This window comes from Salvelinus namaycush, chromosome 5, assembly GCF_016432855.1.
Source record: "Salvelinus namaycush isolate Seneca chromosome 5, SaNama_1.0, whole genome shotgun sequence".
Taxonomy (NCBI): domain Eukaryota; kingdom Metazoa; phylum Chordata; class Actinopteri; order Salmoniformes; family Salmonidae; genus Salvelinus; species Salvelinus namaycush.
This window is the reverse complement of record NC_052311.1, coordinates 27572867-27717045: the sequence shown is the minus strand read 5'-3', so window position 1 is coordinate 27717045 and position 144179 is coordinate 27572867. Positions and strand designations below refer to the sequence as shown.

The window sequence follows — 144179 nt, the reverse complement described above, 5'->3', positions numbered from 1 at the left end:
GAGGTTGTTAGGTTATTACTCTATAGTACAGGACGTCCCCTGGCAGAGGGAGGTTGTTAGGTTATTACTCTATAGTACAGGACGTCCCCTGGCAGAGGGAGGTTGTTAGGTTATTACTCTATAGTACAGGACGTCCCCTGGCAGAGGGAGGTTGTTAGGTTATTACTCTATAGTACAGGACGTCCCCTGGCAGAGGGAGGTTGTTAGGTTATTACTCTATAGTACAGGACGTCCCCTGGCAGAGGGAGGTTGATAGGTTATTACTCTATAGTACAGGACGTCCCCTGGCAGAGGGAGGTTGTTAGGTTATTACTCTATAGTACAGGACGTCCCCTGGCAGAGGGAGGTTGATAGGTTATTACTCTATAGTACAGGACGTCCCCTGGCAGAGGGAGGTTGATAGGTTATTACTCTATAGTACAGGACGTCCCCTGGCAGAGGGAGGTTGATAGGTTATTACTCTATAGTACAGGACGTCCCCTGGCAGAGGGAGGTTGTTAGGTTATTACTCTATAGTACAGGACGTCCCCTGGCAGAGGGAGGTTGTTAGGTTATTACTCTATAGTACAGGACGTCCCCTGGCAGAGGGAGGTTGGTAGGATATTACTCTATAGTACAGGACGTCCCCTGGCAGAGGGAGGTTGGTAGGATATTACTCTATGGTTCTTGTTACTGGCTCAGTCATGGTTGACCCTGTCGTCATAGCAAGGAGGGACTTGTAGCAGTGCCACATGCTGTGTGGGAGTGCATGCATGTACAGTATTCAGGAGAGATGGGAAGAGGATGTATGGGTGGGGAGGGAAGTGTCTGTGTGTGTGTGCGTGCGCGCTTTGCTATCGTTGCGTGATCTTATTCCTGGTTCATCCTGATCATATCAATGTGAACCATCTTACTTTTGCTCTCCACTCCTTTCTTCTCTCTCTCTTACACTCTTACACACACGCACACACACACACACACACACACACACACACACACACACACACACACACACACACACACACACACACACACACACACACACACACACACACACACACACACACACACACACACACACACACACACACACATACACAACTCTCTCGGGTCTTGTAGGTAGGCTGATTTAATGAAGAGGTGCTCCTCTGCCTCTCTCGGGGCTCTTTAGAATCAGTAGGGGGGTTGGAGAGTGCTGAGCAGGTGTGTGCGTGTCCTCTTGTCCATGTGTGTGTGTGCCTGCGTGCATGTGTATGGAGAGCTGAGTGGAGTTGTTCCACCAGCCACCATTTGGGATGAGTCTCTTCCCCTCACTCAACCATACCTTGTATTATTCATGGCCAGAGTGGAGCCCCCGTGCTACTTCCCTGCTCTCCACCTCTTTACTTGATTATCCTACTGCAGCCCCTTTTCACGCGAGGATCCATCCCTCTCCCTTCCCTCCCTCCCTTAATAACCCCTTCTTTCCTTCTTTCATCTAACCAAAACATGCAGTGTTATGTCACTTGAGGTTGGAGCCAGTTGAGGCCGGGCGGTGCGGGCAGCTCAGCGCTGTTCATTAAAGAACATTCCATGCATATAGAAACGCTGGAGGAGCATATTGCAAAATCTATAAGTTCCCGTGGACGCTCCTCAAGTCTATTTGAATATCATTAGTCTGTCTCCCCATGAGCCTGGGCTCAGGGCTGCATTGTAATCAGACTTCCTTCCCTCTTCGTTCTCCCCTGAGATGTGAATGAGGCTGAGAGCGAAGGAGAGAGAGACGGTTACTGACTGAATGAGTGCTACTGATGAAAAATGCAGTGGAGGCCTCTGAATTTTAAATCCATACATTTTTCATTAAAGACTCTGTTTTGCTTATCTTCCTTTCCTTCCTCTCTCCTTTTCTCTTTTTTCACTTTTTGTGTATTTTTTCGCTGGATGCGGTTGAAGTCAGTCTCTTTATTTTAATCTGAAAGTTCTGGTTTATCTCTGGTCTTTCATCCCACTTCCTGTCCAAACAGGAAGGTCACACGACCAGGGTGATGATTTCAGAGCTACTCTGATGCAATCCACCACCTTTCGCAATCACCGCCGCGCTCTAATTCAATCAAGCAGAGAACTGTGCCTAAACGGATGGCAACGGATGTTTTATCCAATGAATAGTTTGAAGTAGGAGAATGGTTGCCGTCTCAGGGAGCTTTAAAGAGAGTGGTGAGCGCATTTAACTCCTGTACAGTATACAGATGCATTTTAAAGTGACCTACTTGTGTCTTGAACAATCTATCCGACCACAATAGATAGTAGACTCAAGTGTGTTCTACTGTAGTTCTCAGTAATGCTTATTCTTTTCCCATGTGCAACACTTATATTGTATAACCACATGGTTTGACAACAAAGCACATCTTCATGATCTCATAAGTTGTGTCCCAAATACCTGAATGTAAACGCATATGTAAGGGGTGATGTAATCTCTCCAACAATGTACCCACCAGTGAACAGTATGGGACTAATAAAATGTGACATTACATTACAGTGTACTTACATTCGTGGACGTTAATGCTTGCTCCTGCTTGTTCTTTTGCATGATAAGCTCATGTGTGCGAACAAGAGTGCCTTTATTTATTAATTAGGCCTCAGCATGTCAAATCAAATAACATTTTATTGGTCACATACACGTGTTTAGCAGATGTTATTGCGGGTGTTGCGAAATGCTTGTGTTTCTAGCTCCGACAGTGCAGTAGTATCTAACAAGTAATATGTCGAGGCACTCACAGAGGGGTGGTGGATTCAGTGGGCTATGTGTGCTGAACGTGAAGGGAGTGAGAGAAAGAGGAAAGGGAGTGAGTGAGTGAGTGAGTGAGTGAGTGAGTGAGTGAGTGAGTGAGTGAGTGAGTGACCCAGCAAGCTACCGGTGAGTGATTGTGCGGACGTCTCCACGTGTTAGAGTGATTCCCGTCTCTCCACCCCACCAGCATGTGTGTGTATGTATGTATACGTGTCTGTGTATCACCCCTATCAGACCCCCTCCCCACACTCTTAATGGTTTAATGCGCCTCCTGCGGTGGCTTTCGGACCCCCTGGAGCGTGGCACACTCGGAGTGTGTGGGAACACAAAGCCTGGCCCATGTCTCTCTGAGAGGGGTCTCTTTGTGATGGAGGGCCACTGGCTCTGCTGACTGCTGCCTCATGGTGATTACCCTCCCCAGGGGGCCCCTTATTGTGGGGTCAGAGTCCCGGAGCCTCACCTTTACAAGCCCTCCTGCTGCGCTTCAGCAGGGCTCCACCACGCACCGCCACCACAGCCGCAGCTGCCAGTCAGCCATACCACACCACGGCTACAGCACATCATCTTGTTGACTGGGCTTCATTTCCACCCTGTTGATCAGCGAGAGCAGACATGTCCACTTAGACGTTGAGATAGGAGAAGAGACGTGTACGTTCCGACACACTGAGACACAAACATGTCCACACTGAGACGTTGAGATAGGGGAAGAGATGTGTACGTTCCGACACACTGAGACACAAACACGTACACACTGAGACGTTGAGATAGAGGAAGAGATGTGTACGTTCCGACACACTGAGACACAAACACGTACACACTGAGACGTTGAGATAGGGGAAGAGATGTGTACGTTCCGACACACTGAGACACAAACACGTACACACTGAGACGTTGAGATAGAGGAAGAGATGTGTACGTTCCGACACACTGAGACACAAACACGTACACACTGAGACGTTGAGATAGAGGAAGAGATGTGTACGTTCCGGCACACTGAGACACAAACACGTACACACTGAGACGTTGAGATAGAGGAAGAGATGTGTACTTTCCGACACACTGAGACACAAACACGTCCACACTGAGACGTTGAGATAGAGGAAGAGATGTGTACGTTCCGACACACTGAGACACAAACACGTCCACACTGAGACGTTGAGATAGAGGAAGAGATGTGTACGTTCCGGCACACTGAGACACAAACACGTCCACACTGAGACGTTGAGATAGAGGAAGAGATGTGTACGTTCCGACACACTGAGACACAAACACGTACACACTGAGACGTTGAGATAGAGGAAGAGATGTGTACGTTCCGGCACACTGAGACACAAACACGTCCACACTGAGACGTTGAGATAGAGGAAGAGATGTGTACGTTCCGACACACTGAGACACAAACACGTCCACACTGAGACGTTGAGATAGAGGAAGAGATGTGTACGTTCCGGCACACTGAGCCACAAACACGTCCACACTGAGACGTTGAGATAGAGGAAGAGATGTGTACGTTCCGACACACTGAGACACAAACACGTCCACACTGAGACGTTGAGATAGAGGAAGAGATGTGTACGTTCCGACACACTGAGACACAAACACGTCCACACTGAGACGTTGAGATAGGGGAAGAGATGTGTACGTTCCGGCACACTGAGACACAAACACGTCCACACTGAGACGTTGAGATAGAGGAAGAGATGTGTACGTTCCGACACACTGAGACACAAACACGTCCACACTGAGACGTTGAGATAGAGGAAGAGATGTGTACGTTCCGACACACTGAGACACAAACATGTACACACTGAGACGTTGAGATAGGGGAAGAGATGTGTACGTTCCGACACACTGAGACACAAACACGTCCACACTGAGACGTTGAGATAGAGGAAGAGATGTGTACGTTCCGGCACAAACACGTGCACAGAGACACAGTACCTGTGCACACAGTTACTCATACGGAACTAAAAAAAATCACAGAAATATACTCACTTCCATCCAATCTGCCCCTCTGCCTGACCTACATGCAAAGAAATGCAATGATTTTGTGTAAATATATGCACACGCACATGTGCAGACACCCACCACACGCCCACTAGCAAAAACTCAAGACATAAGACATGATGCACAACAGACATTTAGAGCACTGAACGCTGAGCACTGAACGCCGAGCACTGAACGCCGAGCACTGAACGCCGAGCACTGAACGCAGAGCACTGAACGCAGAGCACTGAACGCTGAGCACTGAACGCCGAGCACTGAACGCAGAGCACTGAACGCTGAGCACTGAACGCCGAGCACTGAACGCCGAGCACTGAACGCAGAGCACTGAACGCAGAGCACTGAACGCTGAGCACTGAACGCCGAGCACTGAACGCCGAGCACTGAACGCAGAGCACTGAACGCAGAGCACTGAACGCAGAGCACTGAACGCCGAGCACTGAACGCAGAGCACTGAACGAAAAAACTTGTTATGCACAAGCCTGTATTGAGTTAGTCTCAGAAGCTGATACTTGAAGAGGCTTTACCCAAGGCAAGGAGCAGCGGAGGAGGGCTTCAGGGCCCGTGTTCCCATCAATCAGGGTCATGCTTCAGGCCAGCCCCCCTAAGGACGGCCCCTGGTGAATAGTTCGACACCCACCATGTACTGTATGAACTCTGTGCACCTGGAATAGAAACTGCGACTGACTCCCTCTCTCTACAAAGAAAGGAAGACCGCAGACTACATTGTTCCTATAGTACCTTTAAAGGGATACTTCGGGATTTTGGCAATGAGGCCATTTATCTACTTCCCCAGAGGCAGATGCACTCGTGGATACCATTTTTATGTCTCTGTGTCCGGTATGAAGCTTATTTCTCTATGGCCGAAGCTCATTGGCCATTGTAATCCTGAGCTCTTGCTACAGGACATTTCATTTTACCGCAGGTGATTAGGCATGCATCTGTGGTGTCTGCATGCCCCTCTGAGCACTGACTGGGAACAATGTTAGTGTAAAGGTCCACTTAATGTGGAAATCAATGGGCCGGGTTGTTGAGGAAAAAAATGCTGATGTGAAAATGGCTTGGTGTTTTGTTGTGTTTGTGTGTGCTTTAATTTCTCTTGTAGCAATTTGTTTGGCCTTCTCTCCCCTCAGTTCAGTGACCTGTATGGAGACATCGCTACCGTTTAAAACCAGCTCCGAAACCAGAGACCGACCATGGCAATTGCTTTCTGTTCGGTGGAGCGCATTGACCTGGCCTTGTCCTTGAACCGGGGTCTGGTTGCATTGATCATGGAGTGCGGCCATGACTTTTTAACAAGGGCCTGGATCATTAATAGAACACCAACCCTCTCCAACCGTTCGACTTCCTTGAGCATGTGTCACCGGACAGCAACCGCTTCCCAGGAAACAGGACATGAACTGTGTGTGATGTGCGTGCGTGTGGAACAGGTGGCGATCAGAGCGAAGGTCAGAGTAAGGAGGCAAATTCCCTTCAGCCGAGAGGTAATGGAGGGCCACTGAGTTGGGAAAACATATGAGAGGTTTGGCTGGTGTGAATGCTTTTGTGCATGTTTTTGGGCCCTCAGTGATCTACCGCCCTATGCATCTCCAAGTTCCAGCACTATTTTTACTCTACCCAACACATTTCAGACTTCAGAATGTAGCTCCAAATCATGCGTAACCCACATTCCACAATAAGTCATATTCTACCTAGACAGACAGGATACCACTGCTTTTAGCGGACAATATTAAGAGAAATAGCTCTCTGTCTTCCTACCTGAGCTATGTTTAGACTTATCTTGGGAAGACTGAGACCACAGGTCACTGAAGTTCAGCATCTGGGGGTGGATCTTTAAACAACGTCTCAGAGACCGCTGAGACAACAGCAGCAACTCTACTCGTATTACTGTCAGACAATGCCAAAGCCCATCGCAAACAACTCTTAGATTACGCGTGTGTTGTGTTCTAGTGTGTGCGTCTACAAAGACTATTGCGCAGTTATAGATAGTAACACTCCAGGATACAGTTGAGGATTTCCAGTGGCTGTTCACTGAGCTGTTTGGCAGCTGTCAAAGGTTTTTTTTTAGCTCAAAGGATGAAACAAATGCTTTGTGGAGTCGTGAAATTGTGAAAGTAGACCTGTTTGTGCTGTAAACAGAAAACTATCCTTTTACACTTTGTCATATTTATAACCTCTCTGCACCTGTACAGACTACTGTCGGTACAACAGACCAGGAAGGGTACCAATGAAGCCTGTTTTCCTTAGCCTTACTGATGTCACGCCCTGACCATAGTTTGCTGTGTATGTTTCTATGTTTTGTTTGGTCAGGGTGTGATCTGAGTGGGCATTCTATGTTGTTTGTCTAGTTTGTCTATTTCTATGTGTTTGGCCTGATATGGTTCTCAATCAGAGGCAGGTGTTTGTCGTTGTCTCTGATTGGGAGCCATATTTAGGTAGCCTGTTTTGTATTGTGGGTTGTGGGTGATTGTTCCTGTTACTGTGTTTGTGTTGTCACTTTACGGGATTGTTTCGTCTTCGTTCGTTTATTCGTTATTTTGTTTGTTTCAAGTATTCCTATTAAAATGGATACTCACCACGCTGCATCTTGGTCCGACATTTCTTTCTCCTCGTCAGAGGAGGACGAAGACTTCCGTTACAACTGATCAGACAGCCTCCATCCAGCTTTAACTCCAGTATTGACTACAGTATGGTTCTCTGAGCTCTGCATACTGTTATGAGACCCAATCCCCTCTATAGACGGCTGCTTGCCTGCTGCCAGCCACAGATCTCTCCAGACATCCATCCTAGTGTGTGATGTGTGTGTTGACAGGGTTGATATGACACATGTAGATGGGGTAGAAGGCCTGGGTGTGTTCCTTGAACCCCTAGCCAGGACTGCTCCATCTGGTGGTGTGTCTAACAGCCAGCTGCCTCCCTCCCACGGGTCCAGTAACGCCAGCCCCACAACCGATGCTCTCACCACGCAACCATGGCAACCAGAAACCCCATGAAGACCCCATCCTCCTCTTCTTGTCTCCTCTTCCCCCTCTTTTTCCTTCCTGCTCGTCTTCCTTTTCTTCGTTCCTAGTCCTAGAGATCTCGACCTGTGCTCTCACTCTCAATAGAGAGACGTTTGGATGTCAGTCTTGGAGGTCACGCTCGATGACATCCCTATATTTACTCAATGCACTTTCACACACGCAGCACAGCGGCTACGGGTCCTTACAACATATTGTATACGCATACACCCACACAGACACACAGCTCCCCATCACATCCACCCACACAAGGTGAGCAGAGCAGAGCACACACCCAGAGAGGAATCCATTTGTCCACTAAGTGACCCAAGCCCTCCTCTCTGTTACTTGTCTCCTGTGGAAAGATAGATTATCAGAGATTCAGCTGCAGAGAGACCTGCCCCAGGGACTCCTACCTCATCTCAGCCCAGTCTGATAACACACTGAGATGCACTCACACACGCGGGCGCACAGACGCGTGGACGCACACACGCGCACACACACACACACACACACACACACACACACACACACACACACACACACACACACACACACACACACACACACACACACACACACACACACACACACACACACACACACACACACACACACACAAACACAAACACAAACACACACAGGCTGTAGGCACCCCCTGGGCCTCCAGAGTAGCTGATAGACCAGTCAAGCCATGAGGGCTTGGCTAGCCAACCTACCCCTCTATTACCACCCCTCTATCCCACTGGAGCAGTAGCTGTCCTGATCCATCACTCTCTCTGCCGTGCTTCCATTCCCCATGCTTCTCACAGAGAAAGGTCTTCTTATTTACAGCCATTTTACTCCATTTGGCCCCTTGCTACCTTGTGTTTTGTGAGCTTGTATGAGATGCAGCCAAACATCAAAGATTTTGGCTTCTCCTTCTGCCTAACTCTGTTCCTGCCAATGACAGCTCCTCACCTGCTTGTAAGCCATCATTAAGTATTTTGCGAAACACGTTGGGGAAAGTGTTGGTAAGTAGGGCACTGCTGTGGATATGGATATGAGCTATGATGGTAATGTCTTTGTTGGTATGTGTTCGATTAAAAAGTTATTGCTGTCTGTCCGTCCGTCTGTCTGTCTGTGTGCACTCCGAGAAGGTGGATTGCAGTGCAGTATTTGCCTTATAGTTGCTATTGTTGCCAGCTCACCCGGAGACGGTTGGCAGGCACTAAAGCTTCTCCGTGAAACCTGTGTAAACTCTCTGCCTCCAATGTTACGACAGATCTTTATTATGCTAATGCTAGATCAGACCACTCCCCGGCACAGCACCCCGGCTTCCACCTGCCTGCTGTAAAGGTACTTATATTGTCATATTAAACTGTATATCACATACTCTTATTTTGTCATATTATACTGTGTATCACAGACTCGTATATTGTCATATTATACTGTGTATCACAGACTCTTATATTGTCATATTATACTGTGTATCACAGACTCGTATATTGTCATATTATACTGTGTATCACATACTCTTATATTGTCATATTATACTGTGTATCACATACTCTTATATTGTCATATTATACTGTGTATCACAGACTCTTATATTGTCATATTATACTGTGTATCACATACTCTTATATTGTCATATTATACTGTGTATCACATACTCTTATATTGTCATATTATACTGTGTATCACAGACTCTTATATTGTTAAATTAATCTGTGTATCACATACTCTTATATTGTCATATTATACTGTGTATCACAGACTCTTATATTGTTAAATTAATCTGTGTATCACATACTCTTATATTGTCATATTATACTGTGTATCACAGACTCGTATATTGTCATATTATACTGTGTATCACATACTCTTATATTGTCATATTATACTGTGTATCACACTCTTATATTGTCATATTATACTGTGTATCACATACTCTTATATTGTCATATTATACCGTCTTTCATCATCCTCTATTTCCTCAACTAGGGAAATAAAGGATTCTATCTGAGTTTTAGCATGTTCTGGTAAAGGTTGGGAGTTGATGGAGGAAGACGTAAACAGAGCGAGGAGGAGGACAACATGAGTGATGCTGATGACAATCATTGTGACTACACTGCCAATGATGATGATGACAATCCTGATGACAACACTGCCAATGATGATGATGACAATCCTGATGACAACACTGCCAATGATGATGATGACAATCCTGATGACAACACTGCCAATGATGATGATGACAATCCTGATGACAACACTGCCAATGACAATAATACCAGTGGTGTAAAGTACTTAAGTAAAATTTATTTAAAGTACTAATGAAGTAGTTTTTTGAGGGTATCTGTACTTTACTTAATTACTTATATTTTCCTTTTTTTTTTTTAACTTTTACTTCATTACATTCCTAAAGAAAATAATGTACTTTTTACTCCATACATTTTCCCTGACACCTAAAATTACTCGTTACATTTTGAATGTTTAGCAGGACAGGAAAATGGTTAAATTCACACACTTATCAAGAGAACATCCCTGATTATCCGTCCTGCCTCTGATCTGGTGGACTCACTAAACACAAATGCTTTCTTTGTAAATTATGTCTGAGTGTGGAGTGTGCCCCAGCTATCCATTACATTTTTAAAAAACAAGAAAATTGTGCTGTCTGGTTTGGTTAATATAAGGAATTTGAAATTATTAATACTTTAACATTAACTTTTGATACAGTACTTAAGTATATTTAAAACCAAATACTTTTAGACTTTTACTCGAGTGGTATTTTACTGGGTGACTTTCACTTTTACTTGAGTAATTTTCTATTACGGTATCTTTACTTTTACTCAAGTATGACAATTGGGTACTTTTTCCACCACTGAATGATACTGATGCTGATGACATTGACATTTATGAGAACATGTAGGGTGCATTTGGGAGTTCTAATGTGTAGCCGGTGTAGGAGGCATGGAGGACAAAAGCATCCCTAGGATCCTCAGTGACCACCACCACTTAGACTCCCGATAGATAAATATTGACAAGACGGTTCAGTTGTCCTCTGAGGCTGAGGCTTTTAATGGGGATTTAAGGGACACACAAGCGTTTGCATTACTGGCCCTAACCACCAGTCTATTGACAAGGTGGATCAACACCAAATGAACAGAGAAGGAAGGGGTGATGGGGCTGAAGCAATTATCACTACACCAAAGCTCTCTGTGTAAGCAACCAAGAAAGCAATCAGACAAAGAGATAGAATGAGTAGATACAGTACAGAGGAGATACGGAAGAGAGAGATAATGGCGCCGGAGGGGATGGCTGTCATTTTACGGGCTTCGAACCAACTGTGCTATTTTGTGTTTCTTCGCATTGTTTGTAACTTATTTTGTACATAATGTTGCTGCTACCATCTCTTATGAACGAAAAGAGCTTCTGCATATCAGAACAGCGATTACTCACCTCAAACTGGACAAAGATTTTCTCTTTAATGAATACGACGTGAAGGATACTGTATGTCCTGACTGTTATTTGTCTAATCAACTAACTATGTTTAATTGTTACCCAATTAAATTAATCATGTAACAATGAACTCATTAGCATTTGGGGCACCACGGTTCTTTAAAGAATTACCATCTCCCAAATTAAACTCCAAAGGTCTTTGCCTATCACATCCATAAACAGTAAACTTATTAATCATAACCTTGTATCATATCATCATTCTGAACAGTTGTAACCTCCTGCATCTGCAAAAACCCCAGCCTTACTTATGATTGAGTAATACACAAATTGGTTTAATTATTTATTCACTAGCTAACTAAATGGTAACACAGGATAAACATAAACACTTAATCCATTAGAAACAGGTCTCTAGCGGACTGACACAATATGGCAACTTGTTACAAAAGACATGGAGAGGGCGAGAGAGAGGGAGAGGGAGAGAGAGACAGAGACACTTAACGTTGGTACATTTTAGAAACTACTCTCACAGTAATCCCATACTTTGCACACGAACCGCCGCCCGTTTGGAGTAAGGAATCCTGATAGATAAGTCGTGCCAGTGATTGAAGTTATCGTCTCTACATCGTGCTGACATTGAGTTTGAACCACTTTGGACGTGAGCTGCAGCTACATATTTCTCTGGTCTGATATGTTAATTCTTAACCCATCATTTTATACAGTTCGTTCAAAAGGAGTGGTTCATGAGGCTGACATACTCTCTGAGCTCACTCAAGGGGACGGTGACTACTTACTTACGTACAAAGTTATAGAAACGTTTTCCTCTTGTAGTTTCTTAAGATCACATCACTCTCTTACCAAAAACACTTTCATAATTTTGTATATTTCATACACAACGTAGAGGATGGAAACTTCGTACATGTAGTGGGTATACTTTTCAAGTTACAGTATTTCCTTTATAATATTTTGAATAACATCACAAAATAACAACCAAAATGACATTATTATTCTTTAGATTGCCTCTGACCATTTCCCACGTTCTATTTTAGAAATATTGTTCCAGTATCCAGAGTTTCGGGAAAATGTCTTTGAAACAAAGGCACATTCCTGTGTGAATTTGGAGAGGGAGATAGCTGAATGTTCTAATCCTTGATTAAAAACATTAAAAACTGTAATATCTTATGTTTCACCGAGTCGTGGTTGAACGACGACACGGATAATATAGAGCTGGCTGGGTTTCCGTGCATCGGCAGCACAGAACAGCTACGTCTGGTAAGATGAGGGGTGGGGGTGTCTATTTGTCGTAATAAACTGGGTGGTAAACAGTTTATAATAGCAATAAGGCACCTCGAGGGTTTGTGCTATATTGCTAATATACCACGGCTAAGAGCTGTGTCCAGGCACTCCGCGTTGCGTCCTGTCTAAGAACAGCCATTAGTTGTGGTATATTGGCCATATACCACACCCCCTCGGCCCTTATTGCTTAAATAACAGCGGGTGCGCGATGTCTAATATTAAAGAAGTCTCGAGGTATTGCTCACCTGAGGTAGAGTATCTCATGATAAGCTGTAGACCACACTATCTACCAAGGGAGTTTTCATCTATAGTATTCGTAGCTGTCTATTTATCACCACAAACCGATGTTGGCACTAAGACCGCACTCAACGAGCTGTATAAGGCCAAAAGAAAACAAGAAAATGCTAATCCAGAAGCGGCTCTCCTACTGGCCGGGAACTTTAATGCAGGCAAACTTAAAACAGTTTTACCTAATTTCTACCAGCATGTCACATGTGCAACCAGAGGGAAAAAAAGTCTAGACCACCTTTACTCCACACACAGAGACCCATGCAAAGCTCTCCATCGCCCTCCATTTGGCAAATCTGACCACAATTCTATCCTCCTGATTCCTGCTTACAAGCAAAAACTAAAGAAGGAAGTAACAGTGACTAGCTCAATACGGAAGTGGTCAGATCATGCGGATGCTACGCTAAAGGACTGTTTTCCTAGCAAAGACTGGAATATGTTCCGGGGTTCATCCAATGGCATTGAGGAGTATACGGCGACGTCGACGACGTTGTCCCCACAATGACCATGTGTACATTTCCCAACCAGAAGCCAGGCAGGCAACATATGCACCGAGCTAAAGGCTAGAGCTGCCGCTTTCAAGGAGCGGGACACTAATCCGGAAGCTTATAAGAAATCCTGCTATGCCTTCAGACGAACCATCAAACATGCAAAGCGTCAATTTATACTACACCGGCTCTGACGCTCGCCGGATGTGGCAAGGCTTGATAACTATTACGGAATACAAAGGGAAACCCAGCCACGAGCTGCCCAGTGACGAGAGCCTACCAGACGAGCTAAATGCCTTTTATGCTCTCTTTGAGGCAAGCAACACTGAAGCATGCATGAGAGCACCTGCTGTTCTGGACGACTGTGTGATCACGCTCTCCGTAGCCATGAAGTGCTTTGAAAGGCTGGTCATGACTCACATCAATACCATCATTGCGGAAACCCTAAACCCACTCCAATTCGCATACTGGACCAACAGATCCACAGATGACATCTCAATCGCACTCCACACTGCCCTTTCCCACCTGGACAAAAGGAACACCTATGCGAGAATGCTGTTCATTGACTACCTCCCTCTGCAACTGGATCCTGGACGGGCCGCCCCCAGGTGGTAAGGGTAGGCAACAACGTGACCAAGACAAAGAAGCTGATCATGGACTACAGGAAAAGGTGGGCTGAACAGGCCCCCATTAACATCGACAAGGATGTAGTGGAGTGGGCCTAGAGTTGTAAGTTCCTTTGTGCCCACATCACCAACAAACTATCATGGGCCAAACACACCAAGACAGTCATGAAGAGGGCACGACAACAACTTTCCCCCCTCAGGAGACTGAAAAGATTTGGCATAGGTCCCCAGATCCTCAAAAGGTTCTACAGCTGCACCATCGAGAGCATCCTGACCGGTTGCATCTCCGCCTGGTATAGCAACTGCTCGGCATCCGACCGTAAGGCGCTACAGAGGGTAGTACTTCACTGGGGCAAAGCTTCCTGCCCTCCAGGACCTATATTGTAGGTGGTGTCAGAGAAAGGCCCAAAAAATTGTCAGACTCCAGTCACCCTACATAGACTGTTCTCTCTGCTACCGCACGGCAAGTGGCACCGGACCGCCAAGTCTAGGTCCAAAAGGCTCCTTAACAGCTTCTACCCCCAAGCCATAAGACTGCTGAACAATTTCTCAAATGGCTCCCCGGACTTTTTACATTGACCCCCCCTACCTACCCCTACCTACTGTACAGTACATGTAGAAATGACATTGAGTAACCTGTACCCCCTGCTCATTGACTCGGTACCGGTACCCCCTGTATATAGCTCCATTGTTGTAATTTTTTTGTGTAACTAGTAAATATTTCCTTAACTTGAACTGCATTGTTGGTTAAGGGCTTGTAAGTAAGCATTTCGCTGTAAGGTTGTACCTGTTGTAATACCTTCATGGTACGGTTGTACCGGTAATACCTGTTGTATTCAGCACATTTTTATTTTATTTTATTTGATAAAGCTAGAGAGAAAAGGAGGAATATATATATATAGAGAGAGTGAAATAGACAGAGAGATAACAGAGATAATGTCACGCCCTGACCATAGATTGCTTTGTATGTTTCTATGTTTTGTTTGGTCAGGGTGTGATGTGGGTGGGCATTCTATGTTGTATGTCTAGGTTGTCTATTTCTGTGTTTGGCCTAGTATGGTTCCCAATCAGAGGCAGGTGTCAGTCGTTGTCTCTGATTGGGAGCCATATTTAGGTAGCCTGTTTTCCTTTGTGTTTTGTGGGTGGTTATTTTCTGTGTCTGTGTTTCACCATACGGAACTGTCTCGGTCGTTTATCAGTTTATTGTTTTTGTTCATTGTTCAAGTATTCTTATTAAAATGGATACTTACCACGCTGCGCTTTGGTCCTCCTCTTCTCATTCCAACGACGAGCGTTACTGAACCACCCACCAACCAAGGACCAAGCAGCGTGGTGTCGGGCAGCAGCGAGTTCTGGACTCATGGACATGGGAGGACATTCTAGACGGCAAGGGATCCTACACATGGGAGGAGATCCTGGATGGTAGGGATCGCCTGCCATGGGAACAGGTGGAGGCAGCCAGGAGAGCGGAGGCAGCCGGAAAAGGGAACCGGCGTTACGAGGGAACACGGCTGGCAAGGAAGCCCGAGAGGCAGCCCCAAAAATGTATTGGGGGGAGGCACAGTCTAAGTCAGGTAGGAGACCTAAGCCAACTCCCCGTGCTTACCGTGGAGAGAGAGTGACCGGGCAGGCACCGTGTTATGCGGAGAAGAGCACGATGTCCCCAGTGCGTACGCATAGCCCGATGCGCTACATTGCCGCTCCTCGTATCGGCCGGGCTAGAGTGGGCATCGAGCTAGGTGCGATGAAGCCTGCTCAGCGAATCTGGTCTCCAGTGCGTCTCCTCGGTCCGTGTTATATGGCACCAGCCCTAAGCACTGTGTCTCCCGTGGGTCTGCACAGCCCAGTGCGTCCTGTGCCTGCGCCCCGCAAGTGCCGGGCTAAAATCAACATCCAGCCAGGACGGGTTGTGCAGGTCCTTAGTTCGAGACCTCCAGTGTGCCTCCACGGACCGGTCTATCCTGTGCCTCCTCCAAGGACCAGGCCTCCAGTAGATCTCTCCAGCCTGGTGAGTACTGTGCCTGTTCTAAGAACAAAGTCTCCTGTGTGTCCCTCCAGTCCGGATCTGCCAGAGTCTCCCTCCAGTCCGGATCTGCCAGAGTCTCCCTCCAGTCCGGATCCTCCAGAGCCGCCCGTCTGTCCTGAGCCGCCCGTCTGTCCTGAGCCGCCTGAGCCGCCCGTCTGTCCTGAGCCGCCTGAGCCGCCCTTCAGTCAGGAGGCGCCTGAGCCGCCCTTCAGTCCAGAGGCGCCTGAGCCGCCCTTCAGTCCAGAGGCGCCTGAGCCGCCCTTCAGTCCAGAGGCGCCTGAGCCGCCCTTCAGTCCAGAGGCGACTGAGCCGCCCTTCAGTCCAGAGGCGCCTGAGCCGCCCTTCAGTCAGGAGCCGCCTGAGCTGCCCCTCAGTCCGGAGCCGCCTGAGCTGCCCCTCAGTCCTGAGCTGCCCCTCAGTCCGGAGCTGCCCTTCAGTCCGGAGCTGCCCTTCAGTCCGGAGCTGCCCTTTAGTCCGGAGCTGCCCCTCAGTCCGGAGCTGCCCCTCAGTCCAGAGGCGCCCCTCAGTCCAGAGGCGCCCCTCAGTCCAGTGGTGCCCTTTATTAGGGTCCCCAGTCCTAGGTCGGCGGCGAGGGTTGCCGCGCCAAAGACGCCACTTAAGCGGGCTAAGACTATGGTGGAGTGGGGTCCATGTCCCGCGCCAGAGCCGCCACCGCGGACAGATGCCCACTCAGACCCTCCCCTATAGGTTCAGGTTTTGCGGCCGGAGTCCGCACCTTTGGGGGGGGGGGGGTACTGTCACGCCCCGACCATAGATTGCTTTGTATGTTTCTTGTTTCTATGTTTTGTTTGGTCAGGGTGTGATGAGGGTGGGCATTCTATGTTGTATGTCTAGGTTGTCTATTTCTGTGTTTGGCCTAGTATGGTTCCCAATCAGAGGCAGGTGTCAGTCGTTGTCTCTGATTGGGAGCCATATTTAGGTAGCCTGTTTTCCTTTGTGTTTTGTGGGTGGTTATTTTCTGTGTCTGTGTTTCACCATACGGAACTGTCTCGGTCGTTTGTCAGTTTATTGTTTTTGTTCATTGTTCAAGTATTCTTATTAAAATGGATACTTACCACGCTGCGCATTGGTCCTCCTCTTCTCATTCCAACGACGAGCGTTACAGATAAAAGATCAACCGAGAAAGGCAGAGAGCGTCAGAGACAAAGATGGATAGAACGATAGAGGAAGATGGAGGAGTGAGAGAGCGTGCGAGAGAGAGACAGAGAGAGTAGGTGCCAGAGTGAGTTGCCAGCTGGGTGAATAAGGGAGGGGCGCGTGAATGGGATATGACAAATGGAGTGATATCTCTTCTGTAGTCAGGCCTGGCAGGCGTAAAGTAGTCCCCTAGCCCAGGACAGCTCCATCAGTCACCATGGAGACACAGCGAACCACCCCAACACTCCCTTCATGAATAGTTCAATAATTGCAAACAGCCAGCCATTGATCAAGTGGAGAATTCCTCTTCAGGGGATATGATTCCTTCTATGTTTTCTTCTGAACTGGTCTTGTTATTTACTCTCTTTTCTCTTTCGATCTGTGTCTCCGTCTCCTTTTCTTGTTTTCTATCTAGCCAATGCAAACTCACATGGCGTACCAGTGAAATAATGAGAGAGAAATATACATTTGGTCCTCTTCAATCTATGGTGGAATGGGTGAACGGGTCCTCTGGAACAGGTGGTGGATAGCCTTTGTCAGTATGGTAAATAGAGAAAGATGATTCATCATGGCCGTGATGAAATAAGATTTATAGATCACTGGTTATATGGAGGAGAAGGAATTCAGGAAGTGTTATGTTTTCCTCTGGCTGGTTTGGTAGAAGGAGAGGTAGAGAGTGGTAGAGAGTGGTAAGGCTAGCCCTACAAAACCAAGTTGGTTAAATTGATGTGGCAGTAAAATAGATGCTAGTGAAAATGTTATATTGCTTTGGTTAGCAGTATGATAGAGGCTATTACAGCCAATCTCATCTTTAATTCAGTGCTTTTGAAGAACGACGTACAGTATGAATGATGAAGGATTTTCTTTCAAGCCTTGGATGAAGGTTGGACCAAGGTTCTTCGTCATACCTTGGTTTGATTTCATCAATGCTTTGCTGGAAACAATTTATGAGTGGGTTTGATGTTTTAGTGTCTTGCCCTCAACCCTCTAAACAGATCAATGCAGTTTGTTTATTTAGCAATATATCAGTTTACAGGTTTTAGATATCTCAGTGAAATGCTCAAAAGTATTCCACATTGATCAGTTAAGAAGTCAAACAGACATCAGCTGATTTTGGAGGACTCAATTCATTTTCAGTATGTCATTTATGTGTATGAGCTTAAAGCACAAAAGCACACCATGTGAAAAGTTGACCCTGCTATTTGTAAAAACTACATTAGTTCATTAGTTCGCTAAGAACTAATGACCACATAATGTCCCCCCCTCACCAAAAATAAAAGGCCTCTGACTATGACATCAATGTAGATACTGCACACAACCAGATTAATTTTACAATAATTCGAGTAAATAGAGTTAGGCCAGTCAGACTCAATAAATAGAGTTAGGCCAGTCAGACTCATTGTCCTGGATTATTAGCCAGGGATTATCCATTTACAGAGTGTATTTTCCTCGTAGTCTGGATTATAAAGATGTTCATCCTACTCTCTTGGCCAGCGCTTGCTTGGGATGTGCACTCACTGTTTGGCTGCTTTAACCGTTATAGGATTTGAGCCCAGTGCATCAACCAATCAAATTCCATTAGCCATGATGTCCAATTACTTTGCCCAGATTATACAACCAACCCATTGCCATAGAGGAAGAGGATGTCATAGCTGGCTTGGTGATGGACCGTTCAAAGGGTGGCGTCATGGCAACTAGAACACCATGACTTTAGAAAAGGAGATTAGAGTGACCATCTGCACATTGTTGCTGAAAGTTCAAGTGTTTTTGTTGCTGCTCCGTACTCACTAAGGAACAGGTCAAGGGTCACCTCATTCACCAAAATGGGGCTTTGAGGAATGTTCCTTTTCATCTGGACGAAATTCATAAATACAACGTATCCTAATTCTTCCACAAATCGAGTGTTAGAATCTGATGTTATTATTCAGTAGGCCTATGTCCATGTTTGAGAGGACACCATGATTGGAGCCAGGGTTATGTATTAGAGTGGATTGCTAGCAGCAAGCAGCTGCGTCCGTCCTCTCTGCACTCTGTGCAAGTGATGGGTGTTCCATCGGTTGCAAAGTGGGAGTGCTATAGTACTCTCTGTGGATTGTATAAAGCTGTCCACTGCTCTCTGAATAAACAAGCACTTGTTCTTTCGCTTGCATAATTCTTAGCGCTTCCCTCCCAAGACGAACCTACAGGTGTAGGATCTTTATTTGATCACCCCGTTGAAGGAGAATGTTCCTGTAATGCAAAACAATTCAAACGTGTAGTATATTTGAGGTTTAAAAAGGCTTCTGAAGTTTGTAATTTCCAGTTTGAAATTTCAGCGTTGATGTGGTCTTGTGTAGCTCAGTTGGTAGAGCATGGTGCTTGTAATGCCAGGCTAGTGGGTTTATTCTTGGAACCAGCCATACGCAAACTGTATGCACGCATGACTGTAAGTCTCTTTGGATTAAAACGTCTGCTAAATGGAATATTATGTATCAACCCCTACAAAAATTGTCATTCATTATAATAATGTCCTGTTGCTGCAGAATTATTTTCCTGCATTAGCAAACTGGCTAAAATTAAGATCCTACATCTGTATGCATGTAATTTCATCCACAGTGAAGTGATGAGTGAACAAACGTATCTTCAACCACGCATCTTTTTTTTATTTTTATTTTTATTTTTATTTATTTTTTTATCCCATTTTCTCCCCAATTTTCGTGGTATCCAATCGCTAGTAATTACTATCTTGTCTCATCGCTACAACTCCCGTACGGGCTCGGGAGAGACGAAGGTCGAAAGCCATGCGTCCTCCGAAGCACAACCCAACCAAGCCGCACTGCTTCTTAACACAGCGCGCCTCCAACCCGGAAGCCAGCCGCACCAATGTGTCGGAGGAAACACCGTGCACCCGCTCCCTTGGTTAGCTCGAACTGCGCCCGGCCCGCCACAGGAGTCGCTGGAGCGCGATGAGACAAGGATATCCCTACCGGCCAAACCCTCCCTAACCCGGACGACGCTATGCCAATTGTGCGTCGCCTCACGGACCTCCCGGTCGCGGCCGGCTGCGACAGAGCCTGGGCGCGAACCCAGAGACTCTGGTGGCGCAGTTAGCACTGCGATGCAGTGCCCTAGACCACTGCGCCACCCGGGAGGCCCAACCACGCATCTTTTAACGCAAGACCATGTCATTTGAAAGAGGATATTTTGGGAGTGACAGACTTGTCTTATAATGGGCTTCCTCGCTGAAATAATTATGTTTCTGACAGTTTTATTCTAAAACATGTTCTTACCATCTGATAGACAAAGAACTCCAGTGCGTTCCACTTCTTTCCCCACCCAATTTCATCCCTTGTGATCACATTGTTCAAGAAACCCGTCTTGAGGAGGCATTTTGTTCGCTCACCTAGTTTCTGTTCAGAGTACAAAGAAAGGTGTCCCTGCGGTGACATCCAGCTGCAGTGTGCGGAGCTCCTGGTGTGGAGGGAGGCAGTGCAGTGGTGTGTGTTACTATTCGTGGTGTGCGTTATCGCTGAGGTTCGCTGTGCAGTGGTGTCTTATCAGGCACTTACTACCATCCTAGCTGCTGCGATGTGCTAGCTTGGCAAATAACATCAGTGTGAGACACTCTCTCCCTGGCCAGATGAATCTAATGAGATGACACTTCTGTTCCACCCGGTGCTATGATGGGGCTCAAAGAGAATAGGGGAGAGAGAGAGAGAGAGAGAGAGAGAGAGAGAGAGAGAGAGAGAGAGAGAGAGAGAGAGAGAGAGAGAGAGAGAGAGAGAGAGAGAGAGAGAGAGAGAGAGAGAGAGAGAGAGAGAGAGAGAGAGAGAGAGAGAGAGAGAGAGAGAGAGAGAGAGAGAGAGAGAGAGAGAGAGAGAGAGAGAGAGAGAGAGAGAGAGAGAGAGAGAGAGAGAGAGAGAGAGAGAGAGAGAGAGAGAGAGAGAGAGAGAGAGAGAGAGAGAGTAGCCAAAAAATACAATCTCTCCTGGACAACTTTTTAGCCTTAACATTCTCCTTCAGCAATGAAGGTGTAAATTTGGCCGTTAGGAACATAAACTTTATATTTGACAAATTAGCCTCCTTGGCTAATCTAAAGAAGCATAAGAGCAAACCAAAAATAACAGATAATGAAAAATGGTTTGATAAGGATTGCAAAAATCTAAGAAAGTCATTGAGAAATATATCTAATCAAAAACACAGAGAACCAGACAACAAAAATATACGCCTTCAATATGGAGAAACACTGAAGCAATACAAACGCACCCCAAGAACAAAAAAGGAACAGCACATTAGAAATCAGCTGGATGGAATTGAGGAATCCATAGAATCAAACCACTTCTGGGAGAATTGGAATAAATTAAACAAACCTCATCATGAGGAATTGGCTATCCAAAATGGGGATATGTGGAGAAATCACTTTGCAAACCTCTACAGCAATATAACAAAGAGCCCAGAACAAAAAGATATACAAGAAAAATTACAAATCCTTGAATTAGCAGTCAAAGACTATCAGAATCCTGTGGATACCCCAATTACAGAAGAAGAATTATTGGAAAAACTATGCAATCTCCAACCCAAAAAGGCCTGTGGTGCTGATGGTATTTTAAATGAAATGATCAAATATACAGACCACAAATTCAAATTGGCTATACTCAAACTCTTCAACATTATCCTCACTGCAGGTATTTTCCCCGATATTTGGAACCAGGGATTGATCACACCAATCTATAAAAATGGAGACAAATTTGACCCAAATAATTACAGAGGAATTTGCGTTAACAGCAACTTGGGGAAAATTCTCTGCAGTATTATAAATAGCAGACTACATCATTTCCTTGACGAACACAACGTCCTGAGCAGAAGCCAGATTGGATTTCTAAAAAATTATCGTACAACAGACCACATTTACACCCTCCACACTCTAATTGATAAACAAGTTAACCAAAACAAAGGCAAAATCTACTCGTGTTTTGTAGATTTCAAGAAAGCATTTGATTCAATTTGGCACGAAGGTCTTTTTTATAAACTAATAGAAAGTGGTATTGGAGGGAAAACATATGATTTTATTAAATCAATGTACACTAAAAACAAATGTGCGGTTAAAATTGGCAACAAGCAAACAGACTTCTTCTCTCAGGGGCGTGGAGTGAAACAGGGCTGCCCAATAAGTCCAACATTATTTAACATCTACATTAATGAATTGGCAAAAATATTAGAAGAATCGGCAGCACCTGGTATCACCCTACACAACACTGAAATCAAGTGTCTGCTGTACGCAGATGACCTGGTGCTGCTGTCTCCCACTAAAGAGGGGTTACAGCAGCACCTAGATCGTCTTCACAGGTTCTGTCAGACCTGGGCTCTGACCGTTAACCTAAAAAAAACAAATATAATGATATTCCAAAAAAGGTCGGGAAATAAGGATGACAAATATAAATTCTATTTGGACACAGTTCTATTAGAACACACCAAAAACTACACATATCTAGGACTAAATATCAGCAACACAGGTAGCTTTCACATGGCTGTGAATGAGCTGAGAGACAAAGCAAGAAGAGCATTCTATGCCATTAAAAGGAACATCAAAATTGAAATTCCAATTAGAATCTGGCTCAAAATTTTTCAATCAGTTATAGAACCAATTGCTCTATATGGCAGTGAAGTATGGGGTCCACTCTCTAATAATGAATTTACCAAATGGGACAAACATCCAATTGAAATATTGCATGCAGAGTTTTGCAAGACTGTATTGCAAGTACAAAGAAAAACTCCAAATAACGCATGTAGGGCAGAATTGGGCCAATACCCCCTCCTCATTCGAATAGAAAAAAGAGCCATCAAATATTACAACCATCTAAAAACAAGTGACCCCAAAACATTCCATCACACAGCTCTACAATGTCAAGAGATGAAACCAGAGAAGAGTCCCCTCAGCCAGCTAGTTCTGAGGCTCAGTTCACCAACCCAAACCAACCCCATAGAGCCTCGGGACAGCCCTCAGAAAATCTGGCCCAACCAAATCATCACAAAACAAAAAGAAAAATATATCACCTATTGGAAAGACACCACAAAAAATCAAAGTAAACTTCAATGCTATTTGGCTCTAAACAGACAGTACATGGTGGCAGACTATCTGACCACTGTGACTGATAGAAAACTGAGGAAAACATTGACTAGGTACAGACTCAGTGAGCACAGTCTGGCTATAGAGACCGGTCGTCACAGACAAACCTGGCTGCCCAGAGAGGACAGGCTGTGCTCACTCTGCTCCAGGGGAGAAGTAGAGACAGAGGTGCATTTCCTACTACACTGTGACAAATACTCAGACCTAAGAGCATATTTCTTTCCCAAAATTATAACTCAATACAAAGAATTTGAAACTATAAAAGATGAAGAAAAAATCAAATATTTATTGGGTGAAAAGCCAAAATGTGCAGTTTTGGCAGCCAAATATGTGTCCTCCTGCCACAACCTGAGGGACAGCCAGTGAAAATTGCAAAGTAATGTTGATAATATTTCCCATTTAGCTTAGTTTTGTTTTGTCTTTCATACCAGGTCATATGTCTTCTCAAGTCATGTTGACACTGGTCTACTACCATTGATTTAATATATTGTTGTTCTGATTAATATTGTTGTTGTAGTTGTTGTTAATGGTAATCCCATGTCCACTACTACTATTATTATTACTGTTGGTTCCACCATTTATTTATATATAAATATATATATATTTTGTATATATATACATATATATTAGATTTTTATTTTTCGATATGTATACTTTGACAATGTAAGTAATAATGAACTTGCCATGTCAATAAAGTCAATTGAATTGAATTGAATTGAGAGAGAGAGAGAGAGAGAGAGAGAGAGAGAGAGAGAGAGAGAGAGAGGAAGGCGAAAGATAGTTGCTGGCACTTCAAGGGAGAGAGGGGGAGAGAGAGAGCGAGGGAGAGAGAAAAAGAGAGATAGAGTGGGTAAAGACGAGGCTTTTAGCTCACTTTAAAGTCATGTACATGGGGTAGGATGGAATTGTTGGTCCTTTATATCTATTTGAGTTTTTACAGTGGTGCGTTTCAGCTAGTTTCATCAGTTCATCAGATCTGCACAGAAGACAAATGTTTTATGTACAGATATAGGATCTTAATTTGATCACTCGTTTGTTGCTGAGAATTTTCTTGCACTGCAGGAATTGCAGATGTGCATAAATTCACTGAAAACCCTCACTAACACACGGTTATATTAACAGTATTGCACTTTTCATGTAGCCTAATTTTGGCCAGCTAATAGCCTAACCACCGGCCAAGAAACATTATAGACTAAAGTTCACTATACGTTCAAATCCTGTTGCTGAAGCATTATTTTGCTTCGTCAATACTGGTCAAATCAGTCTAAAACTGCCATTGTGTTGAATGTCTGTTAGCTTTATAATATTGCAAACATGTGCTAGTGCTCTCCGCCATGGCTGGTTTTACACAATCACTGAAGTCACACGCCATTCATCTGTTCAAGGGTCTTGATGGCTATACAGCTTTTTGTCTTTCTTTATCCTTATCAAACCTTGCACTCTCTCTCCCTCCCCTTTTTTTCTCACTTTCTCTCTCTCCAGTCTACAGTGTGTCTCCAGGGCTTCGAGACATATCATTTGTTGGTTATTTAAGCAATAAGGCTCGAGGGGGTGGCAAATATACAACTGCTAAGGGCTGTATCCAGGCACTCCGCGTTGCGTCATGCGTAAGAACATATTGGCCACGTAATTAGAGCCTGCACGGGCCAGTTTCGGGGAGGGGCCAACCCTAAAGCACCAAACAGGATCAACTCCCCGTTAAAACTTTTTACTTTACCCAGCCAATGTTCTTCTCAATCACTACTAACACTCAAAATCAATTCACAGTGTGTGCGTGCATCCAGCAACAGTTCTAATCTGTGCAGCCGTGAGCATTGACTGTGTCTGAGTGATTGCCCTCAGAATAGTGGCTAAAAAACTGTCCATGCCAATCAAGTCAGAAGCTCAGAGAGAGAGAGAGAGAGAGAGAGAGAGACAGAAAGAGAGAGAGAGAGAGAGAAGAGCGACAGAGAGAGAGAGAGAGAAGAGAGACAGAGAGAGCGAGAAAGAATGAGAGAGAGAGAGAGAGAGAGAGAGAGAAAGAGAGAGAGAGAGAGAGAAAGGAGACACACACAGAGAGAGAAGGTAGAGAGTGTGATAGACTCCCTGTCTCCCCCAGCATTTACTCTACCTCTGACTCAGTGCCCAGTCTATGAGAGAAAGAATCGTTAAAGAAGAGGAGGCAGCTGAGGTGAAAGGTCAGCACTACAGTCAGTGGTGTTTAATTGTCCTGTTCATTTGAGGAAACTGTACTGCACTAAATTCACAGTACCTCAAATTCTGTGAAAAGTGCAAAGGTGGAAAAAACACAAGAAGTTGTTCATAATTACAGTAATTTCATGCACTGACGTCTTGACTGTCAGGTGGAAAATTGTTTTGTGTAAAACACCCCAGGGAGAGGGAGTCAACCTTGTACTGTAAGGGGAACAGGAAACATAATCTTCCTTGGATTGACTATGCCACCTCTTTGCTGAATGAATTGAGGAAAAAACATGACATCTCCATGAAATATTAAGCCCTATTACTAAAAATGGATGAATGAGAAGAAATGGAGCGGGACGATGGCATCATACTATTGTTCTGTACATAACATGAGCTTAATGCAAAACCCACACATGGCAGAATAAAAATGTATGTTTTATTATGCATACTGCATATGTATTTTGCAGTGGAAAAGGGAGACAGCTGATTGCTGGAGATTCCTTCTCATCATGACACCTTTTAATTCCCCAATATGCATCCCACTGGGCACAGACGTCAATCCAACGTCCATTCCACATTGGTTCAATGTAATTTCATTGAAATGACATGGAAACAATGTTGATTCAACCAGTGTGTTCCCAGTGGTGTGTGTGTATGTGTGTGTCTCTGTGTTACTGTGTCAGCGTTCAACACCATTGTGCCCTCCAAGCTCATCACTAAGCTCAGGACCCTGGAACTGAACACCTCCCTCTTCAACAGACGGGCCGCCCCCAGGTGGTGAGGGTACACATCCGCCACGCTGACCCTCAACACAGGGGCCCCTCAGGGGTGCGTGCTTAGTCCCCTCCTGTACTCCCTATTCACCCACGACTGTGTGGCTGTGCACGACTCCAACACCATCATAATCAATCCAAGATGGCGTAGCAGTGTAGGTGTGTTTTGTCCGTCCTCCCGTGTACTTTTGTATTTTTCGTATTTTTCGTATATATATATAAAAAAAAAAAAACTATCTCTTTTCGATTTTTAATTCGATTAAACCTTCCGGTAACCTGCCTCACCCAATGTGATACAGAATCGCTATTATTTTTAACTTTGGAACACATTCAAGAACCTCCAGTAGCTAACCAGCTAATCAGCTACAAGCTATTTAGTCACTTTTACCTTCTGCACAGACACCAGCCCTGTTCTTAGCCTGGATATTACTCGCCAATCTACCAGCATCGGACTGTCTCTGCACAACAACGCCGGATTCCTGCCGTAATCCCTGAGCCACTACTTCTGATCCTCACAGCTAGCTTGCAGCTAGCTAGCAGCTAGCTAGCTCACAGCTAGCTTGCACCTTCCGTGGCACCCAGTACCGAAGCTATCCCCTAACGCCACTGCCACGAAGCTAGCACCAGTTAGCAAACAAAATTCTACAATACCTCTTTCGCCATCTGGCTTGGATTCTCTGTCGACACGGCGCCCCGCCGCACCACCACGTCTGGTCTGCCGACGAATACTCCATCCGCTGTGCCCCCAACCGGCCTCTGTCTGAGCAGACCACCCCCGGGCTACTAACTTTAAACGCCGCGTGCTAGCGTGGTGACGGCTTCCCTGCTCCATCCACTGCTCCCCCCTGGACACTATGATCACTTGGCTACATAGCTGATGCCTGCTGGACTGTCCATTAATCACGGTACTCCATTCTGTTTATTTGTGTTTATCTGTCGGCCCCAGCCGCGAACTCAGGCTCTGTGTGTAGTTAATCCGACCCTCTCTGCCTAGTCATCGCCATTTTACCTGCTGTTGTTGTGTTAGCTGACTAGCTGCTGTTGTCTCACCTGTTGTTTTAGCTAGCTCTCCCAATCAAGACCTGCGATTACTTTATGCCTTACTATATGTCTCTCTCGAATATCAATATGCCTTGTATACTGTTGTTCGGGTTAGTTATCATTGTTTCAGTTCACAATGGAGCCCGTAGTTCCACTCCTAATACCTCTGATACCTCCTTTGTCCCACCTCCCACACATGCGGTGACCTCACCCATTATAACCAGCATGTCCTGAGATACAACCTCTCTTATCATCACCCAGTGCCTGGGCTTACCTCCGCTGTACCCGCACCCCACCATACCCCTGTCTGCACATTATGCCCTGAATATATTCTACCACGCCCATAAATCTGCTCCTTTTATTCCTTGTCCCCAACGCTCTAGGCGACCAGTTTTGATAGCCTTTAGCCGCACCCTCATCCTACTACTCCTCTGTTCCTCGGGTGATGTGGAGGTAAACCCAGGCCCTGCATGTCCCCAGGCACCCTCATTTGTTGACTTCTGTGATCGAAAAAGCCTTGGTTTCATGCATGTCAACATCAGAAGCCTCCTCCCTAAGATTGTTTTACTCACTGCTTTAGCACACTCTCCCAACCCTGATGTCCTTGCCGTGTCTTAATCCTGGCTTAGGATGGCCACCAAAAATTCTGAGATTTCCATACCCAACTATAACACTTTCCGTCAAGATAGACCTGCCAAAGGGGGAGGAGTTGCAATCTACTGCAGAGATAGCCTGCAAAGTTCTGTCATACTTTCCAGGTCTATGCCCAAACAGTTCGAACTTCTAATTTTAAAAATTAATCTCTCCAGAAATAAGTCTCTCACTGTTGCCGCCTGCTACCGACCCCCCTCAGCTCCCAGCTGTGCCCTGGACACCATCTGTGAATTGATCACCCCCCCATCTAGCTTCAGAGTTTGTTCTGTTAGGTGACCTAAACTGGGATATGCTTAACACCCCGGCAGTCCTACAATCTAAGCTAGATGCCCTCAATCTCACACAAATCATCAAGGAACCCACCAGGTACAACCCTAAATCCGTAAACATGGGCACCCTAATAGACATTATCCTGACCAACTTGCCCTCCAAATACACCTCTGCTGTCTTCAATCAGGATCTCAGCGATCACTGCGTCATTGCCTGTATCCGCTACGGGTCCGCGGTCAAACGACCACCCCTCATCACTGTCAAACGCTCCCTAAAACACTTCTGCGAGCAGGCCTTTCTAATCGACCTGGCCCGGGTATCCTGGAAGGATATTGACCTCATCCCGTCAGTTGAGGATGCCTGGTCATTCTTTAAAAGTAACTTCCTCACCATCTTAGACAAGCATGCTCCGTTCAAAAAATGCAGAACTAAGAACAGATATAGCCCTTGGTTCACTCCAGACCTGACTGCCCTCGACCAGCACAAAAATATCCTGTGGCGAACTGCAATAGCATCGAATAGTCCCCGCGATATGCAACTGTTCAGGGAAGTCAGGAACCAATACACGCAGTCAGTCAGGAAAGCAAAGGCCAGCTTTTTCAAGCAGAAATTTGCATCCTGTAGCTCTAACTCCAAAAAGTTCTGGGACACTGTAAAGTCCATGGAGAACAAGAGCATCTCCTCCCAGCTGCCCACTGCACTGAGGCTAGGTAACACGGTCACCACCGATAAATCCATGATAATCGAAGACTTCAACAAGCATTTCTCAACGGCTGGCCATGCCTTCCTCCTGGCTACTCCAACCCTGGCCAACAGTTCCGCCCCCGCTGCTACTCGCCCAAGCCTCCCCAGCTTCTCCTTTACCCAAATCCAGATAGCAGATGTTCTGAAAGAGCTGCAAAACCTGGACCCATACAAATCAGCTGGGCTTGACAATCTGGACCCTCTATTTCTGAAACTGTCCGCCGCCATTGTCGCACCCCCTATTTCCAGCCTGTTCAACCTCTCCTTCGTATCATATGAGATCCCCAAGGATTGGAAAGCTGCCGCGGTCATCCCCCTCTTCAAAGGGGGAGACACCCTGGACCCAAACTGTTACAGACCTATATCCATCCTGCCCTGCCTATCTAAGGTCTTCGAAAGCCAAGTCAACAAACAGATCACTGACCATCTCGAATCCCACCGTACCTTCTCCGCTGTGCAATCTGGTTTCCGAGCCGGTCACGGGTGCACCTCAGCCACGCTCAAGGTACTAAACGATATCATAACCGCCATCGATAAAAGACAGTACTGTGCAGCCGTCTTCATCGACCTGGCCAAGGCTTTCGACTCTGTCAATCACCATATTCTTATCGGCAGACTCAGTAGCCTCGGTTTTTCTAATGACTGCCTTGCCTGGTTCACCAACTACTTTGCAGACAGAGTTCAGTGTGTCAAATCGGAGGGCATGTTGTCCGGTCCTCTGGCAGTCTCTATGGGGGTACCACATGGTTCAATTCTCGGGCCGACTCTTTTCTCTGTATATATCAATGATGTTGTTCTTGCTGCTGGCGATTCCCTGATCCACCTCTACGCAGACGACACTATTCTGTATACTTCTGGCCCTTCCTTGGACACTGTGCTATCTAACCTCCAAACGAGCTTCAATGCCATACAACACTCCTTCCGTGGAAAAAAAATAAAAAAAATAAAAAAATAAGTTTGCTGATGCCACAATGGTGGTAGGTCTGATCACCGCTGACGATGAGACAGCCTACAGGGAGGAGGTCAGAGACCTGGCAGTGTGGTGCCAGGGCAACAACCTCTCCCTAAACGTCAGCAAGGCAAAGGAGCTGATCGTGGACTACAGGAAACGGAGGGCCGAGCACGCCCCCATTCACATCGACGTGGCTGTAGTGGGGCGGGTCTAGAGCTTCAAGTTCCTCGGTGTCCACATCACTAAGGACCTATCATGGCCCAAACACACCATCACAGTCATGAAGAAGGCACGACGACGCCTCTTCCCCCTCAGGAAGCTGAAAAGATTTGGCATGAGCCCTCAGATCTTCAAAAAATTATACATCTACACCGTTGGGAGCATTTTGACTGGCTGCATTGGTATGGCAACTGCTTGGTATCCGACCACAAGGCGCTACAGAGGGTAGTGCGTACGGCCCAGTACATCACTAGGGCCAAGCTCCCTGCCATCCAGGACCTCTATACTAGCCGGTGTCATAATAAAAATGGTCAAAGATTCCAGCCACCCAAGTCATGGACTCTTCTCTCTGCTACCATAGGGCAAGCGGTACTAATGTACCAAGTCTGGAACCAACATGACCCTGAATAGCTTCTACCCCCAAGCCATAAGACGGCTAAATAGCTAACCAAATAGCTACCTGGACTATCTGCATTGATCCCCTTTTGCACTAACTGTTTTGACTCACCACATACGCTGCTGCTACAGTTTATTATCTATCCTGCTGCCTAGTCACTTTATCCCCACCTATATATACATCACAGGAGGTTGGTGGAAACTTAATTGGGGAGAACGGGCTTGTGGTAATGACTGGAGCGGAATCAGTGGAATGGTATCAAATACATTAAACACGTTGTTTCAAGGTGTTTGATGCCATTCCATATGCTCCGTTCCCAGACATTATTATGAGCCGTCCTCCCCTCAGCAGCCTCCTGTGGTGTACATATCTACCGCAATTACCTCATACCCCTGCACATGGGCAGGGGTTTCTCACATGGGCAGTTATCATTACTCATTGTGTATTTATTCCTCGTCTCTCTGCATTGTTGTAAAAGGCCCGTAAGTAAGCTTTCACTGTTAGTCTACACCTGTTGTTTACGAAGCACATGACAAATAACATTTGATTTGATTTGATCAAACATTTTATTTGTATTCATCCTTTATTCATAAGGATGATCCTGCTGAGATTAAAATCTGTTTTGAGACGCAAATCTGTCTCAAGACGGCAGCAATCTGTCACGTCCTGACCATAGGAAGCCTTTATTTTCTATGGTAGAGTAGGTCAGAGCATGACTAGGGGTTTAGTCTAGTTTATATTTTCTATGTGGGGTTCTAGTTTGTTTTTTCTATGTTGGTGTGTTGGTATGATTCCCAATTAGAGGCAGCTGGCTATCGTTGTCTCTAATTGGGGATCATACTTAAGTAGCATTTTTCCACCTGTGTGTTATGGAATATTGTTTTGAGTAAGTGTATGTAGCACCTCTGTTGTCACGGTTTGTTTCGTTTGTTTTGCTAAGTTTCACTATTAAATATTATGTGGAACTCAACATATGCTGCACCTTGGTCCGTCTATACAAACGAACGTGACACAATCAAACGTTAGGTGAATTCCTTGATTCGGTTCCACTATTTCCCAGTAACCCTAGCTTTGCTTTTATGTATTCACCTTGTGCATTTCCATTTGACTCACTATTTGACACCAGTCAGAGCCTATAACTCCTGGAACGCTCAGTTGGTGACACCCAGGCCAGTGATCTTCTACAAGACTTTGTGTAAGTGAGATGCTGGAGGGAGGGAGAGGTCAAGGAGAGGACTCATTAGTCCTGTCATGTACTGTGTCATCGTCTCACCGTCCTCCTGCTCTGTGCGCCCCCGGCAGAGGGTTAGCCTTCAAATTAGCATTAGCGCTGCGTTACGCTCCACAGATGGGCATGGATGGAAAGAGTATTGCATAACTGGAGTGTTCCGCCATGCCAGACGTTTCCCCATCCAATGGGAGTGGATCCTTTGTAGGGGCTAATTACATCAAGAGGCGTGTGTGCGTGCTCGGTGTGTAAGGCTCCTCGTTTACAGGGGAACAAATATACTGATGGCTTAGGATTCTGCTGTCTTGTGCTATGAGTTCTGAGTAGACATTGCCCCTTAGGGATAATGGACTGCAGGAAACAGGGGGTGGGGGGGGGGGGGGGGGGGGGGGGGCACGCCCCCATCCACATCGACATGGTGGCAGTGGAGCAGGTAGACAGCTTCAAGTACCTCGGTGTGAGTTCATAGAGTATTTTCTCTGCTGCCGCACTGCAAGAGGTACCGGTGCATCGGGTCTGACACCAACAGGCTCTTCAACAGCTTCTATCCCCAAGCAAAACAACTGATATATAGCTAACAAAATAGCTACAAGGACTCTCTGAGTTAACCTTGTATCTTTATTGACCTTTTATTTACATTATTTACATTTTTGCTCACAGGGCTCTAACACACTCACAGACCCTACACACTCACAGGGCTCTACACACTCACAGGGCTCTACACACTCACATGGCTCTATACACTCACAGGGCTCTACATACTCACAGGGCTCTACACACTCACAGGGTTCTACACACTCACAGGGCTCTACACACTCACAGGGCCCTACACACTCACAGGGCTCTACACACTCACAGGGCTCTACACACTCACAGGGCTCTATACACTCACAGGGCTCTACACACTCACAGGGCTCTACATACTCACAGGGCTCTACACACTCACAGGGCTCTACACACTCACAGGGCTCTACACACTCACAGGGCCCTACACACTCACAGGGCTCTACACACTCACAGGGCTCTACACACTCACAGGGCTCTACACACTCACAGGGCCCTACACACTCACAGGGCTCTACACACTCACAGGGCTCTAACACACTCACAGACCCTACACACTCACAGGGCTCTAACACACTCACAGACCCTACACACTCACAGGGCTCTACACACTCACAGGGCTCTACACACTCACAGGGCTCTACACACTCACAGGGCTCTGCACACTCACAGGGCTCTAACACACTCACAGACCCTACACACTCACAGGGCTCTACACACTCACAGACCATACACACTCACAGGGCTCTACACACTCACAGGGCTCTACACACTCACAGGGCCCTACACACTCACAGGGCTCTACACACTCACAGGAACCTACACACTCACAGGGCCCTACACACTAACACGAACTCCATCATTTGATCACTCAGACATAATTATGCACATACATTTATACTGACTCTACACACACCCACTCACATACAAGCTACTGCTACCCTATTTATCATATATCCTGTTGCACATGTAAATATGGTATTGGAACTGACTTTTAAAATATTTCCCGTATATAGTTTACTTACTTACTTTGTGTATTTCATATTTATTTTCCTTATTTCTTGTGTTTTTGTCTAGTAATACATTGTTATTGATTATTACAATGTTGGGTTTTGAGTTTCCAAGAAAGGCATTTCACTGTACTTGTGCGTGTGACATTACAACTTGAAACTAATCTAGGATCAGTTTACCCCTCCCATATCCTAACCTTAACCTTTGGGGTCTAAAATGAAAAACTGACCCTGGATCCGCACAAGGACAGATATGTAATTGTGCTCTAGCCCATGGTAGGGATGGGTATGGTTATTTTAATATTCAAACTTCTGAACGAACGTTAGTATTCGATTACTTGAAAGTATTCATTTTGAAGAAAAAGTATAGGCCTATTTTTACAATGAAAAGGCTTTGTCTACATTAAATTAAATGATCCATGTGACATTGCTACACGCAAGTATATCATGACTTTGAAATTCTTAATTTATTAAAGCAAGTAGACAGTGACAGGGAGAGCAGCAAAATAGCCTAAATTAGCCTAGCTAGCAAGCTACCTAACATCTGGCTATCTTAGCTAGCTCCTTTACCTCGATTTGATGCAGTAAAGATAGGTACTACCAGATGGGATGACAGATAACCTCTGGAATCTACATGTCTGTCGAACTCCTCAGTATGGCTACTCGCTCTCTCTCTTTCCCTCCAGTGTCACACGGACCGGCCCCTGCCCCGCCCCTTCCCATCCCCCGCCCTGCTGCTGTAGCAGCAAGTCGTCTCCCCCAAGTCGCAGTTTAAATATATTTTTTTAAAGCACATGTATTTCAACTATGATATTATTTCAATATTGGAATGATTTAAAATGTCAATCTCTAGCACAGGGGCTATTTTCAACCCTAGAGGTCCAGCGGAGATATTGATTCATTACATAGAATGGGCCCTGGGCTGTGGGCTGGTGAGGTGAGGTCTATACAGTATACCCTGAGTGTACAAAACATTAGGAACACCTGCTCTTTCCATGACATAGACTGACCAGGTGAATCCAGGTGAAAGCTATACTCCCTTACTGAAGTCACTTGTTAAATCCATTTCAATCAGTGTAGATGAAGCCCAGGAGACAGGTTAAAGAATAGTTGTTAAGCCTTGGGACAATTAAGACATGGGTTGTGTGTGTGCCATTCAGAGGGTGAATGGACAAGACAAATCATTTGAGTGCCTTTGAACGGGGTATGGTAGTAGGTGCCAGGCCCACCGGTTTGAGTGTGTCAAGAACTGCAACGCTGCTGGGTTTTTCAAGCTCAACAGTTTCCCGCGTGTATTTTTTGAAACTGCACTGTCGGTTAGGGGCTCGTAAGTAAGCATTTCACTGTAAGGTCTACACCTGCTGTATTCGGCGCATGTGACAAATACAATTTGATTTGATCAAAAATTGTCCAGCACTCAAAGGACATCCGGCCAACTTGAAACAACTGTGGGAAGCATTGGAGTCAACACGGGCCAGCATTCCTTTGGAACACTTTCGACACCTTATAGAGTCCATGTCCCGGCTGTTCTGAGGGCAAAAGGGAGTGCGATTAGGCTGGTACTGGAGCCTTGACTCTGCAGGCATTTAAAGCCCAATCCTGTCTGTGTATGTATGGCTCCAGGTGATTCATCTGTGTCCAGACGCCAAGAAGATAGGAGGTGGATACGGCCTGGCTTTCTTCTCCCCTCACAAACTCCTCAGGACCAGCAGTGTTAGAGTACCGTCCTCCGGCCCTGCCTAGCTACATATCAGCCATAGCTACCACATTATAATGCCTGGCTGCATCATTATGTACACTGCAGAGTTGTTGTGTTCTTCTTCATTGGTATAGTATCGCATTCAATGTACCGGTATGCATCAGATCTGTTGTGAACAGAATGCAGAAAGGAGTGTGGAGTACGTCAGGAAAGAAAGGAAAGGAAAAGACACGTTTTAAAAGTATATCTTAATATAAACATTTTATTCAGTGCATTTGGTGTATACAACAAATAATAAACAACTTGGAAGGTAGCAGGCCGAGCGACAGCCATGTACAGGTTGTTTTTCACTTTTGTCCTGGTAATTAGGAACACATGATCCAACATGGGTTAATACACATAGCCTACATCATGCACTATAGCTCTATAGTCCAGAATCCCCTGCTGTCTCCCATGCAATAGATATGTTCACTTCAAAACCTCCCAAAGGAAACGAAAGACAAACCAAGCCTCCCAGTAGCATGTTCCATATGAACAAGGTATGTAGCTGAAGGGAAGGAGTACTTAGCCCAAAAAAGGGTCCTTTTTGTACACAACCGTGTTTGTACATGCCCTGTGCAAGAAAGGGAAGAGTCTGATGTTTCTTTCTTTTTTTCATTTTTTTTTTGTTCACTTTTACAAATATGACATATCCTATAAAATGTTTAAGCCACCTAAAATTCCACAGTATTTTTTTTCATTATTATATATAGAAAATTGTCACCACGATAAGTTACTCAAACACGAAACAAGTCCTGGATGGGGGCCGTCACCATATCCTTATATGGTGAACTGAATCAGCCAATAAGAGTCAACAAAGGGGAACGGGGCAAGGCATGACACAAGCACTGGATTGGAGAACAGACCACAGGGACAGAAGACAATGTGACACAATAGAAACAGAAGGCGGGGACACTGAACAGTCAATTCATACCAAACTCAACCGGAGAGCTCACCAGTAATAATAGCCAGAGTCCCTTCTAACTCTTTTTTTTCTCTCTTTCCCTCTCTTATGCAGTCTCTTTCTTCACTTTCTTTCTCTCATCAAAAATGTACATTAAGAAAAATAATTCAACAACTTCCAGCTGCACCTCTATACTGGCTTGGTGTGACTGCTTAAAGGGACACTCTTTCAGCTCTGTCTTTGGTTTGCTGAAACCCCTTTCACTGTGTAGACAGCTACAAAAACACAAATACTGAGGAGAGGGAGGAGGGGAGAGAAAAAAAAAAAAAAGAAAAAAAAAAGATCTCAGCTAATCCCGAAAATTAGCAAAGTAAAGGTGCAGCTATGGCGTTGTCGCTCAAACAGCGGGTGCCACGCGCTTTTTAGATTCTTTTCCAGGTCAGCTGACTGTAGGCTTTTTTTTAATGCTAGAGAGCTCAAGTCTCTTCTGAGCTTGTGCGCTAGAATGCAGGAGAGCTACCGTTACAGCTGGCTGCGGTCGCAGCTTCGCTAAAGCTGCAACCCCGAGGGATTGGCTTCGTATACATAGAGGCATCATGGATGACATACAGAAACAGGGGACTTCTCCATCTACTGCAGACCCAGCAGCCCAGACCCTCACCAGTTGCCCTGACCACCTGCCTCTTTACCTGCCTGCCTGCCAGATATGACTGGGTAGGTGTCTATATGATCAGGACCTATAAGTAAAAGTAGTTGTTATCTGCAGGAAGTAAACAAAAAACCATAAAAGATGAGCTAACTGGTACACAGTTCTTACCACCAGAGAGTGACCAACAGAAAATGGCTCACGGTGTAATGTGGTTGGCTGTTGACCATATGGTGAGAGATATGGAGCCTAATCAAGTGTGGTGATTGGTTGGTGGTCGTGATGGTGTTTATAGTCGTAATGTTGTCCTGAACTGCCGATGGTTTTGGAGAGAGAAGTCTGCTTGGAAGCCACGCTCTTCGGAGGGTGAGGTGTCTTCTTACGTCTGCCCCGGCCCGCCGACACCCGGCTACGTGGACTCGTTCTGGCTCACCGCCTTGCCTCCGTTGAGCACGGCCGAGGCGCTCCGGGACTTGGTGGGCGTGCCGCTACCGGAGCGTGAGAACTCAGTCAGGTCGTGGAGGGAGGGTTCCCTGTACATGGCCACTGTGGGACACACAGACATACGGGGCAATGGTCAGACACATGGATAAGGCTGCTAGTGTAGATGAGCGGATCTGAGCAGTAGAACAGAATAAAATAGAATAGAACAGAATAGAATTGCATTGTCCACCTGGAGATGCACATTTTCCTCTCTGGCCGGACCAAGTTCTAGTCTATTCTATTGCTCAATTCCCTCTGATCATGTCACTGTATATCTTAACATAATGTACAACCCTGAAATATGCAGAAGGGAGTAAAAAAAGCCAGGACAAGGCATTTATTTAGGACAGAAAGTACTTATAGCCACTGCCTTCCATTAGCTATTCAGGAGCTTGTACCCGTCTCCTTGAAGAGTACTGCAGCACGCTGAGCTAAAGCAAGCTCGTTTGCATCTCTTAAACGTTTCAGAAGAAACACCAGAGGTTCTGATCTCTTTAGTCTTTAGGAGCCACTCCTTAAACAGCCTCCTGCCAGAATATGCTTTGACGTGTGTGGTTCTCTGGGGCTTGGGCCGAAGCAGCAAACTAAACTCTCCAAAGATGCTTCCTTCCCTTAGCCTTGGCTTTCGGATGACAGCAGCACGCTTCACACAAAGAATCCCTGCGCACACACGAGTCAATCAATATTGGACTTCAGTGGGAAGCTGTGTGGGATCGATACTGGGCTTATTAGCCATGGCATTATGCAACTCTAATGCTGGAGGATGACCTGGAGGTCAGTCCATCTCACCGCTGGGGCCGTTCATCCTTAGTTCATATATCTTCTCCTCTACCAATCATCCCTCTATTTCTTTCTCTACTGTATATCTCCCTCTTCGACCTAGCAGCTTAACACACTCACAAGCTTTTTCTCTCTCTCTCTCTCTCTCTCTCTCTCTCTCTCTCTCTCTCTCTCTCTCTCTCTCTCTCTCTCTCTCTCTCTCTCTCTCTCTCTCTCTCTCTCTCTCTCTCTCTCTCTCTCTCTCTCTCTCTCTCTCTCTCTCTCTCTCTCTCTCTCTCTCTCTCTCTCTCTCTCTCTCTCTCTCTCTCTCTCTCTCTCTCTCTCTAAGATGTAGGGAGATAGAGAATAGTGCCTTTTTGTCATGGTTTGTAGATTTGCAATGAAAGCAAAGTACAATTTTCTGGAGATAAAAGCGAGCCCCCATATTTACTTCATTATGACAACTTTATTTTGCCATTTGTCTGCATTTATGCAATTTTTCTTCCTCTTAGACAGCCAAAAATGTGTCATATTTATCACATTGCCTTATTATAGCATCTGTACATTTAAACAATCTTAAAGCAATTATGCCCAACAACTTATTTCCCCCACACATTATCATTCTTCCTCTCTCTTTTCTCTCTCTCTCTCTTTTCCCTTTACCTCTCTCTCTCTCTTTTCCCTTTACCTCTCTCTCTCTTTTCCCTTTACCTCTCTCTCTCTTTTCCCTTTACCTCTCTCTCTCTCTTTTCCCTTTACCTCTCTCTCTCTCTTTTCCCTTTACCTCTCTCTCTCTTTTCCCATTAACTCTCTTGCACTCTTTTCCCTTTTCCCATTAACTCTCTCGCTCTCTTTTCCCTTTAACTCTCTCGCTCTCTTTTCCCTTTTCCCATTAACTCTCTCGCTCTCTCTCTCTTTTCCCTTTACCTCTCTGTATCTTTTCCCTTTACCTCTCTGTCTCTTTTCCCTTTACCTCTCTCTCTCTTTTCCCTTTACCGCTCTGTCTCTTTTCCCTTTACCTCTCTCTCTCTTTTCCCTTTACCTCTCTGTATCTTTTCCCTTTACCTCTCTGTCTCTTTTCCCTTTACCTCTCTCTCTTTTCCCTTTACCGCTCTGTCTCTTTTCCCTTTACCTCTCTCTCTCTTTTCCCTTTTCCTCTCTGTATCTTTTCCCTTTACCTCTCTGTCTCTTTTCCCTTTACCTCTCTCTCTCTTTTCCCTTTACCTCTCTGTCTCTTTTCCCTTTACCTCTCTGTCTCTTTTCCCTTTACCTCTCTCTCTCTTTTCCCTTTACCGCTCTGTCTCTTTTCCCTTTACCTCTCTGTCTCTTTTCCCTGTACCCCTCTCTCTCTCTCCCTCTCTCTTTTCCCTGTACCCCCCCTCTCTCTCTCCCTCCCTCTCTCTTTTCCCTGTACCCCCCTCTATCTCTCTCCTTCTCTCTTTTCCCTGTACCCCCCCTCTCTCTCTCCCTCTCTCTTTTCCCTGTACCCCCCCCCCCCCCTCTCTCTATTACCTCTCTCTGTCTCTTTTCCCTTTACCTCTCTCTCTGTCTCTTTTCCCTTTACCTCTCTCTCTCTCTTTTCCCTTTACCTCTCTCTCGCTCTCTCATGAGTGCGGGGCGATCATTCTCTGGCTATTGCTCTTAACTGTGTTTGGTCCCCCTGGTCGGGCTGTTAAATGTAACCCAAAAGCTATTACAGTGAGCAGAGACTTGGATTTTTAATGAGCTACTGGTCGGTTCGGTCGGAGGATAAGAGCAGCCAAGCCAACCGCAAACCCGTTAGAGAAAGCATCATCACCACAGCTGTCTGTTTGCTGTACATTTCTGCCCTTGTGAAAAAGGGGTTGAAAGAGATTCAAAGCCCAGTGCATTACTCTCCAACGCCCTCCTGCCCTCATTTAGGGACGACAACTTCTTGTAATCTTTTAACCATGATTTTCCGGCCTGTACACAAACAGGGTAACAATATATTTGTAAATCATGCAACCACCAAAGAAGCTTGGAACTTGACGGATACAAATGACGAAACGACTGAATGTCTGATCAGATTTTTCGAAATAAATTGCTACCCGCTTGGTGCTCTCGTCGGTTGAGTAATTTGCGTCACCAGCGGTGCATTTCTTGAATGGGGACTTTTTTTTGTCTAAAAGCTCATCCTTTCATCTCGTGGAAGTGGAGTCCAGACGCTCTCAGTTTTTATCTTGTTCTCTCTGTTGACAGGTAAGCCTGTATCTTGTTCTAGATGAAAGAGCTGTGGCCTTTTCAACATCATGAACAGATCCATCTATCCAGCACACAATCATCCCCCCTCCTTCCATGAGGCACCTGGCTTGGTTGGGTGGAGGTGGGCCGCTTCTTCTTCGCCATGACATTTGTGTTAAAAAGCCTAGCTGTCTCTATTCAAACAGGCAGCACTTTATCATTCCCGAAGCTTTTCGGCATGGACACTGCCAATGCCTTTTCCACTGTCTGGCTCCAATGAAGTATGAATAGCTTTTGGGGAGTGCTCAATGGTCCTGTCCACACACCGTTGCCTCAGAGCAGAAAGCCTGACGGCAGGGGGGCTGAGAGCAGCCTTTCCCCAGGCTGTAGGGAGAGACTACCCGCAGAGAGATAGAGAGAGAAAGAAAGAGAGAGAGAGATTTAATCAAAAAGAAGCTTGGTGTTTTTTCTGGAAAGTCTCCCATTTATACAAATAACCACTGCCAAAGCTCAGTGCTCCAGGCCATAGTGAATCACCAATAAACGTTCAATTGCAATGTAATGGGCTTGGGAGAATAATGAAGAAACTTTCGAAAAAGTAAAGTTACCTAAGAAACATCTCTTATTATCCTTTATTGTAGGGATCCCCAACTAGATTCAGCCGCGGGCCTATTTGTTCTTGAGAGGAATAATTTGGAGACTGCAAATTGACAGCAAGAAGCTCAAACAGATATAATGTCTGACTAAAACAAAATCATTTCAAACCTTGCTTACATTGTCTCTCTATTATGCGTGGGAATACTTGGGAACAGATTTCTCAAATTAAAATAACTTGGAACTGATTTCCTGGTGTTTTTACAGTCTATTATGTCTAACAATAAAAAACATTTGGGGAACCCTGCTCTATTGTCTCCAATATAGAGCCAAGCACCCTATAGGAAGAAAGATGGACAGTCTCACCTTTCAAAGGCTTGGGGAGGAAGTGGGCTGCTGGCTTGTTCTTCTTCACGTGGTTTCCCTTCATTATCTCCCCCTCTTTATTCAGACCGAGGTACCAGCCCCTACCAGACTGCTGCTGTCTGTAGATCATGGAGGAGTAGGTCACGTAGTAGTTCTCAAACACAGACTCTTTGAACTTGCACTCCGGGGTGAAGTGTTCCTGAGAAGAAGAAAGAAAGAGGGAGGGAGCAGGGAGGAGAGGAGAAGACCGGATGAGCCATGGCTGAAGGAGGAGGGTGGCCACTGATCAGAGAGGTTTTAAGAGCCCTTCTCCTTTCTCGCTTTTTAGCAAATGAGAGGCACTGAGACATGAAGCGCCATTACTTAAGATACAAGAGATGACGGCACAACTCAAACACATACACTTGCTTAGAGCGCGCGCACACACACACACACACACACACACACACACACACACACACACACACACACACACACACACACACACACACACACACACACACACACACACACACACACACACACACACACACACACACAGGGGTTGAAAGATCCTTCCAGCTCCATCTAATTCAAGACATTCACCTCTTAATGCTTACCACATTACCACAGTATTTTCAAAGGCTCTTATGTTCATTATAGTAAATCATTCATAGCTTTATGCCATAGATACAACACACCACGATTCAACATTCACTCTCATTTTACTCCGCGGTATTAATAATATATGGGACAATTAATAACAACATTTGTTGGAGGATGGGCACTCTATTTATATGTAGCTTCTATTTGTTAGCCAATCCTTCACCAGACTATCTAGCAGCAGTGTGTGCGTCCATCCGTGCAAGTGTGTTTGTGTGTGTGGCATGAGTGTGTGTGTTTTACAGAGGTTATGTAATGTCCAGGCAGAGGCTCCACTGTCTCTCATCCGCTAATGAATTGGCTGTTCTGAGGAGCACCGAACACAATCTACAGGGGACTCCTGGGAAACTTTAAAAAAGCTATTTGTCAGATTTGGTCCTCTATCTTCCTCTCTCTCTCTATCCCTCCCCCCTCTCTCTCTCTCTCTCTCTCTCTCTATATATATATATATATATATATATATATATATTATTTTCTTTATATATCTTTCTCTTTTTATATATACAGGTGAAGTCGGAAGTTTACATACACCTTAGCAAAATACATTTAAATTCAGTTTTTTGCAATTCCTGACATTAAATAATTGTAAAGATTCCCTGTCTTAGGTCAGTTAGGATCACCACTTTATTTTAAGAATGTGAAATGTCAGAATAATAGTAGTAATGATAATAATAATGATTTATTTCAGCTTTTATTTCTATTTCACATTCCCAGTGGGTCAGAAGTTTACATACACTCAATTAGTATTTGGGAGCATTGCCTTTAAATTGTTTAACTTGGGTCAAACGTTTTGGCCTTCCAAAAGCTTTCCATAATAACTTGGGTGAATTTTGTCCCATTCCTCCTGATAGAGCTGGTGTAACTGAGTCAGGTTTGTAGGCCTCCTTGCTCGCACACGCTTTTTCAGTTCTGCCCACACATTTTCTATAGGATTGAGGTCAGGGCTTTGTGATGGCCACTCCAATACCTTGACTTTGTTGTCCATAAGCCATTTTGTCACAACTTTGGAAGTATGCTTTGGGTCATTGTCTATTTGGAAGACCCATTTGCGACCAAGCTTTAACTTCCTGACTGATGTCTTGAGAATTTGCTTCAATATATCCACATAATTTTCCATCCTCATGATGCCATCTATTTTGTGAAGTGCACCAGTCCCTCCTACAGCAAAGCACCCCCACAACATGATGCTGCCACCCCCGTGCTTCACGGTTGGGATGGTGTTCTTTGGGTTGCAAGCCTCCCCTTTTTTCCTCCAAACATAACGATGGTCATTATGGCCAAACAGTTCTATTTTTGTTTCATCAGACCAGAGGACATTTCTCCAAAAAGTACGACCTTTGTCCCCATGTGCAGTTGCAAACCGTAGTCTGGCTTTTTATATGGTGGTTTTGGAGCAATGGCTTCTTCATTGCTGAGCAGCCTTTCAGGTTATGTTGGTATAGGACTCGTTTTACTGTGGATATAGATACTTTTGTACCTGTTTCCTCCAGCATCTACACAAGGTCCTTTGCTGTTGTTCTGGGATTGATTTGCACTTTTCGCACCAAAGTACGTTCATCTCTAGGAGACAGAACGCTCCTTCCTGAGCGGTATGACTGCACGGTGACTGCATGGCAGTTGTAACGTCCTGACCAGAGTTCTTATGTGTTTTGCTTGTTTAGTGTTGGTCAGGACGTGAGCTGGGTGGGAATTCTATGTTGTGTGTCTAGTTTGTCTGTTACTGTGTCCAGCCTAATATGGTTCTCAATCAGAGACAGCTGTCAATCGTTGTCCCTGATTGAGAATCATATATAGGTGGCTTGTTTTGTGTTGGGGATTGTGGGTGGTTGTTTCCTGTCTTTGTGTTTTGTCTGCACCAGCTAGGACTGTGACGGTTAGTTTGTTTTGTCATTTTGTATAGTGTCTTGTTTTGTGTTAATTAAATCATGGAAAATTACCACGCTGCACATTGGTCCTCAGATCCTTCTCGCCTCTCCTCGTCTGAGGAGGAGGACGACTTAGACTGCCGTTACAGAACCACCCACCAAACTCGGACCAAGCAGCGTGAGTACGAGCAGCAGCGGCCCACTACACAGGAATCCTGGACATGGGAGGAAATTCTGGAGGGTAAAGGACACTGGGCTCACATTGGAGAATATCGCCGCTCTCGGGAAGAGATGGAGGCAGCTAAAGCCCAGGAGCGGTGGTATGAGGAGGCAGCACGGAAGCGTGGCTGGAAGCCCGTGAAGAAACCCCCAAAACTTCTTGGGGGGGCTAAAGGGTAGTGTGGCGAAGGTAGGTAGGAGACCTGCGCCCACTTCCCATGCTTACCGTGGAGAGCGGGAGTACGGGCAGACACCGTGTTATGCGGAAGAGCGCACGGTGTCTCCTGTACGTGTGCATAGCCCGGTGCGGGTTATTCCACTTCCCCGCACTGGGCGGGCTAGATTGAGCATTGAGCCAAGTGCCATGAAGCCGGCTCTACATATCTGGCCTCCAGTACGTCTCCTTGGGCCGGTGTACATGGCACCAGCTTTACGCATGGTGTCCCCGGTTCGCCTACACAGCCCAGTGCGGGTTATTCCACCTCCCCGCACTGGACGGGCTACGGGGAGCATTCAACCAGGTAAGGTTGGGCAGGCTCGGTGCTCAAGGGAGCCAGTACGCCTGCACGGTCCGGTATATCCGGCGCCACCTTCCCGCCCCAGCCCAGTACCACCAGTGCCGGTACCACGCACCAGGCCTATAGTGCGCTTTGAGAGTCCAGTGTGCCCTGTTCCTGCTCCCCGCACTAGCCTTGAGGTGCGTGTCTCCAGTCCGGTACCACCAGTTCCGGCACCACGCACCAGGCCTACTGTGCGCCTCAGCAGGTCAGAGTCGGCCGTCTGCCCAACGCCGCTGCACTGCTCGTCTGCCCAGCGCCGTCTGAGCTGCCTGCACTGCTCGTCTGCCCAGCGCCATCTGAGCCATCCGTCTGCCCAGCGCCATCTGAGCCATCCGTCTGCCCAGCGCCATCTGAGCCATCCGTCTGCCCAGCGCCATCTGAGCCATCCGTCTGCCCAGCGCCATCTGAGCCATCCGTCTGCCCAGCGCCATCTGAGCCATCCGTCTGCCCAGCGCCATCTGAGCCATCCGTCTGCCACGAGCCTTCAGAGCCGCCCGTCAGTCAGGAGCCGCTAGAGCCGTCCGTCAGTCAGGAGCCGCTAGAGCCGTCCGTCAGTCAGGAGCCGCCAGAGCCGCCAGCCAGTCAGGAGCTGCCAGAGCCGCCAGCCAGTCAGGAGCTGCCAGAGCCGCCAGCCAGTCAGGAGCTGCCAGAGCCGCCAGCCAGTCAGGAGCTGCCAGAGCCGCCAGCCAGTCAGGAGCTGCCAGAGCTGCCCTCCAGTCATGAGCCGCCCTCCAGTCATGAGCTGCCTTCCAGTCATGAGCTGCCCTCCAGTCATGAGCTGCCTTCCAGTCATGAGCTGCCTTCCAGTCATGAGCTGCCCTACAGTCATGAGCTGCCCTACAGTCATGAGCTGCCTTCCAGTCATGAGCTGCCCTACAGTCATGAGCTGCCCTACAGTCATGAGCTGCCCTACAGTCATGAGCTGCCCTACAGTCATGAGCTGCCCTCCAGTCATGAGCTGCCCTACAGTCATGAGCTGCCCTACAGTCATGAGCTGCCCTACAGTCATGAGCTGCCCTACAGTCATGAGCTGCCCTACAGTCATGAGCTGCCCTCCAGTCATGAGCTGCCCTCCAGTCATGAGCTGCCTTCCAGTCATGAGCTGCCTTCCAGTCATGAGCTGCCCTCCAGTCATGAGCTGCCTTCCAGTCATGAGCTGCCTTCCAGTCATGAGCTGCCTTCCAGTCATGAGCTGCCCTACAGTCATGAGCTGCCACTCAGTCATGAGCTGCCACTCAGTCCGGAGCTGCCACTCAGTCCGGAGCTGCCACTCAGTCCGGAGCTGCCACTCAGTCCGGAGCTGCCACTCAGTCCGGAGCTGCCATTCAGTCCGGAGCTGCCATTCGTCCTGAGTTGCCCCTCTGTCCTGAGCTGCCTCTCTGTCCTGAGCTACCTCTCTGTCCTGAGCTACCTCTCTGTCCTGAGCTACCTCTCTGTCCTGAGCTACCTCTCTGTCCTGAGCTACCTCCTAAATCATGTGGGGGCCTTGGGGAGGATTCTTAGGCCAAGGTCGTGGGCGAGGGTCGCCACTCAAAGGACGCTAAGGAGGGGGACAAAGACAGTGGTGGAGTGGTGTCCTCGTCCTGCGCCGGAGCCGCCACCGCGGACAGATGCCCACCCAGACCCTCCTCTTGAGTTTTAGGGGTGCGTTAGGAGTCCGCACCTCAGGAGGGGGGTACTGTAACGTCCTGACCAGAGTTCTTATGTGTTTTGCTTGTTTAGTGTTGGTCAGGACGTGAGCTGGGTGGGAATTCTATGTTGTGTGTCTAGTTTGTCTGTTACTGTGTCCAGCCTAATATGGTTCTCAATCAGAGACAGCTGTCAATCGTTGTCCCTGATTGAGAATCATATATAGGTGGCTTGTTTTGTGTTGGGGATTGTGGGTGGTTGTTTCCTGTCTTTGTGTTTTGTCTGCACCAGCTAGGACTGTGACGGTTAGTTTGTTTTGTCATTTTGTATAGTGTCTTGTTTTGTGTTAATTAAATCATGGAAAATTACCACGCTGCACATTGGTCCTCAGATCCTTCTCGCCTCTCCTCGTCTGAGGAGGAGGACGACTTAGACTGCCGTTACAGCAGTCTTCATGGCTGCATGGTCCCATGGTGTTTATACTTGCGTACTATTGTTTGTACAGATGAACGTGGTACCTTCAGGCATTTGGAAATTGCTCCCAAGGATGAACTAGACTTGTCGAGGTCTACAATTTTTTTTCTGAGGTCTTTGCTGATTTCCTTTCACTGAGTTTGAAGGTAGGCCTTGAAATACATCCACAGGTACACCTCCAATTGACTCAAATGATGTCAATTAGCCTATTAGAAGCTTCTAAAGCAATGACATAATTTTCTGGAATTTTCCAAGCTGTTTATTACTTGTGTCATGCAGAAAGTAGATGTCCTAACCGACTTGCCAAAACTATAGTTTGTTAACAAGAAATTTGTGGAGTGGTTAAAAAACAAGTTTTAATGACTCCAACCGAAGTGTATGTAAACTTCCGACTTCAACGGTATATATATCGCTTTTCCCTTTACTTCTTACTGACACTCACACTCACCCTCTCTCTCTTTATCTCTCTCTGTTTCTCTCAAGCACTTCATTTTGTTTCTCTAGTCTACATTGTGCCATATCTCATGCTCTCTTCTACTCTCACCTTTCCATATTTTGTCGTCTCTGATTTAGTCATTATCTACGTTCTAAAGCACAAAGCTGTTTTTTTTCTCATGAAACTCTCCCCAAGACACTCTGATGTGGCTGTGTGTATGTGTTTGCTTTTGTCTCGATTATAGCTGTATAGATTATTCATTAATTACAGCTGGGAGGAGAGGGGCTAGGTGCGTGACCAGGGAAGGGGAATGATCTTTTGAGACAACTGTTGCTGCCATACTACAGCACTGTAATGTTCTTCCTGGTCTCTCTGTTGCCTACTAATTACCTTACAACTGCTTCCTGACTTATTGGCTTCCCAGGAAACAATCTATGCATTCCAGCATGCAGTGGAAGAAATACCAATAAGCTAAACCTGGGGTATTCTAATCTGAGCTTGGAGGTTCGAAGCTATGCCGGTTAGCACCCTTTCATGAACTAATTTAGACCTGGGAAAACAGGTAAGTGGACTCTGGTCAATCAATGACAATGATAAATCAAGTAATCACCAGGGAGAAAGGAAAACCAGAAAAAAAGACACTGGGTTAACCTACAGTATAATAGCAGTCATATGGTAACTTGGCAAGCACTTTAGAAAGGAGAAGAGAATTGGCATGTTTTTCAGATTGGGTAAGTATTACTCAGAAGGCAGTATTACTCAGAGTTTCATCACAGTGGATGTCAGTCACAAGATAGATGACATGTGTCCCCTGTGTCCCCTGGCATGGACACAGATCTGTTGTGTGATCATGACAAACTACAGAATGTGTCACTGTCAGTCACTCAGTCATCAATAATGCCTTCAGACTTTCCAACCACAATACTACTCAAAAGATCTTCACTAGATTGAATGCACATTGTGTCTTTGTCTAGCTATGCATTCACTCTGGGCTGGAGTCTCTACACATGTACAGTGCACTCCACTTACTGTATACAAATCACAGACCTCTTATAGTGATCGAAAACTATTTTTTAAAGAAGCAATTGGTGAAAGCTTCTCTTTGATTCACCAACTCTCTCTCTCTCTCTCTCTCTCCTCTGAACCAATGGCCCCAATGCAGTGCAAGTGGCCCCTACCGTACCCAATCTCCCATCCAGTATCACAGCAACCCAGACGCAGTGAGCCTGTCCCAGGCATGGAGAATCAGCCCTGCTACCTGGCTCTTAGCCAAACTCAGTGTAGATAAGTATTCTCATCTCATATCCTCCCTCGTCTCTGTCATTCCTAGAGACTGGCCGGGCCCAGACCATGGTGACAGGAACACTGCTGATGTCACACCACGCCGGTGACATGGCACCTCCCTGGGAACTTCCTGTCAGCTCAGCCCCAGCTCACAGCTAAGCCGCCATGACACAGGAGGAGACCGCAATCCATTTGTCTAAATGTTAGGAGCACCAGAAGGGCTTAGAGAACAGACTAGGATCAATGAGGTGAGGAACGTCTACAGTAGCATCCCTGTCTACGATGTCAGTTAGGGCAGAGGCCACGTCTGCTGCAGTCAGCTCTGCCTTTGACCACTGACTATAGCCAGCCTCTGTTAGGAGTACAGTCCTCAACCATCCTCCCAGAAAATGGTGGTTTTCCAGTTATATAACTGTTCTGCTAGCGCGCGACCACAGCTAATGATTCGGTTTGAAGGTCAGATTCATTAAACCAATTGAACCCTTGTACCCAAATGCAAATCTGCTTTCGGAGAGAAGGATCGGATTAAACTCGTTTTAGTTCTATCTGGTGAAAGGTAATTAATTATAATTATGTTAATAACATAACCAAAAACAATGCAGGGGAGGTGACAAATGAGGAACGATGTTGAAATTGACGTTTATTTTCCCAAAACACTAAACTGGGTTGAAGGTTTGCAGGCAACAAATGTAAAACCCTGGACAACAACATCCTGAAAACAAGAGTCAGCAGCCTAAAGAGCCATTAATGTCTTTCTCCTGCATGCTTTTCCCCCCTGTTCTTTGGCCATGCGCAACCTGCCTCTCTCTGACCGCCAAGCCCAGGCACTTGTCTTGCCATGTGGAGGCTGAGAGCAGTTAGTTAAAAGGCAGCACGTTTTTCTCTCTCCCTCACTGCTCTTCAACTCTTTCCCACGAGTCCCCCCACCCCCATTACTCACTTCCCCAATGTATCTTCCCGATATCCTGCTCTTCCTCCCTCCCTCGTCTCCCTCTCTCTGTGATCACCATGGCGAGCAAACAGTGTAGCTCGCATGGAGAGGCAAGGCACAGATAGGCAGTTTTAATCCCTGTGCCGTGCCAGCTTGGTGGGAAAACTATGAGCTGCTCAGCTTTTGAGCCAGAAGTCCTGTTCTACCCCCATTAATGAGCTTTTGTGGATTTGGCTCGCTGCGGCGCTCTGGAGTGAAGTGAAAGTCAATGGATGACAGACATGTACAGATGGACAAATTGAGAGCCAAGATGGAAGGGATCGCACGCCAGCCTTGCCTATTTTACTGGAGCGGGCCTATGGAGTACAGAGACATTCAGATACAGATAGGCACAGACACTTTTAGAGCCAAGATGGGATTGCCAGCCGGCCCTGTTCCATTCTAAGGAAGACAGAAGAAACTGACACAAGGAGGAGCCAAGATGGAGGGAAACCCTAGTCCTATTGTATTGGAGTATCTCTACGATCGACAGAGGCAGCCAGATCCACTTGACTGGGCTCCTCCGGCTCCAGTATTTTCTCCCTCTGTCAATAGTAATGGCTAGTGTTCAGTGAAACCCACGGTGCGGTGAAAAAAGGCCCACACCACTTTAATCCCGACTCTCTAGAGGTAGACAGAGTGAGACACATCTCGGCAAATTGGAGCGAGGGAACATCACATCATATCTGCATGGAAATGATCTCAGTCATGTGCCCTCCTCTCCTCCCCCACACCTGGCTGTCTATGAGTGGAGTGGTTTGGGTAAATGTACTTTAAATGATCCCATTAAAATACATGCCTTTCCTTGAAGCACGGGACAATGTAGAGTGCGACAGCAGTGAGCTGATGAGTCCCCTTGTTGAAATGCTGCACAGCTGGAAGGCTTCACACACATCAAGGGGCTGGGAGCTGAGAGATGTGCTTTTAGTGTAGGCAGCAATTATTACAGAGTCCTGTACTGTGCAGACAGTAACAACATCATTGTGTAACGGACTACAGTATTAAATCCCTGTATGTGAACAACGAGATTAAAGATGAAAGAGATAGTTATTCTGTGCAGTGTGTCGTGCAGCCACAGTGGAGACAATCATAGAGATATTACCAAGCTGTGATAAAAGAAAAACACACTGCGTACCCCTCTCACCTCCTATCTGGGTAGCTATGGGGGTTTATGTTGTGTACTGCAGTCAGTCAGTCAGCAACTCACGTTGCTGGGATCTTTATGGTACATATCTCATTTGCTTTTATTGTGCCTGCAAGATGGGGAAACCCCACAGTCTCACCCCTCTCTGCCCAGTCACCATCCCCATTCCCGCCCCACTGTACCTCCCCCAAAGGGTATTCCCTGTCTCAGCGGTGACTGAGTGTGTGTGTGTGTAAAAGTATGAAAGTGATTGATAGAGAAAGAGGAAGGGAGGTGGTGGGGTAATGATGTATGTGTGGGTGTATCAGATTTGCCAAATGCAGGGCGAGGGAGAGCTTTGTATGCATCTCTGTGTGTGGAGTAAAGGTGGTCTAGACTTTTTTTCCCTCTGGTTGCACATGTGACATGCTGGTAGAAATGTGGTAAAACTGATTTAAGTTTCCCTGCATTAATAGTCCCTGCCACTACTGGGTGAGCATTGTCTTGTTTGCTTATGGCCTTGTAGAGTTGGTTGAGTGTGGTCTTAGTTCCAGCATTGGTCTGTGGTGGTAAATAGACAGCTACGAATAATATAGATGAGAACTCTCTTGGTAGATAGTGTGGTCTACAGCTTATCATAAAGTACTCGACCTCAGGCGAGCAATACCTCGAGACTTCTTTAATATTAGACATTGCGCACCAGCTGTTATTGACAAAAAGACACACACCCCCACCCCTCGTCTTACCAGAGGATGTGTGTGTGTGTGTGTGTGTGTGTGTGTGTGTGTGTGTGTGAGAGATCAATGGGTGGCTAAGGTGTGTTTATGTGGGTGTGTGTCTGAACAGAGCGAAGTGTGTGTGTGTTTGTGTGATAATTCTGCCCCTTAGGTCCTGCTCAATCTCTTTTCCATCCCTCTTGGCTCATATCTTTTTCTCTAAACTTCAATCCTTGTCACTGTCCATCTTTCTATGAGCCTCTCTCTCTCTTTCCCCATACACTGCCCAACACATATTTCACTCTCCCTCCCGATTCTCCTATCTTTCCCTCTGTCCCCATTTCTCTCTCTCTCTCTCTCTCTCTCCAGCTCATCATTTGTTCAGGCACTATGTCAGGCTCTTTAATCGTATCCATCCCTCTCTCCCCTGCACGCACCGTTTCCCCATCCCTCCACTTTCAAGGGGGCTGACATATCTCATTCTTTTAAGAGGTGTCTTCGATGCTCAGTGACTCAGCGGCTGTCTATATAACCCTCTCTCCACATACATGCATACAGCGCACATGCACAATCTTTCACAGTGTCTTTCACCATAAACCCTGCCTCTGCTTCCAGACATACACACATAAACACATGTCCTCTCCTCTCCCAGGCATCACAAGCATTTCTCTAGAGGCTGGAGGGAGGGGGTCAGATTTACAGCAGTGGAGGATACCCCAGTCCAGGTTAGCGATAGCGCCTTAGCGCTTTACGACCCGATAGCTTCAGCAAAGGGGGAGACGTTTACAGGCTGACGCCAGCACTGAGTGTGACTTACTGCAAGAGGTTTCCCCAGCCCATCTGTAATATCACTACACACACAGTGACATAGGCATAAATCACTACAGATGTAGGATCTTAATTTGAGACAGTTTGCTACGACAGGACAATAATCTTGCAGCAACAGGAAATGTGAATTATTATGTGGATTATAATTAATTTACATTTTTGTAGGGGTACATTTTTGATACATTTTTCGGAAGGGAAAATCAAGTCTGAAATGTCAAAGTGGAAATTACAAACTTCTGAAGCATTTTTAAACCTCAAATGCACTACAAGTTTTTAAGTTTCTGCATTGCAGGAAAGGTCTCCTTAAACAGGGTGATCAAATTAAGATCCTACATCTGTAGAACTAGCACTACAATACCACAGCCCACGAGCCTCATAGAGGGTAATGCATATTCAATGCCTTGCTGTATCTGTACCATGAAAGAAAACACAATAAATGACCATTTACTCTGAAATTGTAATCAAATGAATGCATTGGTAGAAGTTAAAACCCAATACTGTTGCATGCCGCAAACTGGCAGAATGAGAAATACTACCATAGTGGATCTGATCTCTCCTGTAAGAATATTGGCGCCATTCTTTACAAACGAGCACAAATCGATGGTGCCATTCTCGTGTGTAAACCCAGTGCCCATATCCTACTATATCTGAAATGACACCAATTATGCCAATAGAATCAAGGCTGAGCTGGTGTCTTTAGAGCAGTGTAAAAGCCTGGGAGACTCACAAAGCTAATGGTGTCGCCGCCACTCACTATCCACTCTCCCAAACAAATCCGTCTAAATGCCTTCCCTTTCAATGGCCCCAGTCTTTTAGTGGCAGCGGAATAAAAAGCACCTTTCTCTCTATCTCCAGATAAAAAGTACATTTACAATGTCCATTGGTTTAGAAAAGATTTGGAGGATCTAAGCTGGTGGAAAATACCATTGCAAATAAAAACACACACACACACACACACACACACACACATACACACACTCGTACAGGCACACACCCACTGTGGCTGGTTAATGACTCAGCTCAGTGGAGAGGATCCCTGTGATAGGGAAGGCTATTTTGCAGAGGTAGTGTGCTTATGGGTGGAAAAATAGGGGTGGGAGCCAACTGCAGATCTCATGGCTGCTTACCACCATGCAAACATTAACATGCTCAAACATACAAACACAGGCCATACCCACGGGGACAGAAGAAGAGTATTAACAGTATTACATCTTCATTCTTTCATTTTTGTCAGTAGAACCTAATTATTTTCAGAAACTCTCTGTCTATTACGTAAGAGCTGAACAATTCTAACATCGGCTAATTCTGAAACCAAAACTCCAACGATTCCATTCCTTTCATACGTCTTAGAGTCTCCATATCCACTCGTTTCCCCATCTACTACATGTAGGGATCTTCTTCTTCCCTTTTGAAGGAGGAAGTACCTCACTGGCCCTTCAGAGAAGACTGGAGCCCCAGTAACACACAGGAAAACGAATGACCAAACTTCAAGGCACCTCTGGAAAAACACCACAGAAACTATTTATACTAGTTAGCTCGTCCTTTTAAAGAGGACAGTGATCTCCAAATGAACACGCCAATGATCACCATGTATCACAGGGACACACTATTAAGGAATCAGGGAAATCTACAGTAATACACTCTGAGTGTACAAAACTGCTCTTTCCATGACATGGACTGACCAGGTGAAAGCTATGATCCCTTATTAAATCCACTTCAATCAGTGTAGATGAAGGGGAGGAGACAGGTTAAAGGATTGTTAAGCCTTGAGACAACTGAGAGATGGATTGTGTATGTGTGCCATTCACAGGGTGAATGGGCAACACAAAAGATTGAAGTGCCTTTGAACGGTAGTAGGTGCCAGGCTCACCGATTTGAGTGTGTCAAGAACTGCAACGCTGTAGGTCAACTTGACACAACTGTGGGAAGCATTGCAGTCAACATGGGTCAGTATCCTTGTGGAATACTTTCGATATCTTGTAGAGTCCATGTCCCGACAAATTGAGGCTGTTCTGGGGCCTCCCGAGTGGCGCAGTGGTCTAAGTCACTGCATTGCAGTGCAAGCTGTGCCACTAGAGATCCTGGTTTGAGTCCAGGCTCTGTCGCAGAGGCCGCGACCGGGAGACCCATGGGGCGGTGCACAATTGGCCCAGCGTCGTCCGGGTTAGGGGAGGGTTTGGCCAGCCGGCCGGGATGTCCTTGTCCCATCACGCTCTAGCGACTCCTGTGGCGGACCGGGTGCACGCTGACAAGGTTGCCAACGCTGTTGGTCATTGGTGCGGCTGGCTTCCGGGTTAAGCGGGCAATGTGTCAAGAAGCAGTGCGGCTTGGCAGGGTCGTGTTTCAGAGGAAGCATGGCTCTCGACCTTCGCCTCTCCCGAGTCCGTACGGGAGTTGCAGCGATGGATCAAGACTGTAACTACCAATTGGATACCACGAAATTGGGGTAGAATTTTTTTTTGAGGCTGTTCTGAGGGCAAAAGAAGGTGCAACTCAATATTAGGAAGGTGTTCCTAATATTTTGTACAATCAGAGTAACTAATTGTCAATAGCCTACCTGATTATAAAACATATCATACAGAATGTCTACAGACACTGCAAAATCATTCACCACATCTTAGTGACAATGGTGTGTATGGAGATATTTTCCCTTCGACGACATGAAAAGCCTGTTTTATGATATCTGTATTTTTCAGCAAAGGGGAGAAGACAGTTGTGACAAACTGTGAGGAGCTGAATAGTACATATGAGGCAGGATGAAATAGAACTAGAAAGGGGCAGAGAGGAGAGTAGAGAGGACGGAGGAAAATACATGTTTAATTGATTCCCTCTCTTCCCACACTGTGCCTCTGCTGGATGAATACATTTCACTGGTGCATTCTGGCTCACCCACACATGTACTAAACACTCTTCCTCTCACGCATTCGCTCTCTCACATGGACAGAACATGGATAAGCAGATGACAAAAGCAAACACACACGACCCCAGTAGATGATTATGTAAAAGGTGATATACCAAAATATCATAATGAGTATGCGATGTGAACATGCAATGATATGTACATGTATTAGACATATCGAGAGCTTGGGACTATAAGGTTTCTATCAGCAAAAAGATGCTTCTGAGGTAATTGGCTTTAAAGTTCCGAACCCTCATTGGTTTGAATAGTCTCAGCAATTTTGATATTGTATTCTTTTGAACTTAACATTAATTGAAGTATTTTGAGTTTTATATTTAAGTGATAATGCCCGAGAAGCCGGTGTTTAGAGGATATATTGGCACAGGTGTTGACAATATATCCTCCAAACACCGGCTTCGAGGGCATTATAACTTTTATACAACGGGTTACAAACATATTCAAATAGACATATTTCATAAAGAAATTTATTTTGATGAATTTCTTCATAGTGTTTCATCCTTCTGCAAGATATAGTCCCGACACAAATCTAGGGTTGCTACCCAAGCCGGCTGGTCGTTCGTTCTATCGGTTCGGTTGCCAGAGACCCAGTCGTTCAGTCTTTTTGTTCTGTATCTATGGACGCGATCCAGTCGTTCGTTCTAAATGTTCCATTGCCATACTGGCTGGCAACGTTCTTATCCCTTGCTTGCTACAGTAGCTAGCCAACTACAGCTAATTTACAGTCACATCAAAAACTGCAGCCAGAATAACAGCAAAGTAGGTGCATTTGCATTTGTTTAAGTTGTTTCTAGTGACATTTATTTGGATACATCCATAACAATAAGCTAATGAGGCATGATTTTGCCTGTCATAGAAAATGTCCTCACTCGTCACAACACTGTTGTTCAGAGGAGCTAGCCAACAACACAGTTAACACAATCACTTCAAACTGAAGCTGGAAAGACTGCAAACTAGCTGCACTTTGTTTTGTTTGTTTGTAGACCCACCTTTTGCAGCAATTACAGCTGCAAGTCTCTTGGGGTATGTCTCTATAAGCTTGGCACTTCTAGCCACTAGGATTTTTGCCCATTCTTTCAAGGCAAAACTGCTCCAGCTCCTTCAAATCGGATGTGTTCCGCTGGTGTACAGCAATCTTTAAGTCATACCAGAGATTCTCAATTGGATTGATGTCTGGGCTTTGACTAAGCCATTCCAAGACATTTAAATATTTCCCCTTAAACCACTCGAGTGTTGCTTTAGCAGTACGCTTAGAGTCATTGTCCTGCTGGATGGTGAACCTCTGTCCCAGTCTCAAATCTCTGGAAGACAAACAGGTGTCCCTCAAGAATTTCCCTGTATTTAGCGGCATCCATCATTCCTTCAATTCTGACCAGTTTCCCAGTCCCTGCCGATGAAAAACATCGCCACAGCATGATGCTGCCACCACCATGCTTCACTGTGGGGATGATATTCTCGGGGTGATGAGAGGTGTTGGGTTTGCACCAGACATAGTGTTTTCCTTGATGGCCAAAAAGCTCAATTTTAGTCTCATCTGACCAGAGTACCTTCTTCCATATGTTTGGGGAGTCTCCCACATGCCTTTTGGCGAACACCAAATGTGTTTGCTTATTTTTTTCTTTAACTTCTTCTTAATAGGGGGCGCTGTTTTCACTTTGGGAAAAAATCATGCCCAAATTAAACGGCCTCGTACTCTGTTCTAGATCATACGATATGCATATTATTATTACTATTGGATAGAAAACACTCTGAAGTTTCTAAAACTGTTTGAATTATATCTGTGAGTAAAACAGAACTCATTTGGCAGCAAACTTCCAAATAGGAAGTGAAAATTCTGAAAATGGGTGTCTGTGTAAGGCCTTGCCTATTCAATTGCCTTATATTTATGGATCTGTATGCACTTCATACGCCTTCCACTAGATGTCAACAGGCAGTAGAATGTTGAATGGGGTGTCTAGCTTGATGTGAGACCGAATGAGAGCTTTTGGAGTGACAGGTCCGCCTAATTGGCAGTATTTGCTGCGCACGAGAGAGCACCATATTATTTTCTGAAATGCGTTAGGTAGACACAACGAAATGCTCCGTCTTGGACGTTATTGGATACATATGAGAAAAACATAATTAAGATGGATTTTCAACTGAGTTTGACCAGTTTATTCGACGTTTATTGTGACTTTTGGAATTTTTCGTTCCATGCGCCAAGAGTTCATGGACATGTGCGCTCGACCATGCTAGCCAAAGTTGCTAATTCGACAGAAGAAATGGACATTCTAAAACAAAACAACGATTTATTGTGGAACTAGGACTCCTTGCACTACATTCTGATGGAAGATCATCAAAGGTAAGAGAATATTTATTATTTGTTATTTTGTATTTTTGCGGAATATGTTGGCTCCAACATGGCGGAGAATGGCTGGGCGCTGTCTCAGATTATTGCATGCTGTACTTATTTTTTTAAATCTAACACAGCGGTTGCATTAAGAACCAGTGTATCTTTCATTTGCTGTACAACATGTATTTTTTAGCAAAGTTTATGATGGGTTTTTTGGTTAGATTACGTGACTGCCCAAAATTTCTCCGGACAATTTGGTGCATTTTGGCGCCGTATTCACAATGTAAAACCAGGATTTGTAGCTATAAATATGCACATTTTCGAACAAAACATAAATGTATTGTATAACATGATGTTATAAGACTGTCATCTGATGAAGTTGTTCAAAGGTTAGTGATTAATTTAATCTCTATTTGTGGGTTTTGTGAAAGCTACCTTTGCGGTGGAAAAATGGCGATGTGTTTTTGGATATTGTGGTGAGCTAACATAAATATATGTTGTGTTTTCGCTGTAAAACACTTTAAAAAATCGGAAATATTGGCTGGATTCACAAGATGTTTATCTTTCATTTGCTGTACAACATGCATTTTTCATAAATGTTTTATGATGAGTATTTATGTATTTCACGTTGCTCTCTGTAATTATTCTGGCTGCTTTGGTGCTATTTGTGACGGTGGCTGCAATGTAAAACTACGATTTATACCTATAAATATGCACATTTTTGAACAAAACATAAATGTATTGTATAACATGATGTTATAAGACTGTCATCTGATGAAGTTGTTCAAAGGTTAGTGATTCATTTTATCTCTATTTGTGGGTTTTGTGAAAGCTATGTTTGCGGTGAAAAAATGGCGTTGTGTGTTTGGCTATTGTGGTGAGCTAACATAAATATATATTGTGTTTTCGCTGTAAAACATTTTAAAAATCGGAAATGTTGGCTGGATTCACAAGATGTTTATCTTTCATTTGCTGTATTGGACTTGTGATTTCATGAAATTATATTATATGAATATCCCTGTGGCGCTAGGCTAGGCTATGCTAGTCAGCTTTTCTGATGAGGATGATCCCGGATCCGGGAGGGTGTGCTTATTTTTTTCTTTAAGCAATGACTTTTTTTCTGGCCACTCTTCCATAAAGTCCAGGTCTGTGGAGTGTACTGCTTAAAGTGGTCCTATCGACAGATACTCCAATCTCCGCTTTGCAGCTCCTTCAGGGTTATTTTTGGTCTCTTTGTTGCCTCTCTGATTAATGCCCTCCTTGCCTGGTCCGTGAGTTTTGGTGGGCGGCCCTCTCTTGGCAGGTTTGTTGTGGTGCCATATTCTTTCCATTTTTTAATAATGGATTTAATGGTGCTTCGTGGGATGTTCAAAGATTCAGATATTTTTTTATAACCAAACCCTGATCTGTACTTCTCCACAACTTTGTCCCTGACCTGTTTGGAGAGCTCCTTAGTCTTCATGGTGCCGCTTGCTTGGTGGTGTCGCTTGCTTAGTGGTGTTGCAGACTCTGGGGCCTTTCAGAACAGGTGTATATATACTGAGATCATGTGACACTTAGATTGCCCACAGGTGGACTTTATTTAACTAATTATGTGACTTCTGAAGGTAATTGGTTGCACCAGATCTTATTTAGGGGCTTCATAGCAAAGGGGTGAATACATATGCACACACCACTTTTCCAGTTTTTTTTTTGTTGTTGAATATTTTGAAACAAGTAATTTTTTTCATTTCACTTGACCGATTTGGACTATTTTGTGTATGTCCATTACATGAAATCCAAATTAAAATCAATTTAAACTACAGGTTGTAATGCAACAAAATATTTAAAAAGCCAAGGGGGATGAATACTTTTGCAAGGCACTGTAAATTGCCTGGCTGGGCTGATGAGACAGTGGATTGCTCAGTCAGATGGAACAGAGTAAATAGGCATTTTAACATCATAGAGTTAGTCGGTAGTAACTTGTAGAATAGACACCGGCTGGAATGCAGTTATTTATTTTTATTTTATATTTTTTTTCTCTCCCCTTTTTCTCCCCAATTTCGTGGTATCCAATTGTTAGTAGTTACTGTCTTGTCTCATCGCTACAACTCCCGTACGGGCTCGGGAGAGATGAAGGTCGAGAGCCATGCGTCCTCCGAAACACAACCCAACCAAGCCGCACTGCTTCTTAACACAGCGCGCATCCAACCCGGAAGCCAGCCGCACCAATGTGTCGGAGGAAACACCGTACACCTAGCGACCTGGTCAGCGCGCACTGCACCCGGCCCGCCACAGGAGTCGCTAGTGCGCGATGAGACAAGGATATCCCTACCGGCCAAACCCTCCCTAACCCGGACGACGCTAGGCCAATTGTGCGTCGCCCCATGGACCTCCCAGTCGTGGCCGGCTGCGACAGAGCCTGGGCTTGAGTCTCTTGGTTACTACATGATTCCATATGAGTTTTTTCATAGTTTTGATGTCTTCACTATTATTCTACAATGTAGAAAATAGTAAAAAATAATGAGTAGGTGAATGAGTTGGTGTGTCCAAACTTTTGACTGGTACTTTATGTAATAAAAAAATGCATAGAAGGTATTCAAACACACGTTCACAAACCCACTCTTTCACACTTTCACAACAGCTAGAGCTCTGCTACCTGACCAGAGCCCAATGGGCCCCGACATTATACATTGGGTAAGGGCCGGGTTAGGGCTGAGTTTTCATCAATAACTAGGGTACGGGCAGGGCATCACTAAATTGATCACTAACATTTGGAAGCTGACCCATGTGCATGTGCTCTGCTGCACAGTACAGTCATATCTGACTGAGATCATAACATGGTGTCAGAAGTGTTTCAACCTCGTCAGATTTAAGACAGGAGAGATGATTTCACAGAACATAACAATGTTCCTTGTCGGAGTTTAGAGTAACGAAAAGTAGCTAACAGGTAACAGCTCTCTCATCTCTCTTCGTTGAGCAGGGCAGCCCAAGCGGAACCGTTGCTATGGACACTCACCGACTCAGAGCCGCCATGAGCAGAGTGCATGCAGAGCGAGCTGCATGCGCGGAGAGAGTGGCAGACTGAGAGGAGCAGCTAATGGATTTACTAACGGAGGAAGTTATTTCTGATTTCGAGGCTGGGCCTTAAATTTGGCAGAAGGAATCAGGCCTGGATAGGGTAGGGTCTGAACGTCGTTGGCATGGGTAGGGCTCGGGCTTAAAATTCATGCCTGTGCAGGGCTCTACACAAAGGTACTCAGATGAAGCAACACCACAGTAGCAGCCGTCAGTCTTCCTGGCTAGCCTACGTCCACCATTGATTGGGAATCTCCCTGAAACGCTGGCCAGCCATTGGCTAAACCCCTCAACCCCCCCCCCCCCCCCCCCCCTTCTGTAAAGGGCGGTGCTCCTAGGCAACAGTTTACCATAACAGCACTGAGCACTCAGCCACACGAGGTTATCAGACACCCTGCTGAACACAGATTAAATACAATCCACTCGCTAATTCAGCTCAAATGGAAAACCTTGCCTCCTCCCTCCACATCCACAGCCACTATCATCGAATTTACAAGGCTAAAAGCTATGTTGCTGCCGGAGGGTTGCGCAATCTCAGTCCGTAGGTGGCTGTATAAGTGTGTATGCAAAATTCAAGGCTATAATCACCAGTAGTGTGCTAAATAAAGGTTTAGCACACTAGGCAATGTGTTGCCATCATGGCAAGTAATGACTGCTTTTAACATTACTACAGGTTGGGATCAAAGATAAACACACATATGAATACGACCTTAACAAATCATCAGAGAAATTAGAGCAATTGAACATGTTTTTTGTTTTTCTTGCTGTTTTATGTGGTAATGATTGAGAGGAGCAGAGAGAGCGGAGGAGCAGAGGAGCAGGGGAGCAGAGGGAGAAAAGGAGCAGAGGGAGCAGAGGAGGAGAGGGAGCAGAGGAGGAGAGGGAGCAGAGGAGGAGAGGGAGCAAATGGAGCAGAGGGAGCATAGGGAGCAGACGAGGAGAGGGAGCAGAGGGAGAAAAGGAGCAGAGGAGGAGAGGGAGCAGAGGAGGAGAGGGAGCAGATGGAGCAGAGGAGGAGAGGAGGAGAGGGAGCAGAGGAGCAGGGGAGCAGAGGAGGAGAGGGAGCAGATGCAGCAGAGGAGGAGAGGGAGCAGAGGACCAGGGGAGCAGAGGAGGAGAGGGAGCAGATGGAGCAGATGGGAGCATAGGGAGCAGAGGAGGAGAGGGAGCAGAGGAGAGGGAGCAGATGGAGCAGAGGAGGAGAGGGAGCAGAGGAGAAGAGGGAGCAGAGGAGGAGAGGGAGGAGAGGAGGAGAGGGAGGAGAGGAGGAGAGGGAGCAGAGGAGGAGAGGGAGGAGAGGGAGCAGAGGAGGAGAGGGGCTCTTTAGCTTTAGCCCTCCAACAATAGTACAACCACACAACAACACATTCACAATCAGGGAGCGGTTTAGCTTATTCTATGATTCACCACCACAGGTGAGATAAATATCACACACATACACAAACCCACACACACAGCCTGTGGAGTCCAGGCAAGATCCATCTTTATTAAATGAAATGATATAAAAGCAGCAGCTCAGTGCATATGTTTATATTACAGTGGAAGGAGGGGAGGTGGGGTGGGGAGTTTTATTTGTATCATTTCTCCGTTTTTCGCCTCAGGCGTACTCAGCTTTATCAATCCCAGTGGATATCGTTCTACTCTGTGATAATGTTAATTGTGATGTGATTAGTAATTACACTCAGGCTTTTCTACTGTACTATGGCCCATGACTACATTCAGATCAGGCTTAATAAGACAAGAGCCATGACTACATTCAGATCAGGCTTAATAAGACAAGAGCCATGACTACAGTCAGATCAGGCTTAATAAGACAAGAGCCACGACTACAGTCAGATCAGGCTTGGTGAGACAAGAGCCATGACTACATTCAGATCAGGCTTAATAAGACAAGAGCCATGACTACAGTCAGATCAGGCTTAATAAGACAAGAGCCACGACTACAGTCAGATCAGGCTTGGTGAGACAAGAGCCATGACTATATTCAGATCAGGCTTAATAAGACAAGAGCCATGACTACAGTCAGATCAGGCTTAGTAAGACAAGAGCCATGACTACAGTCAGATCAGGCTTGGTGAGACAAGAGCGATGACTACAGTCAGATCAAGCTTAGTGAGACAAGAGCCATGACTACAGTCAGATCAGGCTTAGTGAGACAAGAGCCATGACTACAGTCAGATCAGGCTTAGTGAGACAAGAGCCACGACTACAGTCAGATCAGGCTTGGTGAGACAAGAGCCATGACTACATTCAGATCAGGCTTGGTGAGACAAGAGCCATGACTACAGTCAGATCAAGCTTAGTGAGACAAGAGCCATGACTACAGTCAGATCAGGCTTGGTGAGACAAGAGCGATGACTACAGTCAGATCAGGCTTGGTGAGACAAGAGCCATGACTACAGTCAGATCAGGCTTAGTGAGACAAGAGCGATGACTACAGTCAGATCAGGCTTAGTGAGACAAGAGCCATGACTACAGTCAGATCAGGCTTGGTGAGACAAGAGCGATGACTACAGTCAGATCAGGCTTGGTGAGACAAGAGCGATGACTACAGTCAGATCAGGCTTGGTGAGACAAGAGCGATGACTACAGTCAGATCAGGCTTGGTGAAACAAGAGCCATGACTACAGTCAGATCAGGCTTGGTGAAACAAGAGCGATGACTACAGTCAGATCAGGCTTGGTGAAACAAGAGCCATGACTACAGTCAGATCAGGCTTGGTGAGACAAGAGCCATGACTACAGTCAGATCAGGCTTAGTGAGACAAGAGCGATGACTACAGTCAGATCAGGCTTAGTGAGACAAGAGCCATGACTACAGTCAGATCAGGCTTGGTGAGACAAGAGCGATGACTACAGTCAGATCAGGCTTGGTGAGACAAGAGCGATGACTACAGTCAGATCAGGCTTGGTGAAACAAGAGCCATGACTACAGTCAGATCAGGCTTGGTGAAACAAGAGCGATGACTACAGTCAGATCAGGCTTGGTGAAACAAGAGCCATGACTACAGTCAGATCAGGCTTGGTGACACAAGAGCGATGACTACAGTCAGATCAGGCTTGGTGAGACAAGAGTGATGACTACAGTCTGATCAGGCTTGGTGAAACAAGAGCGATGACTACAGTCAGATCAGGCTTGGTGAGACAAGAGCGATGACTACAGTCAGATCAGGCTTGGTGAGACAAGAGCCATGACTAGTCAGATCAGGCTTAGTGAGACAAGGGCCAGGATTTTGTGGACAATGCAGCTTTTAAAGGCAATGTTCCCACATTCACGAAGACCATATTCACGGTAAATACTGCATATGTACGCCGAATCGGACATTAACTTTAAATGGTGAATTCTTGTCAAAGCGCAAATCAGATTGAACCCCAGCCAAGGGCTGTTTATGGCCAAGAAGCCCTCGACCTTTGAGAACGGATTCTAAAGTTGTAGTTGATCAAATTGTGAAATCCACAATTTGGAGAGTTTTCATGTTTGTACACTGGGTGTACAAAACATTAAGGACACCTTCCTAATATTGAGTTGCACCCCCCATTTGCCCTCAGAACAGCCTCAATTTGTCGGGGCATGCTCTCTACAAGGTGTCGAAAGCGTTCCACAGGGATGCTGGTCCATGTTGACTCCAATACTTCCCACAGTTGTTTCAAGTCGACTGGATGTCCTTTCGGTGTTGGACCATTCTTGATACACACGGGAAACAGTTGAGTGTGAAAAACCCCAGCAGCGTTGCAGTTCTTGACACACTCAAACCGGTGTGCCTGGCACCTACTACCATACCCCGTTCAAAGGCACTTCAATATTTTGTCTTGCCCATTCACCCTCTGAATGTCACACACACAACCCATGTCTCAAGGATTCAAAAACCCTTCTTTAACCCGTCTCCTCTTCATCTACACCGATTGAAGTGGATTTAACAAGTGACATCAATAAGGGATCATAGTATTCACCTGGATTCACCCGGTCAGTCTACACTGAGTGCACAAAACATTAAGAACACCTGCTCTTTCCATGACATAGACTCTCTCTCTCTCTACAGGATGGAGGGAGTGTGCCATGGCTCCATGCAGCCCACATACTGCATCTGTTTCCTTCCAGATGTTAATGTCACCATAGTAACCCGGCATTTCAGCTCCATACAGCCGGTCCGGAGGGTCAGCCGCAGGGGGGGGGGGTACTGTGAGAGCAAAATTGCAAGATTATGTTATAATACTTATATTGCATCAAATGGTTGTGTTATGCAACAGAACAGAGTGTTAACTATTGTGTGTGTGTTCTACTGAGGATGGGCCTCTGGGAGATAACACTGACAGGAGATTTACCATGTCTTTTGGGTGATAAAGAGCATTCCAGAGCATGAGTTAATGTTTCTGTTCTATACCGTAGCAGGGAGAGGTGGTTCCAGTTTGGAGTCAGAGGGCCAGACACTGGTGATACAATGAAAACTGTTGACACAGCAGATACTGTCTGCTATGTATTATAGGTATCTTTCATACAGATCTTAACCGTGTGACCCATTCTATATATCTGTTGTTCGTCATGTAGGTTGAAAGGGGTCTATCTTGGCTATAAAAGACCTTTGTACTTTTGTCTCAGGGCTCTCAACGAATCGTTTGATCGTGAATCGTCGACCAGCCATGACCAGCCATCATTATCGTAGAGCACTCAATCGATTCACTTTATATGTGTGTGTTGTATTGACCTGCTCCTTATTAATAAGTGATTAAAGATTTTGTTTAAGTATAACTCTGATTTGTGGGATAAGTTTGTCTCTCCTCATTTGATAGTAAAGAAATTAACCACCACAGTACTGTGGTAACATATGCACGGGGCACAACCACCCCAACGCACACAACCAACCCAACGCACACAAACAAACACACACACACACACACACACACACACACACACACACACACACACACACACACACACACACACACACACACACACACACACACACACACACACACACACACACACACACACACACACACACACACACACACACACATATAACAACCACACATAACACACACACTCCTCTTATGCCCTCATCACTACCAGTGCACACACATCATCTTTATGCCTATAAACCTACACACACTCACATACTCACATTAGCAGGCATACACACACTCATCCCCTCCGCCACAACAAATCATGCTGCCAGCTGGGCTTGCACACCCACTCTAGCCACCTGGTAAGAGAGGCATGGCTGGGGCACAGATGGTAAACAACTGGGGACACCTGCTTGGAAACATGTCATGATGGTGGGAGTATCCTGCATGCACTGCGATGATGTAGCATTGACTATGCACTGCAAATGGGTTTGTGCCAGAAAGTAACAGGGAGACATGAAGGAAGCGCTTAATGATTGTGAGGTTAGGAAAGGGGTTGAGACATTTGCTGCAAGCTGACCAATATGGAGCTCCTGTGTTCTACCAGGGAGAGCAGGAGAGGTTAGCACTGCTGTGCTCTGTGTGTGTTTGAGAGACTTACTGATGTGTACAGGAAGCCCTCGCTGTTCATGGCCAGGTAGAGCTTGGTCTGAACTCCCTGGATGGCCACCACTCGCAGCCCCACTGGAATGAGGTTGAATATGGCTGGGGAAGAGAATCAAGCTTTATTTATATAGCACATTTCTGACATGGAATGCAATGCTAAAACTAATAAAAACTTAAATATTTACTTCACAACAAACATAATTTTTTTTTTTTAAAGAATAACAATTAAAAACTGAAGGAATAAAAAAGCACCCTAAGGAAGTGTTTAAAGATATCTGTCACGGATCCCTCCAGAACTTTCATTACGCACACCTGGCCCCTATTCCCACTGATTGTATCTGTATATATGTGCCCTTTGGTTTCCATTGGTAGGTTGATTATTGTTACAATGTCCGTTGGTGCGTGTGAGTACCTGTGCTGTGTGTTTTGGGCTTTTGTGTCCTTGTGGATTTTGCAGATGATTACGGTCTCGTCCCGTGTGTTAATCATTGTGCGCGTGGGTTATTTATTCGAGGTACTCCTCGCTCTTTTGTTTGGGTTTCAACCCTGTGTTTTTGTTACGTGTTTGTTTGGTCTTTGTCCCTGTGCCTTTACACGGCACGTCGTAATTTGGGTACAATAAAAAAAAATATTACACATTCCTGCATCTGTCTCCCGAATCACTTATACCAGCGTGACAATATCTATTAAATATGTCCACAGTTTCGGCCCCCCTCAGGTTCTCTGGCAGGCTATTCCAGAGGCTGGGGGCATAATAACTAAAGGCTGCTTCCTAGGCCTTGGGATAGTTAAAAAAGGCCAGTCCCAGAGGGCTTGAGGGACCTACTGGGAAAGAGAGAGAGTTACATTTGTTACATTACATTTGTTGACCATCTTGGCAACAAATGGAGGGAAAAAGTCTAACTTGTGAAGAATATTGTAGGCACACTGTTTATCCACCAATAAATAGCATTTAGGGAAATCATGTCTCAGTCATATCTTTAGATGGAATACTGAGACTATGTCGTAAACCGCAGCAGGTACCACAGTGTCGCCATCATAGGAGCAGAGCTGATCTAAGTAGAAAACAACGTAAAGCGAAGACTCCTGCCCCCGCTATTCATGCCAACCACATCCTTTCACTCTAACCCAGTCCACTTAATAGAGTTAGCTACAGTAGCGCTTAGCTTAGCAGACTAAAGAGAGACCTCCCTCAGCCCGGGCTCTGTCCTCATATGCCAAACCCACTCACACCTTTGTCCTACTGTCACCGAGCTAGCCAGGAACCTGACAATCTCCCCTGGCCACACTGCATCCGTATGCCAAGGGATAGAGAGGCAGCCCGCCACCACAGAGGACTGCACTTGAACTCCGGAAGAGCGGGAGTTTTCATAGCGTGAGCAGTGGTAGAGAGAGGCAAAAGGCGTAGTCTTAAAAAGGTTACACAATGCTTGAAACAAAAACTCTCACCCTCGCCGGAAAAAAAGTCAAACGGGGATGATGGTTTGTTTGTGCTCTTTTTCTCAAAGTGAAGCTGTTATTGTAGCTATTGCTGTTAAGCCATATTGTAACTTTTCTCTGAGTTCACGGCAACATCGGGGCCAAACAGTAGCTTTGCTGCTGTGTCCTGCCCAGTCCTCTTCTGTCCTGCCTGGCATTAATTGTGCGCAGTGCTGCCATGCTGCCACATCCATGCCCTCTAGTAACAGAGCGCAGGGTCAATCTGTGCTATGGGATAGAGACGGGCACATCTCTATGTGAGGGGATTTAGACTAGGGATGGGAACATTTTTTAAAAATATATTTGAATATCCGAAAGGATGTTAGTATTGAAATACTTGCGAGAGTAAAGTAACTAAAACAAAATCTCAATCATTACAGATTTCGTGAGTTATGTTAGATTTATTCTGAGGATTTTCAGGAAGTGAAATAGGCTTCCTTTTCTACAGTGTCTCATGGGGGACAAACATCGTTAACCAAAAGTGGAATCGGTCAGGAAACACACCTCCAAGACTGAAATCACGTTTTTCTAATGAGCAACAGAAAAACACACGTGCCAATCGGCGTGTTCAGTGGCTCTTTAAACCTCCCTCTTTTTGTGTTCTAGGCAGCCGCCCACAGGAAGTAACGCAGTCCGGAAGCACGGTGGATCCTTTTGCAGAGAGCTTGTAGCTGATACGTTTGGTGAGAGCACAACGTTAATGTAGTTGTTCGGAGAAAATAATATGGATGCCTGCCTGCTGGACTGTGTTGCTTCCTATACCCCTTTTGTTTTCTTTGGTTTGGTTTGTCCGTTCTGTGATTTTAATTAGCATGGTTTTTAAAGTCAAATCATGGATATAGAAGAACTGAGAAGTGAAGGCAAAGTATGGGTAACTTGACAACGAATATGGATTGTTGCTATAAACTCAATTGAAATGTTTTATAGAGAAAGTAACGACATAAAAATAAATGTATGAAAATAGTTTTCTTTGTCCACCTCTATTTCACACTGCCTGCTCAACCCAGATCCTAAGAACCTGGTCAGTGTTCTACCATGTGACATAAACACTGTACAGGTGGTACTTTAGGATGACGCCATGAATACATCTCGATCTCTCCTCCTCTATTTCCTCCATATCTCTCCTCTCTTCCCTCCATCTCATCTCCTCCCTCCATCTCTCCTCTCCTACCTTTATCTCTCCTCTCCTACCTTTATCTCTCCTCTCCTACCTTTATCTCTCCACCTTCCTCTCCTCCCTTCATCCTTCCCTCCCTGCCTCCCGGAGCTCCAGCAGACCCACCAGAGCCCTCCACCCTGAGCCACATCTGCTGCCTTCTACACAGAGATAACAGATCTGGGATCAGCTAGCTATGTTACTTACTGCTATTTTCAGAGGCTCTGTGTGGTGTAGCTGGCTTTCACGTAGGTGGGCGTACACTTACTGTACATGATTGTGGTAGGAAGTACTTTGTGGATTGTATATGCATGTTAGTTTAGTTGATGTAGCTAAAGTGTTTTTTTGTTGTTGAAAGTATCATTATGGGCATAGACAGGATTCCATTTCCATCATGGTCAATGTTCCCTCTAAGCTGCGAGCGTGCGCAGGCGCGCAGTAGCCTGAGACTGCGGCACAGAGCTCAGAAGAAATATCAGAGAGAAGCACGAGATTGAAATTCACTAAACTTTCCAGAGTTTTCCCGATTAGTCAACACTATCAACGTTTCCCTTTACTTTGGCAATTGTGATCGAATCAACACAATGTTAGCACCTTTCAATGCAACATACCGAAACAAAACGAACTATGCAAGAGATGTTGTTGTAGGCAGAATGCATCGGAGTAGGATTCTATTGTGCACAACTCTACACAGACCGGTGTGGCATAACCAATCAGAGCTGCGGTAGGCCTACATGCAAATAGACCATTACAATATATGGATCTGTGCCATTTACTTTGATCTGGACTGTGTTTACAGCTGTGGTTGTGAGTAGATGCGCTTGTTTTGAGATAATAGCAAGAGCTGCATGTAGCCACGTGCACATTTTGTTCCTATCCTTTGCTAGTTAGTGAGTTATTAGCCTAGTTATAGATAATTTGTAGTCAGCAATAGGGGCGTGATTACGTCCTACAAGAGCACCAAACGTGTACAAGTGGAGAAACAGGTTGATGTCAAGCCCTGCATGTTTTTTCCCCAAAGGTCTAATGGAATGTAGTCCTACATTGAACACCACACATTGGTTGCTACTGTAGGCTGAATGATAGAACAGCTATTTCCATGTTAAAATGTTATGGGAAGCATTTTTCTCCATTATTTTTGATGGTAGGCCACTCTGGTAGGCCGACATTATGATCAAATAGCCACAGTACCCTACTTGGCCACTGTTAAAGCTATAACTTAAAGCGGCTACAGCCTCAGTGTTCACAGTAAACGCGCAATGGAAGTCGTACAGATTTTTCACAACCTTGGAAGTTTGCGCTCAGCAGACCTGAAGTTTGCTCAGTGCCCAAAACAATTAGAGGGAACATTGCTCATGGTATAGGTGACCCCATTCCTGCTACAGCTCATCTCCCTGCAGCACGAGGGGATCCTTCCACTTAATAATACTCCCTCTTCCAGTCCCAATCTCTTTCTCCACCTCCCTCTCGCTCTCTCTCTCTCTCACTCTTGATCTATTTCTGCTGCTGCTCATTTGACTGCATGAATCTATCCACTTAATGTGTTTCTCTCTCTCCTCTCTCTCCTTTTCTCTGTCTTTGTCCGTTCGCTGCGTGCTGAGACCCGTACCCACGACACAGACAAAGCTGCGGTAAACTTCATTTCAGGGGGATTACCAGCCAATCAGCCGCCAGGGATTTTTCGAGAGGCGAAACTCAATTACTTCTACCTCACATAACACCCGAGGTGCTGGAGGAGAGAGCGGGCCAGGGCTGAGGATCCCGCACCACACACACATACAGAAAAACACGCACGCACACACAGACTCACTACCTCATCATGACCTCTAGCCTGTTCTCTGTCTTATCGTAACCACTGACGGACATGACCATCAATATGATTCTTTATGCTCTGTCATTGGTCGGCAGTGGCTGATACAGTGACAGACTTTCAGATTCCCACTGACCTTTAGGTTTGAAAATCCCATTTACAAAAACACACTAACCTGTTTCTAAGTCAGTGGGTTGTGACTACCTTCAACATGAACATAAGAGAAAGAGACATGCTCGGTCCTCATAAGAGACTGTAACTACTTTCTACACGTGACTACATTTTATTGTATTGTTCTACTTCAAACCATCTGTTTCTGTACTGCATGTCTTAGAACCATTCTCCATAGGAGATGATCAGGAAGGAACAAGGCAGTGCTGCTGCACCCAGGCTTAACGAGCAGAGCTCAGATCATCAGCATTAACATTACTGTTCTGGTCTCAACATACAGAGAAAGGGACAAACAGATTCAAATCTACCCGACGACAAAGGCTTCGCCTCCCAAGCCCTGGTCATTAATTAGCCAATTAGATCAATGTGTGTGAATCTTGGCTGAAGGGTATAACCCGATTGATTGAGCAGTGTTCTTTGGCTGTTATTATACAGGGTCTGTATAACAGATCAGGGTCTGTCTCTTTAACTCATTGTTGTGACAGTGAGGAGAAAGGGGTGGGTGAATTGCCTTTAAGAATGTCTTGAATCAGTGTCCCTTCTTTGGAAACAAATTAGTGTGCATGGATGGAATTTAGCGTAATTTACAGATCATAGAGAACTAAAAACTTGTGCTACAATGTAGAAAAATATTGTTTTCATGTAGGATGGATTTATTGACTACACTTGTTATTAATTTGCCTTTAATGAGGGCTGCCTGATTAGTAATATTATTTTGATTTGTCAAATAATTCTATGGCTCAAAAATGGCCTGCTCAGCTAAAGCAAAAAAATTGGACTGCTCTGAATTTGGTAAACATCAACGAACACTGCTGTATATTCATGAGGGTGCTACCGCAGCAATGTTAGAAGACTTGTGGGTGTGCGTGCGTTTGAGTAGATCCTCCCCACCATCACAAGACACCAGTAGCACCAAGTGGACTATGCTGCCGTCACCATGGAGACAAGAGCACCCAGCGCCTAACAAATCTATTTTTGGACGGGTGCAAACAGCTTCCCTTTTCTCCCCTTCCTATTCGACCAGGCTCTATAATTTTTTTCTCCCAAATGTAAATGTTTTGGTTGGGAAAAGCATGCCAATTGTTACATAACTTATCTCAATAGGTAACTGTTAACAGCTCTATCTAACTAGCACTACGAGAAATGGGAGTGGATGTGTCTCCATTGAGTATGTTGTGTTTGGTCTCTCTTCTATAAACCAGCTCCCTCCCTTCTATTTTATTCATCTCCTTCATCCCTCCTCCCTCTCTCCTCCAGAGAAGGCAACATATTAAAACCAGACGATTACCGAGTCATTTGTTGCTGCGGCTGACACGCAGGCTGCACAGAAGGGGTGTTCATTTTGTGGGATAGAAGTGTCATCTGGTTTAAGTGGCTAATTTAATATAGTCGGGGCTAATTTACAGTCTCCCACAATGCTACAGTCGTTTAGTGTCGCGGTGATGGTGATGCAGGCAGCGGCAGGTACTGTATGACATTAGTGCCCTGACGACAAACCACATGGCGCCATCTGAGGCACGGGCGCCGAGCGGGCAGCTCCGAGTCTCGCCAACGCTGTGAGGGCATGGCGCTCTGGGACTGGTAATAGTCTACCTAACACTTTGCCAAGGAAACTCTGGTAGAGCGGTTATCAAGACAGGGTAGGACTGTGTTCCTATAACAACAGCCGTCAGTAGGCAGGTTTCCATTGACCCAGGTTTACTTGACAAAAGCAACGTCGCTCAAAAACCATTGCAACACGTGTAATGGAAACGGCAGATATAGGAGACATTATCTAAAGATCGACAACATTTTTTATCCGTTTGACAGGGATGGATTTTTATTTTGTCAAGCTTTCTTTATTGCGATAAAATTATAATCGAAACTGCGTTTTTCGAATAATTTATGATTGTCGAATAATGTTTAAGGTACACGGGGCACGTGACGTCAACACGTAACTATAATGCTCCACTCTTCTAAATCTATTTTTCAACTACAAAAATCATGTTTCTTTTCAGGATCCTTTTCCTGACTTTCAAGAATGGCTGAATGTTTTGCTTTGTTTTTCTGGTTGGCTGGATACAGGTTTCACCATCCAATTATTCTGCTGGCTTTTGCGGGCTACTTGAGACATGAAACCGATAGGTGGGAGGGTATACCAAGGCTGTAATCTATTTATTCATGCAAATTTGGATAATTGGGTAATGGAAACACTTCAACCACTACATTTTTATTCGACACTGTAGGTTTCTGCGATGTATATATTTTTTTTAGGTGTGATGTTATGTCCATCTGTTTTTATCGACACAAGATTGTTTAATGGAAACACACCATAGCGGGAAATTGTCGAATATATTTGTTCTATGCAAACTTTCTAAATATCGACTAAAGAATCTCTGGACAAGTTAATGGAAACATAGCTAGTGATCTCTTAATGTTTGTTGTTGTACTGAGAAGTGTCATAATAACCAAGTTTCCATCCAACCTTTCTATGCCAGTAAAGTACATGTCGGATAAAATATGTCACAGCAGGCCTGATGAAAACAGCAAATTTGTCGGTAAACTTTCCAAATGTCAAAGCAAAATACGCAAGACAAGGTGGGATCTTTTTGTTTCTGTAAAAGTTATTATGCGAGAAATGGCGGTGGAAATGCCTTTACGCGCAAATATTGATATAATACTCAGAGTGATGCGATGATATGTTATCTGGTCCTCCCATTACGACTCGGGAAAGCATGCAGTTTATTAGACCACAGATAAATTAGGATGAACTTCACAGGGTTGTGAAAGTGCACGACGATGAGCTTGATGTTGCCCTCCAATAAATATTGAGGGTCTTGTTCTGGTGACATGATGATCGATGCTTGGCTGCTGTTTGATAAATAAAAATTATCTCGCCATTATCCATAATAATCTCATCACTGTTTCTGCGAGCTGTTGGCTAGAGTGCACATGCCAGGACCAGAGTAGGCACATTTGCTATTTAACGCCATTTTTTATTGACAAAACCACCAATAGAGTTAAAAATGCGATGGAAACCCATAACATCAATTTTTTATTCGGTACATGGGAATTTAACCGCACAAGTTATTTTTACGTGCACGAAGACATCACGCACAGCCTTTAATCCGTAACAAATTCATTTGATGGAAACACATCTCTTGTTTACTGTGCAGGTATATTGTTTTTAATGCAGATTTAATCGTTTTTATGCAGGTTTGAGAATATTCACATGAATATATGTCACCAATTGGATGGAGACCTAGCTAATGACATAAAATTATTTGAAATCCAATACTGTTGCCAGCAATAACAGTCCTGGCATAACAGAGCATGAGCAGCTGTCAGTCAATAGTCACTATGTGGCAATCAGGATGAGTGCATCTCTAACAGCCAGCACAGAAAACAAAGGGATTCCATGCGCAGAGCCCTCAAACATCCATCAGTCTGTCTATCTAATTTACATCCATCCACTTGTATTGGATTGTGTTTGGGCCTGTTGAATGCATGCTGTTTTTTAGCTAGCAATCTCTACTTTAATCTGCCCATAGAAAATCATAGCAGCCTGAGCAGTGGGATTAATGATAGTAAATGATCAATACTGTGTGGATTACAGAAAACCTGCTGTTACTAAAGGAGGTATGGAAGAGATTAAAAAAGCCAATCAACCACTGTACTGAGGCCATAATACTATCAGTCTGCCTAAGCACAATCTAATGCTCCATATCATTGCCATCGACCACTTTCTTTTCTATTGTTCAGTTGAAATCTCAAAGGCTTTTGGAAAGTCTAAGGAATTCTAATTCTGCTTAGGGATACAAATAGACTGAACTAAATAAGTCTATCTGTATGAGCGAGCGAGGAGATTCGCAGTAAATATCTGTAGCAACGGAGAGATCTGAAATGTGATCCGAGCTAGAAAGAATGTCAGCAACGACTTAGTACAGTATGCAGAATGTACAGATCAAAGCTGTGCTTCTTCTTTGAAACTGAATCAGCAGGGAAGTGTCTCCTTGATGTACTGTGTCGTAACACTCTTTACTGTGTGTTGATGCACAGTAACTTCCCGTTGACAGTGTTTATATGTACAGAGAAACAGGGTGGTGAGAAGATGGGCTAGTTAGATTGACAGGGTTGTGTTAAATTTGACACCACCAAAAAATAAATAAAAGGGACAACATGAACTTGTCCAATAAGAAATGCTTGTTTTTCAGTTTGCGTTGCAAAATGTTTTGCTATGGTGTGCCCTAATGAATACACATCCCTGGTGGCACAGAGGAGATGAGACTTACTGTAGCCATTGTCCTCCTCCTTCGTCCCGTCGATGGTGCCATCTGCTTGCAGCTGCAGGTGGAAGCCCTGTCGACTGTACAGCTTCGTCACGATCCCCTTCAACTGGGGTTCTGAGGCGAGGAGAGCGAGGGAGGGAAAATAGGGAGGGGAAGAGAGGGGGAGTGTGAGATTGGAAACAGGCTCTGATTTTGCATCAAAGTTGCATCAAGATGCTGATGTAAATTCTGTTATCAAGATGCTGATCTAAGTTCTGTTATCAAGATGCTGATGTAAATTCTGTTATCAAGATGCTGATCTAAGTTCTGTTATCAAGATGCTGATCTAAGTTCTGTTATCAAGATGCTGATGTAAATTCAGTTATCAAGATGCTGATGTAAGTTCTGTTATCAAGATGCTGATCTAAGTTCTGTTATCAAGATGCTGATGTAAGTTCTGTTATCAAGATGCTGATGTAAGTTCTGTTATCAAGATTCTGATGTAAATTCACTTATCAAGATGCTGATCAAGATTCTGTTATCAAGATGCTGATGTAAATTATGTTATCAAGATGCTGATTAAGTTCTGTTATCAAGATGCTGATGTAAGTTCTGTTATCAAGATGCTGATCTAAGTTCTGTTATCAAGATGCTGATGTAAGTTCTGTTATCAAGATGCTCATCTAAGTTCTGTTATCAAGATGCTGATGTAAGTTCTGTTATCAAGATGTGGATCTCAGTTCTGTTATCAAGATGCTGATGTAAATTCAGTTATCAAGATGCTGATGTAAGTTCTGTTATCAAGATGCTGATCTAAGTTCTGTTATCAAGATGCTGATCTAAGTTCTGTTATCAAGATGTGGATCTAAGTTCACTTATCAAGATGCTGATCTAAGTTCTGTAATCAAGATGCTGATCTAAGTTCTGTTATCAAGATGCTGATGTAAATTCAGTTATCAAGATGCTGATGTAAGTTCACTTATCAAGATGCTGATGTAAGTTCTGTTATCAAGATGCTGATCTAAGTTCTGTTATCAAGATGCTGATCTAAGTTCACTTATCAAGATGCTGATCTAAGTTCTGTTATCAAGATGCTGATGTAAGTTCACTTATCAAGATGCTGATGTAAGTTATGTTATCAAGATGCTGATGTAAGTTCACTTATCAAGATGCTGATGTAAGTTATGTTATCAAGATGCTGATCTAAGTTCTGTTATCAAGATGCTGATGTAAATTCAGTTATCAAGATGCTGATGTAAGTTCACTTATCAAGATGCTGATGTAAGTTCTGTTATCAAGATGCTGATCTAAGTTCTGTTATCAATATGCTGATGTAAGTTATGTTATCAAGATGCTGATCTAAGTTCTGTTATCAAGATGTGGATCTAAGTTCTGTTATCAAGATGCTGATCTAAGTTCACTTATCAAGATGCTGATCTAAGTTCTGTAATCAAGATGCTGATCTAAGTTCTGTTATCAAGATGCTGATGTAAATTCAGTTATCAAGATGCTGATGTAAGTTCACTTATCAAGATGCTGATGTAAGTTCTGTTATCAAGATGCTGATCTAAGTTCTGTTATCAAGATGCTGATCTAAGTTCACTTATCAAGATGCTGATCTAAGTTCTGTTATCAAGATGCTGATGTAAGTTCACTTATCAAGATGCTGATGTAAGTTCTGTTATCAAGATGCTGATGTAAGTGCACTTATCAAGATGCTGATGTAAGTTATGTTATCAAGATGCTGATGTAAGTTCTGTTATCAAGATGCTGATCTAAGTTCACTTATCAAGATGCTGATGTAAGTTCACTTATCAAGATGCTGATGTAAGTTCTGTTATCAAGATGCTGATCTAAGTTCTGTTATCAAGATGCTGATCTAAGTTCACTTATCAAGATGCTGATGTAAGTTCTGTTATCAAGATGCTGATGTAAGTTCACTTATCAAGATGCTGATCTAAGTTCTGTTATCAAGATGCTGATCTAAGTTCACTTATCAAGATGCTGATGTAAGTTCACTTATCAAGATGCTGATGTAAGTTCACTTATCAAGATGCTGATGTAAGTTCACTTATCAAGATGCTGATGTAAGTTCACTTATCAAGATGCTGATCTAAGTTCAGTTTTGTGCCCACACAGGAGCCTTATTTACCCATCCACCAGCCATGTATCTTATAACAAGAGATCCTATCCTATAGAAGCCTGGCACGCTAAGCTATAGACTACAGTACATAACCAGTCCCCCAGTTCTGCTCCCAATAGACCCAGCATAGCCACATTCTCAGCTCTCCAAAAGGCTCAAGAGACCAGTGCAAACACATCCCTGCTGACATCTATAAGTTCTAGCCATGGATACTGGTGTATGAGCAAACAGTTCCTGACTAGAGAGACTACAAAGGAAGTCTGGGTTTATTCCAAAGGGGCATGTGGCTACACCGGAGAGGATTAAAATAAGAATATGTGCTTAAGAGTAAATATTTATCGAGGATAAGCACTGCTTCGATTTTTTTTAAATGTCAACTTTCTATATGATGTTTGTGTGTTCCCTAGCAAAAATGCCATGTTTTAAGAATTGGGGTATGCATCTTTATTTTCTGGTGCAATGGGAAATAATTTCCATCCATCTATGCCATTGGTGCCCAGGACGTCGATCCTCGATCGCAAACTTCTTTCTAGTAGACCGCATGAACGTTTTCAAAATGTTTCCACTAAAAATATATATTTTGGCAATTCACAGCATTACCATCAAGTCTGCTTAGAAATATTGAGGTCCACAGTTCTGAAGCACTGTATGTTTTGCTTACAGGTTAGTTTCTTTCTCGAATATTACTGCAGACAAAAACAATTTTTTTTAACTGCTTGATTGACATAAAATTGGACCAACCCGTGGCACTATAGTTGCTAGATGTGTTTTTCAAACTGTCGCTACCATAGCAACCGTCTGACGTTAGTACGTTTACATTTCCACGCTTGCGAGACCTGTAACAGAATATTCTTTGTTGTTCCAGTGGTAGTTGTTTTTTACAACTTTTTTTTCTATGAAGTTGCGGTTACGTTTTTAATATGAGTGCTGGACCAAGCAGCAAGAAACTGAAAATCTACCACTTTCACAGTGAGTGGGAAGAAGATAATTTTTTCAACATAACAAATTCAAAATGTGTGTCCCCGATCTGCCATTCAAACGTAGCTCTTGCTCAGAAGGGAAATGTCGAGAGGCATTTCAAAACGGTTCACAAGAAATATGAAAGTGACTTTCCAGCTAAAAGTGAACTACGTATGAGAAAAGTAAAAGAGTTGAAGTCTCAACTAGCTGCCCAACAATCGATCTTTACAAGGGCCAAATCAAAATCAAAGGCAGCCACGATTGCATCATTCCGGGTGAGTCGCATACTAGCAAAGCACAAGAAACCGTTCCAGGATGGAGAAATGGTAAAGAGGCTTTTTTAAAGGCAGCAGAATCATTGTTTGATGATTTAAAAAATTAATCAGAAATAATTTCCGCTATTAAGGATGTTCAGCTATCCAAAAAAACTGTTATACAGCGCTGTGAAATGATGGATGAGGATTTGAGGGAGCATCTTAAAAAAGACAAATGAGTGCATGTTCTTTTCACTTCAATTTGACGAGTCGACAGGCGTGATCGACCCATCTCAGTTGTGCATTTTCATCAGAATGGTGTTTGAAGATATGACTGCCAAAGAGGAACTGCTCAAAATCACATCGTTGAAAGGAAAAACACGAGGGGAGTACATTTTTGTGGCATTCAAGGACTTTATTAATAGCACTCGGTTACCCATTTACAAACTTGTGTCCATAACTACAGATGGAGCACCACTACAGATGGAGCACCACAAGTCAAAATACCGGTCCACTCTAACAATTGATCCCCTGGACACCTGTTTGAGGCTAGCAATCAGTAGATATAACCCAGACTATGCAAAGATTGCTGCCAGCATGCAGTGCAAATCATCCAATCAATAATGTGAAATTATATTTACTACTGCCAGGGGGGTGGACCGTGTTAGAAAGTAGATCCTATGTAACTAAAGTCTGGGTACCCCTGATCTATGCCATCGAAATACATGTTCCCGGACAACTTAAAAAGTACAAATTCTACTAGCCAATTGGATTACCAATATCATTCATTAAGAAACCTGGAACTGGCAGTGTTAATGATTACACAATCTTGACATTTTGGTGTGTCATGTTTTACTAAGAGCTGTCCTTTTCCCATGTCCCTGTCCCTAGAGGAGTGTCCTTTACTGTGGTTTACCACACATTTCATCCTCCCTTTCACCCGCCTTACCTTTCAATCCTGCCATTTCTACCCTCACAAAGGTTACCGCCTGGCCGATACACATGCTTTGATTATTTATAGCACCGCTGGCTTCCTATTATCTGAACCTTTCAAGACCAATACAGGAGGAGGCTGACGTCCTTTTCAAAGGCAGGGTTTTTCACCAAAATGTCAGTCCATTTTTCCTAAGTAATCTGAGTGTGGTGCTGTGTACTGTAGCCATCTGGTTTCATGTAATAAGGCATGTTCTTCAATGTTACCATTGAATGAATATATGGGGATTGGAGGAGGAGAATGCTTGGAAGACTTATTTATTTGAAAATTCCCATGCTACCTCCAAAACACACATCCACAAAGGTACAGTATGTATCGGAGACAGGTAAAGGCACCATAAGGTGAATTCAGTGGGCTGCTTTTTCTACCCGGAGACATGCTCAGGGATCTCCTCTCACACCCAAACACATGCGCACACCCAAACACGCTCTGAGCCGCAGCAGAAACCTCTCTGCTGCCACTGAGGCTCCACATGTGTTACGTAAGCCACACACTGCCTGTCCTCGTCCCTTTCCGACTCCCCATCCCACCTCAGGGTGGGAATGAGGGGTGATGATAGAGGGTACTGGCTGGTATCATGGTGTGTGTCCAGTTCTGATGAAACACTGCAGGGTAGCTTAGCCCCAGCTCCGTAGCGACGCACCCTCCTCCACTCCCACCTTCATAATGCACTTAGAAAACAGCCTGTGAACTTGATGGGAGAGGAATTAACTGGAGCTCATTTAGGTCTGAAAGCACAGGGCTGAGTCACGCTCAGCAAACGCTCAGCAAACCTCGGCGGTGCTCATTAACCAGGGGCCAGGTTCAAGTAGCCATGTAAACATCACAGAGAACCAGCCATACGGTAGTGCTGGGATCTAGCATGGCTAATGTTAGGAGATGTTAGGAGCCCCATGATCAAAAGCCCAGCTAATGTTAGATGTTAGGAGCTAATGGTCAAATGCAGACTGAGGTTTGTCTGACTATAGTGTGGCTCTCTGGCTGTGGCTAGGTGCCCCAAGCTGCAGTGGGTGCTAAGCCTTCATTACTAAATTAATCGGGCCTCTGAGAAATAGACTGCATGGGCCACTCAGGGACTCTTAGAGCGCTCTTGGGATTCCTTATCTGTTTTGTGTTAGAGCGCTGCTTTGAAGTACATCCACTATACTGCATTGTCTGTACAGGAAAAGTCCCTGGACCCCCCCTGTTTTGAAATCCCAAAATAGAAAGTGTAATACACAATAAAAATGTGTTCAACTTGCAAATGCTGGGTGCTTACTGTACACCGTGTGTCCCATTATAGTACTTCAAAGCAATATATCTGCATAGCCTTTTAGAGGCTTTTTGAAGCTTGCTCAATGTGGATTCATCACAATAGACAGAGGAATGGTAATGATATGTAAAGACCACAAACCCAGTGGGCTTTTGTTATGCATTAAACCTGCTTAGCTGGCTCCATTGTCCTGGTCCACCTGGGATTACATGAGCAGACATTGAGGTATGAAGCACCAATATAGCATATCCTTAAGGTCAGGGTTCATCAACTAGATTCAGCCACAGGCCGGTTGTTTCTTGAGCGGATGGTCAGGGGTCCGGAACATAATTACATGTAATTTGTAGACTGCAAATTGACGGCAAGAAGCCCAAACCGATATAATATATGACTAAAACATAAAAGACTGTAAAAACACCAGCAAATCAGCTCCAAGTGATTTTAATTTTGGAAATCTGTTCAAAAGTATTCCCACACATAATAGAGAGACACGTGATCCTATACAAATGTATGCAAGGTTTGAAATAATTATGTCCAACAATTTAAAAAAGACTAGAAAACTCGGGGGGCCAATTAAAATCAGTGGCGGCAGGCCGCCAGTTAGGGAATCCTGCCGTAGGTCGTTTAAGTACAGTCTGAAATGTCATAAGTCGAACTAAATGAACTAAAACACATATCTATAGGATACTTACTCACTGTCTTTGCTGGGCTCTAAATGTTTATATATATATCTCAAATCTAATAATTTTACTGTTATCCTATATAGCCACTTCGTTTGCCAAGTTTCCCTAATATTTGGTGCACAGAGCAGAGTTGGTGAAAGTGATGAAACAAAAGAAATGGCAACAATAATCAAACATATGAATTTTGATTGTGATGGTCTAATGAAAGTATTTCCAAATCAGACCTGGTCGCCTCCGTCTCCTCTTCTTGGAGCCGAAGAGTTTGACCCGAGAGAACATAGACAACCGACTGGGTTTGTTCTCGCATTGCTTTGTCTTGTTCGGGCTGCTAACGCAGCGGCAGGCATTAGATTTCTCCCGCTCCCTCGCCTGCCTTTTCTGCCGAATAAGGGAGCTGGCTATCGCTGCAGCCATGGCCAGTTTGACGGTTTTCCCGAGGAAACTTCCAGACTATAAAAAATGTTTCGCCTCTACCTCTTCCTCCCGACCGTAGGACTTCTACTTTAAAATCTTACTCAAGGCGCTGTGGTCATCCAAATAGTCCTCAAATGCAAAGCGCAGTTATTATTCGTTAATTGTGCAAAAAACATGACATTCTGCATAAAAAAATGCAGTCAGTGCATAAAAAAGTACTTCCACTCTTCTTCAAAATGCTGACAATCATATGTTCTGTAAATGTATAATTTTTCTGATGGTTTTGTTGGGGGTAGCTTGGTAATGGTGCATCTTATCTCCGGAAAAAAATAAGTTGTCCTCAAAAAAGATTATGAGACATGTTCCACTCTCATACAGCACATCTAGTTTACCAGAGCGCGAGGTATTGATCCTCCAACTGTGTCATTTCCTCAGCATCATAACTAAATACGCGCTGCACTGTTCCCCTAAAAAGACGGTTTGAACCATCCCACAAAAGCATGGACCGTGCACATCAAGAGTGGCGCAGAGGCAGGTGGTCTTGAACGGCGCTTAATGCGCAGACAGAAAAACACCTGTTACAGAACACAGAGAGAAACATTCCAATGCTGATGTTTTTTCTCTTCTCTTTTTGGTAGGTTAATCTCCCTCGTCACTGGCAAAGCCCTGCTGGTACTAAACCTGTTAATATGTAGCGACGGGTGAGGAGAGAGATAGACTAGTTATTAAGGAGATTCCCTTAGTTTTTCCTCTCTTGTTCAAGCGTGGTGACAATAGTTAATGAAATAAAGTTCTCCATTCAAATGCAGTATCAGACCCTAGTGCATGGTAGTCTCAGCTATACTGCTGTGCTCTGAGGGAGCATCCTACCCAGGCGCAGAACTAGCGTGGGGGCGTAAGATTCTGGCACCCTCTCTCACTCTGTCCCTTCATTTATTCAATACCATTCAATGAGTATGCCAATTACTCGTAATCATTAAACATACGAAAGATTCATTTAAAAAAGTTGTCATACAAAAGATTAATATATTCTTTTCAGATGAAATGATATCACTTGCAGTAAATCACATAGTCTACCCTAATTAATACAAAACACTGCTTCCTTATCATGCATTGTCAATACACAAATACAAAAGTACATTTTCTGATGGAAATTTGGTGCATTGCTAGATGGTTTCAAGTACTTCTTGTTTTGAAATAGGTTATAGTAGTGGTAGTGACTGCAGTAGTAATGGTAGTGACGGGTTATATTGATTGATTGATTGGCTGATTGATTGATTGGATAGGATAGCCTGAACATGTGCAAATTGTTTTGGTGTCTCTTAAAAGGTTCAAAAGTTACTCTTGATGGATTATTTTATGCACATTTATATAGTTACAGTTGATACAAGTTTTTTTTTTAGAATTTGAAGTTAGGATAGCCTTAACCTGAGAACATTGGTTTGGTATCTCTAGCTATTATGGTTCAAAAGATACTGTTGGTCAGTTATTTTCTGCAAATCTCTGCAAATATATATAGTTAAAGTTGATAAAGATTCTAAAGAATTTGAAGTTAGGATAGCCTGAACAAGTTAAAGTTGGTTTCGTGTCTCTAGCTTGAACGTTTCAAGAGTTAAAATTATTGTTGGTGGGTATATACAGTGGGGAGAAGAAGTATTTGATACACTGCCGATTTTGCAGGTTTTCCTACTTACAAAGCATGTAGAGGTCTGTAATTTTTATCATAGGTACACTTCAACTGTGAGAGACGGAATCTAAAACAACAATCCAGAAAATCACATTGTATGATTTTTAAGTAATTAATTTGCATTTTATTGCATGATATAAGTATTTGATACATCAGAAAAGCAGAACTTAATATTTGGTACAGAAACCTTTGTTTGCAATTACAGAGATCATACGTTTCCTGTAGTTCTTGACCAGGTTTGCACACACTGCAGCATGGATTTTGGCCCACTCCACCATACAGACCTTCTCCAGATCCTTCAGGTTTCGGGGCTGTCGCTGGGCAATACGGACTTTCAGCTCCCTCCAAAGATTTTCTATTGGGTTCAGGTCTGGAGACTGGCTAGGCCACTCCAGGACCTTGAGATGCTTCTTACGGAGCCACTCCTTAGTTGCCCTGGCTGTGTGTTTCGGGTCGTTGTCATGCTGGAAGACCCAGCCACGACCCATCTTCAATGCTCTTACTGAGGGAAGGAGGTTGTTGGCCAAGATCTCGCAATACATGGCTCCATCCATCCTCCCCTCAATACGGCGCAGTCGTCCTGTTCCCTTTGCAGAAAAGCATCACCAAAGAATGATGTTTCCACCTCCATGCTTCACGGTTGGGATGATGTTCTTGGGGTTGTACTCATCCTTCTTCTTCCTCCAAGCACGGCGAGTGGAGTTTAGACAAAAAAGCTCTATTTTTGTCTCATCAGACCACATGACCTTCTCCCATTCCTCCTCTGGATCATCCAGATGGTCATTGGCAAACTTCAGACAGGCCTGGACATGCGCTGGCTTGAGCAGGGGGACCTTGCGTGCGCTGCAGGATTTTAATTGTAGTGTGCTACTAATGTTTTTCTTTGAGACTGTGGTCCCAGCTCTCTTCAGGTCATTGACCAGGTCCTGCCGTGTAGGTCTGGGCTGATCCCTCACCTTCCTCATGATCATTGATGCCCCACGAGGTGAGATCTTGCATGGAGCCCCAGACCGAGGGTGATTGACCGTCATCTTGAACTTCTTCCACTTTCTAATAATTGCGCCAACAGTTGTTGCCTTCTCACCAAGCTGCTTGCCTATTGTCCTGTAGCCCATCCCAGCCTTGTGCAGGTCTACAATTTTATCCCTGATGTCCTTACACAGCTCTCTGGTCTTGGCCATTGTGGAGAGGTTGGAGTCTGTTTGATTGAGTGTGTGGACAGGTGTCTTTTATACAGGTAACGAGTTCAAAGAGGTGCAGTTAATAGAGGTAATGAGTGGAGAACAGGAGGGCTTCTTAAAGAAAAACTAACAAGTCTGTGAGAGCCGGAATTCTTACTGGTTGGTAGGTGATCAAATACTTATGTCATGCAATAAAATGCAAATTAATTACTTAAAAATCATACAATGTGATTTTCTGGATTTTTGTTTTAGATTCCGTCTCTCACAGTTGAAGTGTACCTATGATAAAAATTACAGACCTCTACATGCTTTGTAAGTAGGAAAACCTGCAAAATCGGCAGTGTATCAAATACTTCTTCTCCCCACTGTATGTAAATGTATGCACATTAAGTAGTTATAATTTGTAGTGCGGACCAAAGCTAGACCATCGCTAATGCGAACCAGAGCTAGCTAGCTATGCCCAGGACCAGAGCTAGTGCAGACCAGAGCAGTAGTAGTGGTCAGTAATTGTGTTGTTGTGGTCAGTAGTTGTGGTCAGTAATTGTGGTCAATAGTTGTGTGGTTCAGTAGTTGTGTGGTTGTGGTCAGTAGTTGTGGTCAGTAGTTGTGTGGTTGTGGTCAGTAGTTAGGTAGTTGTGGTCAGTTGTTGTGGACATTAGTTGTTTGGCTCAGTAGTTGTGTGGCTGCGGTCAATAGTTGTGGTCAGTAGTTGCGGTCAGTAGTTGTGGTCAGTAGTTGTGGTCAGTAGTTATGGTCAGTAGTTGTATTGTGGTCGGCCGTTGTGCAGTTGTAGTCTGTAGTTGTGGTCAGTCCTTTTTAGGCTGTGGTCTGTCATTGTGTGGTCAGTAGTTGTGGCCAGTAGTGGTCAGTAGTTGTGTGGTCAGTAATTGTGTGTTTGTGGTCAGTAGTTTTGTGGTTGTGTTCAGTAGTTGTAGTCAGTAGTAGTTGTGTGGTTGTGGTCAGTAGTTGTGTGGTTGTGGTCAGTAGCTGTGTGGTTGTGGTTCAGTAGTTGTGTGGTTCAGTAGTTGTGTAGTCAGTAGTTGTGTGCTTTAGTAGTTGTGGTGATGTGGTTGTGGTCAGTCGTTGTTTGGTTCCGTCGGACATGGTCAGTAGTTGTGTGTTATGGTCAGTAGTTGTGGTCAGTAGTTGTGTGGATTCAGTAGTTGTGTGTTTGTGGTCAGTAGTTGTGTGTTTCTGGTCAGTAATTGTGATCAGTAGTTGTGGTCATTAGTTGTGTGGTTGTGATCAGTTATTGTGGTCAGTAGCTGTGGTTAGTAGCTGTGTGGTCAGTAGTTTTTTGTTTGTGGTCAGTCGTTGTGTGTTATGGTCAGTAGTTGTGGTCGGTAGTTGTGTGTTATGGTCAGTAGTTGTGGTCAGTAGGTGTGTGATCAGTAGTTGTGTGGATTCAGTAGTTGTGTGTTTGTGGTCAGTAGTTGTGTGTTTCTGGTCAGTAGTTGTGGTCATTAGTTGTGTGGTTGTGATCAGTTATTGTGGTCAGTATCTGTGTGGTTGTGGTTCAGTAGTTGTGTGGTCAGTAGTTGAGTGGTTCAGTAGTTGAGTTGTTCAGTAGTTGAGTGGTTCAGTAGTTGTGGTCAGTAGTTGAGTGGTTCAGTAGTTGTGGTCAGTAGTTGAGTGGTTCAGTAGTTGTGGTCAGTAGTTGAGTGGTTCAGTAGTTGTGGTCAGTAGTTGTGTGGTTGCAGTCAGTAGTTGTGGTCAGTTATGGTCAGTTGTTGTGGTCAGTAGTTGTGGTTAGTAGTTGTGTGGTTAGTAGTTGTGTGGTTAATAGTTGTGTGGTTGTGGTCAGTAGTTGTGGTCAGTAGTTGTGGTCAGTTATGGTTAGTAGTTGTGGTTATTAGTTTTGTGGTTGTGGTCAGTAGCTGTGTGGTCAGTAGTTGAGTTGTTCAGTAGTTGAGTGGTTCAGTAGTTGTGGTCAGTAGCTGTGTGGTCAGTAGTTGAGTTGTTCAGTAGTTGAGTGGTTCATTAGTTGTGGTCAGTAGTTGTGTGGTTCAGTAGTTGAGTTGTTCAGTAGTTGAGTGGTTCAGTAGTTGTGGTCAGTAGTTGTGTAGTTGTGGTCAGTAGTTGTGGCCAGTAGTTGTGACCAGTTATGGTCAGTAGTTGTGGTCAGTAGTTGTGGTTAGTAGTTGTGTGGTTGTGGTCATTGGTTGTGGTCAGTTATGGTCAGTAGTTGTGTGGTTGTGGTCAGTAGTTGTGTGGTCAGTAGTTGTGTGGTTCAGTAGTTGTGTGGCTCAGTAGTTGTGGTCAGTAGTTGAGTGGTTCAGTAGTTGTGGTCAGTAGTTGTGTGGTTCAGTAGTTGTGGTCAGTAGTTGTGTGGTTGCGGTCAGTCATTGTGGGCAGTAGTTGTGGCCAGTTATGGTCAGTAGTTGTGGCCAGTTATGGTCAGTAGTTGTGGTTAGCAGTTGTGTGGTTAGTAGTTGTGGTCAGTAGTTGTGGTCAGTTATGGTCAATAGTTGTGGTTAGTAGTTGTGTGGTTGTGGTCAGTAGCTATATGGTCAGTAGTTGTGTGGTTGTGGTCAGTCATTGTGGTCAGTAATTGTGCAATTAACAATGGTTCCTGTAATAACTGTAGCACTTTAAACTATGTGTGTGAGATAAGAACAGGCCCTGCAAGCGCAAGCTCCACTGCAGTACCTTGGACAACAACACTGACTTTAGTGCCTTGAGATTTTGCCTACCAACACCTGCTCCACTAGCCAGGCAGGACTGTGTGGAAGAGACCCAAACAAACGTGACCATGGTGCTCAAGTGCGAGACGCAGTGACCAATGACTCGGAGTGTGGGCAAAGCCCTAACAAAGTTGGAGATGGATTGGGCTATAACTCTGCCTCCTACACACTTGGTCAGGTGAAGAAAACCCTGAATGCAGCCACTGGCCGAAAACAACAACACTAGGTGATGGAATAGATTAGACTCGAGCAGAGACTAATCCATCAACAATATTCCACATCCTGTCTGTCTGTCCCTGGAGCAGGGCGAGGAGATGAGCATTTGGCAACAACAGGAAGCTCGCACCCCCACATTTTTCACCAACGCGTTGCCATGGCAGTGTGGCCTTTGCCAGTGTGCCTTGCACTGAGGGGCACTTCAACTTCTGTTTATCTGGTCAAATAGGTTATTTACAATGAAAAATATGAGGATAACAACGATGTTGAGGATAAACATGAGGTCAACTGAATACAGTCATCTACATTTTACTTGCCTACGTAAAATCATCAATAGCTCGCAACTCTGTGAAACTGATAGGCTACCATTTTGGATGGCAAGCGATCGAGCAAACACTCTCACGACAAGACAGTAGGCTATGACGGGACAGGAGTCATGTCCTGTTATTGCATCCAACTGCAAGATCAAACGTCTGTAGGGAGACAGCACCCCCTCACTGACAAGGCTACTGTCAACAACTCCCTGCAGAAGCAGCAGTAGTCGCCTTCTCCTCAGCCTCCCCTCCCTCTGTTTCCTCTCCGCGCATCACATCGGAATCAAAGCCTCCACATGGGCGCCACCTACAGTCCAGATCTGAAGCTGCCGTACACAAACTTTACATCTGATATGATTCACAGATCAATAGCGTTGTACATTAGGCTCTACTGCATACACTGCCACACACGGACGCCAAAGACCATATTTAAAAAAAAATAAAAAATAAAAATGAGGACGAAACTGTTACTTCAATTACAAAGAAATAGACTATTACCCAATCATCTCAATTAGGCATCTATACAATCACAGAGGAAATAGACAATAATAAAGCAGGTTTCTGAAAACACTCAAGGCTCCAGAGTATGCCGATAGCCGACATATTTAACAGAAAAAGGTACTGTGGGTTATAAGCTACATTTTCAAACTTGAACTACCATTAACATTAACCAGTGTGATCAAAATACATAATCTTTCAACATCGTTTAAAAAAAAACATTACCGATATATTTAATACCATTGATATGCACCAAAAAGTAACATTTTGAATTCTATGCATCAATTTCAGCAAGTATGCTATTATAACATCCTAGGCTACACATCAACTAAATATAATAAGCGTTTGACCTCAGACAAGTTCTATATGATAAAGTTCTACAGCACTCCTATCGCCGAGGTCATCTCCCTTCAACACCATGGACAGCTCCAGCGCCAGGGTGTGCGCCTCTGTCAATAACATCCATGTTCTGACACAGATGCAGCAAAACACAAAATAAATAGGATATTCTTATAATCGCGATATGAGGCATATTCCACATCAAGTACATCAGAAAGTAGGCTATGTCCCTAGAAGTCAAACAAACTGAAGAAAATGTGCAGAAACACTTGGAAAGGAAAAGCGCAGCCTACCCGATGCAGATTTCCTCAAGGGAAAAGTCTTGCTTCTATGCATAACTGAAGCCAAGAAAAGTGTCCTCAATACGAACAATAGCCGTTAGATTTTGGAATGAAAGCAAGGAGATGCTACAAAAGTTTAAACCAGATAATTCAAAGAACTGTCAAAAGGCGTAGACGGAGAAAGCGTCAAGGCGGGGCCAGCAGAAGATGTAGAAGAAGATCATTAACGGACGGCATTAGTGACATGCCATTATGACTGTCTAAAATACTCATTAAAGATGCATTTGGAGGTCTTGTTGGTTTGGAGCGTTGACACTAAACTGCTGCAGGCTCTCTGAGTCGAAAATTAAGAAAAGGGATTGAAATTGCTCGTAGAGAATGTACTTCCTGCCTAGAGCAGAAAATAGTTTCCTCTCATATTACAGCAACATGGATGTAAAACGATCCTTTAATGTGCCGGGTAAAACGGTTATGCAGGCCCTGTCCACTTTCCACTGAAATGCATCGACGTACATCAATGATGAGAATACGCATTAGCAGAGTTTTTTTTTTTTTTTTTTACATGGAAGCTCTGTTGTTCTGGACACTTAAGAGAGATTTTTAACAAACTGGTACAGTGGTATTGAAATTGGCTTTCCACATTGCACATGGCTGCTTTATCACATAAACTGCCATAGATAACGGGCAATCAAACACAGAAGATAATTGAATCAGGCCAACTTGAAGACATGATTCAAACGTTCTTACATTAAACGACCATCTTTCATGTTTAATGAGAAATGACAGATAGAGGATAAACGTACATAAAGTATAGAAGAAAATTAGGTCATTGTTGATCAAACTCTCTAAGACAAGCGCCAATCATTGCAATGGCTAATATACTGAAGGCCTAAACTGTGGTGAATGTGATTCTCTTGCATACCGTAGGACAGGAGTATTCAACTCTTACACTATGAGGTCTGGAGCCTGCTGGTTTTCTGTTCAACTTGATAATTAATTGCACCCACCTGGAGTCCCAGGTCTAGTTCCTGATTAGAGAGGAACAATGAAAAATAGCAGTCGAACTGGCTTCGAGGTCCAGAGTGGAGTTTGAGGACTGTAGGTAGATACCTTGAGGCAGAAGCAGAGGCAGATACTACACAGTGTTGAACACTAGATGGGGCAAGTGACCAGCCTTACATTGTTGTTGCAGGCTTGCCATTGAAGTTGGCAATAACCTGCGCTTTAAAAATCAGACTTACTGAAAGTCTGTAATAGTATGACCTCTCAAAGTAGGCCTACAATTTCTAAATATATTAACTAGTACACTTAAGACTTGTAACTTAGACAGTACTGTATGTATGTATGTATGTAGGAATGTGTATCAATCTGTATCAATCTCCATAAAACCATGTGTTTTGTCCCATGCTCTGCCCATCAATAATCCTGCCATAGGATAAGTGGCCCCCAACAGGGACAAGAGGGATGCTCCGGGATGCTGGCCTTCTAGGCAGAGTTGCAAAGAAAAAGCCATATCTTACACTGGCCAATAAAAAGAAAAGATCAAGATGGGCAAAAGAACACAGACACTGGACAGAGGAACTCTGCCTAGAAGGCCAGCATCCCGGAGTCGCCTCTTCACTGTTGATGTTGAGACTGGTGTTTTGCAGGTACTACTTAATGAAGCTGCCATTTGAGGACTTGTGAGGTTTCTGTTTCTCAAACTAGGCACAATGTACTTGTCCTCTTGTTAAGTTGTGCACTGGGGCCTCCCACTCCTCTTTCTATTCTGGTTAGAGCCAGTTTGCGCTGTTCTGTGAAGAGAGTAGTACACAGCGTTGTACGAGATCTTCAGTTTCTTATCAATTTCTCACATAGAATAGCTTTCAATTCTCAAAACAAGAATAGACTGACGAGTTTCAGAAGAACGTACTTTGTTTCTGGACATTTTGAGCCTGTAATCGAAACCCACAAATGCTGATGCTCCAGATACTCAACTAGTCTAAAGAAGGCCAGTTTTATTGCTTCTTTAATCAGCAGAACAGTTTTCAGCTGTGCTAACATAATTGCAAAAGGGGCAATTTAGCCTTTTAAAATTATAAACTTGGATTAGCTAACATGCCATTGAAACACAGGAGTGATGGTTGCTGATAATGAGCCTCTGTACGCCTATGTAGATATTCCATAAAAAATCTGCCGTTTCTACCTACAATAGTCATTTACAACATTAACAACGTCTACTGTATTTCTGATCAATTTTATGTTATTTTAATGGACAAAAAATTTGCTTTTCTTTCAAAATCAAGGACATTTCTAAGTGACCCCAAACTTTTGATCAGTAGTGTATCAGCAGAACTGTTTTCAGCTGTGCTAACATAATTGCAAAAGGGTCAATTTAGCCTTTTGATACAGTCGTGGCCAAAAGTTTTGAGAATGACACAACTATTAATTTTCACAAAGTCTGCTGCCTCAGTTTGTATGATGGCAATTTGCATATACTCCAGAATGTTATGAAGAGTGATCAGATGAATTGCAATTAATTGCAAAGTCCCCCTTTGCCATGCAAATGAACTGAATCCCCCAAAAACATTTCCAATGCATTTCAGCCCTGCCACAAAAGGACCAGCTGACATCAGGTCAGTGATTCTCTCGTTAAAACAGGTTTCAGTGTTGACGAGGACAAGGCTGGAGATCACCCTGTCATGCTGATTGAGTTCGAATAACAGACTGGAAGCTTCAAAAGGAGGGTAGTGCTTGGAATCATTGTTCTTCCTCTGTCAACCATGGTTACCTGCAAGGAAACACGTGCCGTCATTATTGCTTTGCACAAAAAGGGCTTCACAGGGAAGGATTTTGCTGCCAGTAAGACTGCACCTAAATCAACCATTTATCGGATCATCAAGAACTTCAAGGAGAGCGGTTCAATTGTTGTGAAGAAGGCTTCAGGGCGCCCAAGAAAGTCCAGCAAGCGCCAGGACCGTCTCCTAAAGTTGATTCAGCTGCGGGATTGGGGCACCACCAGTATAGAGCTTGCTCAGGAATGGCAGCAGGCAGGTGTGAGTGCATCTGGACGCACAGTGAGGCGAAGACTTTTGGAGGATGGCCTGGTGTCAAGAAGGGCAGCAAAGAAGCCACTTCTCTCCAGGAAAAACATCAGGGACAGACTGATATTCTGAAAAAGGTACAGGATTTGGACTGCTGAGGACTGGGGTAAAGTCATTTTCTCTGATGAATCCCCTTTCCGATTGTTTGGGGCATCCGGAAAAAAGCTTGTCCGGAGAAGACAAGGTGAGCGCTACCATCAGTCCTGTGTCATGCCAACAGTAAAGCATCCTAAGACCATTCATGTGTGGGGTTGCTTCTCAGCCAAGGGAGTGGGCTCACTCACAATTTTGCCTAAGAACACAGCCATGAGTAAAGAATGGTACCAACACATCCTCCAAGAGCAACTTCTCCCAACCATCCAGGAACAGTTTGGTGACGAACAATGCCTTTTCCAGCATGATGGAGCACCTTGCCATAAGGCAAAAGTGTTAACTAAGTGGCTCGGGGAACAAAACATCAATATTTTGGGTCCATGGCCAGGAAACTCCCCAGACCTTAATCCCATTGAGAACTTGTGGTCAATCCTCAAGAGGCGGGTGGACAAAAACCCACAAATTCTGACAAACTCCAAGCATTGATTATGCAAGAATGGGCTGCCATCAGTCAGGATGTGGCCCAGAAGTTAATTGACAGCATGCCAGGGCGGATTGCAGAGGTCTTGAAAAAGAAGGGTCAACACTGCAAATATTGACTTTTTGCATCAACTTCATGTAATTGTCAATAAAAGCCTTTGACACTTGCTTGTAATTATACTTCAGTATTCCATAGTAACATCTGACAAAAATATCTAAAGACACTGAGGCAGCAGACTTTGTGAAAATTAATATTTGTGTCATTTTCAAAACTTTTGGCCACGACTGTACATATAAAATAAAATCTTTAAAAAAGAAGACACCTGTACCATGTCAAACATAAAGCTGAAATGTATTCAATTTGAGTTTGCATCCCAATATTACACTTGATATATATATCACATAAGACTGAAATATAACAAAACTGTTTGACGTAGAAATACCGGATTTTCTGTGTAATTATGAAATTATAAAAAATATTAATAACATCTCATCCTTGAGGCCACTACAAGGCGATTTAGTAATTTGACTGCAGGAAAGGTGTCTACACCTACTATTTTTACGGACACGGTACAAACACGGTACAACCAAAGTTAAGTCAACTGGCTGCTGCTGTAATGATCTGGAGAGGTAATAATATGAATATTGCAACAGGTTTCAACTTGAGAGGCGAGCGTCAAGAAAGAGAGGAGAAAGAGAGATGTCACCCAGCCTACCAGGGCTGACGCATGTGTGTGTGTCTCTGTGTGTGTGTTTGTATGCGTGCGTGTGTCTGTATGTGCTAGCAAACCAGGTTTGTGTTTGCTGCAGTGTGCCAGCCTGCCAAGGGTCCATTAATTACTGTGGTGCCCCAGAATGGCAGTCTACTGTGGCCTCCTCGCAGCTCCACTGGGCCAGGGGCACCTTCACTATTCTACTAACTACACTCCCAGCCACAGCCTCATGGGAGTGGGAAGAGAGTCCACATGGACAACCTAAAGCCCAGTACACACACAGGCAATAACAGTAGCTATTAGGGCAACAGACAAGTCAGTATTTGCATCAATACTAGCAGTGCCATAAAAAGAAAACCAGTACAAAGCCAAGTTGTGAGTACAACCAGCAATATAGATCTATGGAGAGAGACAGTAATGCTGAAGCTAGATGTATTGGACTGCCGGACCATCGGTGTTGTGTATGTTTAGCATAAGATGTGAAGTGTGTGACTCTGCAGGCCAGGGTACTATTGTGCCGCCTGCTGCCATACAAAGGCACTCAGATGACGCTTGCTGATCCCGGCGCCGTGTGCTTCTAAAACTGTGAACACAGTTACATCAGACAGCACCACACAGCCTGCCACCGTCACTCTGCCAGTACACAATGACATCACCACTGATTCCTCACATACAGGGTGATGTTACATATTCTAGCCACTAGGGTGCAGTGCTGCCGAGCACCCGGAGATTGGGAGATGTGGGATGTGCACATCTCCCAGTTGGTTGAGGACCATTCATACATACCAGTCTCTCTGTAGATATGGCCAAACAATTAGTGCTGTCTCCTTTTATTAATCGCCCCAGTCCATCAAGATTAATCAAAGTTAATGAGTTTCTAATTTGGGAATGAGAGGAGGCAGGACTTGGGGCACATGCATTGATTGTAGTGTAAGGTATAATCCCCTTATAAGCATTTTCTGATAGAGGACAACGCTTAAAACATGACTAGTAGCATCCTGAGTGAGTACATTGACATTCTTTAAAAGTCATTTTTGGAACGTTGTCTAAATCATTGTTTCCCAACTCCAGTCCTCGAGTACCCCCGACAGTACACATTTTTTAAATTGTAGCCCCAGACAAGCAGCCTGACTCAACGTCAAGCCCTTGATGAGTTGAATGAGGTGTGTTTGTCCGGGGCTACGGTTGGGAGTACTTGAGGACCGGACTTGGGAACCACTGATCTAAATCATTACATGTTTAAATACTGAGCTCAGCTTAACAGCTTCATTTGTATAATTCTGTGTCAAAGAAAGGACCTACCATGGATGAAGACCAATATGACATAACCTCTTATTGACATATTGTAACAAATGAGGCAGTTCCACTCTGCTTTGCTGCAGGCCTCTGAGTGCATACAGTACGTGTGCTGGTGGCGGTGCTGCTGGTGAACAGCTACAGCATCCCGTGCAGTAGCACACTAGACTAGGCCAACACCGTCAGGGCGATAACCAGCGTTGCCATGGAGACTGTCCACGTGAGCATTTGTTTGTGAGAGTGTGATCGTATGCCGGGGGTGGGAAAAGGGGTATTACAGGATAAGAGACCCTTCCTTAAGGCTCTGATGAGAAGAGCTGGATCCTAGTTGTGTGTGAAAGGCTGGGCCACAGGGCTGGGCTCACAGCCTCAGAGCTCTCTGCAGGTCTGGAGGACTAACTGCAGCAGCAGATAAAGACAGGGACCAGAGCGACTGGGACTGGGAGAAGGCCCTGGCATTACCTCACCCCCAGGGTATTGACTCCGATCTAGAGGAGCAGCTCTGAGCTCCACCATGGGGACTAACGACAATGCAGAAGAGCAGCTCTGAGCTCCATTGTGGGGACAAACAAAAATGCAGAAGAGCAGCTCTGAGCTCCATTGTGGGGACAAACAAAAATGCAGAAGAGCAGTTCTGAGCTCCATTGTGGGGACAAACAAAAATGCAGAAGAGCAGCTCTGAGCTCCATTGTGGGGACAAACAAAAATGCAGAAGAGCAGCTCTGAGCTCCATTGTGGGGACAAACAAAAATGCAGAAGAGCAGCTCTGAGCTCCATTGTGGGGACAAACAAAAATGCAGAAGAGCAGTTCTGAGCTCCACCGTGGGGACTACGTAACCACTACCCAGAGGATTAGCTCATGGTTCACCCCAGAGCCTTCCATCTATTGAGCTACTTCATTAAAGAACCACAATGCATCTCAATTCTGAATAAATGTACTTGGTATTCAGGATTGAATACAAACAAGCATCAACTTGGTGCTTGTTTGTATTTGTCCACAGTGCCGGTTTGTTATTTCAGAAATAAAGATAATGAAACATAAAAACAGCAAACAGCGAAAGAAAGGGCTGTGAAGTCCATCCAACATTAATTCAGTACTGTCTGAACTGTATGCCAGTCTCCTTCTTCATTAAACCACTGTACTGTAGCATCTAGGCCTTCCATCTCACTTAAAGCACACAGGAAATACGAAGATCTAATATTGGCAATTTTCATATGCCCCCTCACCTTTTGCGTAGCACATTTGCAGAAGTCTTAGTCTGGTGATCAACAGCATTGGTGTAGGTTCAGAGTCTGGCAGAGTAATTATGGGGTGTTTTGTCTCACAGGAGAGGGGGAACAAACGTCAACAGTCTTAGACGTTAATGGAGACTAATTATAGGGAAAGCATGGTGCTGATATATCTAAAAACTTTCTGGGACTGTCTGACTCCTAGACTGAGATAACTGTCTGTCTGAATGCAAGACTAAGATAACTGTCTGTCTGACTGCTAGACTGAGATAACTGGCTGTCTGACTGCTAGACTGAGATAACTGTCTGTCTGTCTGACTGCTAGACTGAGATAACTGTCTGTTTGTCTGACTGCTAGACTGAGATAACTGTCTGTCTGTCTGACTGCTAGACTGAGATAACGGTCTGTCTGTCTGACTGCTAGACTGAGATAACTGTCTGTCTGACTGCTAGACTGAGATAACTGTCTGTCTGACTGCTAGACTGAGATAACTGTCTGTCTGTCTGACTGCTAGACTGAGATAACTGTATGTCTGACTGCTAGACTGAGAACTGTCTGTCTGTCTGACTGCTAGACTGAGATAACTGTCTGTCTGTTTGACTGCTAGACTGAGATAACGGTCTGTCTGTCTGACTACTGGACTGAGATAACTGTCTGTCTGACTGCTAGACTGAGAACTGTCTGTCTGTCTGACTACTAGACTGAGATAACTGTCTGTCTGACTGCTAGACTGAGATAACTGTCTGTCTGTTTGACTGCTAGACTGAGATAACTGTCTGTCTGACTAATAGACTGAGATAACTGTCTGTCTGACTAATAGACTGAGGTAACTGTCTGTCTGACTGCTAGACTGAGATATCTGTCTGTCTGACTGCTAGACTGAGATAACTTTGTCTGTCTGACTACTAGACTGAGATAACTGTCTGTCTCTCTGTCTGACGACTAAACTGATATAAAAGGGTTATTGATCAGACTTTTAATTATTTCCAGCCACTATTAATATTCATTCATTACATGCCTCAAAAGGGTAAAAACACAGTGTGATGTGACGCTGATGCTACAGAAAGAAAGAGGCCATTTTGCTGGGCAAGACCAGTGTGAGTCCCACAGCCTCAGTTTTGATTCCACCCATGTCAATCTCAATTGCATATACCTGCACTCACGTCAATGCATGTCATTAGCCTTCCAGCCTAAGCTGCATGAAGCAGTGGCGCATGCCACCGGGTTCCAGTCTTAGCAATATACATACACAGTTACACACGCAGTCTTAGTAATGCAAGGGTGCCTTGTAATGATGTGGAGAAATCTCAATCAGAGGGGTCAAACGGCGTGTGAAATCGCAAAGCTCCGAGACGAGTCTGACCTGAATGACTAATAGGAGCGGCGCGCACACACACACAAACACACACGCGCGCACGCACGCACGCACGCACGCACGCACGCACGCACGCACGCACACACACACACACACACACACACACACACACACACACACACCAGCGTTGCTCTCGCTCATGACACAGAGTCGAACGTAGAACCACAGGCCACAGCACCTCACAATTACTCTCCTTTAAAGACTTCTCCCTATTTCACAGGCTGGGAAAGAGATAATTGTCTTAAAAGCAACAGGCCAAGAGGCTTGGAAGACCCCCAGCTCATTCTCTACAACCCACCACCAATAAAACCTCATTAACAATGTCTGGCATGGCCCCACTGGGCACACTATGTCATTTCAATGTGGGTAATTAGGTCATATTTGTTTGAGACGTTGATCAATGAGTTTACAACCTATATTCAGCCACTCAAATAGAGAGCCAAAAAGTTCATTTCATGTTCAATGTGTTACCATGATGTTTTCAACCATCTAAAAGCAGAACCAAATTTCAATGGACAAACTGATTTTGGTGTAGTTGTCACCTAAATGTTTACCACTGAGCTTTCAACCATTTAAAAGCACAGCAAATTCCAAATGGGAATACAATATCAGATACTGTTTTTATTTATACAACAGATTCATGTTATGACTGTTCTTCATCTAATAGCAGAACCAAATGACCTGGATTGCAGTTGAGATTACAATAAAAGGATATGACGCATGTAACCAATGCAGTTCGAGAATCTGCGCAGATTCTTACAGCAATTGTGAAGATGTTCACATACCTGCCAAGACATATGCATGCTATCTTGAACATGCACGATTTATACTGTATGACTACATAAGAAGGCATTTATAGTTACAGTAACCTCAAAATGTGGCCATGGATGTGTTACTCGTTTTAATACAAATTTAAAGGAGATGAATCTACTGCTTAGAAAGTTCCAGTTTAAGTCACTGGTTTATTTTTGGTTGAGTTGGAGACATGAATCCCATTTATTATTTGTTGACTGTTCGACAGGTTAATAGGCTATTTTATTTCAAAAGTGATATTGAATTATGTTTTGTTGTCAACGCAACCACATATCAACATTTGAAGGAGTTTTATCTTCAGCTTGGATAGTTCCATCTGTGCCATTGACTTAGTCTGGCTTGAATTCAAGTTTGTCTACAAACTGATAATTGATACAGTGCTTTCGTAAAGTATTCAGACCCCTTCACTTTTTCCACATTTTGTTACGTTACAGCCTTATTCTGAAATTGATTAAATGTTTTTTTCCCCTCACCAATATACACATAATACCCTATCATGACAAAGCAAAAACTATTTTTTAGAAATGTGTGTCAATGTATTACAAATAAAAACCGGAAATATCACATTTACATAAGTATTCAGACCCTTGAGTCTTCTTAGGTATGAAGCTACAAGCTTGGCACACCTGTATCTGCAGATCCTCTGAAGCTTTGCCAGGTTGGTTGGGGAGCGTCACTGCACAGCTATTGTTAGGTCTCTCCAGGGATGTTCGATTGGGCTCAAGTCTGGGCTCTGACTGGGCCACTCAAGGACATTCAGAGACTTGTCCCGAAGCCACTCCTGCGTTGTCTTGGCTATGTGCTTAGGGTCGTTGTCCTGTTGGAAGGTGATCCTTCACCCCAGTCTAAGGTTCTGAGTGCTCTGGAGAAGGTTTTCATCAAGAAGCTCTCTGTATTTTGCTCCGTTCATCTTTCCCTCAAGCCTGACTAAGTGTCCCAGTCCCTGCTGCTGAAAAGCATCCCCACAGCATGATGCTGCCACCACTATGCTTCACCGTAGGGATGGTATTGGTGATGAGCGGTGCCTGGTTTGCTCCAGACGTGACACTTGGCATTCAGGCCAAAAAAAGTTAAATCTTGGTTTCATCAGACCAGAGAATCTTGTTTCTCATGGTCTGAGAGTCCTTTAGGTGGCTTTTGGCAAACTCCAAGCGGGCTGTCATGTGCCTTTTACTGAGGAGTGGCTCAGTAAAAGGTGCTACAGAGATGGTTGTCCTTCTGCTAGGTTCTCACATCTCCACAACTCTGGAGCTCTGTCAGAGAAACTATCGGGTTGTTGGTCACCTTTCTGACCAAGGCCCTTAACCCCCAATTGCTCAGTTTGGCCGGGCGGCCAGCTCTAGGAAGAGTGTTGGTGGTTCCAAACATCTTCCATTTAAGAATGATGGAGGCCACTGTGTTCTTGGGGACCTTCAATGCTGCAGACATTTTTTGGTACCCTTCCCCAGATCTGTGCCTCGACAAAATCCTGTCTCGGAGCTCTACGGAAAATTCCTTCGACCTCATGGCTTAGTTTTTGCTCTGACATGCACTGTCAATTGTGGGATTTTATATAGACAGGTGTGTACCTTTCCAAATCATGTCCAATCAATTTAATTTACCACAGGTGTACTCCAATCAAGTTGTATAAACATCTCAAGGATAATCATTGGAAACAGGATGCACCTGAGCTCAATATTGAGTCACATTGCAAAGGGTCTGAATACTTATGTAAATAAGGTAATTCTGTTGTTGTTGTTTTTTATAAATGTGCAACATTTTCTAAAGACCTGTTTTCACTTTGTCATTATGGGATATTATGTGTAGATTGATGAGAAAAAAAATATTTAATCAATTTTAGAATAAGGCTGTGACGTAACAAAATGGGGAAAAAGTGAAGGGGTCTGAATACTTTCCAAATGCACTGTACGTTGGATTTAGGTCTCCATCTCAACCAAAAATCTAAGTTAAAGAATTGGACTAAATCAAATTATTTAAAGTGCTTTTCAAGTTTGATTTGATTTAGTCCTTTCTTTAACTTAGCTTTTTGGTTAAGATAGAGACGTAAATCCAACATAACAATGATTAATTTGTAGACAAAGTCAGTGGCACAGATGGAGGTATCAAAGCAGAAGATATCAAAGCAGAAGACACATGTCCTTCAAATGTTGATATTTGGTTGTGTTGACAACCTAACACAATTCAATATCACTACATTTGAAATCAACCAGAGCTTGAAACCCTAGGCCTGTTGTATTGTCTATTTTTGGTTGAATTCTGGGTTGAATTGAAACAATTGCTGTTAATGACTTTGCAAATGCTATAGGCCTAAATAGCATAATTGATGATATATGAGTGATATTTAATTGTATCTGTTAAACCTACTTTGGAATGACTTTGATAATAGCAGTGAATCTATTTAATTTTTAAGTGGAGATCTGTCAATAATCATTCTCATGATAGCACATTGGTAATAGTCAGTGACAAATATCATAGCTAACCAGGGCTGGGCTTGGTTAAAACCTTGGATGGGAGAACAAAGGGTAGCTGTTGACAGATAAATTCTTCAGTAGGAGGTGCTGCCCAGCCTACTGTTATTTTTTCTGATAGTGGATACAACGTTGAAAATCTGACGTTGTTTTAAAGGTATAAATTCAACATATTTTACACAAGGTTTGTCTATGTTGAAATTTGGCTACCATGATGACATAATCCTGTGGTTGAAATTTCACCTCAAAACAACAGTTGTTGACTTTTTTCAAATCTAAGATTTTTTCCACATACATTCCACATCACAGTACATTGACAAATTACATTGAAACAAAGTTGATTCAACCAGTTTGTGCCCAGTGGGGTCCATCTGTCTCACTCTCATGTGCCCTGAATGGAAATTTAATGACAAAAAGAAGACACATTTACTTAACGTTCAATATCAAATCAAATTGTATTTGTCACATGCGCTGAATACAACAGGTGTAGACTTTTCAGTGAAATGCTGACTTACAAGCCCTTAAAACTTCTTTAGGGACAGGCGTTCTGTCAACGGGACAGTTGTAAATCATGTAGCGACGTGTGTCATGATCGCACATTTTAGATAAACAACAAATGTTGGTATATATAAGTGTCTTATATCGGCTGAAAGCTTAAATTATTGTTAATATAACTGCATGATCCAATTTACAGTAGCTATTACTGCGAAAAATGCCATGCTATTGTTTGAGGAGAGCTCCTAACAACAAAACACTTTTTTCACAGCAATAGGTTGATGAATTCACCTCTGAAGGTGAAATGTGTACTTACATTCTGAAATCGTGCTCTGATTTATCATCCCAAGGGTCCCAGAGATAACATGAAGTGTCATTGTGTTAGATAAAATCAGTTTTCATATCCTAAAAAGGTTCATATAGTATGCACGATAAGTTTGTATTTCCACTCGTTCAATTTGCAAAGAAAGGAATCTGTGAAAATCTAACCTTAAACGTAGTTTCAATCAGTCAAATTACATTCGTATTTATTCCTCAGAGATCCAAGAACGTAACCAGACTTCACTATATCATTAGGAGTGTAGTATATCCTATAGGACACCAAATTTGATCAGAGAGCGACGCCTTCATGGCGCGCCGATGACACGGTCAGTCTTCACTTGATTAACTGTAACTTTGTCAAATAAGCACCAATCGGGGTCAAACAAAGCTAGCTAGATATCCAATGAGCTGGGCTTTACATAGTATGCGGAAACCCCGTATTTGTCACACAATTTTTCTGCTAACCTTGTGCGACAGCAAGCCCTTTCATTTTGGACAGAAATTGCAAGTATATGGAGTTATGAAGTTTTGAAAACTGGGTGTTTTGCAGATGTTGAACTTACAATATGGCTACTAATACTGGAAAAGCTAAATCAAAGTCCAAGTATACAGATTTGACGATATTCTGCAGAAAAATGTACCTTTGCACATACAATGCTGCCCTCTTGTGGACACCAACCAAAATGGTTGTTTTTTTCTTAGTATTTTTTTCTACCAGATCTATTGTGTTATAATTAAAGAGCAGCAGTAAAATAACAGTAGTGAGGCTATACACAGAGGGTACCGGTACAGAGTTAATCAATGTGAGGGGGCACCGGTTAGTCGAGGTAAATGAGGCAATATGTATGTGATGTGAAGGACATACTGCTTTCCCGGGAATAGGCCCAAATCCACATCATTTGCATGAAGAGAAGACGGACAAAAAGAGGACGGAGGTCGGGCTGCCTTCTGAGAATTCATAGGCGATCGAATAAACCGCCTACTAGCTATCGACAAGCATGCGACGAGCATGCGCTGTGTTTTTACTGATATTTTCAACCTCTCCCTGTCTGAGTCTGTAATAGCAACATGTTTTAAGCAGACCACCATAGTCTCTGTGCCCAAGAACACTAACGTAACCTGCCTAAATGACTGCCCTTTCACACCTGGACAAAAGGAACACTTGTGAGAATGCTATTCATTGACTACAGCTCAGTGTTCAACACCATAGTGCCCTCAAAGCTCATCAATAAGCTAAGGACCCTGGGACTAAACACCTCCCTCTGCAACTGAATCCTGGACTTCCTGACGGGCCGCCCCCAGGCGGTAAGGGTAGATAACAACACATCCTCCATGCTGATCCTCAACACAGGGGCCCCTCAGAGGTGCGTGCTCAGTCCCCTCCTGTACTCCCTGTTCACTCATGACTGCACAGCCAGGCACGACTCCAACACCATCATTATGTTTGCAGATGAGACAACAGTGGCAGGCCTGTTCACCGACAATGACGAGACTGACCTCCTCCCTATAGGCTGAGACCTGGCCGTGTGGTACCAGGACAACAACCTCTCGCTCAAAGTGATCAAGACAAAGGAGATGATTGTGGACTACAGGAAAAGGAGGACAGAGCACACCCCCATTCTCATCGACGGGGCTGTAGTGGAGCAGATTGAGAGCTTCAAGTTCCTAGGTGTCCACATCACGGTCCAAGCACACCAAGACAGTTGTGAAGAGGGCACAACAAAACCTATTCCCCCTCAGGAGACTGAAAAGATGTGGCAATGGTCCTCAGATCCTCAAAAGGTTTTACAGCTGCACCATTGAGAGCATCCTGACTGGTTGCATCACTGCCTGGTATGGCAACTGCTCGGCCTCCGACCGCAAGATACTACAGAGGGTAGTGGGTACGGCCCAGTACATCATTGGGGCCAAGCTTCCTGCCATCCAGGACATCTATACCAGGCGGTGTCAGAGGAAGGGTTGAATATTTATTGATTCAAGACATTTCAGCCTTTCATTCTAATAAAAAAAAACATAATTCTACTTTGATGTTAGGTGTGTAGGCCAGGGACATAACATCTCAATGTAATCAATTTTAAATTCAGGCTGTTACACAACAAAATGTGGAAAAAGTCAAGGGGTGTGAATACTTTCGGAAGGCCCTATAGTTAGTACTTCAGGATCAAGCCCATAGCTACTCCCAGAGCCCAAAATGAGGCCATACAGACACTACACAATCAGTTGATGTCTGTTTCTGGGTTAGCCACTGCACATTGTCACATTCTACCCTACTTATATCATTTGACTGAGGAGGAGAGAGGAGAATTGGACCACATAACAGGCAATGTACACACGCACGTACGCACGCATGCATGCATATAGACGCACACGCGCACACACACAAATATCTACTCAAACACACAGTCACACACGCACATGGAGGCGGCCAGCCCTGCCAAATCTGATAATGAGGTTCTAACTGACAGTTATCAGGACAACAAATGCCTCAATCACAGCAAGCAGAGAAAAAAACTGGCAAAATTGAGAAAATCTAATCCCCGGGCCACTGAACTGCCAAAATGGATGACTGAACAGTCCTGTGTTCTGTGTGAGTCATAGGCAGTCAGTCAATGACTGCCCCCCTGGTAATGTCTACGTATTATAAAACTGTTTTTTTGGATCCTGGATGCTGATTGAACAAGCAGCGTTCCAAGCCATGCTGTGACAGGCACACTATGGGTGTGTTCGTAAATGCACTCTGGAGTGCCAGAGTGCGCTCAGAGGGCACTCTAGGCATTGGTAAATTTGGAGTGTTGTCAGATTCAGAGCAAGGTCATATTGTCCGTTTGCAAATTCAAAGTGTTTCGCAAACTTAAAAAAAAAATCAAAATGCATTTTTTGGCAGAAATGCCTTCTGGAACATGTGAAATGTGCCTTAAAAACAAACTTGTATGCCATCTGTAAATACAAATAAAATTGTTAAATTACGAGCCTAGTTGGTTTAGCCATGGAAAAAGACACAAACCTTCCCGCTAGCCATGATTGGCTGAGATAATGAGTGGGCTGGACATGCCAAGAGATGAGTTCGGATTGGCCTATCATGATGTCTATAATATGAGCTGGTCAGTATGTGTAGGTAATCCTTTATAACGCAGCTTAAAAAAAAAAAAAAAAGCTATTACGTAGTAGAACTGCATAAGTGTTGCTCTCTACTTTCTGGAGGACCGAGTTTTGAAATCAACGGAATTAGAGTATGATAGCTAAGGAGATGGAGAAAAATTCTGGCGTTTGAGTGCAAATATGCAGACGGAGTCGAAAAGAGAACTGTTGTATAAAACACCTGTCTCCGGATTACATCTTCACACTAAGGGCAACCATGGCATACGTGACAGAGAGAAAGAAGCATCCGTACATGTATATGGGTAAGAGAGTCTATCTAGCTAGCTACATTTTCAGATATTACACGTTTCTAATTTTGTCAGAAAGTTGTTTTCATTTCAAGTTAAAGTGTACTGTTAGCTAGCTAGCTAATGTTACGTGTATGATCTGTGTAGTAATATTATTCATATGCATTGCTAGTTATAGCCTAATGTTAGCAAGCTAACATTGAACCTGGTTGGTTAGCTACCTGCAGATTCATGCAGGGTAGTAACATTATGAGTTGGGATTATGGTTAATTGTTTAGCTAGCTAGCTACATGTTTAAACAAACGACTCCACTATGCAATTAACTATGTCGATAGAATGTTCATGATGTCACTGCAACAACTGTCGATAGAGGTAGGTGGTAAGTTTGCTCTGGCTGTCTACTCCGATTTCAGAGCACTCTCGTCTGAGTGTGCCAGAGCGCGGAATAACTTACAAATTTACGAACGCTCAACACCCGTTGAATATGGCTGGTGTCAGAAAACGTTGCAAAAAAGCGTAATTAATTTGTTGTCAGCAGCACAGTTGCAGTCACCATCGCTCTGGATAACATAAAAACAGTCTAACCAGCTCTTCTAGGGCGAGTAAAATGGGCAGAGTGAGCTGTTCTCTTATTTGCGTCTGGAAGTAGCTAGCAAGCTAGCCAACGTTAGCCAATTAGCTTGGGTGCTTGACTGCTGTTGTTAGGGTCGGAACGCTCGGATTAACCCTACTGCTCGGCCAGAGCGTCCAGTGTGCGTTCTGAACCCTCAGAGAGCAAAACACTCTGAAATTACGAACGGCCAATCTAACAATGCTCTGAGATTACGAACACCCAGAGGACACTCAGGCACTCCAGATTAAATTTAAGAACACACCCGTGGTATAACTCAGCCTTTAGTCTTGAAATATTTGGTTGTTTAGTACATAGCCTCACACGTGAATCCTTAAAGAGATGGGTGGGGCTAAAGCTTTTAAGAGGGTCTGAACAACACTGAATGGGTGTAGACAAAGAAGGGCTCTCCAGTAGGTACCAAAACATTGAAGGGCCATTTTCTCAAACATGAGGTTACAAGTTTATCAACTTTCAAAGGAGAATTACCTTCCCATTGTTCCTCAACTGTAGTGTATGATATACCATTTTCTAGCTCTGAGTCTCTACTTTTATCCAATGTAAAAAACACAATTTCAAATTTTGCTACATAAGGCCGAATCGAGCCGGTCGGTCACAAATGAAAGAACACCTCACTGACCATTTTACTTGCCCTAGCAGAGGTGGTTAGGCTGTTTTCATATACATTCAGAGCGTTTCTGCTCTCAGAGCGCACACTGGATACTTTGGCGATGAGTAGGGTCGATCAGTGCGTTCTGACCACGCAACGGCAGTCAAGCACCCAAGCCAATTGGCTAACGTTGGCTAGCTACTTCCAGACACAAATGAGAGAACACCTTACCCTGACCATTTTACTCGCCCTAGCAGAGCTGGATAGGCAGATTTGTTTTTCCGACGTTTACTGACACCGGGCATATTCAACTGGTGTTGAGCGTTCGTAAATTCACCTGTTATTCTGCAGTCTGTCACACAGACGAGTGTGCTCTGAAATATGAGTAGATAGCCAGAGTGAATTTTCGAACGAACCCAATGTTTCACTTCTGAGTGAACGGTGCCCAGATGAGACCACACAAGCTAAAACAAACGAAAATGCAGCTAGTGTACTGTTATTCCAGGTGCAATGTTTGACGTGACTGAGTTAGTTGAAGTTATCCAGCCTGCATAGGATTTTTTTAATTTATAATTATTATATTTTTTTAGAACGGATGACCAAACCTTTTTCATAGCAACAATGCAAAAATAATTTACGATTGGGTTGAGTCTGTAGTAAAGGTTGCACGGGATTGAAAATGCATTCCTGTCCCGTCTTGTCATGTAATTTTTTTCCCTGTGCTGTCCTGATCCCGCAACAGTTCTATATCCCCAGAACTTTCCTGTCCCTTCCTGATAAAAAATCCCTCCTGTCCCGTGCTTATTATTGTGCGCAGAAATATGTAGGCTATTGTGTTTGTTTAGGGAAAATTATTTATGTAATGCAATATGCGACTGTGATACGTGGTTGTCTTACCTACTTTAGTTAAATGCACTGGCGCCAGGCCTAAATCGCTCTGGATAAGAGCGTATTCTAAATGACCTAAATGTAGATCGATTAAGGCTAGAGGATGAGGACAGAGACCCCCAGCAGGATGGTCTGCTTAGTACCGTCATAAATCTGTAGCTTACAGCTGAGCACTGCACACATGGACATTTACAACACCTTAACATTTACAATATGAACATAAAAATAATACCCGAGCAACAGTAAGTCAATCTATTTTTATTTCATTCCTCACCTCAGATGTCACGGGTTTAGTTAAATACGGGAACAAGTGGGCTTGAAGGTAAAGTAGCAGCTATGCTTCTTGTCCCGCTCTCCGGTTGGTAGACTATTTACAGCATTTATTTTTTATTTTTTTAGAAGCAGTGTACTCGGCTCCTGCATCGTCATAGACAACTCCTCAAAACTTTGCTAAAACGTCACTCTTTCCGTGGCTCTAATGTTAATGTTAGTGATGGGTCCTTGGCATTGCAAATCCTCTATTGAAGGCTTTATCATTTAGCCTACTGACATAGCTTGGCATTAGCTACAACTGGAGCGATGTGCGGGAGTGAACCAACGGAAGGGGAGAAATTGCAATATATTTTTTTATTGATTTTTATTAAGTAAACTACACTGAACAAAATTATAAACCCAACATGCAACAATTTCAAAGAGTTACAGTTCATATAAGGAAATCAGTCAATTGATTTCCATCTCTGCAGCATTCCACCAATCAGGCCTTTATGGTAGAGTGTCCAGAAGGAAGCCACTCCTCAGTAAAAGGCACATGCTAGCACGCTTGGAGTTTGCCAAAAGGCACCTAAAGAACTCTCAGACCATGAGAAACAAAATTATTTTGTTTGATGAAACCAAGATTGAACTCTTTGAACTGAATGCCAAGCATCACTTCTGGAGGAAACCTGGCACCATCCCTACGGTGAAGCATGGTGATTGCAGCATCATGCTGTGGAGATGTTATTCAGCGGCAGGAATACAGTCACAGGTAAATGGGTTGACTGGCCCTCCGCTATAGACCCAATCCAATCGGTATTAGATTGAAAGTCCTGACCCTGCCCGCCTGCGGGGAAAACAACCTGTGGTTACCCCATTGGTTCACAGCAAAAACTTGACCTTTTTAAAATGAAATGTTCTTGTTGTCTGCTTGTTTTAGTCAACTACAAAGCTACATTTAAGAAAAGTACAACATGTCTGGAGGTTACCTTTCAACACTGCCTGCTCCTGAGCTTTCTCACTACTTAGAAAAATGTAGGCCGCCATTGTAAATAAGAATCTGTTCTTAACTGACTTGCCTGGTAAAATAAATATGTTTCCCACACACATAGCTATGTGTAACCACTCTCCCACACCGATTATCCTGAAGCCATAGGGCTCTTCTCGCATGCTCTATTTCCCTATGTGGGAGCATTGCGAACCGTAGGTCAGGATTTTTTTACCTGGCAACATGTACATTGAACAACACAGCAGCTTTTCTGCAGGTTTTGGTATTAACAAAAAAAATCTACCAAAGTTGCAATGGGGATCAATAGGAAAGAATGTTGGTTTTCCACAATTTATGGGGGTGTTCGAGGATAATTCCTTATTATTTCATGAATACCGACTGGGACTATCGTGTCGGGCGAAACAACAGCATTTACCTGTGACTGTATTCATGATACAGCGCTGTCTCTTGTGCCTTAATGCTTAACTATAGATAGGTGGCGGTGAAACAGCATTCAGGATATCAGGGACTGTAGAAACCATATAAATAAGAATGAATAGAAAGGGTGTCTCCATTCAAGTCAATGATATCATAATGGGTGGACTGGCAGCCATTTTGAGTGTACCCATGCCAGGAAGTAAAAGCAGGAAGTGTACCCTTCAATCTGTGCTGTGATTTGTTGAGTCAACTCAACTGACATTTACCAGTCAATTGCCAGGGGTAGCTTCCAAGCCTGTTCTATTCATTCTTATTTCTATGGAAGCAACACTAGTCATAAAAACTCCTTCCTCCACTTCCTTCCTCCACTTGCCTCCACTAGCAGATCTCCCCTGTTATAGTGAGAGGAGGCATCTGATATCAAAGGAAAACACACAGACAGATACACAGTGGTGGAAAAAGTAGCCAATTGTTATACTTGAGTAAAAGTAAATATACCTTCATAGAAAATGACTCACGTAAAAGTGAAAGTCACCCAGTCAAATACTACTTGAGTAAAAGTCTAAAAGTATTTGGTTTTAAATATACTTAAGTATCAAAAGTAAATGTCATTGCAAAAATACTTAAGTATCAAAAGTAAAAGTATAAATAATTTGAAATTGCTTACATTAAGCAAACCAGACGACACAATTATATATATATATATTTACAGATAGCTAGTGGCACACTACAACACGCAGACATTTACAAACACAGCATTTGTGTTTCGTGAGTCCGTCAGATCAGAGGCAGTAGGGATGATCAGGGATGTTCTCTTAATACGTGTGTGAATTGGACCATTCCCCTGTCCTGCTACTGTAAGCATTCAAAATGTAACGAGTACTTTTGGGTGTCAGGGAAAAAGAATGGATTAAAAAGTACATTATTTTCTTTAGGAATGTATTGAAGGAAAAGTATTCAAAAATATAAATAGTCAAGTATAGATACCCCAAAAAACGACTTAAGTAGCACTTTAAATATTTTTTACTTAAGTACTTTACACCAATGCAGATACACACACACAAAAGAGTTGAGGGGAAGTAGTATTGGTATTGGTATTTAATTAGGATCCCCATTAGCTGTTGCAAAAGCAGCAGCTACTCTTCCTGGGGTCCACACAAAACATGAAACATAATATAGAATGACATAATACAGATCATCATTAGACAAGATCATCTCAAGGACAGAACTACATACATTTATAGTAGTTTCTGCAAAAATAATTAAGGTCTGGCCTTCTGAATGCAGAAGGCTAATTTAAGAATAACGCATGGCAGATTTTACCCCTCCAGTCCTGACAGGGAGGAACCGAGAAGTAGTGGTGCGTAGGTAAAATCACTGCGGAAGCCAAGTCAGGAAAAAATTTGCCATATTACAACCTATGTGTTGTGATAATTACATTGTTTGCTCTATAACCTGTTAGTTCATATGCCTTGCCACCATGATACTGTATATAGGCCTAAGGACGAGACAATAAGAAGACACAGTGGCAGAATAAATTCAACCACACCTGTGTTTCACCACAAGACCAGAGAGTAACATCTGTCCTGTGATGTCCACAGTTACATGACCTACATCATGGTCAACCAAGTTAATGTTTCCGACATTTTCGGACCACTAAACAGCTATTGATTTAGAACCACGGAGAGTTAGGCTACCGCAAGTTGCCTTGAAAACAGGAGCTGCCTCCACTATTCCAGCACCATTTCAACTTGAACATTTCAACATAATCAAATCACCTATGGTTAGTCAAATACAGTGACAACTAAAGATACCAAAAACAATTTAGTCCAATCAACATAAGCTAAATATAATGTTGCTGTCCATGGGACTGATTTCTCTGTGTGTGTGTGTGTGTGTCAAAATCAAATAACATTTTATTGGTCACATGCCGAATGCAAGTGTAGACTTTACAGTGAAATGCTTACTTACGAGCCCATTCCCAACAATGCAGAGTTAAAAAGTAAGACAAATATTTGCTAAATAAAAAAGGAAATACAGTAGTAACACAATAAAAACAATAACGAGGCTGTATACCATGAGTACCAGTACTGAGTGTGTGTGTGTGCAGGCTTGCAAGTAGAAAAAAACATGTTGACAGCCACTTGTAGAGAAACGCCAATGCCATCCTCCTCTCTTTCATGTTGCCGAAACGCTCTATCACTCTGTCACACAGTACACACTTTTCATTTTTGTTGTCCTAGGCTACCTGGCTAAAACGCTTGCTTGCTAGCCTTTCATGGGCAACGACGAGCCAGCTAGTTAACATTAGCCTACTACATCTATCTCAGGGTTTCCCAAAGTCGGTCCTCGGGAGAGGTGCACGTTTTGATTTTTACCCTAGCACTACACAGCTGATTCAAATGATCAACTAATCATCAAGCTTTGAATCAGCTGTGTAGTGTTAGGGAAAAAAACAAAACGTGCACCGCTTGGAGTCCCGAGGACCGAGTTTGGGAAACGCTGATCTAGCTACATATTGAACTTCCCTTCACACTTTTCTTTTTGGTGCGCCAGGGCCATTTACAGTTGAGCTCGCTCAGTTTAGCTCAACACCGACTGGTTATTCTTTATTTGTAATTGTTATCAAGGGAGGCCAAATGCTCCCTTGCATTCAATGCTACGGGCGGCAACAATATCGTACTCTTTTTGACCAGAGAGCATCAGATAGATGGAGATGGGCTACACATACAGGGGCGCTGTTTCCCTCGCGCGGATGCTTTCTCCGGTGAGATACATTAAGCCTCTTGCGAATTAACGGAAAATAATGATTCACAGAGAGATGAAAGCTAAATGATTTGTTATTTTTTTTCCCTCTGTAAATTTGTGATGGAAGACTGGCTTCCCTTGGCAACCATGGATAAACACCACTGGAACTGGATCTCATTCCAGAAAGTTGCATCCTCTCCCTTGCCTTCAACAGATCTTAAAGGACTTAGTAGATGGCGTCATAGCGGAAGGCACACCTATTCAGTCCAACTCAGACTTGCAAAGGGAAGTGAATGAGGCCAGAAGGGAGGGGGATCAAAGTTTGGAATGAAATGCCATACCGTGATGAGAGATGTGCTCTGTTAGCAGGAAGTCACAGTGACACCCATGTTAGGCCATCTGTCAATCCCCGTGTTACTGATCCTACTACACACTGCTACATGTTAATCTTAGCCCCCACTGATCCAAAATTACCCCAATCACCTCCACTTCCTGTCTTTTGAAAATAACTGTGGAAGTTTTTGCTTGGGGAATAAATACATTTAGTTAAGAGGAATAAATACATTTAGTCTGGGCATGTGGTTTGGATTTCAGAATTCCCACGCTCCTAATGTGTTTCCTGGAGGAGGTGTCGGGTATCCTTCTGTCTGGCTTGGCAGCATGGCATGGAGTGCTGGCATACCTCTGCCATTACGACTGACTCTAGATCAGAGGAAGGAACTGAGCATGCTGCTCTCCATGCAGTGTTTGAGGAACTGTGAACACTGGACATACTGTGTGTGTGTGTGTGTGTGTGTGTGTGTGTGTGTGTGTGTGTGTGTGTGTGTGTGTGTGTGTGTGTGTGTGTGTGTGTGTGTGTGTGTGTGTGTGTGTGTGTGTGTGTGTGTGTGTGTGTGTGTACAGTATGGGTGTTTCTCAAAAAGCATACTACCATGCTCCGAGCACGCAAATTGGAACACAGGAGGGTCTGAGTTTTAGTCCGAAACAAAGTATGCGAAACGAAGCACGGAGGGTATTTCTCGAATGCATAATCCATTTGTACATATTTTGAAGCATGCATTGATACAAGCTTCAGCGGAAAGTATGCAAAGAAATATGACGCAACTACGTAAAAAATGATGCAACATTTATTGAAATCAATAACGGACATTATTTGAGCTGAAGCGAGAGAAAATACACTCCGACTTCGGAATGAAATGTTGCCTATTCACATCTCATATGTTGCCTGAATACAATATTTTATCTTGATATGTTAATAAATACATGCTGTGTTAATTTGGGCATGTTTGCCTGCCTACGTACCGTAGATCGCAAGCCCATAATATGTCAATAGGACTAACTAGCTAGCTACTAGTACTGCTAGCTAGCCAGAAAGCCACAGAGAATTGTTAGCTAGCTACCCATGAAGAATTGACATCTACAGTTGAAGTCGGAAGTTTACATACACCTTAGCCAAACACATTTAAACTCAATTTTTCACAATTCCTGACATTTAATCCTAGTAAAAATTCCCTGTCTAGGTCAGTTAGGATCACCACTTTATTTTAAGAATGTGAAATGTCAGAATAATAGTAGAGAGAATTATTTATTTCAGCTTTTATTCCTTTCATCACATTCCCAGTGGGTCAGAAGTTTACATACACTCAATTAGTATTTGGTGGAATAGCATTTAAATTGTTTAACTTGGGTCAAATGTTTTGTGTAGCCTTCCACAAGCTTCCCACAATAAGTTGGGTGAATTTTGGCCCATTCCTCCTGACAGAGCTGGTGTAACTGAGTCATGTTTGTAGACCTCCTTGCTCGCACATGCTTTTTCTGCCAACACATTTTCTATAGGATTGAGGTCAGGGCTTTGTGATGGCCACTCCAATACCTTGACTTTGTTGTCCTTAAGCCATTTTGCCACAACTTTGGAAGTATGATTGGGGTCGTCCATTTGGAAGACCCATTTGCGACCAAGCTTTAACTTCCTGACTGATGTCTTGAGATGTTACTTCAATATATCCACATAATTTTCCTGCCTCATGATGCCATCTATTTTGTGAAGTGCACCAGTCCCTCCTGCAGCAAAGCATCCCCATAACATGATGCTGCCACCCCCGTGCTTCACGTTTGGGATGGTATTCTTTGGCTTGCAAGCCTCCCCCTTTTTCCTCCAAACATAACGATGGTCATTATGGCCAAACGGTTCTATTTTTGTTTCATCAGACCAGGGGACATTTCTCCAAAAAGTACGATCTTTGTCCCCATGTGCAGTTGCAAACCGTAGTCTGGCTTTTTTTATGGCGGTTTTGGAGCAGTGGTTCCTTCCTTGCTGAGCGGCCTTTCAGGTTATGTCAATATAGGACTCGTTTTGCTGTGGATAAAGATAATTTTGTACCTGTTTCCTCCAGCATCGGAACAAGGTCCTTTGCTGATGTTCTGGGATTGATTTGCACTTTTCGCACCAAAGTACGTTCGTCTCTTGGAGACAGAACGCATCTCCTTCCTGAGTGGTATGACGGCTGCGTGGTCCCATGGTGTTTATACTTACGTACTATTGTTTGTACAGATGAACGTGATACCTTCAGGCATTTGAAAATTGCTCCCAAGGATGAACCAGACTTGTGGAGGTTTACCATTTTTGTATGAGGTCTTGGCTGATTTCTTTGATTTTCCCATGATGTCAAGCAAAGAGGCACTGAGTTTGAAGGTGGGCCTTGAAATACATCCACAGGTACACCTCCAATTGACCCAAATGATGTCAATTAGTGAAGCTACTCGCTAGAGCTCCAGATGGGTGTGTAAATAGGTTATATTCCTTCCCCACCCAACTCAAAGGAGATTACATTTGGACAGCCATTTTGTGAAAGTGTGAAATCTGTGAATATGAAGCTAATAATGTCAAACCCACTAATAAATGGTGGAAATGAACTATTGTGTGAGAAACAACAGGTGGATTGGATTATATGGACTCAACCAGGTGTTTTATTTAAAGGGAGTCTGAAGGAAACCCGATGGAACACACTGTTGATGAAGTAGGTACTGCCAGCTCCAACATTATTGCCACCCTTGATGAAGATAAGCAAAAAATACTGTATAAATTTGCTAGGGTTGCTTTTTTTACAATTAAATTATTCAAAACGAATACAATTGCTCAGATAATTGTACTTTTTTTAACAAGTAATACTTTTTTATCTCGCAGAAATGAATAATGTTTAGAATTTAAACATATTTCTGTCTCTCAAAATCCTGTTCTCAGAAACAGAATCCGACTGCTCAGGGAGCCGGTCCAGCCTACATTACACGGTGCCTCCTCATCGTGGCTCCCGAGTGGCGCAGCAGTCTAAGGCACTGAATCTCAGTGCTAGAAGCATCACTACAGACCCTGGTTTGGTCCTGGGCTGTATCACAACCGGCTGTGATCGGGAGTTCCATAGGGTGGCGCACAATTGTCTCAGTGTCATCCAGGTTAGGGGAAGGTTTGGCCGGGGTAGGCCGTCACTGTAAAATAAGAATTTGTTCTTAACACTAAAACATTTGAGTGATAACCCTGTTGACGGCGGAGTGAAAAAAAGTATGTTTTAAAGTCGATTTATTTCTCTGAGCAATTGTATTAGTATAAAACATAACATACAATAATATAGCTCAGTATTTGTAATTATTTATTCAATTTTTTTGCTCATCTTTGTCAAGGGTGCCAATAATTTTGGAGTTGACTGTATGTGGGGCAATTCTCAGCAGTGCTAGGTAGCTGTGACCTACAGTAAGCAGCACAGACCTCTCTTGAGATCTGGGTATATGCAAATTTAGTGCTAGATGTAGACAAGTGTTGAACTTGCAAAATCAATCAATAGGTTTTTACCAAGGCCCAAAACTGTTGCATTCTGTACTAGCACTCTCTCCAAAAAGGAAAGCAGACTCTTCTAACAAGCAGGACGGAGTCTCCTCTACAGCAGACTTCGATCACTGTTCTGTACTGCTTGTGTAGATCAATTATTCATGGACCTTCTTTCAAAAATGGCTGTGGGAGGGAAGATCCAAAAGTGAGAGGGCCCCTTCCTCCCTCCTCCTCCTGTTGTGATGTGTACAGAGTACAACGTCAATGCCTGTGGAATAGACTAGACATGAGGGACTGGATTGAGGGGATTCGGGGTGGATCTGCCTTAATCTCTGCTGTGATTCATCTACGCCTGGGACTCCTAGCCTCCTCCCAGCCCCACCTGAGGCTCAACAACCTGACATGCCTTTGCATTTGCTGCAGTGGAGGAATAAATTGATGCCACTCCCTCATCTTCACTCTCTCTCTCTCTTACTACTGCATCACCCTGCCTCTTCTATTTCTTTCTCTCGCTTTCTATCTCGTTCAGATTGCATCAGCGAGGGCCAGAGGTTTGTATAATTTAGAGGTGGTCACGTCTAGGGTTGCAAAGCTACTGGTAATTTACCAAAGTTACCTAAACATGAATACATTTTTGTAAAACAAAACATATATACTTGAATAATTGTACAAATATACACTACCAGTCATAAGTTCTAGAACACCTACTCATTGTAGGGTTTTTCTTAATGTTTTACTATTTTCTACATTGTAGAATAATAGTGAAGACATCAAAATGATTTAATAACACATATGGAATCATGTAATAACCCAAAAAAGTGTTAAACAAATCAAAATATATTTTATATTTGAGATTCTTCAAAGTAGCCACCCTTTGCCTTGATGACAGCTTTGGACACTCTTGGCATTCTCTCAACCGGTTTCACCTGGAATGCTTTTCCAACAGTCTTGAAGTTCCTACATATGCTGAGCACTTGTTGGCTGATTTTCCTTCACTCTGCGGTCCGACTCATCCCAAACCATCTCACTTTGGTTGAGGTCGGGGATTGTGGAGGCCAGGTCATCTGATGCAGCACTCCATCACTCTCCTTGGTAAAATAGCCCTTACAAATAACCCTAGTCACGTCACACTTTAGCCTTGAGATCAGCAAATCTTTGGTCTCAAATCACAGATCCAACTAAATATGATTTACAGACGTTATAGAGTTACAGAGCTTCATAAGAGATGGCTGCTGATCATGTAAAGTTTGGCACGCAGTATTCTGTCGGCGCCGTCTTTGGTTTCAACTGCTCGTCATCTTTCGCCAGGTTCCGTTCATTTGAATGATTTGACGGAGAGTTCGTGCGGAGAGGTGGCACGGCTGGGGCAGACGATCAGGCAGTCAGAGACACTGACACGGCTCTCTGAATGGGAGGTTCAAGGTTAAACAGCAAATTGAAATTCCTTTCATTCTTCCTTTTCTTTTGCCTCCCCCTCTCTCTCTCTCTCACTCACCCTCACTCTCTCAAAATGTAAAAAATGCAGCAGTCTATTAGCTTCAGGCGGCGTGATTTTCGGATACAATAACATAATAATAGTCTAGTTTCTCAAGGCACCCGTAGGCATTAATAAAGTCACGCAGAAATCAATAAGAACAGAGAGACAGAGAAATCAGCACTCTAACAGTCAACTTAGTACCGACAGAGCACAGTAGACACTGAGGAGGATCCCCACAGCCTGAGAGACAGAGGGAGTTACTGTAGTGTGTAGTTCCACAGAGCCTAGGGGCATACAGGGCACATTAACACCCAGAGCCCCAGGGGTTAGCAGGGCTGTACACCCCTTTTTTAGCAATCCTAGAGCCTCCTAGTCCTAGTGGTACTGTGGCAGGGGGGTTACGCCATAATATGATTGGAAGATTTCTCTGAGCACCCCAGGATGATGAGGGATCAGTTCATGTGATTAGGGACCCCTGTCCACAAGCACTATATTACCACAATTTAGATCCTCAACCTCAGGTTGGGATTGTGCATAGTTTTGGATCGGAAGTTGTGCCATTCGATCCCATTTAAAAAGCAACTGATATAACAAGCGCTAGCTCACATGAGGAGTTAGCTTAGCAGTAGGGATGACGTCAATAACATGAGATATAGAAATATAGAATCGCGATAAGACAAAGAATGGGAGAGAAGCCTTGGCTGGCTCTCTAGACGTGACCTCTGATCTCTAAACCTGATCCTGGATCAGTGACGTTTACACTGGCGAGGAGATAACATGCTGGGAGGATATTAGACCAGCGTTCTGGCAGACCTAGAGACAGACTAACCATGGCTGACAACAACCTGGTCTGATTTGTGTGTGGTAGCATAATTACAAGATTATGTTATGTTTATGCACCAACTGGTTGTTTTATGAAATAGAGTAAGGTTCTTAGGACTCTCTCTCTTCCTTTCTGAGTTAACTGAGAGGAGTCTTTGGAGCCTTGGGCTGGCAACTGTTAAAGAGATGGTTTCCACTCTAGCTTCCTGCAGTTAGTCCGGGCGTATGGTCAAGGAAAATGGGTTTTGCCGGAGATAGCTTGAGCTGACAATGGCTTGGTGATAAAAACTTAAAGTTGGCATTTCATAGACAAGATGTGGTGTGTGTGACCCGAGATAGAGACAGCCTGGACGAGTTTAGAACAATGCCTCATCTTCCTGGCATCTGGGAAACTAAGCCGGGTTGGATGTAAAACAACATCCCGTGCAGATAACCAGGACATGAACCAAGGTGGCTTATGGGAAGGTTGGAACCAGGCTGACTAAGCATTTTTAGAATTTTTTCCTATATAACATCTGTTTTTTCATTATCAGTTAAGCACTCGGCAACACAATTCAGAGTGTGGGGTCGAAGGTTTCATTATTGCAATAATGAATCAATATTGAATAAAGATGATTGTTTGAGGAAATTACAAAGTCTCTCTCACTTGAATAGAATAGTCCACTCCATAAGTGATCAGTGCTACTGATGGCCTCCCTCCCTGCTTGCCTTATGGATTGCCTGCTCATTACATCACCCACAACACGCATCTGAAGCAGCCTGTACAGTGACAATCTCATAACGAACACCCACAGAGTAGAGACGAGAACGCATGCCCCTGTTTCCACCACTGCACCACACTCAAAGGCTTTGCTCTGCTGCAGTACGTGCTATGCAATCAATTCTACAACAGGTTGGTCAAAACAAGCATTGTGATTGGTTGAGACGCGTTCTAAGCCATACTAAAAAATCTGTTTAGCACGGGTATGCCGATGACGCAAAAAAATGGGGATCTTGTTTTCGGTTCTATCTGAGAAATCCCTGCGCATCCACTGTCCCATCAGCCCAGCCAGTCAATTCATTAAGTTGATCTCCACTGTAAAAAGCATTTCCTCTTGGTTCCAGCCTAACATTTGGTTTGCAACAACGGGGATTTGTACACTGTCCGATTGATAATTATCATGTCAGGACAAGACAGACATCTTTTCTCAGCCAGTCGAAATCATGAATCCAAATCATTTTAATGGATATATACAAAGAAATGTCAAAAAGAAAAACAGGTCAAACTAAATGAAATGCAGCTAGTTTGCTGTTATTCTAGCTGCACGGTTTGACGTGACTGTGACAGCCGTAGTTGGCTAGCTAGCAAGAAACGGATAAGAGCGTTGCCAGCCAGCATGGCAACAGAACATTTAGAACCAACAACTCGCATCCATAGATATAGAATAAAATTGCTTCACGACTCGCTCACGTCTCTGGCAACCTAACCGCTAGAATGAACGGACATCTTTTCTCAGCCAGTTGAAATCATGATTCAACATCATTTTTATGGATATATACAAATATATCCGAGGTTGTGCAAAACCACCTTTTTAGCATGGCTGTGCTGATCTACAGTACTCTGCCTCGTACCTACAGTATGACAGTAGCACGGCTGTGCTGATCTACGGTACTCAGCCTCGTACCTACAGTATGACAGTAGCACGGCTGTGCTGATCTACGGTACTCTGCCTCGTACCTACAGTATGACAGTAGCACGGCTGTGCTGATCTACGGTACTCTGCCTCGTACCTACAGTATGACAGTAGCACGGCTGTGCTGATCTACGGTGCTCTGCCTCGTACCTACAGTATGACAGTAGCACGGCTGTGCTGATCTACGGTGCTCTGCCTCGTACCTACAGTATGACAGTAGCACGGCTGTGCTGATCTACGGTGCTCTGCCTCGTACCTACAGTATGACAGTAGCACGGCTGTGCTGATCGACGGTGCTCTGCCTCGTACCTACAGTATGACAGTAGCACGGCTGTGCTGATCTACGGTGCTCTGCCTCGTACCTACAGTATGACAGTAGCACGGCTGTGCTGATCTACGGTGCTCTGCCTCGTACCTACAGTATGACAGTAGCACGGCTGTGCTGATCTACGGTGCTCTGCCTCGTACCTACAGTATGACAGTAGCACGGCTGTGCTGATCTACGGTACTCTGCCTCGTACCTACAGTATGACAGTAGCACGGCTGTGCTGATCTACGGTACTCTGCCTCGTACCTACAGTATGACAGTAGCACGGCTGTGCTGATCTACGGTACTCTGCCTCGTACCTACAGTATGACAGTAGCACGGCTGTGCTGATCTACGGTACTCTGCCTCGTACCTACAGTATGACAGTAGCACGGCTGTGCTGATCTACGGTACTCTGCCTCGTACCTACAGTATGACAGTAGCACGGCTGTGCTGATCTACGGTACTCTGCCTCGTACCTACAGTATGACAGTAGCACGGCTGTGCTGATCTACGGTACTCTGCCTCGTACCTACAGTATGACAGTAGCACGGCTGTGCTGATCTACGGTACTCTGCCTCGTACCTACAGTATGACAGTAGCACGGCTGTGCTGATCTACGGTACTCTGCCTCGTACCTACAGTATGACAGTAGCACGGCTGTGCTGATCTACGGTACTCTGCCTCGTACCTACAGTATGACAGTAGCACGGCTGTGCTGATCTACGGTACTCTGCCTCGTACCTACAGTATGACAGTAGCACGGCTGTGCTGATCTACGGTACTCTGCCTCGTACCTACAGTATGACAGTAGCACGGCTGTGCTGATCTACGGTACTCTGCCTCGTACCTACAGTATGACAGTAGCACGGCTGTGCTGATCTACGGTACTCTGCCTCGTACCTACAGTATGACAGTAGCACGGCTGTGCTGATCTACGGTACTCTGCCTCGTACCTACAGTATGACAGTAGCACGGCTGTGCTGATCTACGGTACTCTGCCTCGTACCTACAGTATGACAGTAGCACGGCTGTGCTGATCTACGGTACTCTGCCTCGTACCTACAGTATGACAGTAGCACGGCTGTGCTGATCTACGGTACTCTGCCTCGTACCTACAGTATGACAGTAGCACGGCTGTGCTGATCTACGGTACTCTGCCTCGTACCTACAGTATGACAGTAGCACGGCTGTGCTGATCTACGGTACTCTGCCTCGTACCTACAGTATGACAGTAGCACGGCTGTGCTGATCTACGGTACTCTGCCTCGTACCTACAGTATGACAGTAGCACGGCTGTGCTGATCTACGGTACTCTGCCTCGTACCTACAGTATGACAGTAGCACGGCTGTGCTGATCTACGGTACTCTGCCTCGTACCTACAGTATGACAGTAGCACGGCTGTGCTGATCTACGGTACTCTGCCTCGTACCTACAGTATGACAGTAGCACGGCTGTGCTGATCTACGGTACTCTGCCTCGTACCTACAGTATGACAGTAGCACGGCTGTGCTGATCTACGGTACTCTGCCTCGTACCTACAGTATGACAGTAGCACGGCTGTGCTGATCTACGGTACTCTGCCTCGTACCTACAGTATGACAGTAGCACGGCTGTGCTGATCTACGGTACTCTGCCTCGTACCTACAGTATGACAGTAGCACGGCTGTGCTGATCTACGGTACTCTGCCTCGTACCTACAGTATGACAGTAGCACGGCTGTGCTGATCTACGGTACTCTGCCTCGTACCTACAGTATGACAGTAGCACGGCTGTGCTGATCTACGGTACTCTGCCTCGTACCTACAGTATGACAGTAGCACGGCTGTGCTGATCTACGGTACTCTGCCTCGTACCTACAGTATGACAGTAGCACGGCTGTGCTGATCTACGGTACTCTGCCTCGTACCTACAGTATGACAGTAGCACGGCTGTGCTGATCTACGGTACTCTGCCTCGTACCTACAGTATGACAGTAGCACGGCTGTGCTGATCTACGGTACTCTGCCTCGTACCTACAGTATGACAGTAGCACGGCTGTGCTGATCTACGGTACTCTGCCTCGTACCTACAGTATGACAGTAGCACGGCTGTGCTGATCTACGGTACTCTGCCTCGTACCTACAGTATGACAGTAGCACGGCTGTGCTGATCTACGGTACTCTGCCTCGTACCTACAGTATGACAGTAGCACGGCTGTGCTGATCTACGGTACTCTGCCTCGTACCTACAGTATGACAGTAGCACGGCTGTGCTGATCTACGGTACTCTGCCTCGTACCTACAGTATGACAGTAGCACAGCTGTGCTGATCTACGGTACTCTGCCTCGTACCTACAGTATGACAGTAGCACGGCTGTGCTGATCTACGGTACTCTGCCTCGTACCTACAGTATGACAGTAGCACGGCTGTGCTGATCTACGGTACTCTGCCTCGTACCTACAGTATGACAGTAGCACGGCTGTGCTAAAAAAGTTGTTTAGTACGCCCTTGTGTACACTTGCTTTAGTTAACACCGGGAGGGAAAAAATAGAAAGTGTTGGAATCCGCCCCTGTGGGTCTAAATCGGTCTCTATTGTGTCTGACTTGGGTGTGAGGGTGTTGTTGTGTCTGACTTGGGTGTGTGTACTTATTTTTCTACCTTATCAGGACCCCAATGCCCTAACAATTCACCTAAATGTCCTCACAATTCACCTAAATGTCCTGACAAGGTAGGAACTTTTTCATGTCCTGAATGTTCAAAACTTATTTTAAAATGAAGGGATAGGTTTGGGGTTTTGAGGTTAAGGTTAGGTTTAGGTTTAGAGTTAGGATTTTTGGAGGTTAGAGTTAGGGTTAAGGTTAGGGTTAGGTTAAGGGGTAAGGTTTGGGGTTAGGGAAAATAGGAGTTTCAATGGTCAAACATTTTTACTCCCCTAAAAGTCCTGAAAAAAGTTAATGAAAATAAATCTGTGTGTGTGTGTGTGTGTGTGTGTGTGTGTGTGTGTGTGTGTGTGTGTGTGTGTGTGTGTGTGTGTGTGTGTGTGTGTGTGTGTGTGCCTGATGTTAATATTAGGGGGGTGATGCTAATGTTAGGGGGGTGATGCTAATGTTAGGGGGCTGATGCTAAAATTAGGGGGTGATGCTAATATTAGGAGGCTGATGCAAATCTTAGGGGGGTGATGCTAATGTTAGGGACTGATGCTAATGTTAGGGGGCTGATGCTAATGTTAGGGGCTGGTGCTAATGGCTGCCATAAGGCTCTGGGTCTGAAGGGGTGGGCACAGTACATCATAAACACAAAAAAATAAAAAAATAAACACAGTCCCAGACTGCACAACAGACACTAACTCTGCCACCAACCCTAACGCACACTGGGTAGAGGACTCAATGTATGTGCTGTTTGTTTTCAAACTTTTTCCCCTAGGGGCCAGGGTATGGGTGGAGGGGGATTGTCTGTGGCGAGGGCCCAGGGTATGGGTAGAGGTGGCTGTAGCTAGAGGCCAGGGTATGGGTGGAGGGCGATTGTCTGTGGCGAGGGCCCAGGGTATGGGTAGAGGTGGCTGTGGCGAGGGCCCAGGGTATGGGTAGAGGTGGCTGTGGCGAGGGCCCAGGGTATGGGTAGAGGTGGCTGTGGCTAGGGGTCGGGGTATGGATAGAGGGGGCTGGACAGGGTTGTGGATGGGGGAGTGTATAATGTACTGTGCTGCTCTGACATCCCTCTCTGGCACCTGTCAGCCATGCTACAGTGCACTGCAGCTCAGCTCAGTCCCACACGCCCCCGCACTACTTATTCATTCCACCACGCCTCGTTGGGCCTGGTTGCCTCGCCGCAAAATTTGATTTAGGTTTCCGACGATGACTCGCGGGGCCCTTCTGTGCCCTGCATGCTGATGGGGTGTGTGTGTGTGTGTGTGTGTGTGTGGAGCGGGACAAAGCTGTGAAACAGAACTGTAGGTTATTGAGGAAAACAGGGCACGTCCCCACCGGGCCAATCGAGTTACTTTACATCATCGCTCATTTGACAAACACCTGCAGCGCTTAATGGAGTGGCACGGCACACCTTGGCGGAACCACAGGACATGGGGGGAGGGGAGGACGGGGGAGAAGTAGAGGAAAGGGAGGGGGGTAAGGGACTCCAGTTGTTTCAAGAGGAGGACAGAGTAGCAGAGATTTGGCAGGTGAAGGATGGTCTCTTTGTTAACACTGTGCATTATTACCTATTTAGCTCATCTATTGCGCTGCCGAGATCCTGCCACTATTGCTAACCTTCAGCCTCAGAAACATAAGCTAAGGCTCCAAGAGACAGAGGGGAGCTTGTTTGACCGGAGTTAGTTAGTGGGCTATGGTTTCTCATTGATGTCAACGTTCTCTATCTGTTTACCAGGGACTCCAAAACACCCCGGAGAAAACATTGTTTGTGGATTCCTAAGATAGGTTTATAGTTGTTGATAGTATCTCGCCTTGAGCTGGAGAAAGACCTTGAGAGGTCAGTGTTGTTGTTGTAATCCTCCCAGCGAACCCATAAAGAGAGAGTGTTATCATGATCAAATGTACAGAGCAGAGACAGGGAGATGGGAAATGGTGGGCTAACCAAACACATGACCATGGAAGGAGACAGGGAGGGAGGGAAACAAGGTCATATAAGGGCATACAGTATGGGAGGGAAACCTACAAATACACAAAGCTAAGCTGTATATCAATGATGTCTTCAGCATGGTTAAATAGTGGTACAGAGTCAAGGCTAGGTAAGCAACTAGATTCAGCTGCGGGCCAAATTTTGTCGGAGCGATTGGTCAGGGGGGCGGAAAATAATTCTAATAATATTTACACTGCAAATTGACCCCAACTAAACCACAAAATTAACAATCTTTTTTATATAGTTTTTTCTGAATTCCTGGTGATTTTACAGTATTTAAAAAAAAAAAACTAAAAATACATCAATTTATAAATGTGTGTGCCAAAAGAAATCCCTTGCGGGCCAGTTTTGGCCTGTTGGCTGTCCGTTGCTGACCCCTGCTTTAGGTATTCATTAGTGCAGGCTTGGGGAAGAGATTTGCTCACTACACAGATCACTGAGTCGATTGTAAATGGACTAAGGCAACAGAGGGGTAGCCTGTACTTTTTCCAGACATTTAACCACTGTCTACAAGCAAGTAAACAAACAACCCTACTCCAGCATGGCTGGCATACAGAGTGAAAGGAGAGAGAAACTGTGAAATGGATGTCTGGCAGAGAAAATAACAGACAAACTGAGGTTGAGGGAAAGGTAGAAGCACATTCCCTAGACATGTATGATGTTGGTAGAAAAAGTTGGCTATGCATAGGATATGAACGTAAACAGATAGATGACAATCTACAACACCTTTTGAAAGCCAGATAAGAAAACAACAAAACAACAGCTGTGTGGCTGTGTATATTGCTGCCCAGAGTTTAGCAATACGCCTACAGAACAATCACTATATTCCCCAAACTAAGATTCCCTGAACTTAAACTTCTCCCTGTCTTTAATCCCTCAGCCTGTGATGGAACAAACCAGCCAACTTTTGGAGCTGGCAAAATCGAAATGATGGGCGAAACTGGGTGTCTGTGTGAATCACAGCCAACATTAGCCCCGGATGGCAGCCCGCCTGGCTTGGTGCCGCCTGGTGCCTCCTGGGACGGGACGATGCACGGGACATGCAGGGCCACAGAGGACCTTACATAACCCACATCTCACCCAAATGACGGCCATCTCACTCCCACTGTCTCTGTGTGTTAACTACCGCACCAGCCCAGTCAATGCCAGCCAGGCTTGCCTCTCTGTTTGTCTCTCTTTGCCAGTGAAGAGGCTAAACTGAGGTCTTGTCTCCCCAGCCTACAGAGAGATCCAGGGGGAAGGGGGTACATGGCCAGAAGAGGAAGGCACATTGCAATCCCTTAATCTTCATTTAGAAGACTCAAGATATGAAAATGTGAAAAATGCTCAGGTAAATATGAAAATAAAACGCATATAAATGTTGAATGCCACACAGCCCATTCTCATGAGGACTTCCACGCAGCAGCATATCCACTAAAAGCCGGAAAAAGAATTCGGAAAAGCAAGATATTGCTTTTCTTGTAAACATTTGACAGGAAATGAGAGCATATTGCTGAGCGAACCAGGGGGGAAAAAGTGACAGAGGCGAGACAACAGCACAAATTACTTTTAAATGGATCTGTTGAGAGCCTGGTTATTGATCAATGCCGGGGCAGTCAGAGTGAAATGGCTTTTCCACACGTTGAAGTGGGACAGGCCTGTCAGATGACTGAAATAGCAGCCTGACACAGCACCGTACTGGAGACCAATGCTCTGATGAAATGACAACAAGTGAAACAGAGCGTGAGTTTTTTTTGTCTCTCACAGTTTAATACATACACAAAGCTTTTAACTGGCTCTCATGGGGCGTGTACACAGGGGACGAAGGCAGCGTGTAGTCTCCTAAGAGAACACAACAGTGGCACTGTGCATAGTGGTTTAAAGGGAACTGGATGTCTGTGGTGCAGAGTTGGCAACAAGCCAACCACTCAGTGCCCTGTCCCTCCCTATCAACAGCTGGTTTGGATCAAGGGGCCAGGGTTCTGGTCTAGAAACATGGTTTCGACTGCTCCTACAGTTTTGCTTCTGTACTGCAGTTTAACTGACGCCTCACCCAAAAATACAATTTCCATAGATGGCCACACGGAGAAGTGAGATTTGAACATTTCGAATAAGCCACTTTAGTCATCACCTTTTAGCACAAAACATCCATTGAATTATTCAAATAATAGTTGCTGAGGCTGATTTTGTTTCCATCACTCACAGCCGAAGATATTAACATGATATATTCATCCAATGTCTGCAATGTTTTTGGATGACGTGAGTGATGATGTCGTCGCTGCTCGTGCTGCTCTCTGTACTAGTGCGCATGTGATGTTGGTCCGTATAAACCAGATGCAACCAGGATATAGACGGTCCATGAATCAGCGTATGCAAACGTGAGTAGATTACCTTGAAAACAATGGTCGGACATCTTGGGCACGGTCTCCAGTTCTTATTATACCTCAGTGGTTGGGATGCAGTAGGCCAGGTGGACTAATTGTGTCACCATCATGACACAGAGATTAAAGATGCAATAGGCAAAAATCACTCCGCCATTTCCTGGTTGCTAAAATTATAATGGTTTGCCTAATTTCAGTTTATGTGACAAAACAAGCAATGTATAGTGTAGAGAATCATTGTACCATCTAAGCTGGTGCACAAAACCGAAAGTAAAAGACACAAAAACTAAACTTAAGAACGGGAAGCATAAAATATCTCACATGGAACAGATCTACCGCTTATTAGACTTGCTTTTAAAGAGAAAGACAGATCTATAACTCACATTTCTATGTGAATTTGGTCGGGTTGCCCAAAAAGTGACATATTGCAACTTTAAAAGGCAAAGATTCAAGATCCAAAGATGTCTCTTTGGGCCTCTACGGCTGCCATACTGTGTACCAGAGCCATATAGCTACATACTGTATACACTGAGTGTACAAAACATGCTCGTTCCATGACATAGACTGACCAGGTGAATGCTATGATCCCTTATTGATGTCACTTGTTAAATCCACTTCAAATCAGTGTAGATGAAGGGGAGGAGACAGGTTAAAGAAGGATTTTGTAAGCCTGGAGATAATTGAGACATGGATTGTGCATGAGGGTGAATGGGCAAGACAAAATATGTAAGTGCCTTTGAACTGGGTATGACACCGGTTTGAGTGAGTCATGAACTGCAACACTGCTGGGTTTTTCACGCTCAACAGTTTCAAGAATGGTCCACCACCCAAAGGACATCCAGCGAACATGAAACAACCGTGGGAAGCATTGGAGTCAACATGGGCCAGTGGAACGGTTTCGACACTTTGTTGAGTCCATGCCCCGATGAATTGAGAATGTTCTGAGGGCAAAAGGGAGTGCAACTCAATATGAGGAAGGTGACCCTAATGTTTAGTACACTCGGTGTATGCGTAAACATCTTCCCATTCATGGGATTGGATCCAACTTATCCACCACGTCTATACTGTATGTGCCTGACATGATACATGTGTCAGTCTACGTGGCAAAGAGATCAAACTTGAGAAAAAGTCGTCCTTGTCAGTGAGTTGACATCTAGTGTCGACAGCTGAAAATGTACGGGAGCGAGCCCTGACATATTTCATGGGGACCTCTCTTGTCAGTCGTGGTGTGCGTGTGTTCCTCGGGGAGTGTGTGTGCGTGTGTTCCTCGGGGAGTGTGTGTGCGTGTGTTGCTCGGGGAGTGTGTGTGCGTGTGTTCCTCGGGGAGTGTGTGTGCGTGTGTTCCTCGGGGAGTGTGTGTGCATGCCTCAGCTGTCAGCAGCCTCTCTACTAGGCCTTTAACAACACGCTGCCTCTGCATTTTGCTTCACTGCGTCGCTTAAAGAGCTTAAAACTTGTTTACACTTGGGAGGAAAACGTACACCCTCCTGGCTGTCACTCCACCATAGGAAACAATGGTACCTTTGTAGGGGAACACTTTTTTTTACAGGATTGCACTCCCAAGCTCAACAGTGTTCCTACGCAAAGGGAATTGGCAGGTTAGCTGTACCTTGTTAAGGATGTAATGCGTCTCCTCATGGTTTAATGGAGGGCGGTTTGGGAACAGATCTGGGTCAGACAGCAGAGAGGATCACGGGAGCGCGTTCTGAATCAGTGTAGCGGCGCCTGCGTTGGGGGGGGGGGGGGGGGGGGGGGGCACAGGGAATTTTGCGATCTGAGCGCAGGAGAACGAGATGTGACCGAGGCTGGTGTTTGGAAGTAAGTACACCCTCAGTTGTCTCTCTAGGGCAGGGTTGGGCTACAACTCGGGTCCTCGAGGGCTGCAGTGTGCGCAGGTTTTTTTGTTCCAGCCTGGCTTTGACACACACTTGTTTATTTCAATCGGGTAAGGAAAGGAACATAAAGTCTGCTCCGGGGAGGGGGGTTGGAGGAGAAAAAGAGAGAGAAGGAAAAGGTCCCACAATAAAACCCATTGATCCATGAGCAACAACAAAAAGGACATTAAGATGCTTTGCCTATCGATCCACAAATACCAACAAACACATCAATCTGTCTACAGAGCCGCTCCAGTCACTGCCAGACATCCTCCCTCCCTCCCTCCATCTCGTTCCATCCCAATGACAAGCTCAGTAAGTCTGTGGAGCCTGAGTCACTCAAAGGATCCGAAGATCTCTCAGTGAAGAGTTCCAGTCATTTGTTCCTTCACTCATCAGCAGTCTGTCTGGCGGAGAATGAGAGAGGGGGAGAGGAGCGGAGGGGAGAGGATGGGCAGAATGGGAGTGAAGTGCTAATTAAATAGCACATGATGGAAGCTAATGGCCCAGGTGACTTGACTCTACTTCACTTCCTCCCTGGGCCCTGCAGTGGTACTCAGTGGTTGATGTTGTTGTTGTTGTTATGGTTGTCTTACACAATTTCAGGATTTTTATACTCGTCCTTGGAGATTGCTGCCCAGAGGTGCTGTAAAAAATGTTGCGGCGATGTTATGGAAGTGTGAGATAATCTGTGTGTGTTTCGGTGTTTGTGTGTGTTACTGCCATAGAGAGTAAGCTCGCTCTTAGAAGGTCAGGCATGCAAACTACACTACACGCATGACTGGTACAGTAGTGCTGGGAATCAGTGTGAAGGGTGCTGATTAGATCACAAAGATTAAATCAAATCAAATACAATTTTATTTGTCACATGCGCCGAATACAACAGGTATAGACCTTACTGTGAAATGCTTACTTACGAGCCCTTAACCAACAATGCAGTTTGAAGAGAAATACCTACAAAAATAAGAAATAAAGTAACAAATAATTAAAGAACAGCAGTAAAATAACAATAGCGAGGCTATATACAGGGGGTACCGGTACAGAGTCAATGTGAGCGGACACTGGTTAGTCGAGGTAATGGAGGTAATATGTACACTACCAGTCAAAAGTTTGGGGTCCCTTAGAAATGTCCTTGTTTTTGAAAGAAAATAAATTTAAAAATCAGTTAAAATAGCATCACATTGATCAGAAATATAGTCTTGACATTATTAATGTTGTAAACTGCTCTTAAATGTTAGTAAAACTAAATGCATGCTCTTCAATCGATCGCTGCCCGCACCTGCTCGCCCGACTAGCATCACTACTCTGGACGGTTCTGACTTAGAATATGTGGACAACTACAAATACCTTGGTGTCTGGTTAGACTGTAAACTTTCCTTCCAGACTCACATTAAGCATCTCCAATCCAAAATGAAATCTAGAATCGCTTCCTATTTCGCAACAAAGCATCCTTCACTCATGCTGCTAAACATACCCTCGTAAAACTGACTATCCTATCGATCCTTGACTCGGCGATGTCATTTACAAAATGGCCCCCAACACTCTACTCAGCAAATTAGATGCAGTCTATCAGAGTGCCATCCGTTTTGTCACCAAAGCCCCATATACTACCCACCACTGCAACCTGTATGCTCTCATTGGCTTGCCCTCGCTTCATATTCGTCGCCAAACCCACTGGCTCGAGGTCATCTATAAGTCTTTGCTAGGTAAAGCCCCGTCTTAGCTGTGCTAACATAGTTGCAAAAGGGTTTTCCAATGATCAATCAGCCTTTTAAAATGATAAACTTGGATTAGCTAACACAACGTGACATTGGAATACAGGAGTGATGGTTGCTGATAAAGGGCCTCTGTACACCTATGTAGATATTCCATTAAAAAAATCAGCCATTTCCAGCTACAATAGTCATTAACAACATTAACAATGTCTACACTGTATTTCTGATCAATTTTATGTTATTTTAATGGACAAACTTTTGAACGGTAGGGTACATGTGGGTAGAGTTACTAAAGTGTCTTATGCATAGATAATAACAAAGAGTAGCAGCAGCGTAAAAGAGGGGGGCAATGCAAGTAGTCTGGGTAGTCATTTGATTAGATGTTCTGTTCAGTAGTCTTATGGCTTGGGGGTGGAAGCTGTTTAGAAGCCTCTTGGACCTAGACTTGGCGCTCCGGTACCGCTTGCCGTGCGGTAGCAGAGAGAACAGTCTATGACTAGGGTGGCTGGAGTCTTTGACAATTTTTAGGACCTTCCTCTGACACCGCCTGGTATAGAGGTCCTGGATGGCAGGAAGCACTTTTTTACCTTGCGGTCGGAGGATGAGCAGTTGCCATACCAGGCAGTGATGCAACCAGGATGCTCTCGATGGTGCAGCTGTAGAACCTTTTGAGGATCTGAGGACCCATGCTAAATCTTTTCAGTCTCCTGAGGGAGAATATGTTTTATCGTGCCCTCTTCACGACTGTCTTGGTGTGCTTGGACCAAGTCACGCACACACATACACGCACACGCACACTATAGCACAGAGGACGCATTGTACACACTGTGTGCTCACCCTGACCCTCACACTACCTCCTTATCCCCTTGTAAGTGCACTGAGGAGATCATGTAATATCCCAGTCACAATGCATGTCAGCTCCCTTATTAAGTCAGCGCTGATGTGACATTGAGACAATGTTAGCTGGCTGCCTCCACCACAGCACAGCCTGCCTCCTCTGCAGGGCCCAAACACACACTATCATAAACATCATTTATTCATGCTCTACACACAAATAGCTCCTTTCGCAGAGAGCGAGAAAGAGTGTTAACACGCGGTGTTGTCGGAGTGTGTGTGTGCTCGTGCTTCCAGGGCCCTTTTTGTTTGGCTCTTGTCAACATTGAAGCTGGGGAACGAACGGGACACAGGGAAAGGCATGGTGGGATACACAGTTATGACACACACACACACACACACTGTCCTCCTGAAATGCAATTACTGCACGTCGTCAGTCTTGCGAATGGCAGTAACGCATTACACATTTGGATAGCTAGGTGGGGGCTGGTGAAGGAAATAGATGAGTGTGTTAGCTCTTGTCGTGTCTCTGTCTCCATCTCCACCTCCACGGCTCAGTGCTCCACTGACAGCTTACTTTGTCAATAAGACACTTACAGTAACTGACAGGCCAGAGTATGTCTGAATGTAAAGTAGTACGGGAGGGTGTTGCACCAAATTCTGCCTCCCTAACACATACTGTTCTGTACTCTACAGATACAGAAACAATATTCACCTCGCTGGTCACATGAAGAAAGGGGGGAGGGGGGAACTGTACAAAACCTCAACCCAGAGGGACACAAAGACTGGAAGAGGTGATTCATGGGGGAAAGGAGGATGACACGGCAGTGACAAGGGCAATAGAACACAGTGACAGAGTTATGACATGGACTCGTCATGTTTACTGGCTTCTATGAGCAGCCTGCTGAGTGCTCCATGAATTCTATAGTATAGCCGGTAAATAGACGAGCCCGGTTTGGGTCTGTATAGGGCAGGGATCATCAACTAGATGCAGCCGTGGGACAATTTTTCTGGGGCAGATGGTCGGAGGGCTGGAACATCATTACAAATAATTAGTAGACTGCAAATTGACCTCAAGAAGCCCAAACTGATCTAATATTTGACTTAAACAATCATTTCAAAGCCTGCTTACATTTGTATACAATCACATGTCTCTCTATTATGCGTGGGAAGACTTGGGAACAGATTTTTAAAATTCACATCACTTGGAGCTGATTTATTATTTTTTTTGCTCAGAAAACATGGGGGGCCAAATAAAAGCACCCGCGGGCCGCCAGCTGGGGATCCCTGGTATTGACTTTAGTGTGGAGTTGGGGAGGATCAACACAAACCACTGAAATATGGATGGGATGTGTACACAGATCAGCCCCCTGGGCACGACTTTTCATCTAGAGTGGAGAAACAGCAGGAAGGAGAGAAATAGAGGGAGAGATGGAGAGCAGTAAAGAGAATATAGGACGGGGAAAAGGAGATAAGAGATTGACCCGGGCGAGAGAGAGAGAGAGAAGTAGGGGGTTATAATGAAAGAAAGGAGATAGGAGACAGAGAGACAGACAGCTTGACAGACAGGTTGTGTCGACGAGGGCTTTATGGCCGAGGGGTCTAGGGGTCTAGGGGACTGGGGGACTGGGGCTAGGGAAGAGTGGCTGCCTCCCTACCTGACCCTGTGGGTACTGTATATCCCTCTGATCTCATGCCCTTGGTGAGTCTGATAGAGTCTGATAGTGCAGCAGATGTGATACAGGCTACTGATGTGTTGTTCTGTGAAGCAAGTCTGTGTAATGCAGCGTTGTGATGGGGATCACAGTGGGATTAGGTGACTAGTAGAGATAGTACTGATGTGAGTGCAGCAGAGATAGTACTGAGGTAAGTGCAGCAGAGATAGTACTGAGAGGAGTGCAGCAGAGATAGTACTGATGTGAGTGCAGCAGAGATGCTACTGATGTAAGTGCAGCAGATATAGTACTGAGGGGAGTGGTTCAGAGATAGTACTGAGGTGAGTGCAGCAGAGATAGTACTGAGGGGAGTGGAGCAGAGATAGTACTGAGGGGAGTGGAGCAGAGATAGTACTGATGTGAGTGCAGTAGAGATAGTACTGAGGTGAGTGCAGCAGAGATAGTACTGAGGTAAGTGCATCAGAGATAGTACTGAAGGGAGTGCAGCAGAGCTAGTACTGATGTGAGTGCAGAAGAGATAGTACTGAGGTGAGTGCAGCAGAGATAGCACTGAGGTAAGTGCAGCAGAGATAGTACTGAAGGGAGTGCAGCAGAGCTAGAACTGATGTGAGTGCAGCAGAGATAGTACTGAGGTGAGTGCAGCAGAGCTAGTACTGATGTGAGTGCAGCAGAGATAGTACTGAGGTAAGTGCAGCAGAGATAGTACTGAAGGGAGCGCAGCAGAGCTAGAACTGATGTGAGTGCAGCAGAGATAGTACTGAGGTGAGTGCAGCAGAGATAGTACTGAGGTAAGTGCAGCAGAGATAGTACTGATGTGAGTGCAGCAGAGATAGTACTGATGTGAGTGCAGCAGAGATAGTACTGAAGGGAGTGCAGCAGAGCTAGTACTGATGTGAGTGCAGCAGAGATAGTACTGAGGTGAGTGTGGCAGAGATAGTACTGAGGGGAGTGGAGCAGAGATAGTACTGATGTGAGTACGGCAGAGATAGTACTGAGGTGAGTGCGACAGAGATAGTACTGAAGGGAGTGCGGCAGAGATAGTACTGAGGGGAGTGGAGCAGAGATATTACTGATGTGAGTGCAGCAGAGATAGTACTGAGGTAAGTGCAGCAAAGATAGTACTGAGGGGAGTGCAGCAGAGATAGTACTGAGGTGAGTGCAGCAAAGATGCTACTGATGTGAGTGCGGCAGAGAGAGTACTGATGTGAGTGCGGCAGAGCGAGAGTACTAATGTGAGGGCGGCAGAGTGCGAGTACTGATGTGAGCGCAGCAGAAAGAGTACTGATGTGAGTGCGGCAGAGCGAGAGTACTGATGTGAGTGCGGCAGAGCGAGAGTACTGATGTGAGTGCGGAGTTACACACGGAGTTACTTCAAGAGAGGGTTCTTCAGGGGTTCTTTGATAAGGGTGATGGTTCTACCCCTTAACTTTTTCCACATTTTGTTTCGTTACGGCCTTATTTTAAAATTGATTATATAGTTTCCCCCCCTCGTTAATCAACACACAATACCCGATAATGACAAAGCAAAAACAGGTTTTTAGACATTTTTGCCAATTTAGAAATAAAAAAAACAGAAATATGACATTTACATAAGTATTCAGACCCTTTACTCAGTACTTTGTTGAAGCACCTTGGCAGCGATTACAGCATCGAGTCTTCTTGGGTATGACGCTATAAGCTTGGCACACCTGTATTTGGGAAGTTTCTCCCATTCTTCGCTGCAGATCCTCTCAAGCTCTGTCAGATTGGATGGGGAGCGTCTCTGTACAGCTACACCTACTCATTCCAGGGTTTTTCTTTATTTTTTTACTATTTTCTAAATTGTACAATAATAGTGAAGACATCAAAACTATAAAATAACACATATGGAATCATGTAGTAACCAAAAAAGTGTTTAACATTTTTTTTTAAATCAACTAATTAACTTTTAAGAAGAAACACCTGTTAATTGAAATGCATTCCAGGTCACTACCTCATGAAGCTGGTTGAGAAAATGCCAAGTGTGCAAAGCTGTCATCAAGGCAATGGGTGGCTATTTGAAGAATCTCAAATATAAAATATATTTTGATTTGTATAAAACTTTTTTGGTGACTACCTGATTCCATACGTGTTATTTCATAGTTTTGATGTCTTCAGTATTTTTCTACAATGTAGAAAATAGGAAAAATAAAGAAAAACCCTTGAATGAGTAGGTGTTCTAAAACTTTTGACTGGTAGTATATTTTTAGGTCTCTCCAGAGATGTTTGATCTCTGGTTTAAGTTCGAGCTCTGGCTGGGCCACTCAAGGACATTTAAACACTTTGGAGCAGATTTTCATCAAGGATCTCTTTGTACTTTGCTCTGCTCATCTTTGCCTCGATCCTGACTAGACTCCCAGTACCTGCCACTGAAAAACATACCCACAGCATGATGCTGCCACCACCATGCTTCACCGTAGAGATGGTGCCAGGTTTCCTCCAAACGTGACGCTTGTAATTCAGGCCAAAGAGTTCAATCTTGCATTCATCAGACCAGAAAATCTTGTTTCTCATGGTCTGAGAGTCTTCAGGTGCCTTTTGTCAAACTCCAAGCGGGCTGTCATGTGCCTTTTAATGAGACGCTTCCGTCTGGCCACTCTACCATAAAGGCCTGATTGGTGGAGTGCTGCAGAGATGGTTGTCCTTCTGTTAGGTTCTCCCATCTCCACAGAGGAACTCTGGAGCTTTGTCAGAGTGATCATCATGTTCTAGGTCACCTCCCTGACCAAGGCCCTTCTCCCCCGATTGCTCAGTTTGGCCGGGTGGTCAGCTCTAGGAAGATTCTTGGTGGTTCCAAACATCTTCCATTTAAGAATGATGGAGTTCACTGTGTTCTTGGGGACCTTCAATGCTGCAGACATTTTTTGGTACCCTTCCCCAAATCTGTGCCTCGACACAATCCTGTCTCTGAGCTCTAAGGACAATTCCTTTGACCTCATGGCTTGGTTTTTGCTCTGACATGCACTGTCAACTGTGGGACATTATATAGACAGGTGTGTGCCCTTCAAAAACACGTCTAATCAATTTAATTTACCACAAGTGGACTCCAATCAAGTTGTAGAAACATCTTAAGGATGATCGATGGAAACAGGATGCACCTGAGCTCAAATTCGAGTCTCATAGCAAGGGAACTGAATACTTAGGTAAATAAGGAATTTATAAAAACTTGTTTTTGCTTTCTCATTATGGGGTATTGAGTGTAGATTGCTGAGGGGGGAAAAATTATTTTATACATTTTAGAATAAAGTTATAACGTAACAAAATTTGGAAAAAGTCAAGGGGTCTGAATACTTTCCGAAGGTACTGTATGTGGAACCATGATCACTCAAAGAACCCTTAGAAACCTTAAATGGTTATTTGCAGTTCAGAAAATGGTTCTTTATAGCGTCATAAACATTCTACTGTATATAGAACCTTCAGAGCATGGTTCTTTATAGAACCTTTAAAATAGGATTCTATACAGTATCCAAAATGGGGTCTGCTATCTTTACAAGCCAAATAACCCTTTCTGGTACTATATAGAACCCTTTTCGCTAAATATGTAGTACCACTCCAGTACTGTATGTCCAGACAGTGTTCCTGATAGAGGCAGCTGTGTGTTAGACTGCTGTGTGTTAGGCAGGGGTGGAAAAAGTACCCAATTGTCAAACTTGAGTAAAAGTAAAGATACCTTAATAGAAAATGACTCAAGTAAAAGTCACCCAGTAAAATACTACTTGAATAAAAGTCTAAAAGTATTTGGTTTTAAATATACTTAAGTACTGTATCAAAAGTAAATGTAATTGCAAAAATATACTTAAGTATCAAAAGTATATATAATTTCAAATTCCTTATATAAAGCAAACCAAACAGCATCATTGTCTTGTTTTTTAAATTTAAGAATAGCCAGGGGGCATGCTCCAACACATTTACAAATGAAGCATGTGTGTTTAGTGAGTCCGCCAGATCAGAAGCAGTAGGGATGATCAGGGATGTTCTCTTGATAAGTGCGGGAATTTGACAATTTTCCTGTCATGCTAAGCATTCAAAATGTAATGAGTACTTTTTTGTATTACATAAAATGTATGGAGTAAAAAGTACATACTTGTCTTTAGGAATGTTGTAGTAAAAGTTATCAAAAATATATATACTAAAGTAAAGTACAGATACCCCAAAAAGCTACTTATGTAGTACTTTCAAGTAATATTGTTATTTAAGTACTTTACACCACTGGTGTTGGGGTAATGCCTGGGAGGGTTCTCTGTGCCGAACATAGGGCCATAGCACCGCCACAGACCACGGAACCACATCACATCAGTCTATTAAATGTTAATGACACCCCAGCTAATATGTTACATAAGGCAGCAGTCTCTCTCCCCTCCTTCCTTTGTAAATTCAGTCACGTCACAGTGGAGTTGCAGCCAAACTGAATAATAGATCTATAGTTTCTCCCTCCCTCCCCCTCCCTCCCTCTCTCCTTCTCTCCCTCTCCCTCCCTCTCCCTCCCTCCCTCTCGCCCTCTCTATGTTCATGAGCAGCCCACTCATCTGATTCAACAGGGGATTGTTACCTGATGATATCATGTAGCTGTGAGACCACATGACAAACCAGCTTACACTGCAAATGTACTATAACCCACAGGGAATCCTCTTGCTTACCAAGCTGTCTGGAAGTCTGAAAAGGAAGGCACCTTCATATTTTGCAATCTTAGTACTCTACCGATGAACGTGGCACAAGCCTCAGGCAATAGACGTAACAACCAACCCCTAGTACTAAGCATACATGCACAATGCCTCAGCATGCAGGTGTTAAGAGCACACTAACGTTCCTGTACGGTGTCTACCCCTCTCCCCAATGAGCATGATTATACACAGGCAAACCAAACCATCATGCGTCTGCAAGCGCCAGGGAAAGGGGTAGAGAGAGAGAGAGGAGAGTGGGGGAAGAGAAAGACAGGTAGAGAAAGGGGGAGGGGCAGCGAGCGGGAGGAGAGATGGGGGAGAAGGCGAAAGAGAGGTGGGGGAACTTGGGCAGGGAGGAGACGGACAGTTACTTAATAGGTGGGGCACATGCCAATAACGCACTAGCATTATCTTAATATGAACCTAATGTGAATATGCTGTACGGACAGAGGGACAGGACTGTAGCACAAGTTGCACGCTTCTTATTTTATGAAGCCAAGTGGTTGAAATAGAAACGTTAAAGTATGGTGGACAGCAGATGTGTCATTCTATAACCCTTCAGGGGGTTTTATTATTTGTTTATTTTGGCTGGAGCATGTGCCCCTGGGTGACAATGACCCAAGTCTGATGGTTGCAGGGGGTTTGGGTGGGCTGTGCTCCACAGGCAAGCATAAGACACACACACACACACACATACACACACACACAGACACGCACTATGAGTGGGAGCACGCACAGGACAGATACTTTTTTAAAAATAGGACAGGAATGAAAGGAAACTTTGTTTTGAGGAGGAGGGGAGAACTATCAGTTCAGACAGAATATAAGAGAGTGATAGAGAGGGGAAAAGGCAACAAAAAAAGCAGCAGTTAAAAACCAAGGGGGGAGGGGAGTGCGGACAAACCTTCAGGCTCTGAGCTCTCTTTGTTGACCACTTGCTTCAGCGGGCAGCAGAAGATTTCGTGACACTTAGCACGAAAGGGGGACCCTTTACTCCTTAAATCCGCCGATGAATGGACGGAATCCTGCCGCAACATAATGTACTCCTGGGTACCTGGAGCAGCGTCATCCTGGACTGCGGTGGTGCCACAACAGAATGAACTGAGGTTAGGGGAGCGCTCACCACAACACAGACAGAAGAACAACGCAGGGTAGAAACAAAAGGCATAAGAGAAGACAGCAACAACATTACATCAGCAACCACTAGAGAAGTACTGCAACACAACACAGTCTGCTACAACAGAGGAAGTGAGAGGAAGAGACAGGAAGAGACAGGAAGAGAGAGGAAGAGAGAGGAAGAGACAGGAAGAGAGAGGAAGAGACAGGAAGAGAGAGGAAGAGAGAGGAAGAGACAGGAAGAGAGAGGAAGAGACAGGAAGAGAGAGGAAGAGACGAGAACATCAAGCTCACTAAACAACTTTAAAAATATACCACTAAAGTAACACCAAGAGAGGGAGGGAGGGGAAGAAAGAGAAAAACAAAGGGAGGTGGAGCACGGGGCAAACAGCTACAGAGACAAATGGAAGCTAAACGTTATGATGTAGATGTAGCACTGCGTGTCCCAAGGTCATTCTTAAATCATTCTAGAGTGTGAGAGGTTGAGTAAAGCAAGGCATGCGCGCAGACTGCAGTCTACCATCTGCAAGGTCAATACCAGCAGATCTAAGGTCAGATTGGCGTGCTACTGACCCCAACCAGACAGTGCCCCTTTTAAGGGAAGGCAAGCAAATGCAAAGGCATGCGCAGATCTCAGACCATCCAAGCAGAGTGTGGTGGTCCGGAATGTTTTCATGAAATCACACATGCAGAGACGATATTATTACAGTGCAGATGATGAATTCTATGAGGAAATGATGGCATCAACTGTATTTTGTTTTCAGTGTACTGCTGTAGGCCTGTCTGATGTTCATGAGGACATGTCTACAGGATCAGACACATTGTAAATGACCGCGGCAAGAAGACTACACCCCATTTGTCTTCTCCTTCACATGACTGCCTTAGTCACCATCCTCCATCCATCTCTTAAACTGCATATATCCACTTGTACAGACAGGAGAGGCCTACTGATCCACCAGCCTCACAGGCTACTTTCCCCCTAGAGAAAACTGGAGTCTAAATGAAGTCTGGGCTAAGACATTATAATCTATTGTCATTCTGTGGTATGATTTTAGGCTGACATCCAGAAGTCCTCTGTGGTGTACTGGCTCAGTGATAAAGTCTTATCTTCTCTCTTCTCTCTCTGCTCAGCTATTAAAAGTAAAACATGAATGAAATATATACAGTTGACATCCTCGACAAATATTTAAACTCAGTTTTTCACAATTCCTGACATTTAATCCTTGTAAAAATTCCCTGTTTTAGGTCAGTTAGGATCACCACTTTATTTTAAGAATGTGAAATGTCAGAATAATAGTAGAGAGAATGATTTATTTCAGCTTTTCTTTCTTTCGTCACATTCCCAGTGGGTCAGAAGTTTACATACACTGAAATAGTATTTGGTAGCGTTGCCTTTAAATTGTTTAACTTGTGTCAAACGTTTCGGGTAGCCTTCCATAAGCTTCCCACAATAAGTTGGGTGAATTTTGGCCCATTCCTCCTGATAGAGCTGGTGTAACTGAGTCAGATTTGTAGGCCTCCTTGCTCGCACACGCTTTTTCAGTTCTGCTCACAAATTTTCTATAGGATTGAGGTCAGGGCTTTGTGATGGCCACTCCAATACTTTGACTTTGTTGTCCTTAAGCCATTTTTCACAACTTTGGAAGTATGCTTGGGGTCATTGTCCATTTGGAAGACCCATTTGCGACCAAGCTTTAACTTCCTGACTGATGTCTTGAGATGTTACTTCAATATATCCAAATCATTTTCCTCATGATGCAATCTAGTTTGTGTGTACCAGTCCCTCCTGCAGCAAAGCATCCCCACAACATGATACTGCCACCCCCGTGCTTCATGGTTGGGATGGTGTTCTTCGGCTTGCAAGCCTCCCACATTTTCCTCCAAACATAACGATGGTCATTATGGCCAAACAGTTCTATTTTTGTTTCATCAGACCAGAGGACAATTCTCCAAAAAGTACAATCTTTGTCCCCATGTGCAGTTGCAAACCGTAGTCTGGCTTTTTTATGGCGGTTTTGGAGCAGTGGCTTCTTCCTTGATGAGCGGCCTTTCAGGTTATGTCGATATAGGACTTGTTTTACTGTGGATATAGATACTTTTGTACCTGTTTCCTCCAGCATCTTCACAAGTTCCTTTGCTGTTGTTCTGGGATTGATTTGCACTTTTCGCACCAAGGTACGTTCATTTCTAGGAGACAGAACGCGTCTCCTTCCTGAGCGGTGTGACAGCTGCGTGGTCCCATGATGTTTATACTTGCGTACTATTGTTTGTACAGATGAACGTGTACAGTGAATTATAAGTGAAATAATCTGTTTGTAAACAATTGTTGGAAAAATTACTGCACTTACTACATGCACAAAGTAGATGTCCTAACCGACTTGCCAAAACTAAAGTTTGTTAACAAGAAATTTGTGGAGTGGTTGAAAAACGAGTTTTAATGACGCCAACCTAATTGTATGTAAACTTCCGACTTCAACTGTCGACATGTTCCTGGTTCTGTAGCCATTGACCACACTCTCTCCCTCCTCCTACCAGCTAACGCTCCATCCGGGGGGCTGGATACGCACGCCTGCCGACACACTCAAGGAACACGCCCACATACAGGCACGCACGCACGTGTGCACACAAACACATGAATAGGCACATGAATAAGGCCCCTCTCTCTTTTCCTGTGGGACCAACTCATTGCAGTGAGAAATATAGGGGGAGACAAACACTTTCCTATCTTTTTAGAAGAACAGAGATAAAACGAGGAGGTAGTGTACATAGCTCACACAAAGAGGCTGCTCTGCCATACAGAAATAGTGACAGGTGCATTTCAAAGGTGAGCAATAATTAGTCTTTACACCAGCATTTAGCTCGACTCTGAACAAGGGCACCCAGACTAAACTGAAGACAACATAAAGGTTGACTTTAGTTAATAGCTACAGCTAACGAGTGTCTCTCTTGTTGAGCACCTGTCGAACCCCAGTCAGACTAGCTGTCGCCATTGGCGTCGGCTAATGGGGATCCTAATAAATCACAGTACAGTGTACAGTGACTCGCGGGTCCATTAGCAGACCAATGTATCACCACTATCCTATTTTTCTCCAGAAACTAGGCCTATATGCCTTTGTCTTAGTGGAGACCACCGCCAACTACTTCCACCTAAATCCTCAACCCAAGATGCTGGTTTCATGACTAGTCAGCACTAAAACAGCAGAAGAGAAAACGGAAGAAAGCAACAGAGTTGAAACTTTCACTGTGTTTTGGGTAGACAAAAGACGCTGAGGAGTTTTAATGCACCTGTTCTGAAACTTGACCTCTTTCCATGCTCCAGAGACAAGCATTTGGGGGGAAAAAACTTCCATCTTGCTCAGATCATTCTGCAACATCTAACAAAAAAAAACATGACAAATGAATTGTTTCCCATTTTATAAATGGACTGTCCAATCATCCAGTTTTATAAATTGTATCTTGAAGATCTTATTACTCTTTTGAGGCCCTGATAAGGGATCTCTCAGTGCACAGTGGACTCCCCGCCCCTCCTCTTTCCCTCTCTATCTGTGAGAAGTGACAGTGTTGTGAAGTGGCCCTCGTGAAGAACACTCACCCTCCTCACAGACAGCTTACAGCTGCTGGGTGCCGGTCACTTCATGCTGTAGACCAGGGTCCAACTTCACACTGCTCACTAGCACATGTACTAATGCACTCTGCTTTTTCTCTCCCTCTCTCATCTCATCTGCAATGGGTTGAGCTCCACTGACCCAGGTACGATGGGGGGGGGGGGGGGGGGGGGGGTCTTGTCTCATCTTGCTTTGAGAGAGAGCCAAGAATCTTCCAGAAAACTTTCAGGATCTCATCAGCAGCAATAAAAATGAGAGATGACAGGGGCCAGGGGAAGACCTGGGGAGTGGGCATGAGCAATTTACAAGTGGTAGCTCGCAATTTGGACAATTTACTCAAGTCAAGAGTTCTTATCCATCAAACAGGAAGGGAGTCAAGCATTTTGCATGATCTGGCTAGAAATCGTTAATCTCTAAAATTAGAATCAAAATTAAGCAAAGAGTTAGGTCTGTAGCCGCAGCTACACATTACTAAAATAGCTTGTGCTCATTGTGGAAATACAAGTGGTTGAATGAGGTTGTCTGTTGGGATGCAATATTTATAGTTTGGCTCTGTCTCATGATTTTTGCGTAGTTTTATTTTGGCTGTGTCGGGTCACCTTGGCGACAGTGAGCTGAGGTGAACTTGAGGTTTTCTTTGAAGCAGAGAGCGAATGAGCTTGCATATTTTATTCTGGGTCTTTGATCCTCTGTTTCTCCCTCTCTCTCCACAACTCTATCCAATAGGAGTAAAGTAGCTCCCCAGAGTCACATGATCTCCCGGTACCAATCCTCCCTAACTCTAGTCAGGAGATTCATCACCGGAAAAGTGTAGAAATGACTTAAAGTAACCCTCAAAAGTGTTCAAAATACACCATATTCCTCCTTTAAGTTGTCAATGCTGTCAGATTTAGGAGCACAGGCTAACTACTGTGTAAGATCCTTTGGGAGAGAATTCATATTTTTATGGATATTCACAGCTGTCACCTGATGTGAATATCAATCACTGTTTGAATATCAACGAATATCAAGTCAGAGCAAAGTAATAGTCATTATTGTACACACCTGCCATCTCTAATATAAACACCCCAAAAATATAACAAACGTCTTTAAAAAAAGGAATGCTTGCTCGTGTTTTCCTATGGCTAGGGACAGTTTGTGCTGAAACTTTCCCAGCCTCATTCCATTACCACAGAGGCCGTAGGATGTAGTGGACAGAAGGAAACCATTCCCACTAATGCTGCCGATTACACAGAATGGTCATGGGCAGTACTCACGCTTTCCCACCGGGAAGTCATTAATTTAAGTCAATCTACACTGTATAAAGGGGCTATGAATCTAGAGGAACTCTTTCAGTCAGAGGGGTTCAGCCATCTTGTTATGTTTACTCACCAAGAGAGAGTAAACAGAGGGTGAGGTGCTTTGATTACAGCGTGGCACACACCCTCAACCTCCCACTCTGCTTTGTTAAGTTCGAAGGATAGAGGTCACCACAGGTGTCAGAGCTAACTGTACTCGTTAAATCATAACGTTCACCTGAACAATACAGAATGTGGGGTGTAAAATAAACCCAGGGTCAACCACTGTAACAATAACACATTGCGTGACTATCTTACTGTACAGCTATAACATGCTCCCACTCTGCTGCTGGCCCTGAAACCGTGAACACCACATACACCCCAGGCTGAACCTGTAGGGCGCCCCTTACCCTCTCTCATAAGGACGCACTCACACATCGATGCCCACATACATATCTGTGCATGCACATACACACACACACACACACACACACACTCATAACCACTCACACTCATGCCTGCACCCACACACAATTACACTCCACCCCTCACACCTCTGTGAGTCACGGCCCATCAAAGAGGCCCTGGGTGGTGTTTCTGTTTACAACCCCGCCTCTTCCTCCGAGTGAGCGCGCTTCCTGAAACGACCGTCATCAAACACACACACATGCACGCCCACACAAGAATCCATAAAGAAAGAGCGTGCGTGACACTGTGCACAGCTGTGTGGGCTGGCATTAGAGAGGGCTGTGAGAGAGCAATGAAAGGGCAGAACAGAGAATGACTGAACTGCAGAGCTAAGCTGCTAGCCACTGTAAACTGACTGTCAGATCGAAGGTTTTTATGAATATCTGAAGAAATAAGTAAAAACAACTAGATTTGACTAAACTTTGAGATGAGAAATATTGTAGTGAGAGAGACTAGTAAGGATAGAATGAGAAGAGCCTCTCGGTCTCTCTCTCTCTCTCTCTCTCTCTCTGTCTCTTTCTCTTTCTCTGTTTCTCTTTCTCTCTCTCTCTCTCTCTCTCTCTGTCTCTTTCTCTCTCTCTCTGTTTCTCTTTCTCTCTCTCTGTTTCTCTTTCTCTCTCTCTCTCTCTCGGTCTCTCTCTGTCTCTTTCTCTCTCTCTCTGTCTCTCTCTCTCTCTCTCTCTCTCTGTTTCTCTTTCTCTCTCTGTCTCTCTCTGTCTCTCTGTCTCTCTCTGTTTCTCTTTCTCTCTGTCTCTCTGTCTCTCTGTCTCTCTCTGTCTCTCTCTCTGTCTCTCTCCCTCTCTGTCTCTCTCTATTGAGTATTGATCAACTGTCAAAGCTTGACCTTGATTCATTGTGACACACTCCTACTTGATAAGTCACGTGTGTGTGTGTGTGTGTGTGTGTGTGTGTGTGTGTGTGTGTGTGTGTGTGTGTGTGTGTGTGTGTGTGTGTGTGTGTGTGTGTGTGTGTGTGTGTGTGTGTGTGTGAGAGAGAGAGACTGTCAAGCCAATACGTCAAATGTGTCAACATTCTAACGCAATCAACAACATATTTAGTTCAGTGCGTCAACAGCACTAAATGCAACATCCTTTTAGTTTTCTACTACCATCTGCCTTTCTGTGTCCCAGAGCAACCTCGTAGTAAAAACATGACATGAAGACCAGCTGAATTGGATTGTGGTTTAATCTCCGTTTCCAGGAAGACATAGGAGGGTTGGCGTCCTGGGAGCCACTCTGGGAGTCACTCTGATTCCTCTGCTCCTGATGAGAGACCTCTGACAGCATGCAACAACAGGATTGTGTTTATAATACACAAAGGGACAGTTTCCTGATGTCAGATTAA

General features: G+C 44.4%; 1 protein-coding gene across 2 annotated transcripts; it reads right to left on the bottom strand.

Annotated features, from left to right (window-relative positions):
• Nucleotides 1-36908: 36908 nt before the first annotated feature.
• On the bottom strand, nt 36909-137433 carry LOC120047469 (fibroblast growth factor 13). Of its 2 annotated transcripts, none has more exons than XM_038993003.1 (5): nt 137274-137433; nt 74350-74460; nt 65458-65561; nt 40904-41102; nt 36909-37045 (listed from the first exon to the last, which is right to left on the bottom strand). In XM_038993003.1, exons 1-5 carry the CDS (start codon nt 137404-137406, stop codon nt 36909-36911), a joined length of 684 nt encoding a protein of 227 aa, XP_038848931.1. In that variant the 5' UTR covers nt 137407-137433. The 2 variants fall into 2 exon arrangements, with proteins under 2 accessions (XP_038848931.1, XP_038848930.1); XM_038993002.1 differs by lacking the exon at nt 137274-137433 and adding an exon at nt 80836-81025.
• Between the last annotated feature and the right edge of the window lie 6746 nt (nt 137434-144179).

What these genes read in the sequence shown, in the direction of transcription:
- LOC120047469 (XM_038993002.1), bottom strand. Translation starts at nt 81,025, where the DNA reads ATGGCTGCAGCGATAGCCAGCTCCCTTATTCGGCAGAAAAGGCAGGCG. An exon ending in GGAGGAGGACAATGGCTACA is followed by an intron (nt 65,562 to 74,349) that starts GTAAGTCTCATC and finishes TCTCTTCCCCAG; the next exon opens with CCATATTCAACCTCATTCCA. An exon ending in CCTCCCCAAGCCTTTGAAAG is followed by an intron (nt 37,046 to 40,903) that starts GTGAGACTGTCC and finishes TGTGTCCCACAG; the next exon opens with TGGCCATGTACAGGGAACCC.